Genomic DNA, 144,179 nt, shown 5'->3' with positions numbered 1-144,179 from the left:
TGAATGTTTATTCTTATATGCAATTACCTAAATAAGTTTAGTCTTAATTGAATTTCCATTATTTGTTCAATTATTCTTAATGTCATGAATCACAGTAAAGCTCAGTTACGTTTGGGGCCGTCATTTCTTGTAGAGTGGTCCGATTTCAATTATGTAAGTGCATCTTTTACTGACTAACCAAGACCTTTAAAAGGATATGTTACAAGACTATAAGTAATAATTGAATATTTTGAGCTAACACCCCCCCCCCTAAATTACGTTTCCCCTAAACGTCAAAAAGTTGTCATTTTTGTGTCATTATAAGTGTAGCCCTTTTGTAGCTAGTAAGAGTGACGCAAACAGATTTAAATATCTAAAATAACAAAAAAGTTTAAGGAGTGCAACAATCACTCTGTATCGTAATCATTTCACTATATACAGTATCCATCAGAAAGATAATTATCGAACCGCAGCAAGAGTCTATTTTAGTTATAGTAATAATACTACTAAACCCTTATCTTCAGCCTAATATTCCGCTATGTTGTACAAGACACAATTTTAAAGCTTTCTTTTGAAATTTATTTATTAGTGATTGTAGGACTGTATGTCCACGCCAAGTTTTGACGAGGGTGGCTGACGTCACTTTACTGCATAGTCTACGCCGACACCCGTGGACTGTCCTACATTAAGCCGTACATTAATTTGTCTACCATACTCAGTGATTCTACCACTAAATTCGCAGAGGGTACTGCTAAGGCAGTAATTGTTAAAAAAATATTGCTAAAACCAAAATTCAAGCTATCACATATAAAGTGGATTACTAATTGGGATTATATCTAAACAAATTCCACTTATAATTATATTCCTATCTGAGTAATTCGGCATTATCCTAATGAATCATGAACTTATAGAGTGGGTTTGTATTAATTATTCCTTCTCTTGGTCCATCGTAATTTTAATACTGTATATTTGATTAAACATGTTCCACGTAGTACACGTTAATTGAAATGGATGGTTTATTGTTTTATTAACATTGTTAATAATTAAAACAACCATTTAGTTCATACATAATATATAACATTTATAGTTCTATCAAATTAAATTTAATAGAACTATACGAAGACAAAATATTATATTACCTTAAATATCGGCTATTAGATTATAAACCAAAAAATAAACGAAACTTATCCGCCTACAGAGACATATTAACTTAAATAATAGTAGCGTAACCGCTAACGATAGGTTGTAAATATCACTCGAACAACATTTCGATAAAGACGTGATAAAGAGATTTTCTACTTTCATTAAAACTTTCAATTGCTATTCATCGCTATATACCGCTGTGACACATTGTACAGTTCATTCAAATAGTGATCCAGGAAGATGGTAACCACACGTCCGGTTTTAAGAGGACATGTCCTCCTTTTTAATATTTATCCTCCTGTCCTCCCGGCATTGAATGTTATGTAAAATGTTTTGTTTTTTTTTGCGAACGCTTAAAGGTTCAAAATAGTAGCATCACAATAAACATTCTTCCGGTTTCTGTGGTCCCGTATTGCCGTGGCATGTAAACAGCTGTTAGATTCAGTTTCATGTTAAATGTTATCTAATGTCACTGACTCACTGTTGCTGATATCCGCCCAGCTGCACTGGCGCTGGCGGTACCGCCTCTTGACTTTCTATTTATGTATTATGAATGATAAGGTTACTTTTGTTATAATAAATTATATATTTTCTGTTACAATGATGATCTTATAAATAAAAATGAATCACAAAATGTGTTGGTAAGCGCAAATCTTGAGAACGGCTGGACCAATTCGGTTAATTCTTTTTGTAAAATGTTCATTAATATCCATGGAAGGTTTTCATGAAGCAAAATATAAGAGTTTAGAATTTAGAAAAATTGTAGCTTTTACTTTTTATAATCCAAATTAAACTGGCACTGAACAGCTGTTCACACCTTCAATTTTATGTCGACAAATTGGCTGAAACATCTGTTTACATTAAAATTTGATCAAATATTAAGTAAACAGTGCTTGATCAGTAGTGCAATTCAGATAGTAAATAAATCCCGGGGAGGTCCAAAAATGTAATAATAAATAAATAAACCAGTGAACTTCGAAGAATGCATAGCTGACGCTGAGGCTTAAAAAATGAAAAAAAGTTATTTCAAAATTTTACTCTAGATCGCGCCAGTGACGAATTTAAAACATCTAATGCATTTTAAATATTATTTAAACACTGCTATGTAACCAACCTTAATGAACAAAGTCATGAATGTTTTCACATAAGTTACTTTAAACTGATGGACTTCCTTGACATTGTGATATGGCATTTTAACAGTGGCTTTTGGAAAAACAGAGAAATGAACACTAAAATGCCTCAACGATTCATTCTTTCCCTGGCTACAGTCCAAAAAACAAGTGTAACGCAAAACTTTAATAACGATTATTTTGGAATGTTGCATAACCTTAATAAGGATTTCCCCATTCTACCGAAAGAGCATAAAAGTAGGTATTACTTCCCCTTGGCCGTCAGGACAACAAAACAAACAACTATGTCTCCGGAAATATTTTAAACTGAAAATAGATTACAGAAGCTGATAGTACACGATTTTGACCGAAGTAGATTTCCGAGAACTGCACAATCGAACGTATCATGAATTTTATCGAGGAAATATTGCAAGCTGAAATGTGTCATAGTAAGTGATTTTAAACTATCTGAAGTAGGCATTTTTTAACCGAGTAGGCTTCTCTGTCCTACGTAAGTACGAGTATATATCTTTTCTTCATCATGACAAGGCAAACTCCTACTATGGTACTGGAAATATCTTATACCTGAAATATGTTATAAAGGCTCGAAATAGACGCTTTTTGACCGAAGTAGGTTTCCAAGATCTGTGTATTTGTATTTTATTGATCAGAATAATAATGCAGGCTCAGCTGTGATATTGAAAATATAATTAATAATTTGAACCATAAATGCCCTTCCACGTGTAAAACATGATAGTATATTAATTAAATTAAACTCTGATAATATTTACCATGAATTTAAATAATATATTCTTGATGTATGCCTACTTACGTTTTAAATTTTCTTAGAACTCCATCATTTTACATCATAAGTGCTTTTACTAAATAATATAAGGAATTTGGCTCTAAAGATTGCGTGCGAAGCCGCTGGTAACAGCTACTTTCCTATGTATGTAAGTTAGTATAGTATAATTCATTCAAACTTACGCTACATACATAATAATAGCTTCAAATAAAACTTTTATCTATCAATATACACTTTAATAATATGTTATTTTTCGCTGTATATATAAAAAGGAATCCAATTATATTTTTTATTTTTAAATTATAATATGCTCAAATACAGTATTAATTTATAATGGAAAGTTTTTAAATAGTACATAAATAAATGTTTTTTCGCAAAGTTTATAATGCTATCCTCCTTTTGGCTTTAATGACTTTTTCACCCCCAAACGTCCTCCTTATATGAATATGCGTCTGATCACTCTGTTCAGGAATGGTAGAAGATACGAGATATGTTTAGTTACTAGGAGTTACCAGCGACTTCGAACGCAACAAATTCTTAAGTATATTCTTAAACCCTATTAGTTTTATTCCTAATTGATAAAACCTTCAACCGTTAAACGTTCTCAAATTTGCAGTTTAGTTAATAAAAAAAACACAAATGCTGTAAGATTTTTTTTTAATGTACACGATTACAACTCACGTTAAAACTAGTAGTTCCCCGCGGTTTTGCACGCACTTCCGGTTCGAGTGAATTATATATCCGATACCAATGTTGAGATTCTCTTGTTCCTACGATCAAGGAAATATGTCTTAAAGTGTATACTTATAACCATTGTAATTATTCCAGGCATAATATATATTAGTTGATGTTGCCTCATTTCCTCTATTAAGGAAATATATATGTATACATACAAAGGTCTGAGAAGCCTACTTCTGTAAAAAGTCAACCAAGAGCGTTTTATAAGTCTTTAAATTTCTAGTAAAAGATATATAGTAACTTTTTCTTTGATATCTGTATTACAGTACTCTCCAAGTACAGCATACTCAATATTTGCTAAAGCGTACAGTTAAAAGTAAATTTTTTTTTTAACTGTTAATATTGGTTACATTATTTACATATATGATTGTGATGCCATTAAACAATGTTTACCAGAACAGTTAACTCAAGTTAACAGGCTCGTATACTGTTATATAAAATGTTTGTTTTTCTACTTTATTTTTTTCGGTGCTATTTTACGATACTTTAATCGCTGTTCAGCTAGTCGGGACGAAAACGTATCCAATAAAGCAAAGACCACTATAATCCTTTCTTATCTTTCTTGAGGTACAGCCATTTTTATGTTATAAATGGTGTATGTAACTAACCCGACTTTGTTTTATGTATATCGATTTTGTTTAATAGTTTCTGTATCTGCCTTCTTTTGTAGTCTACTGAACAATATATAGCAGGTATAGAGTACAGATCGGGAAATATTCACTCAAGTGCTGCACAATGAATCAACCCCTCATCAAAAGAAATCAGTGAGTCGGACAGTGGGTCTCTGTGGACCAACAGTCCGTTTACCTTTATTAATCTTATATACCTTCTCCCCCACAATTAACCACCCTATTGATAGCCCTTTAAACCCATATTACACCTAGCTATGTCAATATTACGTTAGTGCTTTTTACTTATTGTTTATGTCTTAAACACGATAATCAAATCAAAATTACTCTGTAAAATTTAATTTTGTAAAGTGCATAAAACGTATAATAAGTGTGTGTGTGTGTGTGTGTGTGTGTGTGTGTGTGTGTGTGTGTGTGTGTGTGTGTGTGTGTGTGTGTGTGTTTGTGTGTGTGTGTGTGAGAGAAACAGAAAGTAACAACTACAACTCATTAAAATATCAAAGATACAATATATAAAATATCAGGTGTATAGAAATAACATGTCTTTTTTGGTGAAATCGAGACAACAAAACATGTTTTCTAAACTGTATATGCTATAAAAATATTTTTCAAACCATAAATCGATTTTGTGAATGAATGGTATGAATAGTAAAATAAATGTACACAACATACAAAAAAGTGAGGATCATTTCGTTTTCCTGGGAAAGTAAAAAAGAATCAAGGAGGGCTTCATGTTATTCATGTTTCCAAACACATACTAACTGATTAATAAAGGAACATTAAAATAATATTTTATTATTAGTTTGTTAATAATTAAGTTATGGAAACCAAAGGTTATAGTTAATTGTAGCCAATTAAATACCTTATTTCAATTATCAAATTATATATATATATATTATATATATATATATATATATATATAATTTATTTTTGTGGTATGAAAATGATAACAATATTTATTAGTTAAGTACTAGAGTTGCAAAGACACAAATGCAAGTAACATTTTATTACAAGGTGTAGTAGTATAAAGCCAATTTTAACTAAGCAAATTCATGGCTAGGATAAGAAAGCTTTAAAACCTCAGGAAGAATAATTGGTTTTAAGATGGCAAATTAAAAGTAATAAATTGAGCATCTTACCTTTGAACGGAAACGGGAGCTTCTTAACTATGGTTCCGAGATTGTGCTTGGTACGATGGATGGTACGATGAGTAAGCGGTCAAGGTCAGGTGAAGACTGGCGACCAACGGGGATGACAGTCGAGGCGGTCGCTTGTCTTTGTATTCCTAGAACCTCAACCCCCACTCACCACGAAGCACTGAATTGTCCATCGGGAATAATACTCCCCCCCCCCCCACCTCATCGAAGGCCCAGAATCATACCATATAGTATGTTTAATTATAGTTTTAGGATGTATCGAGGTCGTGGCGATTTAAACAGAGATGTAACGTATATGCTATAGATGTAATTAATTCATAATGTTTAATCCTTCCTTTTGTTTAAAAATGTAAATTTTTGTCTGGATTAAATTGAACTGCAAGTTAGCTCCAGTTCAGTCAAAAAGAATAAGTAGATTTTTTGATGCCATTTTACCCTTCAATTAGCGAATTTTTGTGAACGTTATGGAAAAAATACGAGAATGACTAAGTAGTTTTGGTCAATATAATCTTTTAACTATATATTTTCAATATAATTTTGCTAATATATGTTCTATCAATAAATTAACAAGGTATTACTTGGTTGCTATCACTACACATCCTATATATAAAACCTTTTAATTCGATTTGAAATATATCATGATTAAAACTTAATACAAAGTTTAACTTACCAATATAGGTTAGCTTACTTAAAGTGTTTAAGTACTTTGCAAAGTGCTCTGTTATGATTTTTATCCGCAAGTCTAATATTATTTTTTTTTATTTTACATATATTTAAAATAATAAACCAAATCCCCCAAGTAGGCTAAGAATTCCTTTAAACCTTAGTTTTGTTGCCATAATTTTTCACTAAATAAAAATTATAACTATTTGACTGTTTGTGATTGTAAATTAAGTGATATCTAATTAACACATTGTCAGTTAATTTAGTATGACAATATAGAGTAATATTTATTATATATAGTTTATAATCTTATATATCAACACAATCTAACATATATAATGTATTAGCAGTACATGTCGGATATCCATAGAAAATACATCGCTCTCGAAATTCAACCCAGGAATAAAGAATTCTAATCATCAATAACACGCATTTTAATATAAAAAACCGCTGATTCTTTGCTATGTTGTGGATTAATATTTATAATCTTCCATAATCTATGGGAACGTTATATGAGGCTACGTCAACGAGTAAGTTGTAAACCACTTAACCATCTCCCTTGCTACGCCACTGTCTCTAAATCAAGCCCTAATGAGTCTGCTCTTCCAAATCCAAACATCTCTCGGTGATAAATACTTTAGGTGTTCCATACGCTGGGGTTTATCGCTCAAATATAAGAGTAATAAATTGTTATTCAGACCAAATGATTTGCACCATTTAAACACATTTCGTGTAGATTCTTATATGAACACTGACCTGTATGATTTTTCTTAAATCTCTCAGAATAAAATTGTCCCATATATGTTTAGTCTAGGCGTACAGTTCTAGCGACTAGATAATGGGTTCCTTGTAATAGTTAAGTTTATGTATTTATGTATAAATACTGTAGAAACATAATTTACCGTGGAACACATTACTTTTAGTGATTGTAATGAGACAACTAGTGAAGATTCATTATCAAATTAATATTCTTTAATTTATTAGATGAGTAATCCGTCGACAACATTTAAACGCATAAAACAGTGTTTCGTTCTTAAACTTGAAAAGCATAATCAACCTATTCATTATAGTTCCAAACTAATAATTTAAATTTGGGATAGTAATATTGAGAGTTTGAACTAATAATAAAAATACAGCTAGAGGAAATTTGAGTAATATTTTAAGGTCTATAAGACAATAATCCGGTTGTCCAAAATATTGTCCAATCATAGTTCCGAAAGGAATTATTTCGTTTTAAAATTAAAAAAAATTTGTTTGGTAAATAGTTTAACTGTTACCTACTCTAATCTTAGAATTTGAAGGTATGGTCATATATTACATTCTGTACATTCTCTTCCTAGGTTACAGCAATTAAAAGAATTGAAAGCAGACTTTAATGCAATAGTTTAGACCTAGGGTAGAAATATTTTAACTCTATGGTGTCCAGTAAAGTGGTAAATATTAAGATTGTGATGTTTCTCGTAGACGTATACTGTTCCTGATAAATAAATAACATGTCGAGAATCTATGATGCTAGACAGTCAATGCAGAGTAGGCGATCCGTGTCGGTCTATAGAAGGACATTGTAATACAATTCTATAAAGTAACAAACAAAGTTCTAATTTTAGAATCTGAGGATTCTGGTGAAAGGCATTGAACGTGAACTTCTCCACTGGTTTTTATTTAATTAGTGCTATACATTTTGGTGACAACATCGAGGAGGTTTTGAGGTCCCTGTTGTATCTTCTAAAAACCAAACAAAAGAAGCCCAATGTTTGGCGCACAGATTATAACCAATTAGGATGCTTGTTATGCGAAGCGTGAAGCACTTCTTGGTAGTGCAGTCAAAAGGGCACCGTGTCGCCGGACATCCCGCCCCATAGGTTGTGGTAGGTAGGCTTACGTGTCTTTATTTACTTTCAAGTAACATGAGCATATCTTGGTATTCAAAGTTACGTGAACATTTTACTTTTTGTCATCTAAATTCTGTTGAATCAGTTTTAGATCCAAACATTGTTGTTTTCATATTTTGATGTTGAAATGTGCCTGAATATATTACTTTTTTGCTTATATAAAAATACTTTACTACTTAGTAAGTTATAACACAACAAGTTAAATACCCTTTGAAAGTATATAAGAGTTTAGGTTGATAATTAGTAGATAGATTATTCTCAAATCGGTTCTCGTTCATGTCCATAAGTACAGTTATTGACATAACAAAATCTCTGTTTATGTGGGAGTATTGTGTAAAAATTTATGCAATATTAAAAATGTCCCATGCTTACTACTTACGGGCTACTAAGGGGGTGTAATGAATAGGCTTTGCACCTAACAGTATTAAGTCAATAATATTAGCCCTATTACTCAGTGAATGAACTTGTGAAGGAAATGACTTGTTAATATCTCATACAGGGGTTAATATCTCTAACATTTAATTTTGTACTACTGAGTACTAGTGTAATAATATGACGCAGTGCTAACCTCTAAGATTATGTTAATAAAGAAATTGTCTATTAAAAAGGTACGAGTACGCCACACAAGTTTTACTAAGGTTGCATGCAACAATTTTAAACCCTTAGCTCATTTTATTCTGCAGATGTTCTGCGGTCAGATAGACAGACAAGCAACGTCGAGCGTGGCCGCTGCTTGGATAGTTGACCGCTGAGCGATCCTGTCCTTGCAAGCGGCCCGCCTGCCCGGCCATTGGTGGTGGTTAGGAAGTCACCTCTAAGCCGTTGGTCCCCAGGTTAAGTGTTAGAGAGGGTTTCTTAGTCCTGACTTCGCCTGGTAAAATAAGACATTCTTTACTTTTTTTACTTTTTACAGACAGACATCACACAGGAAAGAAATGTTTACATCCTTCAATAGACAGAACACAAGTTGTGTCACCGTATTTAGTTATAATCATAAACTTTAGTGACCATCGGGCAAATTTAATGGCAGTACATGCATCATCACAGAACTCATCCTTGTCTACGTATAAGTAAAGCATAATGATACATTTAGAGTCTGCAGATGATCTTTATCGATATATCTTGTTCACATGAAACATGTCAATATTCGTTTCTTGTGTTTGGGTTCATCGTAAGCGTTTCATGGAGATTGCGAGAGTACTATAGCAAAAAAGTGCGCATAAATCAGAGTTTGTCAACCTTTTCACTTTTACTTTATTAATGTTATCTTACATTATGAATAATCTACATGTATATATATATATATATATATATATATATATATATATATATATATATATACATAGAGTGTTTACAAATTTATTTATACTGCTCTTTTCTCATTACCATCATGGTTACTCATAAGACTAATAAAAAAATATTTACGAACGCTCAGCCAAATCACATTGAGTGACATTTATCATTATCGAACTCAGGGGTGCTAATATATAAAAGAAGCTTTTATGTAAATCGTAGTGGAAAATTTTCAAATCTATAAGTCAGTTCGTTTTCGAAATATCTTTTGGACAGGTAGACAGGTAAAAACACAGAAAGGCATATAGAAATAAAACATTTCCAGCAATAAAACTACACATACTATATTATTTGTTAATACGTTCATCTGTTGAACTATATTACGCAAGCTGGGATTCAAATCGTTTGTATTGATACAGGAAAGTCATTCAATTCATTACCAGTTACGTTTAAAGTTAGAATTTAACACTTGCTTTCTTACAACTATGATTGGCTATGAACCATTTAACAAGGTACAAAAATGCTAACATTGAAATTCTTGTAAACAAACCGCTAAAATGCAAATAAAAAATAAATACTGTTCTTTGATGTTACTCTTAAAGATTTAACGAAGCTACTGAAACATAGTCGTTTGGATGTCCGAGGTGGTTGTGGTGATGTAGCCTTCATTTTCATGACTAATGACGAAACAAATTACTGCTCTGCTTTGCTAGCCACGAATACCTGAATGTCTTGAAACAAAATATCCATAATCCTAGGATTCTCACTTCATTCTCTTAATATAGTAAACCAACTAGCTAATTTATCATTTGATTTAACTTACGGAATGGATTATGCTGGGCATGCATGTATTAATATATGTACTTCTGAAAACCATCTCAAATTATTTTGAAAATGCTGACAACGTTGTAGTATCAAACAAAGTATCTGAAGTTTGAACCAATTCTTGGAAACTCCGTTCCTGCAGAGGTCGGAGGTTAAATACTAGCGTGTCGCAATCAGATCAATGTTTGTAATGGGATTGTCGTTGGGAACAATACATACATTTTAATTATATGATCAAGATACGAAGTACGGTACCAGATTTTAAATATTTTACTATAGATAAATAGACAGGGTTTTACAAATTTGCCGCCTGGATAAGCTTTGGTTATCCGGATAGCGCCGCTCCCTCCCTCAAAACTGATGACTCCGCGCCGTATCACTCACCCTAAAACTGCCACCTTTGATTATCTAATAACTTATGAGGAGATTTCTATAGGTAAACGAAAAAATATTAATGATAAATATATTATTTTACAGGAAAGTTTCAAGAATTAAACGGATTACAACGCTTAGCAAAAGATTTAAAGTAATATCGGGTATCACTAATTAAAAATCAACTCACATCTTTCACAACTTAAAGCTATCACACATTTCTCTTAAGCTACATGAGAACACTTTGTACCTTTTAATTGTGTCCAATGATGCTGCTGTCTACGCAAACAAATTATGTTGCTTGTATGTATAATTGGAATTTAAATCGATTATCATTAACTTAATTCATTTATGTATTACTGCTTCTTGGAAACAAATCCTGTCCTGTAAAATCTTATATGTAGGTTGTATAACGTGATAATAATGCAATTTCAATAATGTAACCACGCCTGTAAATTAGTATTACATAATGTAGTTTAAACTTTGTTTTTTAATATTTTGCACATTAATGCCAACGGTTGTCGCTAGCGATGCAGTGAAACTCACTCGAATTCACAAGTCGAATTCAAATTGAAAAATTAGTTTGTTTACATTCGAATGTTATGATAAGAACGAAACGTAAAATCGTTTCATAATTCAAATTAAACTGGCACTAAACAGCTATTGTCAGCTATAATTCGACAAACTTTCTAAAACATCTGTTTACATTGCTAATGAAAATAAAAAGATAATGGCGGGCGACTTATTATGCCAAAACACCGGGAGAGAATTTAAACGAACAGAACACACCCATATTGACCTTTTTAGTAATAAGATACACTTTCGTTATTGGGATAAAAAGGCTAACTCTTATTGTTATTGAAGCCATCGAAGAACTTCAATAAATTAGCATGGAATGTGCGAGGGAAATACTAACCTTATAAAAACTGTTTCAGTTTACGACTACAGGATCCCAAACTTCAGTTCTTTAAACTTAAATCTAAATTGGATCAGGAAATTGGAATAGCTTTGAGTGACTATCGATTATCTCTAGACTGTTTATTATGTCATAGAAAAAGAATACATAGATATATTGTCCAGTTTTTCAACAGAAAATTGCATGCGAAGCCGCGGGTAACTGCCAGTAAAAAAATAACTGCAATATTTAATTTCTGAAATGGTTGCCGCCAGCTTCACGCGGCTTGAGGATTGTGGTTCTGGGAGTAAAAAGGACAGGCGACCTCTTCGACGGCCACCCTCGTAGTCTTCGCCTGACCGTAGACGCCTTCTCGAATCCGTGAAAGTTAATATATAGTTGTGCGAAATTTTGTGTTTTATTGATAGTTAAGTATAAAACTCTGCACATTCCCAAAAATTAGAGTTTTTTACAAATGTTATTCCAATTGTTTTTTTTTTCGTATTTCGGTGAATCTATGCCGCTTGAACTCTTGATAAAACAAAGCTATAGGCTTTGATCAGGCTCTACAATCAGTGCAAGAAGTTTCACCATATTTAAAAATCAGTATAAGGAAAGTAGTTACCAAATTGCCAAACGGAAAGGCCCTTAATAAAACCTTTCTAGAAAGAAGAGGGTTGGCACACGAAGGAGGTAGTTGCCCCATTTCAAAGAACAGTATTGCCCCAACCTAAAACTTTGAATCAATGGAATTTCCAAGATGGTCATTCTTATCCTTGAAGAAATATGTTTGACTAAAACACCGGATGTGTTTTATTAGGGTGAGAGGCAATACGGTCCACTGAGCTAATCAAAATGAGTGTTGCTGTTTTGTCCTGCGAGGGATGCCACTTACATGAAATGTTCGTCCTTTGAATATTTTCGAAAGGTTCGATATAATATTAATGGAAGAGTATTAGTATAAAAGGGGTAGTCAACGCAAAATCAGAAATCAGTTGTGGTCATGACTATGCCGGTGTTCGAAGTTCTCCTAAGTCAACTGTAATCTGAAGACTAATTCTTCCTCACAAACAGATGCATACATAGTTATAAGGTATGAGGACTCCGTTTGATTATTTTTTAAGTTGTTACTATAATATTTTCTTGCTTCTGTATATATCTATAACGGTATGCGTATAATTTAATTTTGAAATACACGTTTTTTTCAGACGTTTAAGTGAAAATGAGTTAATGATTAACTAAAACATGGTTTATTCCGTTTCAAAGCAAATAATTATAAATTATAATTATTTACGTATAGAAAGTTTTGTTCATGTCTTTGAGATAATTCATGTTACCTTACTTTATTTATAAAACTATATTTCATTTAATATTGGAGAATCTCTATTAATTTCTTGGTATAGGATACCATGCTTAAAATCTCGTGACAATTACATTGTAATTTTAGTAGGTAAATATAAAAAAAAATATTTTTCTCACTAAATTGACATAGCGTTTTAGAAATTCTACAGTGAACTTAAAATTAAATTACTTTATAAGATGTGGTTGTTATACATTACTTCATATCAGATTCATTTTAGATGAGATAAAAATATAACTTATCAAGGAGGCCTTTTTTAACACTTTTTTAAGGAATTTTAAATTCTGAGGTGTTCAGTTAGATAGATCGCTTTGTTCTTATATATATTTCGCATACTAATGCCAAACAAACGCTAAAAATAGCTAAACAAATGATTCCACTAGTTTTTGGCGAATTCGGTGAATAGATGCCGCTAGTGATCTAGTAGCGTGTTTTATTTTACAGTTGGGACTGATAACAGTGGAAAGAATAAGGCCAATACGGCCGAATCGCTTGAAAAATTACATAAGAATGTAGTTTATGTCTGTTTACTAAATATATGTTCATAAAAAAATTAAGTCTCACTTAAAACTGTTTTGTATTTACATAATTATATACTCATACAGTATTACAAATATTAGAATGTAAGAAAGATGGACTGTAAAAAGAGACGGTCAGCGGAGGACCATTGAGTTGTAAGTCCTTCAGTTTATAGATTCTATCTTCACGACACCTAAGGACTGATTCACCGCCATGCAACTCTTGAAAACAAGCCGAAATGATTCTCATTTGCTGTTTGCAGTCTGTGTTACTAATATCCTGCCTCCGATGTTTTCGAATGATTCATCTCCCCTCCTTCTTACTTTTTTCTCCTTTTAAGTGGCTTTTGCTGTTGGCCTCTGGTCAGTCGTAGGTGGTTGGTCGGCGATTGCAGACCTATCGTGACATGTACTCTGTTGTTCAGTTTTTTAAATTAGTGTTGTGTTTAGTTTCTTTATTAAGTGCATGTTTTATTGTTGGTGACGTTGACACACAGCATGGTGGTTGTGAATCCTGACTTACGCGTGTCACAACGTTTTGGTATGACTTGTTTATTTTAACCTAGTTTGTAATTATGTGTTACGTTAGTTCTTTACCTGAAGAAGAGATCAGATTTCAGATCTCGAAACGTAGTTTTACTGCTTTTTTGTATCACTGAATGATGTCAAACAAATATAATTAACCTAATGTAAAACCACGGCTACTGTGGCTATTATTATTACATACATTATACATTTTAATACGTAAGCATTATGGAAACAACCGAGTCAAGCTCCCGCATCCCCCCGGACTTGCCCTGACTTACAAAGGAACATACTATTGTTAACAAATACTAATATATTATAAAGGGTCCTGTCCTTACAGGTCCGTGGTCAGTACACGGACTGCCTCAACTGACCCTTGCTCCCAGCCGCGGTGGCTTATCAGCTTACACTACATGTTGGTTAGATAACACGGCTGTTCCCAACTGTTACTTGAACCGGTGCAGTGCGAATTTTTAATACTCTCTCTTTGGAACCAAATCGCGTTGGCTAAAGCACCCGACTCGTTCGTGTAAGTGTTGTAACAAGCGTCTAATGATGAACCCTTCGCTTGACTCGCTAGTAATAGGCCATTGGTACCATCTTGGGGTTGTCGATGTACAACGCAGCCGTGCCCAAAATTATAGGGTTAAAATTTGAACGATTCAGAATCCAATCTCAAACAGTGGGTCAGGGTTATGGGGATAACGCAGGCTATTCTGATCTTAACAGCTCGCCTCCCCCCCCCCGGGACATTTTGAGGAGGCCTCTCATTACAGCTGAATCGGGACTTTAGGATTGTGGTTTCATATATTGGAAGGATTTAATTGCTGTCTCAAACAAGTGTACTACTATATTAAAACTTATGGGCCCAGTGTTGCACAAGTGAACTGACCATTGGAATCTAACGGGAAATACAAGCTCGTAGCTAATCCATTAACATCTCAAGTCTCCCACACCCAAGTAAGAGTATATTTTTTTATCTGAAGTAAGATCATAAAGAAACACTTTTAAATTATTACAGTTTAATCAAAAATATTGAATAAGTAAGATGAAATTACAAAAAAAGTGGAAGTAACTTAAGACGATTGAACGATATAGTATAGGGAGCGAGAACCAATTTACACTGTAGCAGCAAACAACTGACTTTTCATGAAATCTATAGAGGGATTTGTTCGAAGAAAGAAAGATATTGATCGTCAGTCTCACTATTTTTGCCGGAGGTCGAATACGCCCTTGGCTGCTGGACTAATAGGTACATTTTATATCATTCTTTTCATAGTATTTAATTTTCGCGTGTTATTGTGCACAAAAGTTGTTAAATTAGTTATCATATAATTACTGCAGAAACTTTACGGAATTTTTACTTTGAAATAAAAATTTAAAGGTTTGTATGATTTTCGGGCTAATTGCTCTTAGGACCAAAATCACGCAGTGTAATATATTAAACACTGAGTGCAACGTTGAATATGTTTACTGAATTGATCATATGACAGTCTCCAATAACGTGAACGTTGTATTAAATCGATCTTTTTGTTACAAAAATCTTAATTTAATATTACTCTGATCTAACCAATAGTGCGTAAATGTTTCAAACTGACATATTGCTGTAACTTTTGGACAAGCGTTTTATGTTTTTTTGAAAATAAATCTTGTTTATAGTTTAGTGTAAAATTCATGTCAATCCCAGTAAATTTATCTTAGTTTGGTAATTGTCTCTTAGTATTATTTTATATGTGTACAGTGGAGTCCCGCTAATCCGAACACGTGTAATCCGAACGTCGGTTAATCCGAACAGGGCCAGGAGGAATTATTTATAACGATAATGAACAGTTATAGGAACTAATTACATAAAAAATGAAAATGGGTGCATCATTTCGTACATAAACAAATAAAACTTTAATTAAATAGACATACAGTATTTTATTAAGACAAATTGTGTACGGTACAGTACATAAATAATGAAGTTAAATACAGTACCAAATTGAAACTTATAGGTTAGTAGTATGAATTAAATTTATTACTGTATTAAGAAGTGAAATCAAACAAAAATTGGACGTACAGTACTGATATTATTATTGAGTACAATATTAATTGTTAAAAGACATAAATTCAGTTATTGTCTTCTGTCGCATTGAAGAGAGTCTATTGGATGACGCGTAGTTTCCATCGTGTCATAAACATGATATCGGCAGGTGTAGCAGTAGCCTGTTGCTCTACGTATCGTAGTGCAAGATTAAGCGCTGCTGCACCGTCTGCGTGTGGCACCAACTCTCCTTTATCACCCAGGTTCTCGTCGTCCCGTAGCGCGTGGACCCGTACAATATCCAGTACGCTCACATTGCTTAACAATAGGACTCTCACACTAAATACGGTAAATGTGCTTAGTATTCGCAAACACGTTTATTTGTCAAGAAATACAATGCAACAGTCAGAAAACATGTTTTAATAAACAATGTTGATAATTCTATAACAAAATAGACCCATTCTCAAGTTTAAAACCGTATTTTTCTGTAATTCTGGCTAATCCGAACAATCACATAATCCGAATAGGGCTCGGTCCCAATTAGGTCGGATTAACGGGACTCTACTGTATATTTAATACGTATATAATTAAAAGCAAATATGGAACCTATACAGGCTTTTAGTAAATTATTGCATTTAACTTAAAAATTAACCGATTATAAATACAAAAACTGAATATAAAAAACAACCGATTGAAAAGGTGGCTGTAAAAATCAATCGTTTGTCCCATCTGTCACTACGTGATCATTGGCAAGTAGTTACCCCTTCCACCAGCTGCCAACTTAGCTGCAATAAAACCGCCACTCAGCCAAGCGGCCAGGCCAAACTTGACTCCTTTGTCTTGCATACCTGAGCAATTCGTGGAACCGAACCAGGATATGTCAGCAATTTTAGGAGCTACCCTCCTAAGCATTGGTCTGCATGAAATATTGGGCTTGAGAGAACCGTTCTTTGGATACAAAGATGCCGCTAAGTGAAGAGAATGCTCAGTTACCTGGGTAAAATGTCGGAAAATGCACTGAACATCACAATGTTGGTTTTATACACTAGGTATAGAGAACTTACAAAAATATTAATATAACCAAAACATTAATATGCATGTTTGGATTCATGGATTACTGACTTTACCCTGTCTCTTTATTTTAGAGGTTATCCTGTACTGTCGACTCAAATGTGAGTTGGAACGAGGCAGGGATGTCCACCAGTACGGGACTAGAGGCAGGGACAACTTCCGACTCGATCAGCACAGAACGACGGCTTATGGACGCTGACCGACCCAAGTTTTTGTCAGGCTAATCAAGAGGCTTCCTGAAGGTATCAAAAATTTAAACGATCCAAATCAATTTAAAGCTTGACTAAAACACTTCCTGGTGTCAAAGGCATTTTACTCTGTTGATGAGTTCATAATGGGCCGCTGGGATGAAAACATTAGAAATTAATGAAGTTATTCAAGATTATTAACACATAACCCGGTTCTGGTATAGATAAATAAAGACCGAAATCATTGTAGTAAATTGTATTGTAGTAAAGATATCAATATTTACTACATGCTGTGTGCTTTATGACATACTGTGTTTATGAAAAATAGGCCTAACAATTTATGATGGTTTTATTTTTAAAGTTTCAATTTAAGTTTCAACTTAAATTCCATTTTATGACGCATGCAATGCATTGTAAATATTGTTAATGCAATAAAGAGTATTATTATTATTATTATTATTAAGTGTATGTCAAGAAACGACCTATCACATACCGTTGTCCAAAGAGTCACGGGACATTCTGCATATATACACGTACGTTTACAGCATTGTATATGCCTCTAATGAGCACACCTACCTATTACTAAAATACTGCCTTTTTGATTTCTGTTGATATTTTTAGAGATCGAATAGAGAAAATAATTACGATGGTAATAAATACGTATATGTTACAGAATAACAATAAAAAACGTATTCAGGAGTCTGAATACTACGTATTTTTGTATGATATAGCAACGTGTATATACGGTACTTGTTTCATTTTATACCAAACATATAGGCCTATACAGGGTGTTCACAAAATGGTGTCACGAACTTCTGTGAGAGATAATATTCATCATTTCAAGCAAAACAATCCTATAAATATAGGTTGAGAAATGTGTCGTTTAGCCGCTAGCCGCCATTTTATAATTTTTATTAAAGAAATGTCTCTAGAACTATTTAAGCTAAGGAAACCAAATTTGGCACATAGGTTTGAATAGACAAGAGAACATTTTTTTTAAATAATTGCGTTATTGTCTTTAATATTAACAATATTGTGTCTGTTGAAAATATTTAAAGTCAAATAACAAAGAACCCCGTATATTTACAAACAATTTACAAGGCACCAACTAAAGCAATATTATTACAATTTCAACTGTACTTGTTTCAATGAAATTCGTCAGTACATAATCAATCGAACATGAACACTTAAAATCTACGCTTCCACAAGCAGGGAGCAACAAACATGTTGTTTCTTCATAGGCAACAGCTATTTTACGTAGGTTAAAAAAATTTAAAAGATACCAACTATTTCTAAATTTGTATAACAATTCCAACGGTACTTTTTCCAACAAAATCCGTGAACGCATAGACAGGCACGACCACTTTACAAATACGCTTACACAAGCCAGGAGTGTCAAACATTTCACAGTTGATTGAGTTATCACTTGATTGTTGCTCCTGGCTTTTTATAACGAAAGTACTTTGTTTTATGTCAATACACAGGGCTGGATTTACAAATCGGCTGAATGGGCAGCAGAATTCAGAGGGCGACAAATTTTGGTAAACCAGTAAAAATTAAATTATTTAAAAGTTAAAAATATGTTAAATAAATTACTTGTAATACATTTGTAAACATAACAATTTGTAAATTGAAATTATTTAAACGATCATTCCCTTAATATATTTAATTTATTTCGTAGTCCTTATATTAATGAAATATGGTATGTTCCGGGACGGGACAGTCCCGCACGTAGTCAGCCGATAGCTCTGGACCTCTGAGACTTGAAGGTACCGTTTGAAGTTGCCGAGCCACCGGCGCCATCAGACCAGGTTGCCGCCCCCTCCCCCACTATCTGATCCGCGGTACCAACTACCATGCGCCTTGCGCCGCCGATATTCCGAGATCAGTCAGGGGTTTTTACTCTGATTTTATAGGTTATGTGTGTATCATTTTCTCAATCACTTTTAATTAAAGTATTAAAGATAAGATAGGTAACTTCAATGTTGACAATTCAGCCTATTTTATTTGAGTTTTATTACAAGCCGCTGAAGTCGCGTCGACCCCCCACGGTACCAAGTTAAGCCAACATAATTGGTGGGGGAGAGAGGGCGGCAAATTTTGGGTAGCCCAGGGGCGGTAAATCTTCCAATCCGCATCTGTCAATACACCAAACCGTATCCATCTGAAGGATTGTATTGAGTTTAAAAAGTGGAGTTTAAAAATTGCATCGACAAGTGGAGCTGCCTAACAGTAATGCAAGTTGTAATTACTGATTGTAGACTCTTCAACATGAACAGTATATTTAGTTAATATATGCTATATGGAATATTTATATTCTACACGCGCTGAATAACACAATCCCATTAAATGAGGTCGTATTGCGTTCGATACAATCCAACTCATGAAATGTAACTGATTCTGAAGCATTACATAATTTTTATTTGCTATATAAGAGTATATTTTAAATTCGAATCCAATATTTTTACTTTTTAGGTTTTATACATAATAATGCACTAAACTTACAATTTACTTTAATAATTATTATTAGTATAGTTACACCTTGGCGGAAGATTTTATTTTACTGCATACGTTTACATTACCTGTCCCTTATCTTAGACACACCATCGTCTAACAAATGGGAATACACGAGAAATCAGAACGAATATACAGGGTGACAATTAATTCTTATGACGATTTTATAATATCCAAACTATAATAGATATGACATCCAAAGTTGGCATAGCGTTACTACTAATAATAAGCTATTTTCCTGAGTACGTGGTGATCGGATGTCACCTTTGAGCGTCTGGGGTAAGAAGAAACTTTTTAATGACAGCCTATGTTGATTTGTACATAATTGTCAAGATCTGGTTGAACTGAAAACAATGCCGCAAATCGAAGTTCAAAAGGTTGATTCAGTCGGAAGTAACTGCTGTCTTAAAATGATTAGTACAGTGTACATGGCATTACATCTCCATTTAATGATTTAATTATAAATCTTATTTTAGTCACATATGAGATAACCTTATAATGGCATAGTTAAACGCATCAGTGAAAGATTACTACATATAATTAGTAAAAAAGTTGAATACGCGATAAAAGATTTAAATCATTTCAAAATCGTCATTTGAAAGTCAATCATCAAAAAGTTTAAACCCAGCAGGAATTAAAAACATATAACACGGAATTACAAACTTCCTTAGCAATCCTTGGCATATTACATACAAAATAAAAGATAAGTTTGTCAATTATCATAAAATAATATTATAACAAATTCAAATTCCAAACTATTTTTATTTTACACTATATAAGTTCAATCAATATTGCAGCCAAAGAATTACTTCACTATAAAAATACGCAAAGAAGTCACTACTGCTTAGCTAGTGGGGTTCGTCTGAACAATACAGTAACTGTAAAACTACGTTTTATTAGCAGAGCGTTAACTGTGGCTATCACTTTTGGAGGTGGAAAATGTTATTTCCTTTCATTTTCACATTTCCTGTTTTCCCCTAAGCCATTGTTAAAATGCTATATTACAATGTCAAGGAAGCCCACCAGTTTAAAGTAACGTATGTGAAAACATTCATGACTTTGTTCATTATTATTAAGTAAGGTTGGTTTTAGAACAATGTTTATATAGTATATTAAAATGCATTAGATTATACATCAATCACTGGCGCGATTTGGAGTAAAATTTTGATATTAACTTTGTATTTACTATCTGCATTGCACTACTGACCAAGCACTGTTTACTTAATATTTGATCAAATTTAAATGTAAACAGATGTTTCAGCCAATTTGTCGGCATAAAACTGAAGGTGTGGACAGCTGTTTAGTTCCAGTTTAATTTGGATTATGAAACGTAAAAACTATATTTTTCTGAATTTCAAAATATTCCAGGTAACTTTTTTTATATTTTGCTTCATAAAAACCTTCCGCGGATTTCAATGGACATTTTACAAAAAGAATTAACCGAATTGGTCCAGCCGTTCTTGTGATTAGCGCTTACCAACACATTTAACGATTCATTTTTATTTATAAGATTAATGGTTCTTTCGTTTACCGCTAGATAGTGCGCAATGTAGCGTTTCATGTAGCAACAGACTTTAGCATTTTGACGTATCTTCTATAGGCTATTCGAAAATCAAAGGTGGCAGTTGAAGAGGGAGTGGTATGGTGCGGGGGTCATCAGGCGTGTAGGGAGGGAGCGGCGCTATCCGTATATCCCATGGGTAGTAAATTTTCAAATCCACCTCTATTTATAGTAAAATAGTTAAAATCTTCTACTTCATATCTTAAGTGTTTTTAAATATATTACTCCCAACGGCAATGCCATTACAAACATGGATATGATGGTGACATGCATGTAAATAATTATATCACTATAAATATAAACACTAGAACAAGAATAAATAGCATAAGCATTAGGTATATATGAAATAATGTTAATATTATAGGAAACTGTACTCATTGAGCATGCACGTCAATCATGCAAGGCTTATGTAGCTAAGTTCAAGCAAATGCGAGATAGTAGGAGGTAGGAGGAAGGGAGAATGAAATAGCCATGTGTTTGAAGATATAGGCAACCATTTCTGTTTTTGGGTATTAAGCTGTTCATGACAAGAAAATCAGAGCACTTTATATTGTTCTGTCGTTGAACTTGAAGAGGAAGACCACGTCCTACACAGCATATATCTGAAGATGACACTCTAGTAAACAAATATGGTACTATAAATATAAACACTTGAACAACAATAAATAATATAAACATGTATTTATAACATAATGTTAATTCTAAAAAACTTACTACAACAGGACAAAAAGCTCCGTTGACCTAACAAAACATGTGATTCTAAAATTAATCATGGCCAGCAAATCAGAGGGGTTTATAGTTCCTTCGCTAGGCAGAGGAAGGCTACATCACCGCACTCATCTCGGACTACCAAACGGCGAAATTTGAGTTGTTTCGTTAAATCTTCTAGAGGAACATCAGGAACGGCATTTATTACTGTATTTATTTGATTATTAGAATTTTAGCTGTTTGTTTACAAGCATTTAAATATTAATACTTTCGTACTTTTTTAATAAATTACGTATAGTTGTTATTAAGTAACAAATTTCAGTTTTAAATTCTGAGATTAAAATCTTTATATTTCTTGTGTGCGTGTGTATGCACTGAACCCCTACTAAACGGCTGGACCGATTTTAATGAATTTTCTACATGTCTTCAGTTGGATTTGAGAACGGTTTATATTCACAAATTCAAGCAGTTACAAATTAAATTTACAGGATAAAAGTTAAAAAAGCGCCTGCACATTATAAACTGCAATTAGCAGTTATGTACATGAAATAGCCAAACACTATTTGAAGGCGCTAAGTTATGATGTATATATGTCTTTAAAATAAATTTCTGGTTTAACTTAAAGCATAGACTGTTAAACCATTTTATAATAATGTACATTTACGTGTAGCATACGTCTTTTTATAATTTTGCTGTTGTTCTCAGGATACCTCGCCTTCAAACAGTTTTAAATCGTCCATGGGCTTAATTCAATTTATAAATATGAGCAGTAACGACCACCATCAAGCAAGTTTAATTATTTATTAAACGTTACTTTAAATTTAAATTGTATTATAACTTAGATATTAGAACTGTCGCAATAAATTATTTTATTTTTGTTACAATTTCTTAAAACTGTGTTTACAAATCCTAATCCTAAAAATACTATAAATGCGGAAGTACGTTTGTTTGCTTTGCTTTCACGCATAAGCTATTTGACCGATTCCGCTGAAATTTGACATTGACATTCTTATAGTCCCTGGGATGAATATAGGCCTAATATTATTTTGAAAATCCCTCCCGAGCTACGCCCCACTGGTTTTTAAAGTAGCGACAAAATCCTATCTTGGTCTCTGAGCATTTCTAATAATTATAATCAACTGTTTTGTGTAAACATTGTTTATTATTTTAAATTAGTTTACATTTATAGTGAGTACAAATATTTTTACTGCTGTTTTAGATTTCAGCGATTATGTAAGTACTAATCTACAATAGGCTATCTTAAAAAATGTTGCAAAACACAAGATGGTCAGAATTTGACACCGAAGACTCATTTTGAAGCAGTCGGCAAGAAGTATGCAAAGTTCTTGAACTAATGATTGTTAACTTATGTACGTACTAACTCCAACTCTAAATGTTCTACAATATTAACTACATTTTTGTCAAATATTAAGTATTAGATATGAAAGACTAACTATCTAACAAAGTAAATTAGAATGGCCATAAATATAAACTTTTTGATGCATTTTCTTGATCATGTGAACAAAGCATACTCAACGCTGGTGCGGAAATATAATTCACTCGAACCAACAGTGGTCATACACGTGTAATGCCTACTAAATTTTGCAAAAAGGAGCGGGTAACTGCTAGCAGTGCAGATATAAGAGACTGTTATTAGTCTTTTAATGTAAAAAAGTTAGAATAGCTGACCTTAATGTGCTCATATATCCCATGCTTGATTTGTAATATCAGTATTATGGACTATGCGCAACTTTATAGTCTAAAATACACAAAGGTGAACATGTGTAGTGTCCAACATTGGTGGTTAGACATCACATATCATATATACATTTACAGTGCTGACTGAATAAGAGTTTACACATTATGATAGTGTTCTAACCTCAATGGCTTCATGTTCTTCAATTTTCTCTGAATTATAACTGATTTGGAGTCCTCTGTTGAATGTATTTATTTTGGCACAGTGTAACAGATCGACATCGATAAAATTCCAATTCAAACGGTTCGCAGTAAAAACGGTAAGCGGAAATTGAAGTATAACCTGTACATGTAAACAAGAATGTATTTTATTCTATTCAAGCATATCGATTTGGGTTGGTGACTGGGGAGCAGTAGCGTAGAAAAGGGTGGGCGGGGAAGGGGCCGCACTGGGTGCACCTTTTTTGAGGTGACACCCACCCGGTTTCTCAACTTTAAGAACAATGTACAAACAAACAAAATAAATCGCTAGCACAAATAATTCTTTTTCGAGGATTCCTCCACTAGCACTAGCTCAGCTCTATGTAAAATTCGGGATTCCCGCAAAAGAACCTGACGCTGTTGTGGGGGATTATCCGTCCCATACTTGCGACCTTTGACATTTCAATTGCAACATTTCTCATTTGTTTAGTGAAGTGTGTTGTGTTTAGTTGGCGTGAATTGTTAAATGTGTATTATTATATAGTGATAGACAATAAAAAGAAAAAAATACATTATATCCATGACCTTTACCATATAAAATTTATTGCTTTTTACTTTCGATGAGGTGACACCATAAACTTCCGCAACGGGTGCCAACCAAAGTAGCTACACCACTGCTGGGGAGCTAAGGACTTCCATTGTGTGACCCCGTTTTATGGGCTTAACGTTTGTCGGAGAAATCTGTCTTCTTCTTTGTTCTCGATCGCAAGACAGTAACAGGGGAAAGACGTGCTGGTGTCATTTCTGTTGTTTTTCATGTGCTTTCCCAATTAACTTATGAAGTGTTTAATAGAGATTATCTCTATTATCAACGTATTTTTGTTTCTAATGTGATCATATAGTAACTTAAAACACAGGAGTTTTCATTTAATATGTGATTAAGGTGATAAATTGGATTTTTGTGAACACGTGATGTGTGGATACGTTTAAATGCATATATTATGTTTGAAGTGGTGTTTTAATAAATAAATTAGAGCTTTAAATTCAAAATAAAAAAAATAAAATTGATTTATTCTTCTTTGTTATAGAAGATCACACATTGGAAAATGCAAGTGGCTATGATGCAATGATTCTGCATCAATAAAAGAATATTGTAACAACCAAAAAGACTGAGTAAATTAGTTTGAGTTAATTATCTCAAAAAATAACTGAATCACAGCACTACAGGTGAGTGATAAATACCTTACATGATGTCCATTATCCTATATCTACAGGGACATGAAACTTAATAAATTGGCAAACTATTCATTGATTCATCTAAGTGGGGCGTCTATTTCAATAGAGTTTGTTTTAATGACTTATGTAACAATTGGAATTACAATCGTGGGGATTTCAAAAATCAACTTTAATTTTAAATCCAATTAACCTCTACACATAACGATACAATAACGTGGGTCTAGAATTAAACGATTAAATAATTTTAAACTGGATAATTGAAACTGATCTACATCAAATGACTACCACCTTGGGGCTTTAAGATAAATCTCGATAATAATTGATCTTCCACATATGACGTCACCAACGTTGGACAGTTAATTTTGACCATGCATCAAACTTCTACAACGGATAAATTATGAAATATAAGATCTGTTCAAATACTTCTACACTCGGATTACAATGGTAACATTTAAATTGTCACTAAGAACTTGCTTTTATGTTTTTGTTATTTGGTACTTTTTTATTCAAAATAACTTATTTTTCAGCAGAAAGATGGACTTGGTGATTCCAGCAAAGGAGTTGAACGACGAAGACGCCCGAGATTACTTAATGATCTGGATAAGGTAGAAGAGAGTATTGTACCTATGTTGAGTACTGCAGAAATTATGGAAGTTGTACGGAACATTAAAAAAGAACTTGACGCTTTTGGAGGAGAAAATGAAGAAAGTGGTTTGCACAAGAAAGGAGATAGTTTGGTGAGTACTCCAGAAATTGTGGAAGTTGTATGCAAAATTACAAAAGCTCCTGACACTTTGTAGAGAGAATAAAAAGACAATGGCCTTTTCTCAATTTTCTCTAAATTATATCTGATTTGGAGTCCTCTGTTGACTGTATTTATTTTAACGCAGATAAATTATGGTAAATAAAATCTGTTAAAATACTTATTTATGTTACTTTGATCATAATGAAAACAACATAATAGTCAATAAAATTGTTGTCTTTATGATTATGTTGTTTGGGCATTTTTTATATTTTATTTTTCAAACCAGAGAATACGAAGAAGATGGAATGGGCAAAGAAGACGGTTTGTAGAGTACTGAGGAGAATATGGAAGTTGTATGCAACATAAAAATATCCTGACGCTTTGGGATGAATATAGGAAGAATATGATATGGAAAAATAACCCGACGTAACTTCAAGCAGCAGACACAGTATGTAGCAGACAAGGCATCCATTGTTAGGAAGAAGCTTATTTCATCATTCATGTTAAACATAGTCATGTCTTATCTCGCACTTAAGTATTTAGTTGAACCGCAGTCACAGCAAAATAAACTACAACTTGACGCAAATTATCTCAGGGCACGGGTGCTTTCGGGCGTACCTGCATCGGTATAAACACGATTCAACGACGTATTTTGTGCGTGCCCCCGCTTCGACTTATCACGCAGTTTGGTAATCTACTACCGTCTATCAGTGATTCAGACTAGATTTTCTAGTTAAAGCTATGCAAAACGAACCCAACTTCGTAACGGACATTTCTGGATGACAGGGTGGGTAACGATTAATCCGAAAATAACACAGTTGTCTCATCACGTCTTTCATTAATAATGGATAGGAAAATTGTGTATTTGACATTATTATGTATCATTACACCCTGGAGTTAAATGACATTCTTTTGTGTTTTCTCTACCAATGTATACCATTGATTCCGTTTTCGTACAACTAAAATATAATTATGTTATCAGCACCGATTTCATTGTCTTGATTTTCTCTACCATACCGTCAGTTATGTTTCGGAACTTGTCAAGATCCAATGCGTCAAGTAAAACAGTTTTCAACGACCCGAGTCAGGCCGCCGTCGCTCACATTACGCACAACATTTACAAAGAGAATTATTATTATAACAAAAAAGTAAACTAGTATCCGAGTCATCTTAGGTGGACAGGGAGAGAGTCGTAATGTGTTTTATCCTTAGGAATTTGTGTAAACTCTAATCAATCCACTAGTCATAAGGTTGATCTCGGATATTTTTAATAAGCGCGCAATTTACAAGAGATCAAATGGCGGTAGAAAACAACCACCACTTATTGTGCGTTTTCGTTTTTCTGGATTCAAGGGAAGTGCGCCCAAATGTGAGATGTGCAAACGTAGCTCGTGTCCCCCCCCCCCCCCCCACTGGTTTTGGGACTACAGTATAGCGGCCAAAGACTTCGGCGCACGAACACACAGTCGGCGGTTTTATTAGAAAGCACCCAACCTAGTGTTACACAGTAATTCGTAGCCAGCTCAGCTAGAGCATTCTTACATTCCCAGACTGCTTTTGACTCAAACGAACAAGTATCTAGTGCCTTTGGTGCAGCCTGGCTATCACATAGTATCAAGTATTTTACTCCTTTTGCATGAGTCTTCTGGCGCGTGATTCTACTGCCATGACTACCGTTTTGGTAGACCGTGTCATTGTTTTCCCAGGGGCACTGCTGTGTTAACTCCTAGACTGTATATTCCATATCCCGCCCTTCTGTGTAAAACTTCAGGACTCCTTTTGTAGGGTAGGCCTCCTTTTTTAATACAATACAATACGAAATACCTATATTGCCAGAAACAATTTTAACATTACATAGCATGCGTCACATAATAATAATTTTATATTTATTTAATTCATTTCTCCCTTCCATCGATAGAGGCAGTGTATGGTTTTTCAGAGGAATATTTCTTAATCTTTGCTTCTGACACATTGGTTAGCATGAACATCAGTTACAAATAAGTGTACTTGAAGAAAATTTAAGCAACGATAATGAATCTATTGTAGAAATTCAGGTAGCCTAGCTTTGCAAGAAACTGTATATGTAAATAGGAAAGTGAAAAATAAATCTATGTCGACTCAGATAGGTAAAAAAACACATTGTTCATGCCAGTGAATGGGTATGTAATGTTCAGAAACGTAAAATTTGCTAACGCAGAAGAATATGTTAGTAAAAAGGGTAAAGTTTTCACTGCCAGAATTATGAAACCCCCCTTGCTCTTGCAGAATGAAATGTTATAAACATTATTACAAAGTGACAGACAGGAGATCTTTAAATCATATTGGAGTGAGGACAAGTGAAACCGATACAAAAGGCAATTCATTTTTTCAAGTGTGGATAGGCATACTACTATGCATTCAAGAAAAGAGATCCTGGCTCTAGTAAGGCAAAGCACAATACTTTATATAGTACTATTACTACTATTACTCTATAGTAATAAAAAAAGTCAACCCTATGTAAAGAGCTAAAAAATGGCTCTACAAATAATTTGATACCAGATGAAAAACACATCTGAATGAAGCTCAATTAATTAAGATATGACTTAAACGCAAGGACACCACCATGGCAAAGAATATCTCTACCCTTAAGGTGTTAAACTGGTGATCCCGCAAAAAATGCTTGCCATCACCTCTAACAACAAATTTCATAAGTTTCTACAAGAGAAAGCTTTGGACACTGAATTACAGGTTGTATGATTCTTCTGATTCATCAGTCCATTGCATTATGTGGGATGAGTCTAAAGGAGCTCGTGGCGGAAATGAAATTGGATCTTCATTATTGAATGGGCAGATACTGTCATTCCGTGCAGTATCCTCAAGTCAAAAATGATCACTCAGAAGTTTCTACTACTAAGGGGTCATACACACATGGAGGCTGACACTGTTCATGCGCTAATAGAGCGGAAGAGAAAAAAAAACTTAACAATATGTCTATTTTAACACCCTGGGACTGGCAGCAGTTAGTGAGACAAACATCTATGAAATATACTTTTCATAATATGGAACTACAAGATTTTAAAAACTTTTGCTCTTTGTTCGATACCAAAACATCTCAAAAATCCACCTTTATTATAATAGAAAAAAAGACATAAACAAGCAGCTGGTTTTACTGTCAACTTGTGTTCAGCTTACAAGTAAACAGAACAACATAGGAACTATGTTTTTAAAAACTAATTTCAATGATACACATCAAGAGGTTGACCTTATTAGGTTTTGAAGGCGACAACTTACATTGCTAAACGATTTGCAGCTGGTATCACATAATGATCTATTGGCTTTACTGCCATATAAATCCATAATGGTCATATCTACATAGATGCATTATTTGTATTTGTAAAGATCAATTCATGGTTAAATAGAACTTTTTAGGTCAAAAATAATATTGTGTTTATTATTGAATAACCCACACTAAGTCTTACAATGTAATAACTTTCTTAGAGGTTTATAACACTAGTCCATTGAAAGGGTTAAAAAATGTATAAAAATAATAATCTATAAAGAAAACATGAGTACAAGATGTAAATAACATTAAATACAATTTTATGAAAGAATATTATTACAAAAGCAAAATAATAAGCTGTAGTAACATTTTTTAGTTGAACAAAGTTTAATATTGCTCTCCTGTAAAGTTAGGAAACTGGACAAAATGTTCTATCCCTCCAAGGTACACATACAAAATTACCTGTAGTTTAAAAGTATTTTTATTTTTAATTCATTGTTTGTTACTGCTCTGTTTTCTTTTTTTACATTCCACATTTTGTAAAATAATTTCATCTGCTGCAGTTTAAGTTACCTAAATTTTTATTTATATTTATCCATTAAGGTGGTGCAATAGATTTTGAGTTGAGTGATTTGAAAAAAATATATTATAATCTTTCTTCTTGAATGCAGAGAATGAACAATAATATTTTTTGATAACTTTTAGAGCCATTTTGGGCTATTTTATAATCCGGCACAATTGAAACTGCTGATGATAAAGATTTCAAATTTTTACAGTAAGTATGTGATATACGATTTGAGGGATAAACATAATTTTTATTTTGGAAAATACAAATGAATTTTCCCACCATTTATTAAATTTTAAAGAAAAAAATATCTATTATACATCATTTGAATTAAAAATATGTTACTCCCTTTGGGAGAATGATATCTAAGATTTGGTGTTATTTCATTTAAAAAAATTGTATTCATATAGAATCTGGGTTGATTTTTAAAAAGATTTCTAGCGCCATCGTATTTTCAGTCTGCTTCCTGCCACGCTGTTCGTGGAAATACGTTTTGGTGGAAACAAATGGTTTTACAACAGGGTTAATCTCACTGAGCCTTGGCTCGTCTTAAGTTGAACACACATATTTAGTTAAATTCCGAATAAAGATTTTAGTATTACATTGTATACATATAGGTTTCAAATAAATAAATCATTTAAAAAACCGTTAAATGTAAAAATTGCAATGGATTTGAATGAACTTCAGCGCTTTATAACAAAGGCCCTTTACACAAAATAAGCTTAATGCTTTAAAATTCTGCATTTTTTGATAGCGTAAAATTAATGTTTTCTTTAATAACATTAAAGAATAATAATACAAAAACACAACCCTAATTGGAATAGGTGTCAGGTTAGAACATTTAGTCTAACCATATAGTTAATAAATTTATCTATCTATAAATTTAGATGCAGATAAAATAGAAAAAATCCATTGAAATTGATCAGTCAAGTTTATGCATTTAACACAGAATTTAAGATCTTCTTACAATTTGTCTCAAAGTAAAACAGTTGAAACAAGGATAATATTTTCGACAGGATCTATGCGAAAGGTACATTCAGACAAAGAATTGACTTGCGTTTTATTTGAAAATAACACATTATACTCAGAAAAGAAAACAGAAAAGCTATAACTCTTAGTTAAACAAGCAGGAAGTAAAAAAAATAATAAAAACATCAGATGAATTTCATTTAGTCAGAGAAGTATACTAATCCATGGGAAAACATTAAGTGATCCATATACAAACAATCAGATGAATTTGAAATCATCCAAATAACTAATTGTATGGCAAACCCACATATGTTTTCACAATTATTTCAATGTAATTTGAGGACTATGTTATTAGGCATCACATGCTATTATATGATATCGGTCAATCCATCATTACTTTTGTGCTTGGTAAAGACGTAAAGCCAAGACAACAATAAATATTTACATTATCCATTTTCTTAAACTCGTCAGTTATCTTGTAAAAGACAACATACTGAACTAATTAATTTGCAATCAGAGAATTGATCACAATTGCCTTTACAAACTTGGATTTTATTTTAATTTGGATTAGTACACACACACCTTGAGTTACACATGGGTTAACCCTTGCAATGTCTTGCACAATTACTTCAGCACTAGAACACTGAATTACACAAGTAAAATCTACTAAAACTCTTACTTGTCTAATGGGGACTTTCCAAGAGGCTTAGTTTTGCTCTGCACAATAACGTTTTTCATAAAGAAATGCTCAGATGTAAAGGTAAAAATACAATCATAAAAACATAGAAAAAAACATTGTTTTATTCAATATTGTTGTCTCGTACAAAGAAACAAGTATAAAAGATGTATTAACATAAACTTACAGCTATTTAACAAACTCCCAAGTACATACTTTATACTTGCATGTACTGCAACTTAGTTATAAAAAAAAACACAGCCAAATATGGAATTAAATTAACCAAGTCCTAGCACACTGTACAAAACCAGAACACAGACTCTTCCTCCTTCCATGTTAACAGCTTCTTCACAAACAAAACAAATTCAATTGAAATGTAAAAAAAATGTGTTTCTTTATCACAAGGAATCGCAAAACATCAATGCCAATTTTAATTTGTCATCCAAAATCCTGGCGTAATTATTTTTACATTAAATACAAAATGTAATTATTGTATTATGAAATGGAAAATCTTTAACATTGACAATTACTTAATGAAGAACAAAAAATAATCATATCACTATGTAATTTGTTGTATACACAACAAAACTTATTAATTTTTCCTCTTAACACAAAAATGTGTCAAACTATATAAATTATAATGCCATAACATTTAAACAATAATATTGAACTGTTATCTTTCTATGAGAGAAGTAAAATAGATTTTTGAAGATAACAGAAAGATAAGAGTTAGATAAATTCAACATTAACATAAGACTTACAAAGTTAAGGAAACAAATATACTATAGTTCCAAATATTGAGCTTTTATTTATTTTTTTTTATTTATACCAGGAAATTAATCTAGCAAAAAGTCAATAAGACAATTTAAAATACTTCTTAAAGGTTACTGGTTAATTAAAATTTAACACAAGTCCATGAAATTTAAACTGCTTTTAAAAGACACATCTGATTAAATTTTAAAGCTGATTTGCTTTTATTCAATCAAGTTTGGAGTTTGGAGTTGTTGGCCAGGACTTCATTGGGGTAAATTTACTCAAAAGAAGAGACATTTAAAAATATACGGTATTTGATTAAGAACTAGCAATTTTAAGTGATATTTAAACCTACTGAGGAAAAAGGGAAGTAAACTGAACAACTAACAAATAACAATCAAAACAAATTTACAAGCCAACTTAAATATAACAACAAAGAAAACAGCAAGGATACATTTTTCTATGAATTAATGTATTATAACAACACTATTTTCAACAAAAAGGCACTTTATAACATTATCTTGAAATCATAAGTTTTTGGTCAAGTAAAACACATACTAATAGCTTTTAATATTGTAAAAGCATAACAGAAAATGGCCAAATGTGAGTACAAATTTTAAAAGATATTAAGAATAATAAATTTAATTATCATAAATTATTAAAATATATTTCTATAAATGCTTATCATTTAAAATGTAATTTTATAAATAACTGAACAATTTTTTTAGAAAAGTAGGTAATCTTACTTTAAATTATATCAAGTGAAAGTAACCTATATATTTATCATTCAGCATTTTACCTTGACTGCAAACAAGTCCATATTCAATCACAGCGTACAGTTGTAACCAGTGACTTGCCTCTGCAAACAAAGCATTGGAAGAATTTATCATCTTTCAATTACATTCAAATGCACATTTTTGTACAGGTCTTACTGTAATAGAGTATGAGTAAGGCAAAGAATTGTAGGTAATCGTGATGCATGCTTCTCTTTTTAGGATACACAACTGAAACTGGTGGCCACTTGATCCAGGCAATTTTAACTCACTAATCTGAAAGAACCATTGGGCAACCAGTCAACTGTACAGTAAATTCAATAATTTAAGTCAAAATTTAGATTTTACTGTAAATCATATACATTTTTTTGTTGCTATAGTAGACATACTTAGTTATAATTTTGTTAAAAGTATTTTAACTTAGTTTTTAATGTTGATTATGTTAATTTCAAAATGGAAATCAGTTTACTTTGTCACAAATTATTTTTTCTTGTATTTCAATATTTTAAATATAAAAATAATATTTACCCTATATGGAGTGGTTCAAAAAATTGTCTTCTTCATATAATAATGTTAAATTATGTTAATTTTATGTAAAATAAAATATAGAAACCAATTTATTTAGCTAAAATTTTTAGTTTTATGATTGAATTCTTTTTGATAAAAACAAATTTTTAGCAGTGTTTTTTGAAAAACTTAGTTTGGTTATTTGTATTTATTTTATTTCAACATTAAACTAAAAAAATATTTTTTCTTTTCTAATGAATTTTAGGTACTACCACACTGAACATTTAATTAACTTTACAAAATTACAATCAAGAAAAATATAAATCAAAATACGGTATTATTTGTTACCACATAAATCATAATTTATGAAATTCACTGGATATTGATTAGTAAAATATCATCACTGAAATATATCAATTGAATAATAAGCGTAAGTTAACTATATGACCTAAGGAATAAACTACTGATATTTCCAACACAATGCAAATTTAAATCATTAATAGGTATATCAATTAGACGGCAATTTACCATAAACGCTAATGAAACTACTAATCATTGTCAAGAAATCCATCAATTTCACTGCTGCGTAATGCTGCCTTGTGTTGTATCATTTCATGTCCATGTTTTTTCTTGAGTCAGCTGTTAATGAGTCAGCAATAATTTGTAAATTACTTTATTCTTTATATTTCATAAAACACAGAAAATCAGTCCAGACCACATGCAATTGATATCTGAAGAGAAAACGCCAAACTGTCTTGTCAAAATATTTTGTCCTGAGTAGCACCAGCAACAAGTTTGTCAAGTAGGCTAACGAAGGAAAAACCAAGAATTTGAAACAGTCTTTTGTAAAGTGATTCCCATAAAATATAGCAGTGTTTTTGTGCTTACAGGGTCTTTGTAGGTCAATCATTTTATCTTATGGTCAAGTTGTATTTGTTCACTTACATCTAGTAGTAACATGTACTCACATATTTATTTATAACAGATCTGCTGTTAGAGATTTGCTTATGGTAATTTACCAGTGAAAGTCTTACCTGTCATTTCTGCTGACAGAAAAATAGTAGTCAACTTTGTGCATTTTGGTTAATTTGTCTATGAAGTCTTCATCATGAGTAATGACAATGAGCTGGAAATTTGATTTCTGACTCGCTCTAAGACTAATCAAACTGAAAATATAAAAGGCACACATTATATTCATATACAGTAACCATAACATAAACATGCAAAATAAAAACACCAAAATGAGAAAAATTACAAATTTGTGCATTAATACTATATTAAGTTTTGACATTGCACCTATGAATGATTTTGCAATAAATATGGTTAAGACAATGAGTATTATCAATATGAATCAAAACATACAATTTTTTATCATTCAGGTTATGACTAAGACAATAATTACACAACCAAACACCACAGCTGGAAAAATTACAATTTTTTGTTGTTTACACTAATAGTTCAGATGAATTAATAGATAATTATTTGTTTTAAAGTATATAATAATCTACTTTTAATACTAGCTTAACCCTCCGACTGATTATTTGAAACTCCCACAATTATACACTGGTTTCTGTCTTTGTGCAGCAAATTTTTTAGGTATTTTAAAAAAATACATGCTAAATGCTACATAATAAGTGTTATATCTGCAGGACTAGACAAGATTATTTCTAGGTTTGTTAAATTTTGCAAAGAGGAACTTTTTTACTGCTTGAGTATGTAGCCAATTTATCACTTATTCAGGGATCTTTTCCCTCCAGTTTGAAAATGGCTAGTCATTATCCTGCACTAAAAAGGATGAGACAGGAAACTAAAGGCCAATATCTTTGATTTCAAATTTCTCAAAGATTATTGAGACAATTGTTTTATCAAGGCTCTTTCAATATCTTCATATTAATGGTCTGCTTACTGAGAATCAGCATAGGTTTGTGAAGGGCAGGTTGACAGTGACAGGTTTTGAAGATCTGCTTGAAGAAATAATCAACAGCATTGAAGATGGCCAAAGTGTCACAGGAGTATTCTTAGGTCTCAGCAAAGCTTTTGATAGCTTGAGCCATGATCTAATTATGTAGCTGAGTTATCTAAGAATTAATGGGACAGCACCTCAACGGTTTTCCAGTTACCTGAAGGCAGATCTCAGATCATGGAACTAACCTACTCAATCAAAGGTGAAACATACATGCAAGACAAGATTTACTCCACACCTGTATTTATAGGTGTCCCTCAGGGGTCAGTTTTGGGGCCAGTTTTATTCATATTGTTTATATATAATTTACCATCCTATAACAACCCATATGGCAAATGCTTCATGTACGCTTACGATACTGTCATCTTATCTTCACACAAATCTGTGAACAATCAAGAGATCAACTCTTTCATAGCAGTGAATATGGCCCTTGACTACTGCAACAACAATGACTTGGTCCTTAACGAAGAAAAGACGAAGCAGCTGATATTTGAAGCAAAGAAAAATGAAGTAGCTGGTATACCTAATCTTGAAATCTGACCACACAAAACATCTGGGAGTTATTGTGGATGTTGATCACTCTTGGAAGAACCATGTTGACATCCTCTGTAAAAAACTCAGCAGTTCATTGTACGCTATGAAGAGAACTGTTTCTACTGGTACAGCCGAGTTGCATAGCATGATGCCCTTATTGAGAATCATATGACCTATGGAATCACCTTATGGGAGGGGGGGTCTCGTCCTGTGGCAACCTAGTAATGGTTTTGCTCCTTCTAAAGAGGGCAATAAGGATATTGGCTGGAACACATGATAGTTGCAGGAAAACTTTTCAGATATGAAAATTTTGACAGTGGTTTCTCACTACATCCTAGCAAATGGTTTCGTCTGCTTGTACAAATGGACTTCAAAGACTTGCTGCTAAAAATCAATACAATACCAAGTTTGCCAACAACTGCAATCTTCCATTGAATTGCACAGCATTGTAGGCGAAGAAACCAACACACGTCGTTGTCAAGTTTTACAACCTTGTCCCAGATGAGTTGAAGCCCTCTCCCAAATGAGTTGAAGAGTCGAAACAACCATAATCTCAGACTTCATTTAAAAAAAAGTTGCTTGCTCAACAACTATTCTACACAGTGGATAAGTTCCTTGTAAATTGTCACGTTTTAGTATAAAATATAGTCATAATTAATAATGTAGATCGGGTAAATACCCAGTGGGAAGGTAAATATTAATTGGGTATTTACCCGATGGTCATTTAAATATCCAAAATAAGAGTATTTTTAGTTTTTTAGCCGTATACATAGCACGGTGATGCATGTACATAAATACATAACTGCAGACGAAATATGGTTCACTAATTAAGAATAATTTGTTAATTAAATTGTTTATCTGTGGGTTTTCATACATAAGGTACAAAGCATGCACGTTTTCAGGATCTATAATTTGCATAATGCAGATCAGCTGTCTTCCAGGAATATATACAGCAGATTCACGATGATGCACAAATGCAAATATAGAAAATACTACATAATGTTATTGTATACCATCCACATCCTGTCCTACGGTTCTACGGCTTCTTCGCCATGCTGACGAGTTCCGAATGAGAATGAAAACAGGATCAGTAGCAAACTGGGTCTAAATTTTTTTCCCATTTTGCAAGACATTTCGATCAAGCCAGAAGGTTTTGTCATAAAGAGGGCAGTTACCCACTTGGGATCCAAAACTCACTAAGAGCACAGTTACCCTATTAGGATCTGTTACTACATGACGGCCACGACAAAATTAATCATGTGTCAATGCAAACTTATTCTTTAAGCTAACTCTCTGGCATTTTTGCGATGATTTTCTGTTTCAACTTCGATTTGCCTCTTCACTTTTTTTTTTTTTTTTTGTATGATTGATTTATATATTTCCTAAATTTATATACAGAGTAAATAAAATACATAAAAAATATCTTTATAGGAAATTATCCCCACATGGGGATCAGCCTGTGTGTGGGGAAACGAGTTCATCAGTCTGCACTACCAATAACACTCAAAAATCTTAAATCAAAATAAGGGAATGAATTGATATGATTAAAAACATTTTTCATTCATGTCAAATGAAAATGTTTTAAATCATGTTTAACAAATGAAAAATGAAGATTTAACCTCTAAAATAAACCATACAAGGCCAGAGTATGGAATACCTGTGTAAATTTAGCATTTCTAAAATTTGAAAGGAATATACTTATTTAGGAAATACAATTTGAAGACTTAAAAAGGTAATGTATAAAAACTTGTAACTTATATAAAAACAGCAATCAGAAAGACTTAATTAAAAATTAACCAATATAAGTAGAGAGAGACTTGGACCACACCTGCACACCCACGCACACACACACACACACACACACACCACTCACGCACACACATGCACGCACCAAACCCTCATTGGCCTGCAGTCGAAACGATTATACACCAAACACTCAGACTAACATTGAATGTAATACAAAAATTTCAAAGAAATTTAATACATAAAAAGACAGCATACCTAGGTGTAGATTGAGGAAAAATACTGATGAAACCCATCTCGCCCAGCATCTACAAACCATTTATTGACTAATTTTTTTTACGTACTAATAGGTCTTGGGTTTTTTATAAAGTTTGGTCATTTTGAGAAAATTATATGAGCAAAATAGTGATATGACGTTGAATTAAAGGCTTTAACGAGTCTAGGAACAATAATTCTGTTATGAAGTGAAGAACGCGTAAAATGGCTGTGGTTACTGTGAATGAAAATTGAATCTTGATGTTGAAAAATGTACAAAACTAATGTTCGGACATATAATTGCAAGGCGTTAAAAACTTTAAATTCTTCAAATAATAAATTGTTTGGATAAGTACAATTTCACTTCAGAGCTACTTTTATAATAATAGTTTTTTGAACGACTTCTAAGGGAGCAAGGTTATTTTGAAAACAGCCACCCCATGCTACCCAATTACCATACTGAAGAATTGATTGCACATAAGCATAGTATACAGTTTTTAAAAGATCTATTGTAAGTATATTACGCAGATTACAAAATATAAAAATAAATTTACGAAGTTTATCCCCCATGTAAGCTAAAGTACGTGATAACACCACTTCAAACGATTATCAAAAACTACACTCAAGTATTTATACTCACTCACCCCATCAATACATTCACACAAAACACATCCATCCTGGCCATGACAAGTATGCAAACGTAGCTTAAAAAGAAAAGGATCGCCGTCAGCTCGTATAGAGATTGGCATACATTTAGTTTAGGCTATATTGACAATAAAAACGTATACAAATAAAAATGCATCATACTACACTGGACACACTCCTTCCTTTATGGTTTTTGTCAATATTTAATACAAGTGTGTAAAAGGAACTAAGTATGCCAAATGTGAACATTACATATCTACCAATATACTACTCTTACTTAGCCAGAGTGGCACACAAGCGATCAATGTTGTCCTTATCCAGGTTTGTAGTTGGCTCGTCTAAAGTGAGTATTCCGCACTTGGAGCTGAATATCTCAGCCAAAGCCATCCGTATAATCAAACAAGCCAGCATCTAAACACAATATTGTCCTGTTCACATAAAGACTCTAGATATTACTTTCTAATATATTTATTATACTTCTTTTTTATAGAGTTAAAGAATATTTATTAACCATTGATCATAATGAAACAGGCTAAATCCATAAATCTCAAAATTAAAATATATAAAACTATCTTAAAACTCTTTCAAAAACAGAAAATAAATTAAACGTTGGAAAAAAAGAGAATTTTTTACATCTGTAACGTGCATACTAATTGAACAAAGGCCAAAGTTTCTTCAGTGCTTTAAGGGTTAAAGGTTTAAACTTATTAAAACTGAGGTATAAAAAAATTCCATTTGAGATTTTAACAAATCAGTCCCAGCTATGTTATTAAGATCTTATTGTAGTTGTTTTCAAATGGAGATAAACTTTTACTAGGTAAAACTATAATTAAAGATTTTAAAATTAATGCAACATTATTATTTGGGTAGTTTAATAATTTATATCGTGCTAAGATTTATAACACATGTACTACTTACTAGGTAGTCATGTATGGCACCTGACAGAAATAAATAAGGAATGTAATTTCTTTGATGTGCAGATGCAAATAAATACACAAAGGTCTTTGCTATAATTTTGCTTTGTGGAAACAGCATCCTCTCCTATTAAATTTAATGTGGCATTTATTTATTGTTATCATTAATTTTGGCAATGATTCCGTGAGTAATTTAGCAAATCTTCTTCAACACAACAATAGAATAAAGATGTACAATTCTCAAAATCAGTATGTTGAATATAGTTCAGGATTATTTGGTGTTTTTTAAAACTTGGAAAACTTGGAGCACTTGGAAAAAAATTACCGTTTTGAACTTTCACTGTGGCACCACATCTATGGTTAATAATCCTATAACCCTGTGTGTTTAGGACTAGAATGTTCCTGACTTTGAATTTTATAGATACAATAAAGATTTAATTGATTTATAATTCATAGTAATGTGCTTTTAAGCACTGAATATAACACTATTTACATTATAGTAGAAAAATAAAGAGTTTGAAACAGGTTGATTGGAATTTTATTTCTGAAACTTCTGGCATCTGAACTTTGTTTCATAACTTTTTCACTGTATGTTAACTTATGGTACTATTGTTCTCTATTGGATAAAAAAATAAAAAAACAAACAAAATAATTGGTTGGTATACTAGTGAGCTAAAAGTAATTAGAGAAAAAAAGCTTTTGCTGGACATAATTTATAAGGATTTGTAAAGGCGTGGTTCTAAGCTTACAAATACAACCTGTAAAACTTACCTTGAATGTAAACACCTTTTCAGAACTAAACTGGTTTTTGCCAAGAAAAACGCATGTGAAAATTACATTGAAAGTGCCCCAAATAAGTGCAAAGCAGCATGCGATGTCAACTCTCAAGAAAGCTCACCAACACACACACAAGATATCACACTGGATCCTGATGAATTGAACTGTTTTTTACTGAATCTTGTTGAACACCTCAGAAAAAAGGCCTGTCTAGTTAATCAATGAACCCCCTTCTTTAATTTACAACAAATGCTTAAAATCTAGTTATTTTCCTGATCCAATGAAAATTGCAAAAATAATCTCTCAAAGATGGTAAAATAACACCTGAAGATTTCTTCCATCCATCCAACTTCTATCATCCAAATTCTTTCAAAAATACTTGAATCTTCAATTTACAACCAATTGAGTTATTATTTTGAACATCATAATATTTTAACCAACAGCTAGTTTGGTTTTTACAAATAAAAAAAAAACTTCTACAGTTCTTGAAATTATAAATAAAACATTAGATGTTTTTGAAAATGAAGATGCAGTTTTGCTTCCCTTGTGCGACCTAAGCAAAACATTTGATTGTATCCCATTTCATATTTTATTGATGAAATTAGAATTTTATGGAGTGAAAGATAATTCTTAAAGATAATTCAGTCTTATCTGAATAACAGAAGACAGTTTGTTTCAATAAATAATAAGAATTCAGAATAAAGTTGAGTTAAGATGGGTGTTCCACAGGGCTCAGTTCTTAGACTGTTCTTAATTGTGGAGGCCAATGATCTTTCATCCATTTTGATGGTTGATTTAGTTGTTTTTGCTATGCTGATGACACATCTCTACTTTCCAAGCACCAAAATATTGCAGCTTTACAGGCGATTTCGTAATCAGCTCTTAATAATGCAGTAAATTGTTTCTCGATCAATAACCTACTCTGTAAACTCTATATATATGAATGCTTATCAAAAAACATAGAAAATAGATCAATAAAATTATTAAGCATTTATGTTGATACAAAATTGAATTTAAAGGAAAATTAAAGAGATATTGTTTAAGTGGATAACTTAGAATAGCATACTTTGGGCTTTTTGAGCCGTAGCTTGCTTTTATATGGATATTCCTCTTTAGTTAGAGACATTTTATTGATTCCAAAAAAGTAATTCATACAATGTGTTCGGCTGAAAGAAGAAATTATCAAAAAGTTGTTTTAAAAAAGCTTTATCCGCATACCATGTCTCACCTCGTACGACGAAATGTTGATTAAAGAATAGCACTGGTTATTAACTTTTCACATGACACAATCCAATTTGCTTCCTAACAGATATGAATAGTAAATTTATGTGTTCCTACACATTTGCAGCATATTTGTGAATTATAATGTACATAATAAATGACAATAAATATTGATGTACAATATTCATGTTTATCACAATTACGATGGTAAATGACAGTTGATTAGAACTGTTCTGACATACGTCAGTGGTGGATTATTAAGATCTTACGGAATATTTCCGTACAGCAACATTGTTCTAATGTCTCATACCTTCTGGCCAGCACTGCAGCGACCACGCATGTCCAGCTCCTGTCCATTCTTCACCTGGACCACTCTATAGTTGTACACCTTCCGTTTCTTCTCACCTGCAAATCTTCAATGTATTAAATATGTTCTTGGAAGAGAAATATGTTACCACATCTACAGCAGCTAATGAATTAAATAAGTAATTGTTTTTCTTTAATATTCAATATATTTCAAACATTTTGTAAACAGTACCTTCAGATTTATCCTCATCAATTTTAATCTTGATAGTATCAATATCATTGCCACAGTATATTTGCGTCCATAAGTCTCCAATTATGTCATTGATGTGCTTCATGCGCTGATTGTGGAAGTGGCTGAGTGCCCAATCTAAAGCCTTGTAGTAATGGCCTAAATCTTCATTTGCTACTTCTTTAACCTATTAAACAATAAGCATGAGAATTTATTGCTTTTGTCTTGACTTTCATGAATTAAAAGATTAAAAATATTGTACTTCTTCTACATACGAAGTAAAACTAATATATATATATATATATATATATATTATTTAGCAGGAACAAAATGGGAATTATTAAAAATAAGGAATCAAATAGGATAGAAAGAGATGGGATTGACCCTTTCAGTTCAATAGGTAAACAAAATATCTACTGTACTTGTAGGTTCATGCAACACTATTTCTTCAAGTTCATATGCTTAAAAACTAACGATCTATGATGATTTCCCTGGACAGTCCTGCTGTATAACCCAAATATAACAAGAACTTAGCACTCAGGGCTATATTCCATGCTAAATGGTCGTGCAGTACAATATCACTTGGCTTAACACTTGCTACAAAGCTAATTTGACTACACATAGTTTGTTACTTCTTCTATGAACACAACTGTTTCAGAGTGTTAGCAACTAAATAAACTAAGAGATTATCATTACATTAATTTTGTTAATAACAATTTGACCTTTTCTATGGACAAGTCTATCAAGACCAAAAACATTACAATGTAATCTAGAGAAATATTATCTATAATTTAACATGTTTTATGTGAACATATCAACTAACCATACATTTTACAAAACAGTCACATTTTACTAAACTTGTAACAGTTAATAGATATTTTTCACAATTATGTTGACTGAGCTGATGAAAACCATAAACTAAAGACTTCTACTATGTAAACCAGCTTAGGTATTAGTGAATATATTCTAGTAGTAAATTGTTTCCAACCTCCCAACATATGTTACAATGAGCAAAACACATCCATACACATATTAATTATTTTCAAAGACATTGTAGACTTTTACAGGATGAAGCACATTGTTTGGGAGATCACCATTTTAAAAACATCATTCACACTAAATTTATTAATTATCAACAATTAGCAAATAAAATTAAAACTAATAATCTGTAGCATAATAGAATAATGTTTGCCTACAAAAATGCATTAGATACATCAGAAATCTTCATAATAACCACAATTAATTTTAACTGACAACGCATCTACTGGAAATTCATCATTAATTGTCGGCATTCTATCACACTTATGTAGCAATTGATTTTAAAAGTTTGGTGGAATGAGATTGTACTTTAGGTACAATCTGAGTAATACCATTTTGTACAAAAGTTTGTCAAAAATTTGACTCAATAATTTAAATTAAGACAGTAAGAGTTAGCAAACAATGTGTCACAAGTAGGTATCTTAAAATACAGAGGAAGTAAAAGAGCATTTATTTATTTTAAATATACTGTAGATAGTATTTTCCAGACCACAATATATGAATTTAGTTTACTGGAGCCAATTTTTTGACAAATCATCTGTGAAAAATTATATACCAATAAATATTTAAAATTCAAAACATTAAATTGACATTTTAAGTGTTGTCAAAAATCATTTTTCTTATACAGGTAATTTGTTTAAAAGACCTTTAAAATTAATTACAAGATGGCCATTAGCTATGACAAATATTTTTAATAAGCTGTAAGGGGTAGCTTCTGCATAAACACAATTGCTCCAAACTTAGATCAGATATTTCATGTATAAGCATTAGGGGTATATTCTATAATGTATAAGAATAGCTGGTACCTTTAGTTCAATTACAGCATCAGAATAGGCCTTGTCAGCATTTTTGTTATTGTCTTTGTTCAGTTCTTTCCTCAAGAGTTGTATATTTTCTTGCAATTCCCGCCTTCGACCTTCTGTGTGAGCTTTCTGAAAAAATATGACATTGTATTCAACAAGAGGCATTGTTAACCCTCTTACTGCCTCGTTCCTACTATATAGTAACTTACTGCAAATATTGACAGCATATATAATGAAACCGTATGTTTATAGATAAAGTAAAATATATGAAAAATTGTTAAAACTGTATGACACAGATCAAAATAATCACATAATGACACAGGCATCAGGCATTCCCTAACTTTCAGCTTTTTGGTTGTGTGCTACTAAAATAAAGATTTATTGTAAAGTAAAATGAGGCTTTACTAACGGGAATACTGATACCAAATTATTACCAATGATTGGTTGGGTAACATACAGTATACTTCATTTTGAGTTAACATTTTAAGTCATTGTTATTACTGAATGGTACACTATTGCATTTTAATGGTTCCACTATGTTGAAATTAACTTATTTTTTAAATTAAGTGGTGTAATGGTACACGATTTCTGACTTTTTTATGCTATGCCTAACCATGACAATATTTTTACCATTTTCTAATCTCAAGATTTTAAGAATTCTTTAAATTTAAAACCAACTTTGCTGTGTATAATCACCAAGAAAATTATATTCAATATGTATTACCAAAGTTCAAAGAATTTTAAAAAGTAATTGCTGTAATCTTGCTATTACTAGTTAGGCAGTAATACATATTTAATATTTATTCTATGCTCTTAAAAGAATAAAAAGTACTTGTAACAATGATACTACCAGGACAGCATACTTCTCTCTTTTTGAATCTCATCTGAGGTACGGACTACTTGTGTGGGGCAACTCCTCAGTAAGAAACAGGGAGCGGGTTCTGGTTCTACAAAAGAAAGCAATTCGAATTCTTGTGGGACTGACTCCTCAAGACTCATGCCGTCAGGCATTTGGAGAACTAGCGATCTTGACAGCTGTCTCACTCTACATCTGCGAGACCATCTGCTTCACAATAGCTCAGAAACCTGACCAGCTAGGTGACACACACAGCTATGACACCAGACACGCCTGTAACTATGCCCTCCCCACACACCACCTGACCCTATTTGAAAAGAAACCTACATACATGGGGAGAAAACTTTTCAATCATCTTCCAGAGGACCTCAAGAGACGCAGAGATGAGAAGTACTTCAAGACAGCACTCAAGGCCTGGCTGCTGCAGAAACCATATTACACCCTAGAAGAATTTTTAAATACCTGATTGTACAACTAAATTACATTGACACAATTCTGTACTCCATGTATACGAATAAAGATTTCTGTATTCTGTATTCTGTATTCTGTATAATCATTGAAGCAAGTAAAATTGTTAAATAGAATCAATTAACTTAACATGTTATGGTCATTGGTTATACAACTGGTAACGAGACAACATGCACAGGTGAGAATTCTCTCATTTGTTAAATATTTCTCAACTTTAGAAGTTTTCCTTCACTTTTGTTCTCTAACTCTAAAACTAAATTTCTTATATGAATTTCTTCTCTTTCTAATTCCTTGCTAAATTAAAATCACAAATTCATAAAAACCAGTAAAACAATATAAAAAGTACATTATAACATGCACAGGCAGGGAAGCCCTGCCAAACAACAACTGATGTCCGTATGTTGACTTTAAGTGTTCAAGTCCAACTGAAACTTCAATAGTGTACGGGGCAGAAATTAAAAATTAATAATCGGAGGACCAATTATGAGAATAAAAATAAAACAATGTGCAGAATGGCGGGAAAGTGGGCAGGTAACAAGAGGTGAGAGGAGAATACAACACAAGTGATGGAGTTTTAACAGTACCTTGGAAAACTCGCTGTGTGTAGAGATCCACAGGGGGAAGCAGCAACGACAGGAGTGCTTAGGCGCGACGTAATTGGCGCGTAGCGAACGGGCGTCACCGCTGGCGGCCGCGGTAGAACGACGAATAATCCGCACTGGACACTGTCTTCTCCACTAATACCCTGAAATTACCTCCAAAGGAGTGTGGGAGGAGGATGGTAATGCACATTAAAGAAAAACACTTGAAAACAAAGTCAATACGAAAGGGTCGAGCACAAAGAGTGACCCACGAACTGTAGAGCTACATGGTCTCCGGCCGATGATTCCACTCAGAATGCCGGGAAGCGGCTCGCTCCAGGGGGCGCTATCGCCCTGGTTGGTTAGAGGGGTATCTGCTATTCGCCGAACGGGCAGCAGTCGCAAAGCGGAAGAGCGCCCAGAATACTTCAAGGACAGGACCCTTTAAGATATCAGGGGGTGTGGCGCTGATTGGAACAGCGGACGACTGATTTGGGACCACGCTCCCTCTCTCTCTTATACCTAAATGCGTCTGGGCTAGATTATGCTTATCTATATTAAATTAAATATTGAACATACCGGCGGCTTTGAATCATCAGGATTCAACAAATCAAAGTGGCATGATCGAGAAAGAACATGAGAAATAAAGCTAAAGACTAACATCTTAAACTAGGTCTTAACTATCTATCCTAAAGTGTTGAGATAGACTTACGCTATTGGTGACAAGAACGGCAGCAGGAACACTTTGACTGCCGGGCGTGTGAAGGTACCTTGGGGGGTCTTGAGTTCTACCACACGCACTACACTGTCACGTCCAGGGAAAAGCTTAGTTATTCTAGCGAGGGGCCAACACAGCGAGGGAGAGTCTTGTTGGACCAATACTAGATCGCCAACTTGTAAATTTCGGGAGGGCCGCTCCCACTTAAGTCTTTGCTGGAGGGAATGGAGGTACTCCCTGCTCCAGCGTTTCCACACTCGCTGGGAGCAAGCCTGCACTAGCTGCCAATGAGCCAGCCTGTTATCCGGCAAATCTGCAAGGTTGCGTTCGGGCACAGCCACTAGCGGCGCTCCAATCAGGAAGTGCCCCGGAGTGAGAGGTTGTAAATCGTTGGGGTCACTGGAGAGCGCAGTAAGCGGGCGGGAATGCAACATTGCTTCCACCTGGCAAGTGAGGGTGGTAAATTGGGCAAGAGTGGGAACATAGGTGCCCAGAACTCTTTTCAAGTGAAATTTGGCGCTCTTAATGGCGCTTTCCCAGAGGCCGCCATGGTGGGGAGCTGCAGGGGGGTTAAAATGAAAGTTAATTTTCTGGCCGAGGGAAAATTGGTGAATTTGGAGCTTGCCAGAGGAAGTGATTAGTTGCTGTAAAGAGTTTCTCGCACCAACAAAGTTTGTACCACAGTCACTATAGATGTCGGTACATAGGCCTCTACGTGAAACAAAACGTGTGAGTGCGGCTATAAATGCGTCCGTGGACAGATCAGTGGCGACTTCTATATGTACAGACTTAGTCACTAGGCACACAAAGAGACAGATGTAAGCTTTAGTGTGTCGGATAGAGCGGAGGTTGTGAATCTTGACGTTGAAGGGACCACCATAGTCAATGCCTGTCGACAAGAAAGGTCGAGCGGGAATTATGCGGGCTTTGGGTAGATCACCCATGAGAGGGAACAAAGGCTTGGGTCTTTGTTTAAAGCAAGGGAGGCATTGAAAAATGCGCGAGCGCACCACACTACGAGCAGAGAGAATCCAGACATGCTGGGCTAAAAGGGACATGGTTAATTGAACCCCTGAATGTAAGTTTTGTAGGTGAGTGTGGTCTATTAGTAAGTTAACAACATGGTGAGATTTAGGCAAAATACAGGGGTGGCGCACTTCTTCCGTCAAGTCAGCAAGCTTTAGTCGACCACCAACACGGAGGAGTCCTTCAGCATCAATGAAGGGAGCAAGGCGCTGTAGCTTGATGGAGCAGTTCTTGTTGTCTCGAAGGGCTGCCAGGTCATCAGGAAAAGATTCTCGTTGAACTAATTGGAAGAGGCGAAGTTGAGCAGCTCGCACCTCGACGACAGAAAGAGGACCCACATGATGTTCTTGCCGGCGGCTATGAGAGACGAACCGGAGGAGATACGCCAACACATGGAGCAGCTTGGTCCAGGAGGAGAAACGAGTGAGTAGATCCCAAGGAGGCTGGGAGGCTGCAACGAAGACGGACAGCGGAACGGGCTTCAACTCGTCCAAGGAAGAATCATCGAGCGGAGAAAAACTGGAAGTGGGCCAATCTGGAGGAGGTAGTTGCAGCCACAAGGGTCCGTGCCACCAAAGAGTGTGATGAACAAGTTCCGAAGGGAGGATCCCACGAGAAGCACAGTCTGCAGGGTTGTCAGCACTAGACACATGACGCCAAGAAGAGGGAGGAATGAGCTCTTGGATTTGAGCTACACGATTCGCTACATACGTTTTGAGGCGGTAAGGGAGAGTATGTATCCAGGACAGAGTCACAGTCGAATCACACCACAAAGTTGTAGAGTCAATACTTAATACACTGGAATACTGAGACTGTACATAATGAACTAAATTAGCCAGGAGGTGAGCCGCGCACAACTCTAATCGCGGCAAAGTTACTCGTTTTAGCGGGGCAGCACGAGTTTTTGAAATTATTTGGGTCACACTCACTTCACTATCAGTGTTTATGCACCTTATATACACAACAGCGGCGTAACCGGTCTCGGATGCGTCCGAGAAACCATGTAGTTCACATGAGCTAGAGGGGGTGGCCATTATCGGCCGAGGGATCGACACTTCAACAATGTTTTTTAAGTCGATCACAAAGTCTCGCCATTTTAGCGCGAGGTCCGGAGACAAGGGTTCATCCCAAGATACACCGGAAGTCCACAACACTTGCATGAAGCGCTTTGCTATCATTATGCAAGGGGACAAAAAACCGCACGGGTCGTAAATCCGAGCGATCAGACTTAGCACTTTCCGCTTAGTCGGGGCATCACATGTGAAGTTGAGGTTATATTTAAAACAGTCTGTCACAGGTGACCAATGGATACCTAAGATGGAGAACAGAGGGTCCGACGAAGGTTGAAGAAACACAGGGGATTCTTGATGAGAGGCAGGCAATGGTTGAAGTAATTTTGGGCAATTAGAAACCCATTTCCTCAGTTCAAAGCCGCCTAAGCGGAGAAGCTCGATCAGCTGATGTTGAAGTTGGAGAGCTTCGTCTTCAGTGGACGCTCCGGCTATCAAATCGTCCACATAGCTATGGTGTTTCAGAATGTGAGCTGCCTGAGGGAAATTGGAACCTTCATCTTGTGTCAATTGTCGGAGAGTTTTTATGGCGAGGTAGGGTGAACAGTTCATACCATACGTCACCGTGGTCAGCTGGTAAGTAGAGAGCGGAAGGGAGGGGTTTTCACGCCAAAGGATGAGCTGAAACCTTTGGTCGTCTGGATGAATCTTAATTTGGCGGTACATCTGCCGGATGTCGCACGAAAAAACAAAATTTTTCAGCCGGAAGTGGAGAAGGATATCACAAATATTATTTTGTAACTTTGGACCGGTGAGAAGTACGTCGTTGAGGGATAGGCCTGAGCCGGTCTTGGCACTGGCGTCAAAAACAACACGAAGCTTGGTAGTGCTACTATACTCTTTCACTACCCCATGATGTGGGAGAAAATAATGCGGAGCAGATAAATCAGGATGGGGAAGACATTTCATGTGTCCGAGCGCCTCGTACTCGGTCATGAACTCGATATAGAGCGCCTTCAGGGGGGAGTTATTTCTGGCGTGGATCCGCCTCTCCATAGACTCCAGGCGATGAGCGGCGGTTGACCTTGACGTTCCCAATTTAGTGTGGGCGAGGTTGTCAACAAAGGGAAGCTTGACTACATAGCGACCTTCCGAGTCACGTGTATGCGATGTCTCAAACAGTTTATCACACGCGATTTCTTCTTCCGATTTTTTACTACAGATCGGAAGTTCTTCCTGTGTCCAAAATCGTTGAAGGGAGGAGTGGAGGTCAGTATCTGTGGTCGAGAGGAGAGAGATGGCGAGATTAGAGGTTCTTTGCGCGGTAGAGAGACACGGCGCACTTCCAACAATCACATATCCAAAAATAGTGCCAAGAGCAGAAGGCATATTCGCCCCGAGAGAGTGTCGCTCATTGGTAAGCAGTTGAGGGAAGAGAGAGTTGCCGATGAGGACATCGATTGGACCAGGCTTGCCAAAGGTCGGGTCCGCGAGAACAAAAGATTTTGTTCGCATGAGTACTTCCGGGTTAAGTTCTACCCGCGGAAGTTCGAGAGAGATTTTTTCCAGTACATGGAAGGAATGGTTTTGGGCAATTAAGTGTCCCGATAATGTTTCAAGATTGAGATCTAGTGACCCTCTGGTGTTAGTCATGTTTTGGGCTAACCCAATGACAGTGAGGTTAGAAGGCTGGCGACGTGAGCCTAACAGCTGAGCAGCACGCTCAGAAACAAAGTCGGACATACTGCCAGAATCCAATAAGGCGCGGAAAATATATGACTGGCCATTGTGGGCAGTGAGTTTGACCAGTGCTGTACAGAGCAGCACGGTGCTTGTTTCAGTGAGAGAGGTGGAGCGCGCGGCACAAGTCAGTGTTGTGTTGACAGCTAGCGGGGGGGGGGGGTAGAGGCGCAGTGGCGGAAGAGCTAGGCCTATCGGCGCTGTTATTAAAGTGCAGAAGCGAATGGTGTTTCCTGTGGCAAGTCGAACATGTGTTCTTGGATCTGCACTCTTTAATCGGATGATTTCCCAAGCATGAAATGCACCGCTGGTTACCTTTAACGAGGTTGTACCGCTCATTAGGAGACTTGTCCTTAAACAGAGGACATTGGTAAATTTTGTGCCCAGATTTCCGGCAACAAAAACAAAGAGCTTCGTAGTTTGAATTAATTTTAGCGTCAGTAGCTAACAAATTCATTTGCTTGGGGGAGGCGAACTGAACACGCTTTTCAACCCTCGGTCTGGAAGAGGTAGACAGTATTTTCGTCTCAGAGTGGGTGTGAAGGCTAGCGTCTTCAATCTGGGAGCATTCCAGATTTAAAAATGTTATAATCTCCGTGACCTTGGGGAGGGAATGCGGAGCGGCGCCAGGCTCTCTTTGGGACTCACGATACTGTTCCAATTTCTGGACAGTTTTGCTGTCAAGTTTGCGCAACAAGTGAGCTGACAATAGAGGATTATCAGAGGCGATATCACAGTCCAGGGCTTTCAAGGACTCTGAATGTTCATAAAATGTTGTTATGAACGCTCTAAGTTGCTTAGCATTGTTGCTAGCGACTGCGGGCATGTCAAGTATATAATTTAGATGGAGAGTAGTGAGGCGGCGTATGTTATGATATCTGTCCCGCAACAACTGATAAGCAATGAGGTAATTGGCGGGGGTGAGATTGAGCGACTTCACTAAGTTCAGAGGTTCGCCTTCCAATATGCTCAGTAAATACTGGAACTTAGCGACGTTAGAGAGTGAAGCACTGCGGTGTACTGTAGTGTCAAACAGGTTGATAAATGAAATCCATTTCATAGGAGAACCATCAAACGTCTGTAAGTTTAATTTAGGCAACTTGACTCCAGTTACCGTCGTGGGGAACAACGCGGGATGATCAGAATGTGATGAGGACGCGGGAGTTGTGGGTTCAGTGACAAGATGAACCTCGATCAAGCTAGAAATAGCGACATATAGGTCGTTAACCTCATCCTGATCTTTGGAAAGAGTATCTTGATCCGCTGCTTCACTGTCACCTTCGATGACACGTTGAAGGTTAAGTTCAAAGTCCGCGCGTTTCTTCTTTAGTTCCGCGAACACTGTGTTTAATTGTCTGATTTGAACTGGTGTCAAAGGTGGAGCGCTGGTAGTGATTTTCGTGACGGTTTCGTTAAGAGAAGCAAAACGAGATTTGATAAGATCTGTTGATTTACGATAAGTTTCGTATTTGAATTCCTTGGGAGCCATTGTGATATCGAAAGGGGCAAAGCAGTTTTACAAATGAGAATTACCAAAGGTTTCCCGATAGTGCCACAAAACAATAAAATGAGACAATTAACAAAGATAATTTAAAAAACAATGGAGGGATACCGTAATGTAAACAAATCAATGTAAGCGAAAGGGGGGAACAAGTTAAGTTGAGATAAGACAAAATTAGATTACATTAAGTGCCGGTATGTCCACCTAAGCTACCTTAATAGCTAATCTAAGTACCAATGTTATGTAACCCTAAGGCGAGAAAATATTTTAAATGGAGCAATTATTAGTAAAAATAATATAAGAGAGACAGTGATAATTGTTATTAAACAATTAAGTAACCGTGAGAGATATCCTAAGTTAATCAGGTTGATAAAGAGACACAATGTAGAGAACGGTGAATGAACCTTTTAAAATAAAATTGACAAAATACAATGGAGTGTAGAGAAATAAGTAGCTAATATGTAGGTTAGAGATAAGAAATGTTGCTTTCAATAATTTGGCAAGAGTACACCATAGAATTGACCTACAATCACCAATACTATCGATCAGAGAGTTAATCTAACACTTCTTAACATAATTTACGCTAGAACATGAAACAACAATGATATAATTGAAATGAAAAGGAGAGCAAATCAGTTCAAGTTAAATCTTAAATTGACATGAGAACTTAGAATGGCAATTAATTGGTTGCTTATTTAACAAGTAAATTACAATGGAACAAAGCGAAATGTTATTCAATAGCAAATTGAATAGTGAGCAATATATTGCTTTAGAAACAATTACAAGGAACAATTAAATTTCCACTAGCACAAAGTTACATTAATGGAATGGAGAATTATTGTGAGTTAATTAATACTATCAAAGAAAGAGTGGTCAATTAACTAAACCAGATATTGCCCTGTTGTTAACTAAATACATTACTAGTATATTACTAATGTGAGAGAGAGTATGGGTGGACTCGTGTCCGAGTCTCTATTCAGAGATATAAACAGAGTTCCGTTACGGCGAGAGAAATGCAGTATCAAAAACCGGTACAGCTGACTGCAGCGGAGGCCGTGCATTCAAGTATCGATCGGGCCATCAGCTGTTGAGGGGCGGTCGTAAAATTAGACTGCCTACGGACAATTGTTGTAATAGTTGTTGACGTCAACGATCCAGTTGCGCGAGAGAAGAAACAATGTTACCAGTACAACACGTTCGCAGCGCCACCATACAAGCCGGTAGCGTCGGTACGGCAGATTCAAAATGGCGTAACGACGCCTGTTACAATTAATTAATTACAACACAAATTACTGTAATCTACAGGACTGATTCACAATGATCCGGCCCGGAGGACCAAAAATGTACGGGGCAGAAATTAAAAATTAATAATCGGAGGACCAATTATGAGAATAAAAATAAAACAATGTGCAGAATGGCGGGAAAGTGGGCAGGTAACAAGAGGTGAGAGGAGAATACAACACAAGTGATGGAGTTTTAACAGTACCTTGGAAAACTCGCTGTGTGTAGAGATCCACAGGGGGAAGCAGCAACGACAGGAGTGCTTAGGCGCGACGTAATTGGCGCGTAGCGAACGGGCGTCACCGCTGGCGGCCGCGGTAGAACGACGAATAATCCGCACTGGACACTGTCTTCTCCACTAATACCCTGAAATTACCTCCAAAGGAGTGTGGGAGGAGGATGGTAATGCACATTAAAGAAAAACACTTGAAAACAAAGTCAATACGAAAGGGTCGAGCACAAAGAGTGACCCACGAACTGTAGAGCTACATGGTCTCCGGCCGATGATTCCACTCAGAATGCCGGGAAGCGGCTCGCTCCAGGGGGCGCTATCGCCCTGGTTGGTTAGAGGGGTATCTGCTATTCGCCGAACGGGCAGCAGTCGCAAAGCGGAAGAGCGCCCAGAATACTTCAAGGACAGGACCCTTTAAGATATCAGGGGGTGTGGCGCTGATTGGAACAGCGGACGACTGATTTGGGACCACGCTCCCTCTCTCTCTTATACCTAAATGCGTCTGGGCTAGATTATGCTTATCTATATTAAATTAAATATTGAACAAATAGTGATATATGGGTAGTGTAGAGTGGAGATGTCCTAGAGATGCACCCTCCATTAACACTCTCCTGTACGCATTAAGTAGTGCCAGAGCGCATGTAGTGTGATATATTTATCCACCCACTCAGGCAATGGTTTGGTTCTACAGTAGAGTCCCGCTATTCCAAAAATCCGCATATTCCAAACACAGTTCAGAAAAAAATATCGATTTTAATATTGTGTATGAATAAAAAAATTATGAAATATTTGGTTTTTAACTTTAAAACTAAAATAAAGAAGAAATTAGTAGAGGAAAGTAGAAATTTCAAATACATTCATAATAAAACATTTATTTACACACGCTTAAGAAGTAAAGTCTGATTTTTTTTTTTTACCAAGTGTAGTGAATCACCTTGAGCAGTGTTCTGCCATCGCCCATAAACATATCATCATTTGGTGTTGATGAAGCATGTTGTTCACCATACAGTAAGGCGAGATCAAGAGCATTTGCCGAATCTGTGTGATTAAACTGCCCTTGTAAACGAGGTGATCAACGCTGATATTATTCAAAAAATACTCCTATTCCGAAATCCTTTAATCCAAACAGTGTTCAGTCTTTTTTTCTAATTAGTTCGGATAAGCGGGACTCTCTTGTACTTAATTAAAATAATTGTTGTTTAAGCTAAAATTAAGCTTTTAGTACACTTTTAAAGCTTAAAAACACGCCTTACAAATTACCACAATACGTCTTAACCCTCCAGTGCAGACTATATTCACCTGAAGTGCTACATGTTCTTTATAAGTGTTGTATCAATATATAAAAATTAACAAAGTTAATTTATAATATAATTTTTCAGCAAAACCTACAGAATAATAAAATATTAATTACAATTACTTACCACTGCCTGTTGACAGGCTATTACTGTTTACAGAATAACATTTTCTCTATTTACTTTTTCCACATTTAGTACATCATAGCACAACACTAAACTAAATAAAATAAAACTTGAAATATACAAAATAAAGAAGAGCTCTTTTACAGATAAAAGAATACACACAATTCAAACATTTACTTTTTAAAAAGGCACAGGAACAAAATGCCATGGATCGATTGTGCACAATGAAAAACTATAAACATTTGGTAAATTCGAACAATTACTTCAACAGGTGAGTTTCATAAAACCCAAAATGTTGTTGGTATTCTACATATTTTTGACCTGTATTACGATTTTTTTAAAGCCTACAATATGAAATAAAATGTTATAGGAAAACCAAAACTACTCTAGTTATCAACAACTATATAATTGGTGTATAGAGTGACTCCCGTAAGCATTGATTCCTGCTGACCACGAAATACATAGCTAAAATCATTTGTAGTTTAGCGACAGCATTTAAGAAAGAATAAAGTCGGCATGTGGATAAATTAATAGTGCTGTTTTCCTAGTTTATTACTTTATAAAATACATAGTGTGATATCACTATGGCTGTTTTGTTGTTTGGCAAAAATGTCGACCTAAAGTTACTCATAAAGAATTTTCTTTAAGGTAATTAATCAAATATTTTTAGTTCATTTGTAAAGTTATTATTTTATTTTTAATACTATAAGTTGTAAGAATGCAAAGTAACATTTTTTGTTTGTTTACTTATTGGATTGATTTATGTAGAAGTCTTATCAACCAACAAAATATCTGAATGTTACCTGTACTACATGGAACTCGCTCGCCATGTTCGCAACAATACTAATATATAACAGTAAATAACCACTTGCAGAAATGGAAATGAACAAGATAAAAATACAAAGAGAACAGGAAAATGCTGTTTACTAAACAGTCAAAATAGTTTATAGTGTAACATCTGTAGTGCAACATTTGTCAATAAAGTAATTGGTTGTGTAGTTACTCATAGTGGGCCGATTCAGACTACTTACACTACTTGTACGGGAGACAGTTAACTACATATTCGTACACAGTAAAAACAACTTTATTTTTTACTTTAATCCCCACCTTGTGTCATTCAGTGTTAATCACAACCAAATAAAATGGAAACATTTCTTGTATAATGCAAGTTTTATAGTTCGTAATTAAATTGAAATGTTTATCAACAAAAAATTCTAGTATTTTTTGACTAGGCAATAATTCTAATCCTTTTATGACCTCGCTTAATTTCAAAACCTGTTGTAACATTATACATTGGTCCCAAGATTGCAAGACATAAACTAACAGCAAATGCACGTATATAACTTAAGTTCATAGCTATATTATTTATCATAAGTTAATAAATTTAGTCTTGTTTTAATTCTTTATAAATGGAAACTGCAATGAAAATAAATCATTAACATTCAATGAAAATAAATCATTAACATTCCATGAAAATTAACATTAAAAAATTAAACAAATGCATACACCAAATTGTTATATATTAATTGTTTGCAATTAACAAATAAAAAACATATAATTAAGTAATAACTTAAAAACTTACATCTCTCAATATGGTTTCTTCACGTTTTCTCAGGTCCTCTTTTTCTTTAATAACCTTTTGCAAGTCCATACCACCAATTTTCGTTGACAATGCTAATATCTCTTCATTTACTCCTTTCTCTTCTTCTCTTTTCTGCCGTAGTTTCAAATTGTCATCTAACTCTCTTTGGCGAACCTATAACATAAAACAATGAATTATAAAAAGACTAGAAAACTGTTCTCTATTTTAAAAATTTGTTTAAAATGTAAAATGTGTTCTCGATTACATATATAAAGGAGAATGTATCGCTGTTTGGGAGAACACAAGATGTTCATGGTTACAGCACTCGCCATGCAAAACATCTAAACACCCTACAATGTAAACTGTAAAAATTATCAAACAGCTTTCTAATAGCAGCGGTCAGACTAAACAACAGCCTACCAGAAAGCATCAGTAACATGAACACTACTAAGTTCACGGAAGCCATGTGGTTCAGACTAAAAAGTAGGCCTATCTATGTTTTCAAGAAACTTGAAGATGAGTCACTGATCTAGTCCTGCCAACATAAACTTATTGTAAATAGTGTATATTGTTTTAAATACTTGACAAAATTGTTAAACATACTGCCAAAAGTTTATAACAAAATCTGACACAATTTACCTGGTTATACCAGTCAAAGACGAAGACATCAAATAAGTAAGTATAAGTATGGAATTAATTTGAAACTATATTAAAATTATTAATCATGCAATTATTGTTATTAATAAATTACCTGCTGGTTATTCAAGTTTGTTTTCACTTCATTTATTTGATCCTGCAGTTGTTTTTTGTTTTCTAACACTGTTTCCTTGTCACCTGCAAGACGAGTGATAGTTTGCTTGGTGGCTGACAAGCGATCTGCGCCTCCTGACTTTTCATACTTGGTTATTGATTCTTGGATCTTACGAACGTCATCACACTGCCTAACCAATTTGTTTACCTGTAATATAACAACATTTAATCAAACAACAAATTTTATCTCACTTGTTTAACGGCACTGATAAACAATTTTTAAAATTGGTTTATAATGTATTTCACTGATTGAAAAAAATGGACAATGGGATGTTTGTTTGCTTGTTTCCCCACCTTCACTAATTTACTATACAATTCTTCAGACATGGATACCAAATTACCACCAATGATAATTGGATAGCAAACACTTCATTTTAATACAGTTAACATTTTTTAGTCATCATAATCACTGATATATGTTAATAACAACATGTTTATTCCAACATAGTGGAACCATTATTGAATTTTTTATGGTTTCACTATGTTGGAATTAACTTATTTTTTTAATAAGTGGATAATGCTACACGATTTCTGAATGTTTTTTATGCCATTCCTCACCACTAACCATTTTTGTTTATGTTTTTCCAATCTCAAGATGTTAAGAATGCTTTAAATTTTAAACCAACTTTGCTGTGTATAATTTCCAAGAAATTATACTTAATATTTAATCCCAAATTTCAAAGCATTTTAAAAGTAATTGCTGTCAATAAATCTTATTAACTACATTAAACAATGATAAGCGCATTCTCAAAATTATTAAACTAATTGCCCTCATTTTATGTAAATTAGCGTTACACAACTAGGATTTCCATTTCAACAGTGGAAACAGATATAGAAAATAATTTTTGCCAAATAAATTTTAGTATAGTATGCCTCTATGGAAGTAAAAGACCCTGCACCAAGTGTTTCTGCTCAACAAGGTTATTATTATTGTTAAATTAGATTGCTAATTGTGTGAATTAAATAGTTATTAATCTTGTAATGTGATGACTTACTCTGTTTCTCTCTGTATCCAATTTCTGCTTGTGAGCCAAGCGAGCTTGTTCCTTCTCTCTGATAGCTGCCTCAAGCCTGTCACTGACAGGCTGTATCTGGTCAGTGATCTGGTCAAACTCTTCCAACAGCACAATCTCCTGAGCTTGTAACTCACACAACTTGTCCTCTAACTGTTTCTTCTGTTGAACTCCCCCTTGAATCTACAAGTAAACATCATTAGTAACTAAGGTTGGATTAAATTAATTATGTAAGATAATGTAAGAAGCCATCATCCACAGAATGCAAGATGTACAATGCGTTGCCACAGCACCTGAAAAAGCTCAGTGGGAAAAATCTCAAGAGAAGACTTCAGGACTGGTTAGTGGAATGACCTCTGTATTTCGTGTAAGAATATTATGAACTTAAAAAACCTAATTTGTAAAGCAAGAAACATGAAGACATACTTATTTGAAAAATTCTATTGGATGTCATTACATGTCTTAATGATACTGTAAATAAAGAGAAACTGATTCTGATGACCAAAACCATCACACATTGTACATTGGTTGATGTATAACGACGGTGTAAAAGCAGATTATACTATTATTGTTTACTACAACATCACTTCAACATGACTGCTTCTTAAATAAAAAAATTATTATTGTTCTGAAATGGTTGTTTGTTAAAATAATTTACATTCAAGTAGATTAAATATCTTTGATAATAGTAGCAGTATATGAAATTTAGTTTCAATTACCACATAAGAAATTATTTTAGGTGACCTCAAGGCACAAGTAAACGTATTCATCTTCAATAAATACCTATTCAAAAACTAGTAATGAATATATTACCTTCAGTTGTTGTTCTACAATAGAATTTTTTTCTGACTGCAGTTGATGCAGCTGTTGGTTGTGCCGGTTCCGCCTTTCTTGTAGGGACTGCAAACTTTTCCTCAACATCTGTACTTCTTTATGTAGCTTGTCCTGCTCACTGAGAGCATCCTTCAGGTTTCTACCTGAACCTGTTACCGATCAGTTAAAATGAGGACTAAGAAGAGAATGAAATGCAAGACTACAAAATACATGTACAAATTATTTGACGATGATAGGCAAAAACTAATGAAGAAATAGACTATAAAATCATGTATTGTCAAAGATAGGAATATATTGTCCTTTTTTAATTTAACCAATATATTAAATCAATATACAAAGGATGTCACTGGTTCGGCAGAAAAAAAGGGTTGGCATTAAACACCTCGGTACATTTTTGTTTCATATTTAATTCAAAATTATATACTAAGGAGAGTCAAGACTAAAAACAAAAAAGAACTAATCCAATACAAAACTAAAATTTCGATTGAGTATACAGTAGAGTCCCGTTAATCCAAACTAATTGAGACCAAACATTGTTCGGATTAGTGTGAATTCGGAATAGACAGATTTCATGAATATCAGCGTTGATCAGCTCATGAACAAGTGAAAATCGGAAGGCAGGCAGTAACCTTCAGTGACTCTTAGTTCCCCTCTCACGTTTGAAACACATGACTCATTAGTCGTATTTATGTTACTCTTCACTCTAGCGTTGTTTGATGAACTGTAGAGTGAATGCTTATAACAAATTACTTGTGAAGGTTTGTTGTGAGTGTTGAGTTACTTAACCAAGTGACTGTGCCTTTTTTACTTATGTTCTTGGTCCTTGATGTCAACTATTAAACATTAAATTGGCAAATAAATAAGTCATTCTTCGTATACAACAAAAGTGTTAAAAAGCAAAGACAAAGGAGAAAGTTCTAGTTAATTGTCAGTCGAATATGGTGTCGGAAAAGCAATGACAGGCGACTGGAAAAAGAATTGTGTTAAAAATGCAGTTTTGTTCTGCTTCAAGAGCAAAACTCTTGAAAAATGGCAAAATAAACAGTCATCATACGGAAAACTTGATGAGGCATTATTCTTATGGTTCACTCAACAGAGACAGAAAGGAATCCATATTTCTGGTCCTTTCTTAAAAGAAAAGGCGCCTCAATTAAACAAGCTTATGGATGGTGAACCTTCATTTTCAGCTAGCTATGGTTTTATTTGGATCGTTGGAAGAAAAAGCCAGGAATTAGACAGCTCATGATTGCTGGGAAGAAGCTGTTAGCTGACAAAGAAACAAATGCCAATTATCTAAAGGAACTTGTTCTTATTGAGAAAGGAAGAAATTTCTTCTCAATATTGCTTGCTGCAATATGTTTATAACGTGGATGAAACCAGACTGAATTTTAAGGCTCTGCCTACCAAAGTCTTGCTTCTCAAGAAGAAAAATCTCTCCCAGGGTTTAAAATGAACAAACAACATCTAACTGTCTCAGCTTGATATCTATTGCATTAAGGGGGGTCTGTTCGCCTATATCCGTAATGTTAATTATATGTAATTTTTATAGAGTTGTGTTGAACCTACACTGAAATGTTTTATTTTATTTTATTAATCATGTAATACTCTAGTCACTGACACAAGGATTTTTGTTTATTTTGTATTTTTAATTTTTCTACAAAATTTTTTTAAAAACTTGTGTTAAATTTCAAGTTTTTAATTCAGAAATTTAATTTTTATAAGCCCCAAAAATTAAAATTTTACAAAATCCTTGTGTTAGTGACTAGTAAATACTAAAAACAAACACACAGTGAACATTTCATAAAGATATCTTTAACAGGTCCTGAGAAAAACTTACATCAAAGTTAGAAAATACAAATTTTGGGGAAAACGCGATTGAAAAAAATCGTTGTACTAACCTACAGTGAACTTGGTAACATCAGTAGCTGCCAGTGCTGTAGGCTGGTTTGTCTGCTTCATCCTGCTCAAATTGGTCCTCTAACTTTCTTTTCTTCAATGCCTTAGCCTTCCTGATTTTCTTCTCAAGCTCATTTGCAGCTAATTCGGCTTTCTTGAGTCGCTTATTCTCAAGTCTTTTCATTGCAGCAACCAAATTTTTACCAGGAGAAAGTTTAAGCTCATCCATTATTTGTACTCTACTTATCAGGCCATTATTAAATGTGCTTATAGCTAAATAAGTCCCATATTTTAGCACTGGTAGGCTAACAAAAACCCTTTTTGGTATTACAGACCAAATCACATTGTTCAATGATTCGTTTGGGTTTTGTGTTTTGCCCTTCACACATTTTTTGCAAAAGCTCAGGATCAGCCAAATCCCTAAATATTGGCTTGATAGCAAGCATAACAGCTTTTGGCAAATGAAAGTGTTTGTTATGATCATACTCAGTATTATCAAGTAAGCTCTGGTTGAACTTACACCACGTTCCGTCTCCTTTTGGGCAAAGCTCGTGTTGGGGTTGTTCGTTAGTCGATAAGACGTGGAAAAATTCAGCCCAAACTGCTTGCTTCATTTCCCTTACACTTGATGTGTTCCGACGTATAGCCAGTCCATAATAACTTTGCAGTTGATGAACAGCAGCAGTAGTAAGTCGACCTTTTCCGGACATAGATTTGTTATCTTCAAGGAGGGTTTTACCCGACGTACTTTTTATTTTGAGTAAACGTGTTCCCATTCTCTTTTGCACGTGGCCTATGCATTCAAGTTTGTTTATTTTTATTTCTTCTCCATAAACTTGAGCTTCATTCACTGATGCATAGGCCTTTGAGTCTCCATCTCCCAAGTAGTTGAGGTAGCGAACATTATATTCCGGCTCTGACCTCCGAAAAACCTCTAAAGCGCCAGCGACCTCCATTCCTCCGCTGCTACCCTGATAGTTTGCTTTACAGCTGACTACATGAACATTTTCACACTTATTTGGGCATTTACAAAACTTTGAAAGGATAGATACATCTAGTACTTTCCCTGTATCTACTGATGTTAGAGAAAGAATGCCATTTTGAGAGACATGGCCTCTCTTTTGCCATGAACGTTCTAGTGCAACGCATAAGTTATGTCGGTCCCCATCATTACTGCTCACTGCTTCTTCTACGGCGTTTCTCATACTTTTTTTACACATATTTTCTGCTACTGTGCCTAAAACTTGTTCATGTTTTCTATAATGAACTGGAGTAGGAGGAAGATTTAGAGTGCCACACAAGATTTGGGCTGCAGTGTGGCCTTTGCCAATGCTGCGCATACCGTGCACAAGACGTAGGTTCAAGTCGTAAAGAGTTACAGATTTTCCATTGATATTTCAGTGATTTTATTACAATTGTCAATAGACCTTTTTTTGTCTGTACAGTTTGGACAATACACTGAGAAATTTACTGCAAGTCCTTCAACAGACCGCCTTTCAAAAATCAATTTGTGCTTGCAACGACTGCATCCTGCGATTTCATTTATGGCTTCGGCAAGCGAATTCAAATCAAATATGTCATATGCTAAAACCTCATTCTTCTGATTATAGTATTCAAAATTACCTTGAACTTTCATTTTTCTAACAGAAGAACTAGGGTGGTAGGATTATCAGAAGTGTCAGTGCTGGTGGTAGGCCTGGGCAAAGTTTCAGTATTGAGGTTATACATAGCCTCAGAAGATCTATCAAGGCTAGATTTAGTCTTTCCAACATGCTTTCTCTTGGAATAAACACTTGAAAACGATTCCCCGATTTTTCTGTTTTATTTCCCATGTTAACTTGAAACAACAACTAATATTCACAAAACTCGAATAAGTAAACTGTCACTTTGTAAACAACACAAATTGAGAAACACTCTCACTGACATCACATAAACAAAGATCACATGACAAATAGTACACCTGACAGAGACAAAAATATACATCAAAAGCAGGGTAGCCAACATAACATAACAATAAGGAAACAAGAATAGTAGTAGTATGTATGAATATGATTAAAGCGGTGGGCCACCAGCGGGGCTGCGCCTCTTTCACCATAAATTGGTTGCAATGCTTTCTAAAAACTTTCTTTTCAATAACTTCTAATAAAGATAGAAAGAAAATAAGCCACATCTTTGAAAAGGTGAGGTTCTGTAGAATATAAAACTAAAAAAACCAAAAAACTCAAAAAAATGAAATTTTTGGTACGGACCCCCCTTAATCTTGTAAAATAATTCATCCCTATTTTTAAAGCACCTTGAAACATATAAAGTTTAAAATAAGCACATATATTGTTTCTTTCAAATTGAATATTAACTATGGCTGATGGAAGATTTAAAAAGATAATAGAATTTTGATGATTTTAACGAGACACTAATTCATACTTAATACTTTATAGAATACATGGTTTTTAAAATAGTATTATGTCGTGATTTTTCAAATGTCCAAATACTTGCCATCTTGAAACCTTTCACTGTTTGAGAGACTAGAATTGTTTTGTTCGATAACATCCAAGAAATGTTTATGTATTGTAGTTTGAATTGGCTAGAAATTTTGGCAGTTCACCACTATATCCGCAATGTTACTGTACATATTATTAAAAACTGTACCGTTTTTAACTAGTATTCCATCAAATACAGTTGTTACAATTTTTAAGCATTTGTTTAAATATTAATAAGGTAATAAAAACTTTTAAAAACACTTTTGAATTACTGGTATATAAAAAAAATGAGAAATACTACGTAAAAGTTGCAAAAATGGATAATTACACTTGAAGAATATTAAATTAAGTAATGGTCAACTTGGTTAAAAAACTATTGTCTTACACCTAAACTACAGGCAGACCTCAAAAATAATTCTACAATGTAATATGATATTGTAAGGCGATAAATCTACCTCCTTGGGGAAGTCTCTCTTGCAGTTTATTCACTTCCCTCTCCAGTTTGCGAAGTTCATTCTGCTGTTGGTCCAACAATGCTACATCACCCTGGATATTCTTGGCCATGGCTTCATCTGTTTGGGGGCCCACCAGATCAGTCTGCAGAGTGGTCAACTCTTGCCTGGTTGCTTCCAACCGAGTCTCTGTCGCTTCAATTTGACTTCTGGTTTGGGCAGACAAAAGAAATAACATAATTAATTACTAATTATTATTGTATCTTCCACATAAAAGCCTCGGGCTGCCCTGGTCGCCACTGAGCCACTGTAATACATAAGTGACCTCACGCTGCTTTATCATCTTTAGCTGAAAGCAATATTTATAACTATTACTCTAACGTAGGTAGGCTACATTATTATTAGGATAACATGGTGTTTTAATGTATAATTCAGTAACCCCTATTCCAGAACATTCTAGAACGAATAGAGATAGATATATAAACAGTTGAACATTGATGATAAGCTGAGCATATATTGGCAGAATTGAGATAGGTAAACAGCTGAGCATTGTTGGTAATTCTTGTGATTGCAATCTTTTGTAATGTTTTGTTGTTTTCAAAGTTGTATTAAATAAATGTTGTTACCAATTGATATTCTGGTTTATTGAACTCTTTGGTTTAGGAATGATGATGATAATAAGAAGATGATAACTACTGTTCTACCATAAAGAGACTATTGTGTTTTTTCTAATTATTACATTTTAAAAAAGCTACAAGATCAGCAAGTAATGTAATATTACACTTTCCAAGCATCTAGACTTCTTGACTTATCACCAATAGAAAGGAGTGGATCATTAATTTTGAAAAGTAAAAATACTTTATAATAAACTATTTCTATTCTGGAGATGAGGTAGTAAACAAGTAAACAATAACAGAGTGTGTCTGAGCAACAGGCTTCGCACACTGCGTGTTCTGTCTCAGCACAGTAAAGTAATAGAGTCCAGTTACACTTAAGAACCCAGAATTATTATGATTGGGACAGAGTTGTTAACTATTCTGTCAGTTATATAAGTACAATTGTGATACTAAATATACTAGACTATGATTATTTTTTTTTTTTTTGCTATTTTGTAATATTTTAAAATTGTTAACAATTTGAAAATAAAATCCAGATTTGGTACGGACAGTATCAGTTTTAGAAACAGTAGATCTTTATTTCTCAATAAACATGAGATAGTACATAGAGAATTATCAATCATTACATGGAGACTAGTTACAGTAGTTAAATCTATATAAATAAAAATGAATTTCCGTTCGTTAGTCTCGCTAAAACTCGAGAACGGCTGAACTGATTTGGCTAATTTTGGTCTTAAAATGTTTGTGGAAGTCCAGGGAAGGTTCAAACGATGAGAAAATATAACAAAATTGCAAGGAAAATACTAAAAACGACAATTTGATTTTCCCATACAAACTGTTCTTACCTGTCAAACGTTTGATTGATGTTTATGTAACGATAATTAGTTTAACAGCTGTAACAAATACAAATGACGAAGTGTCTCAGTATCATATGTTTACTTACTACTGCATGCAATTATGGGTAAAACAGCTGTCGCCATTATAGGTTAACATTATTAGTGCAAGAAAACATTGTAAGCAGAACATTGTATGCCGAGAAGAAAACGACCTAACATAGGTCGTCGAAGTAGATCGAATGTGCGGCGAGCTACCTCACGCGCTAATCACACTGATGACCAGCAAGAGACTGATAATGATAACAGTCGTATTGGTATGGCACATTTGCATTCTACAGTAAATCAGAATGAATTGGATAGACAAAGAATGCAACGGGTTCGGGCACATCGATCACAACAGCAGCGAGCCCGGGAAAAGGAAATTGACCGATTCCGCAAATGCAATGCTCCTGTGAACCTGGAACGAGCAGCATTCTCCTACGATCCAGAAATCGATTATAGTGCCGACAAATACAGTACATCCAAATAACGCTGAATGTTATTATCTCAGATTGTTATTGGTGAATGTTCGTGGTCCGACATCGTTTCAACAATTGAGAACAGTTGATGGACATCTGTGTGCTACTTACCGTGAGGTGTGTCAGCTATTACAGTTACTCGAGGATGATTTACATTGGGATAATACGCTCAAGGATTCCATATATCTTCACCACATCAAATTCGAACATTGTTTGCGATTATAATATCCACATGTTTCCCTACAAATCCGGAAGATTTGTGGATGAAATATAGGGATGACATGTCTGAGGATGTGCTACATCGTGTGCGATGTCAAACTTCAAATCCTACACTACTAATTAATGCGGAAATTTACAATTAGACATTGATCATGATAGAATATATGTGTTTATTGATGGCAAATAAAGTACTGTCGTGTTTGGGCCTGACAGCACCCAATATTTTATGTCGAAGATTTTTGTTACACATGGTAAAGTATATCTTTATATGTTTACGCACCGCAAAAAAAGACAAAAAATATAGTTTACCAGAAAGCTTTAAATTGATTACCTGTATTGATTGCCTTTTGTCCGATATGATAATGAAGATAATTTGACAATAAATGTGTTATATTTAATGTATGCAAAAATGTCATTGTTTATCATTTCTGATTCCAGGTGCTGAAACCAAAAAAAAAGTCAGCTCTATGAATTTTTATTCATACAGATTCGTGATGCTATTAATGCCGTTGCAAATGCAGAAAATGTGGAAAAAATTACAATTTTGACGGCCACTTACATTGGAAGCCCGCGCCACATGCACGAATACGCGCAAGATGCGATGTTGTATGTTAGAAAATATGGCCGTCCAGACCTATGTATTACATTCACCTGTAACCCACAATGGATGGAAATTAAGAAAGAATTGCTACACGGCCAAACACCAATTTATAGGCATGACGTCACTGCCAGAGTGTTTAAGCAAAAATTCAAATCTTTAATGAATTTCATTATAAAGCATCGTGTGTATGGCCAAGTACGTTGTTGGATGTATACTGTTGAGTGGCAAAAGCGTGGTCTGCCACATGCGCACATATTAGTTTGGTTAGTTGATAAATTAAGGCCAGAAGACATTGATTCCATAATTTCAGCCGAGATTCCCGATGAAACACTTGACCCAAAATTGCATGCAGTAGTAAGTAAACATATGATACATGGACCTTGCGGAGTTTTCAACAACATCTCCCCCTGTATGGTCGACGGCAAGTGTTCTAAGCGATACCCTAGAGCATTGATTGCTGAAACCATCTCGGGAAATGATGGTTACCCGTTGTATCGTCGGCAATCAGTTGAGGACGGTGTTCGATCTGTAATTGTGAAGATAAAAGGACAACATTTTGATGTAGATAATCGTTGGATTGTGCCGTAACTTTTGAAACTCACATCAATGTGGAATTTTGTAACTCTGTAAAATTGATAAAGTACATATGTAAATATGTTAACAAAGGTAGCGACATGGCCAAGAGGTAAGTGAAACGAAGTTCACCGGGTCAGCTAGTATTATATAATTATAACACTATAAAAATCAGTATTAAAATTATTTTTATGAATGACTTTTTATGTATGTTTTTAATATAGTTTAAGTTTAAAATATTGAAGACCTAGGATTGACAAGACAAACCAGACACCAGACAATAACTTGTACTGTGTATAAGACCCCAAATAACATATGGTTCGCTAGTCTGGAGGACAAAGGCAGAGCAAGCCTCAGTCAAAGACAACTTACCAGTTTACAAAGACTGGCTTGTCTGTTAATAACAGGAACTTTTAGAAGCAGCCCTACAGGTTCACTTGAAGTTCTTTTAGGACTTTTACCACAAGACCCACTGTTGCTAAAGCAGTACATAATCCAATATTACATATCAAACACTATGGCAAGAGTTTGTATTTAGCAAACACTATGATGTAACCATCCGATCTCGGGAGGACTGGAAAAGGAATAAAGTTAGATAAAGGTGATCTAGTTTGGTACATAGATGGCTCCTAGATGGAAGACAGAGTGTGTGTTTGGTGTGGAGTTCATTTCCCAGAACGGCTCTCAGCAAGTGTCAGAGAGCATTGCGGTCTTTCAGACTGAAATATATGCTACTGATAGCCAGGCCACAAATCTTGAAATAATATACTTTTTAATGCTGCTATAGGAATGCTTCAAGACTTTATCCGTTCTAGCTAGTCATAATTCATTTTACACTTCAGTTGGGTTCTGGGACTTGTCATATTTAGGGGCAATGAACTAGCTGACGAATTGGTGAAAGATTGCTCAAAGAAGCACTTTTTTAAAACTAAGTCGGCTTGTACTATAAGCAAGTCAAATGCCTACCAAGCTATTGGGAAATAGTTTATATGGGTAAGCTCATTAGAGACACTAACATCCAGTTCACAAACTGGCTGATGAGGCTAAACAAAGGTTTTTTGAGGTCAGTTCAGGAAACACTTGCACACCTTAGGACTCACTACTTAAGATCTTAGGTGTAGACTATAATAATCAAATATTAAGTACTAGATATAAAAAAAATAAAAACTGTTATAAAACCCATCTTAGTTGTCTTTTGGCAGAAATAGGATTCTCTGATCTCTAATGTATATTTTCTTAATCGGGAAACAAAGCAAAATCAAGTATGAAACAAAAAATACTAAGAACATAGTAAATTACAATGGCCATAAACATACACTTTTTAGCATATTTTCTTGATTGAGGGAAGAAGGCAAATTCAAAATTGGCATCGGAAATATAATTCACTCGAACCAGAAGTTTTCGTGCAGGAGCAAAACTTATGAAATTACGTGTGAAGTCACGAGTAACTGCTAGTAACTATAAAAAACAGTATTCAAAGTTTATTCATGAAGAAATGTTTTAAATAGTTCTTAAACTTAAAACATTAAAACAAAGGAATTAATAAGAACTTGAAAACAGACAAACACTTAAGACTATATGATAAAAACCAACATTAGCCATAAAATTTTAAACAAAACCTACATTAGAAAATTAAAGACAGAAGAATCTATTTGCTGCCAAAAGTTTGTATCTCATAAATAGTAATTTACATCTTGTACTTTACTGTTCAACTCCGTAATTTAGAGGAAACAACTGACTGGCCTTCAGATGGATGATTTATTAGAATTTATAATTTTTTAACTGAATAAATGGTAAAACTTAAAAATTAATTAAGTATTTTCAACTAACTGAAGAGCAGGTATTTCTTCATTCTTCAATTTACTGATACGTTGGTAAGTAGGTCTCAATTGCTGTAGTCTGCTCTGCCGTTCTTGCAACTGTTCCAACTCTCGTTCCTTTTCTTCTATCATCCTTGGCAAGCCTTGCATCCGGCCCTCTAGCTATAAAACCATCAACATTTGGGTAAAAATAAAAAACAGGACATTTCTCTTATAATTATTGGAAAGATACATGTATACAACACACAAAAACACACAGGTATTTAAATCTTTTTATATTTGTTTTTAAGGTCCATACACTGTAGGTATGGCAGCAGGAAAAGGAAAGGCTTATATCTAAAATATACAAAGAATACTAAATACACTGCAACTAAATATACAAAGAACCCTAATCTTACAAAAGAAGTGCATACGAACACTAGCTGGGTTGCAGTCTAGAGACAGTTGTAGAACTGCTTTTGTTGATCACTCAATTCTAACTGTAGTATCACTCTATATACTCAGTGTAATAACTTATGCCCATGAGAATAACTTCACCCGTGGCCGTGATGTACACCAACACAACACTCGCTATGCTGCAGACTTCGCTCTTCCCCAACACCATTCTGCTCAATTTGAAGAAAAGCCATCCTATATGGGAGCGAAGTTGTTCAACTGCCTGCCTGCTGACATCAAGTCCCAAGAAAACATAAAGAAAACATTGAAGACCTGGCTGTTGAAACACCCATTCTATTCCATAAATGAATTTTTATCTTGGAGAACTTTTGACATAAACATATAATAATATTGACACAACTAATATTTGTTCTTATAATGTGATGTTATATTTTTGACGCTAATGCCATTCTCTATGATTGTTGCAAATAAAGTACATTGTCTATTGTCTATCATATAAAAAAAAGAGGAAAGCCTGTAGAAACATCATAATCTGTTACAAGTTAAACAATTATAGCTAACAGCTAATTTAAAAATTTGCAATCATAATAGTAACAAAAATAGAACACTACTTTTTGGAAATTGGATTATATCCTTTTCTTTTTTTAATAAACCTGAAAAAGGTTGTAATCATTACTCAGACCAGCTCATTCATACATACCAACTAATTTAAAATCTTTGTGTATACTTAATTTTATTATCTTAAAAGTTCTTTTTTTGTTAACTGAAGATGAGGATTCTAATCTTCGAAACATAGTGTTGTTTTTATAACATTAACTAAGGCAAATGTTCCAAAACCAGTTATCCTTTCAAATTATCTGTCATTATTAATAAACCTTAAATAAAGAATTATAGCTACTTGAGAAAAACTAATATGGAGAAGACTCTACAGTGGCAGAAGCAATGTCTGTTGGTAGTCACTGCTTCTGCAGCATGAAAAACATAATGTACAGGATTTTAGTAGGTGCAAGCCCTACTGTCTGAAGTAACCATTAAGGATGATGGATGATTTACTTTCAGGTACCTGGTATGGATTTTCTTCTTTTTTTCCAGAAAATAAAGTACTGGCTCTCACACGAGAATACATCCAAAAGCTGTGAGTAAAACCACAGTGCTTTCCATTACAATAAAATATCTATTTTTCATAAACTAACAATGGATTGCATGTATGTTAATCTTTAAGAGCTGTAGCTTCACATAGAAATAACAGTGGACCATGCTCTTACATATTTGAATTTTACATTTCAACAGCTGCTAAGGAGAAACACCACAATGTCTCCCCGAGGTAATTACACGAATTTTAGTAGATACAACCTAATAACCACCAGATCTGTGGAACCCTTGCAGACTAAGTTAGTCTGTCAATCCATCCCACATGTGGAAGTCTTGCAAACTAAGATTGTCTGACAACCCATCCCACACGTGGAAGCCCTGCAGACTAAGTTAGTCTATCAATTTATCGCACATGTGGAAGTCTTGCAGACTAAGATTGTCCGACAACCCATCCCACATGTGGAAGTCTTGCAGACTAAGTTAGTCTGTTGATCCATCCCACATGTTGAAGTCTTGCAGGATAATCTAATGTCAACCAATTCTAAATGTAGAAGTTTTTTGATACCTTTACAAGGTATCCAAATATTTATGTAAAATGTTTCCTTTTTATGTAAATTTAGCAATATATTAAAAATATTAGTCAATACATATTACCAACAATATAAATAATTAAATATTAGTTATAAGAAGATTGCAAATTATTTTAATTATTGTTTGTGACATTATTCTGAATAATTAATTTTCTTTTATGAATAAAAATATTTTCACTTCCAATTATTAAAATTAATGGTAATGGGAGATAGAACAATGTTCTTAATATGGAGAAATTACAAGGCTTATTTATACATTATATATAAGTCCAAATATTCTGCAACTACATACACAAAAAAAGCATTACAAGAAAATTAAAGTCTCTTACTTCAGTGATAAGTTCTTGAGATTCTTGAACTTCTTGAAAGCCTCTGTGACACAAAGGACAGCAGGGTTCATCTCTCTTCAATTTCTCCACATATCTTCCAAACATAAACTCTGAGGCCTTCAATGTTCCTTTATCATCCTGCAACACATTTATGAAATATTGCAGGTCATAAATGTATAATAAACGTTCAACACTAATTGAATGTGTTGATTTGTTGTGCATGTTTTCCAATTAATCCTTACCTGGGCAACAAGTAATTGACTAGTGACATCTGCCAGAACGGCTTCATAATCCCTGTTTTCACAGGCATCGTACAGCTCCTCCTGATCTTGGGATAAAACACGAGTTTTTTCTTTGTGTTTCTCTCTTAAATGTTTGCGATCAGCTTCCAGGGTGGTCAGCTGACGCTGTTTCTCCACAATCTTTGACTGCTTTGTGCGCATATCATGGGCCTAAACAAAACGTGCAAGTCAGATTAACTCAAAAAACTATTGTAACCATCCTGAGCAATAAAATACATTGGTTTCTTATTTGTAGAATTCGATCAGCTGAATAATAATCATTTTTTAAACCCAGTTGTATGTATGTTTAATTTACCTTAAATCTGTCAGTGATCCGTCCTAAGGTAATGTTACTGATTTTAGAACTGTTATGTCTCATCATTAGATATATGCACGAGTTTTAAACATGTGATAAAGTAGTTTATAATATTTTGATATCTTGACAAACCCAATTTTAATCAAATTGACAAGTCTTATAATATATCTGATATGATAAAAACAGGTTTGAAGCTAATACTACAAAATTAGGGGACTATGTGGATTACTGATGAATTCAACTTAAACTAAACCTATCAAATAATAAAATCAGTAATCATGTGATCACAAGCTATAATAATAAACTACATAAAAATTGGAACTAACTCTCTTTCTTGAAATATTAAACACAAATTTTATTTGTACATTTCCACGTTCCCATAATATTCTGGAATGTTTAGACTGGAGCATTGTTTGAATCCCAATAATTTTAACTGCATTTTTGTATTACATTGTTTTTAACAAAGTCAGTATTTGACTCTGATCTCCCATGAGTTGTGACGCTGTCCAGACCTGGCTGGCCGGTAGGATTTTGCACAAATCTCACCCTCAGTACATTGTTCCAGTTGCCTCCATCTATCTAGCTTACTTATTACTTAGTTGATTGGATTGAAGAGGATGTTTTTTTGTCAAAAACTAAACTACCAGTTTTAAAAGTATAACAATTTAAAAAAACTATAGAATTATAAGTACTAAAGGTTGTATATGATTTCAATAATAATAAACAATAGGAAAAATAGGATAGATAATTTGTGAAACTTCCTTTATAAAGAAAGTAATTTTGGTTTGATACTAGATTTCTATCAGCATATTTTAGTTATAATTCCTGATTGAATGTATTTACACACTAAATCAAAAAACAAAGCAACAAAATTGTTTATATAAAAAAAATAAGAATTTTCAATTTATTTTTTATTAAATGAACAGTAAAAATTTGACACTTTTTCAGACACTGTCCTGCACACAGCTTGCCCACTCGTGTGTAAACTAGATGATGTTCAGGCTGACCCCAAAGGGTTAAAGAGAATCTTAAAGCAGATGTGATTAATAATTCATTTATGGGCTAAATAAAAAGTAAACACTTCATCACAATCATCTAAGTTTTTTTTTAGGATGCTTATAGTTTAAAGAAAATTCCCACTAAATGAGAGGTTATGGGCTCACTACATTCTTTTGTTTCCTCAAATTGTAGCCACAGAGCAAATGGTTTATTGAGTCATGTTAGTGCTCAATCCCTCCGCTTTTATTCCTTTACCTAATGTAAATATGTCGTCCCACAATGTCAAGGTAAGCCAATATCAAGTAGCTTACATGCACACATTCACAGTTTTGTTGATTAAATAGAATTTTCTAACAACGCTTAATTATATAACTGGAAGAACACTCAGACATACCAAAGTAACAATTACATAATTTCTCACCAATTCACCACAGTTTTTATGTTAGCTTATGCAGTGAACATATACTTCACATTGAAATATTTGTAAAGCGTTTTGTAAAGAAGGCACAATATATTTTTTCGCATGGTATTTAATTATTAAATATTGTACTTCTTTAAATCAATTACTCAGTATATTGTTTTATTTAATAAATCATTAAATGAGATATACCATCTGAAAATAAACAAAACAAGGCATGCTTAAAGTTATTTTAATGTCACTAACGACAATTACAAACATGATGCCTCAAAACAGAACCTCAAAGAACACCCATTTTTACAAATTTAGTTTAAAACTGGATTTCTTATCGATTTTAAAGTGAAAAATAGATATAACTAAAAATTTAAGACAATTGTGCTAGTGTTATTAGACAATTAATAATAACACTGATGTACAAATACCAGTAAATCCGGTTGACTGATCTAGTTATTGACCTTCATGACATGAAGGTAAGGTAATACAGTGATTTTTTCTGGTGTTGTAAAAGTGAATTAAAAACTCAAAAAGTAAAATAGATCATTTACCAGTCGATCAATACATGACTGCAACTGATGCTTGATACCAGTTTCAGGAATGTTGCCAAGGAGATGTAATAAACTGTCCTCAGTCTTGTTCTTCCTGTAACAGTTCATATTTAATCATAATACAAAACACAAAAATAATTGTAACCTAAAGGTGTAACAAACATTATGAACAATGTTCTCCTCTTAAAGAAGAATGACTATTCTATATGTTTACTATTGTGAACAGAGAACCACAAATGTGTTTTTTCTTTTTACATTTTCAGATAATAACAAGACATGCTTGTTTTTTCTTTCAGGCTATAATATATTCCATGCAACAGAAAAGATAAATAGGTTGTACCTAGAATATTCCAGGATTGAATTGCTTCACTTTACTTTGATATCCATCTTTATATACAGATTTTTATGATCAGTTATAAAGATTTACAAGACAATGTGATACATTCACCTTGTATCGCAGAATCATTCCATGGAGTTATTCTGGGCTAAAAATATTCATCATGGATCCGTTAAGTGATTAGTACAATACCACGCTGATAATTGTTTTTTGTTTATTTATCAAGTGAATGTTTTTAGATATGGATGAAATCAATAATAATAGTCACCAGTATTCATAAATTTGTTATAGATTATTAAATTCATTACAAAACATTTTTTATTATTTCTATTGCGGCCTTAATTGTTTAATAGTTACGAGACCCATACACTACAAATGCACTGTAAAGCATGCCATTTTTAACATTGGCACACTATGCGATGCACAACACTCTGTTCCCCACAGACCAAAGATTTTATTTAGCTTTTTGACATACTACTAGAAATACTGGGTGTCATTCATGGACCAGCAAACCTAAACTCAAAGATGTTATCTATTCTCTTGAGCACGTGCAGCGGATAAGCTCACAGTGTATTTGTATCTCAGCAGGGTGTACTAAAAGTCTACTAGGTCTGATTGCCACTGTGCATGGCAAATTATTCTCCATACACTGGCATGTTTCATTGATTTTAGGCACGCTCCACTTGCAGCAAACTATTTAAAATAATTCCTTACAGTTTACGTATTTCAGCTTCTTTCAGGGCCTTTGCATCTTTTTGGATGTTAAGTTCAGTCTGAAGCTGACTGATTTCCTGCAGTTGCCGTACCTCCTTGTCCAGGACAGCTAGCTCATCTTCCCACCTATGATGGTAAAAACAAACAATAAAATGCTTTAGGCATTTAGATTTAACTCAGATATAGGAATTAAATGTAACCAATAGAAAATGTTAGGGCTACGTAACATCAATTGGGTAGAATCTGTCTTAAAAGAGAAGAGGAAACATATGAGTCCATACATTTATATTAGGAAAAACAGCTTGTGTCTATATGTTGATAAAATATGAAAATACCTAACAACTGCTAAATAATATGAGATTTCAGAACTGAATTGATCAGACAGTAAGTATTTAGTAGATAAATAATTAAATAAAAAGGCCATTTTTATTACTCCATCAATCATTAAAAAACATAGCATTTAGATAAAAGTATATAAATAGAGACCAGCTCCTTTCAATATTTATTCACCAGACCTTGACACTTGTTGGTCTTTTACTCATTTTGTATTCAAAATAATTAAAAAATTGCTGTCTCCTGTACTCAATTTGACAATATTCCTGATACAAGCATTTAAATGTATAAATACAATCTCTCACTTAAAATAATTTCAAAATACATTTAGCAAGTGTTCTTTCTATTAGACACATTTTCTTTAGAAGTACAATTTTGTTATTAAAATGCTTAATAAGCACGTGCAGCAATTTGCTCACGCACAACCTCCGGCATAGTCCAAATTTTACACTAAATTGTGTCGTTTTTGTAATGTTTTTTTATTGACACACGGTTTCATTTTAAGGTAATTTAACAGGTTTTTAAATATTTTTCCGTATACCCCAAGGGGTAATAAAAAATTAATTTACCTTACAAATTAAGCAGTCGTGCGCTCAACAGGGTATGCGATAATCTGAGGCATTTATTTACACACGAGATCAAATTAAAAAAACCACCAAGACAGGCAAACAATAAAAACGCAATAAGGAAATGCATAGCAACGTGTACCCCACCGAGTGCAGAACACACTTAACGAAAGCCTGGTGTGTACCTAATCGGGTACACAATGGTAGTTATGAAAGACCACGTGTACCCAATGGGGATTCGTCATGAACACGTTAAACCTCTCACGTCCAGAACGGAGATACAACCTCTCACATATTAACATCAAAGTCTTCCAGTTCACACCACATTGAAAAGTTGCATACACTATTACCTCCTTGAAATATTTCACACTCATTGTGGAGAGCCATCTTCAGTTAACAGATGTTAAACCGAAATAATCAATAATTAATCATCTTCATAGTCGAGTTGAAGGGGGCAAAACTTTCACGAGAGAGGCTTAAGCTTTACCAAGTACCGATCAGGTACGATCAATATGGCTCATCTATCACCGGTTGGCAGTTTTCAGACAATTTCACACTAACTTCTTAGTCGAAGTTATTTTCGTTCTTGATTATTTCTAAAGTTTCTATTATTACTCTTGAATAATATTTGAGAATTTTTACAAGTATTTTTGTTTTGTCGCATCCTATTGCTTGTTTTGTCTTCAAACTATGTTCTGCTTTGGCTGATTTTTACATATCTTGACTGGAAGACTTTGATGTTAGTTATGACACTGGCTGTCGGTGTAAGTCTAAGAACTAAGGTGGAATTTTAATATTTAATCTTACTTGTCTCTACGTGTCTCAGAATCTTTTATATCTTTTTCCATCTGATCCGAGTCAACAGCTTTGTTCAGATCATCAGCAGATTTCTGTACCTTTTCTAGTTGTTTCTGCAATCTGTTTAACTTCTCTGTTGACTGGTTAACCTATACCACATATTTATTACAACACAATGAGTAAAATGTAATTAAAAAGTATGAGTAAAGATTATATCACAATAGTAACAGTTACAACAGTTGGATCTATTTAGCTAGAATAATAAAAATAATTAAACATTAATTTAGGTACATTTAACCCTACAGAGGTCGCGTCACTAACAGTTACGTAAGAGGTCGTGCACAGTGGATTCCACCAGGTTCATAAGAAAATATGAAACGAACACATTTTACAGTTTTATTGTACAAACTTACATTTAACATGATGAGTAATATGTAAACTTTGTTTTAAAGTATTATTACTATTGTAAAATCGTAAAAATATTTGTAAAAGTATTGTATTTATCAAAACAAACTTCAAAATTGTAACAGAATGAAGTACTGTGGTAAAAATACTTGTACATTAATATTAGGTAACAATACTTAAATAATGTAATTTAAATATAGAAACATGTACTTCTAGTATAAAAATAATGTAATAAATTATATTGTATTATATAAAAATATTGTAAAAAAATCTTACAACCTGTAAGAAATTAGCTTAGTTGCAATTAGTCACTTGTGGAATCATCATCATCTTCTTCTGCACACTGAGAACAAGTAAACACGGTGTGCTCCCTGCAAATGTACTTGTGACAGATGTGACACGTAGTTTTACTTTTCCGGTTTTTTCTCCAGTTGCAGATACCACAACGTCCCTCAAGATTTGTTGCAGGCTGCGGCCTCTCCTCCTCTTGAAGTCCCAGCATTTGTGTGATGCTTCTTTTTAGCTGCCTTGGAAGTCTTTCTTCCCCATGACAAGCTACCAAATAATTAAAACAAAGATCTTTGGCGAGATCCTTCAGGAATTCCCTTCGGACAATGTCAAAGTCTCCTCTTTTGTGTTTGTATACAATATAACTATTTAGCCCAATAGTATTTAGAAGACTGAAAAAGATAGTAAGCGGCCAATGATTGCTTGTTCTCGCAACTGAATACCGTGCCTTATACTCATCAACAACATCCACCCCTCCTTTAGTTGAATTATAAAAGGTCAAAATTAAAGGCTTTTTAGCATCTCTAGACTGAGGGTCAATTTCGTCACTGTGGTGCATGGTAGACAGTAGAAGAACAACTTTTTTTTCTTCGGGCAGTACGATAGCAAGAGTTTTTCCATCTTTGAAGGCAAACATGCTGCTGGATACAGGACGATTCCTTGTATCTATTAACTCAAGTGGTATTTCTTTTTTATTTTTTTGTAGGGTACCCACTAAAGTCAAATTGTGATCGTTCTTGAGAGTCTCGGCGAGGAGTATGGATGTATACCAATTATCCGTGGTAATGTTTCTTCCAGTACCACTCACAGGCTGGACGAGTCTGGAAACTACAGCAAGACCAGAATTCTGTATTCGAAAGGGACCCGGTGGTTGCTTGCCAGCATAAACCTCTAAATTCATGGTATAAAATGTTTTTGCACAGGTCATAGCATGAATTTTCAGACCATATTTTGCAGGCTTGTTTTTTATAAACTGCCGAAATTTACAACGACCTCGAAAAGATTCGAGCCTCTCGTCAACTGTAAGATACTCAGAAACAGAAAAATTTGTTTTGCACTTTTCTACCAATAATTCAAACAGATCTCGAATGGGTGCAAGCCTATCAAGCCTCTTCCGATGCTTCCTAGTATCAGCATCGTCAAATCTCAACACTCTGATCAAGAACTTGAACCTTCTCAAGTTCATACAGTTGCGGAAAAACTCGACGCCTGTACCATCTGTTGCCCATAAATCATATAGATTCAAATGAGAAGCACGAAGGATTCCTGCCATATACAGAAGTCCCATGAATGCTTCTATTTCATTTCTGGATGTGTCAGCCGCATCACGCTCATGAGTGTACCTAGGACGAACTTTTCGTATACGCTGGTTGGTGCAGGTTACAATGCTATCTAACACTTCATCGGTAAAAAACAACCTGCAAGCAGCAACAGGGTTTTGAAATCAAAGTTTTGTCTTACACCTGGTAATCGCCGGACTAAGTTAGCAGCAGGTGTTCGCACATTCTGTCTAGGACAGTGAACACTCCATTTCGTTACTCCATCTTTACCTGTATATTCTGGAGATGCTTCCAAAAACGGTACTTCCGCTTCCTCTCCTGATTGTTCTGACGCTATGTCTTCTTCCTGCACTGATACATGCATGATCTTCATCTTCATCATCGGAATCCAGTTCACCAATAGGAGCGACAACGGGCTCATCAAGAAAAAGTTGTCTTCTTATAGCACCTAGATTTACAAGTCTTTCCTCGTCTTGTCTTTCTTCCCTTTCGACACTGTTCAACAAATTCACAAGTCTCTCTTCTTCATTTCTATTCATATTGACATCAAAATGAAAATAACGAACAATAATACACTACACAGAACAATCACAATTTTAGATACAGCGAGAGGTCGCGCACGGTGGAAATGACAGGTTATACAACGTTGGCAGTACGGCTGATGACTGAAGAGGCGGAAGGGTGGGGGTGGCCACTTGATTTGGTTGCGGGCGAGTCCATCTGAAGGTATAAGGGGGGTGGAGCGTCAAACTAGTTCTGTTCAAAAGTTGTAAGCAAAAATGTAACACCCCGGTGGAAAAGACAGTGTCGCGACCTCTGAAGGGTTAACTCAAGAAAACAGCAAACAAGACATGTAGGAACAAATGGGGTACAGAAATAAATGTATCAATAAATTAGGATCAAGTTTGTAAAGAAGAAATATAAAATGAGAAAACACTGTAAATATATAACAAACAAATTTAAACTCCAAGCATGTAAAAATCTGCATTAATGACTAATTAAGTCAACCATATTTTGGTTAATATTTAAATTTTTCATGAACAATCTTCACTATACACAAATTAGTAGCAAAATAGACAGAACATTTGAAGAGGTTCAATGATACTAATCTTCAAAGCAATATTCCTTCACAATTAATTTTGAAGTGATTTGTCTTAGAATTTAGGTAATTCAATTAGTAATCATTTCTGTCTGTCATATTTTTGGCTGAGCATTAGCAAAGCCTATTACTCAAAAGGTTGGAAAGAATTCATTTCCGTCTGTCTGCAAGATATATCAAGAACAATTGACCTATAGACTTGAAATTTTGTATGAACCTTTATTTCTATATAGACAACATAAAGTTTGATGATGGTGCATGTCACTCAATGGCATTTGGCTTGAGCATTATCGAATATTTTTACATTAGTGAAATGGGTAACCATGTTGGCAATAACATAATACATAAACTTGTAACCAAAATGAGTAGGCTACAATTTGAAATTGTAACATGTGACTTAGTAACACATGAATTCTAATGTTCTACAAGAAATATTTCATCTGTAGACTTCAAATTTTGCATGAAACTCCTGTTGTACATAGATAAGAATAAGTTTGTTAAAGATGCATGTCTATCCATGATCATTGTCAGTCTATCTCACTCAGTAGGCTGCCAGATTTTTCTTTTGTCTGCCTGGGACCAGTAAAATTTCTTATCTGACTGACTGTCTGTCCGCGGTGCATTACGAGAGTGAAATGAGCCAAGTTATAGACTTGAAATTTAGCATGCAACCTCAGTGAAGCCTGTTACACAAGACATGGTATAGCGTACTCAAATCTTATGCTATATTGAGGGGAAATGTGTGCATAGTCATAGTTAACTAGCTACTTTATTTGTTATACAGTGTGTCCACATAGTCATGTTACACTTTTAATTGTTTATAACTATGATAAATTGTAATTTGTACGATTAAAATAAATTAAGAAAAAGAATTGAAGAAAATTATTTACCTCATCAATCTCCAACTTCAATTTTTTGGTATCCTCTTTATTGTTGTGTATCAACTGATTCTTCAATCGTCTCGACTGCTCCAATTTGGTCTTTTCTTCACGTAAAGAATCAATTTTCTCTTGTAGAATCCTTTCATTTTCTTCCCCTGATTCTCGCAGTGATTCCACATCTGCTTCTGCAGCTCTGATGGCTCGCTCAATACTTCCCAGAGATCGAACTACATCACCTTCGGTTAAGACATTTGCTGTAACAAGTGAAAAACTTAACATGATAGCCTGTACCTTAAGTTAAAAATTATAAAGTAACTAGCTGTTACCCGCAGCTTCGCAAGCAATTTTCTGTTGAAAAACTGTACAATATATCTATGTATTCTTTTTCTATGACATAATATACAGTCTAGAGATAATCGATAGTCACTCAAAGCTATTCCAATCTCCTGATCCATTTTAGATTTAAGTTTAAAGAACAGAAGTTTGGGATCCTAAAGTCGTAAAGTGAAACAGTTTTTATAAGATTAGTATTTCCCTCCCACATTCCATGATAATTTATTGAAGTTCTTCAATGGCTTCAGTAACAATAACAGTTGTAAGTAAAAAGTTGCTGCGGTCAATATGGATCTGTTCTGGTTGTCTAAATTCACTCCCAGTCTAATCTATTTACGTTTCTACAATAAATTTATACTGTTACACTGGCCAAAACAACTGTCTCATATGTTGGTTTCGGAATCTAAATTAGGTTAAATTTTGATGATTAAGTGATTTTGATATTTTTACTGATCACTAAATATGTATTAGGGGTATATGCTTCAAGTATTAGGGCAAGAGTATGTTATCTCCATTTGCTTTTCAATAATTACAGTAAAAAGGCCATACACAATGTTAAAGAAACTAACCAGATTAGATTACGTTATGTGCAAACATTCACAGCTTTATACAATAAGGTAGTTGTTATAACAGCGTATAAATAGCATTTCTATTGTATTAGATGGATTATTGATTGTGATTATGGACTGTTGGCGCAATCTAAATTTAAAATTAAATAACTTCGTATTTGCAATCTGCATTACACTACTGATTAAGAACTTTACAATAAATTAATATTTACTAAAATTTAAATGTAAACACATGTTTCTGCCTCTTTGATGAACTTCAGCTGAAAGTGTTAACAGCTGTTAAGTATCAGTTCAATATTTATATTACGTGTCATAGCGCAATCTGCCGGATCCAATGTAAAACACTTCAATATCAACAACAATTTATAAATAAAAATTTAATTAAATAGACTATTTAAATAGGACCAAATTGTGAATCTAAACGATTCTCGAATCCTCTTCAACACACACAAAAAATTTCATCAAAATCGGTCCAGCCGTTTAGGAGGAGTTCAGTCACATACACACAAACACAAGAAATATATATATAAAGATTTCTTGTCTGTTGCTAATATGACACACAAATAATATAAAGAGTACTAACAAGAAAGCTGGAGTTGCTCCGACAGCGCAGACAGAGCTTTATTGCGTTGCTGAACTCGTTCACAGTTCTGCTCCTGGTCTCTGGTCAACTGGCCCAGCTTCATTTGCTCGCTGTTTATTAGTCTGGTGAGACGTTGCTCTTCTTCATGCTCCCTCGACAACTCAGCTTGCAGCCCTTCCAACTTCGACTCTTGCTGGCTACATATCATACCACAAATTACAGTCAAAATAAAATTATATATCTAGATGATAATAGCTAGATTAACATATTAGTTAATCTGAGCCCTTACATGAACCCTTATGTGGTAATAAATTATGAAATAGACTTCAAATAAGAGGGTTCCAAATAATGTGGACTTTAATACTTCTCTTAACTTTAGCTCCCCATAATATTTCTATTGCACTGTTTTCTGTTTCTAAGCTATATTCCAAATTTCTTGGCTAGGTATTGCAAAGTTAGTTTGATACTTTAGATACAAAAGAGTTAATAAAGACGTTTGGACTACAAGACATCAAATCCATGCTGCATGCCCATTTTCACCAGGAATATAAAATGAAATGAGAAATGTCTTTATTAAAGAGATGGAGTAAGGGGTATATCAGTGGATGGGGGAGGGGGAATATCAGTCACACAACAGAGTAAAAAGAAAGCCCTTTACCGTTTAGTTTAGTATGAAGATGACATTGCAGGTTAAGCCAAAATGTTAAAGCTTTGTATGAAATCAACCAATCCAACAAAATACTTCATCATGTTTTCATAACTTCTACTCATTTTATTGATTCACAATCCTCTATTTACATTTTGTGTGTGTTTTGTTTGTTTACCCTCTAGGTCAACTTGTTATGGTACATAAGAAGTTTTTAGATTGTTGTTCAGTTTTAAATAGATTCAGAGCAGTAGACACTCTATTTAAATGAGTTTTTAAGTGTACAAACGTTATTCTGTAGTCAAGCTAAAAAATATAATTATAATTACTTGAGATAACGAAGTTTTAGCTTACTATCCAAATAATTGGTTAAATAATTGTCTATTTCCTTTTGATTTTGTTCCATATGAAACTCTATATAGAATAATAAGAAAATTAATGAGATGACAGCCAAATTAATAATTATGAGGCATGCAATTCAATGAGATATGATGAAATCAGTACTGCCTCCAAAAATGTGGTCACTACTTCCAATTCGTGGCATTGTTACTCCACGAATCTTCCGTCCATGATTCTCTAAAAAATATTGTTTAAAAAATAAATTTATAAACAATATAAAACTACTTACACCAGAGAGCATTTGGTAGAAATATAAAAGTTGTTATATTTTATACTTTAAAAACATTTATACATCTCCTCAGTGAAGAAGATTTATAAAAGAAGATATTGTATTGTCATATAACAATAAACTAGAGTATATTACTTTCATTTTCATTTGATGTTTTAAAACTTGTACTGAATGTATTCTGTTAATTTTTATATTAAAAGGAAGTTTATATTGAAAAGATTGGATACAGTCTCATTTTTACTTCATTTTGTGTAATTGGTTACAAATTACATAAATTCAACTATTATTTTGGTGTGAGTGTTGGGTCTAACTCTATTTTATCTCCCGTTTAGTGCAGCATCTGAAATCTGACACTGTCAGAGACCTGGCTCGTGGAATTATCTGGATTCACATCTGTTTGAAGAAAGTGACAAAATGTTAAAAAATCTCTTTGCATTGCTTCAACATCAACATCGATTTGTCAGACTACAAATTAATGGTTTACTTAGCACCCATGCACTACAATCTAGATTAAGAGGTGTTCTCATTCTCTTCTAGAAGCAAAATTATATGAATTCATACACGTGAATCAACCCTTTCCACTATAGTCACATTATATATTATTTTGGATTGATCTTGACGTTGATCACGCATCAATGATAAGAAATCACAATAAAACTGTCAAGCAAGTACAGTAAAGCGTAGTCAACTCTCTCATCACACTCATGTCCATTTTTTTCTCTTGCTCAGATTTGCAAGTAACCCTCCTGTGCTAGGACCCACCTTACTAACACCTAGAAATGCCTCTGTCTGCCTCTAACAGGTGTGGCTGGGCTTTTCAGATTACATTTTTGTGAGATCTGTTTTGTTTCTATCTGTATCCAAAGAATTACTGATTGTTTTGTTTATTTAAAGTTAGTCTGGTGTTTATTAGGCGAGTCTAATGACATATTTTGTTATTATTTTGCCAGTCAAATATTTTGGTTTTTCTACAATGTTCAAAATAAGTGATGACAAATTTATCAAATAAATACCCATCTAGTAAATAAATCTGACCTTTTTATATTTTAATCTCTTCAAGTTGGCTTAAATGATCTTTTCAAGAATGGTTTTTTTAACTTAGGTGAAAAATTAGTTGTAATACTGTACTATACTGTCTAATAATGTATCCATGTATATTTTAGAGTATAGTGATGTTGTCTAATAAAAAAATGTAATGTTTCTTTTCTTCCTAAAAAGGATGTTTTTAGAAAAAAATTTAATAAAACATGATTGTCACAGAGATGTTTCTGCATTTTATAGTACAAATGAAAAATTAACACTTTGTACCCTGGGCCCTTAATACATGTTTCGGCGTGGCTCCCTGGGGGTTTTATGATGCTTTTAAAAATTCTGTGTTATTACAGTAATTATGTTATAAATTCATACTATATATCTTTTTAAAGATAGAGATACATACTTTTTTAAATGTATACAAATATAAAGTTTATTTTCAAAATAAAATTATTACATAATATTGAATGTTATGTAAAAAATACAAAAAAAGTTTTTGCTACATAGCTTGTTAGTTCAGGTAATTCGCCTTAGAGTGGTAATTTTTAAAGCACAATGGTCTGAATCAAATACAGGATCTCGCAAATTTTCGTTTAGATCGTTCATAAAATCAATATTTAGTCCCAGGTGTGTATCAAAATCATCGTCACTTTCCGACTCAGAGTCAAACAAAAGATCGCGAATTGCATCACTTTTGATTTCATCACTCATATGATTTAAACTCGAAAATAATAAGTAAATAATATAAAATAAAATCAACGGAAAGTCTAGAAGAAAGAACAAAGCGAGTATAAATACAAAACAAAACACACGGATAACCTCACATTGCTTGCATTTGCCTTTACTTCATTCAGTAAGAAACTAAAGTTCTGATTATTTACAAACAGTTAAATTCACATTTAGAATACATTATAATAACATTTGCTTCAGTATTTGTCAGCAAGATTTGTAGAAAACTTAGTAAGACATCACTAAGACTCACAACAACACACAACGTGAAACACTACAAAGCAAACTGACAGTACCGACGATCAGCCGCGGCGCCTACAATCAGCTGTCTAGACTCGCTTGCAGTACGACAATAAATATACGTATTTCATTACTAAAACTTGACCCAGGGATCTCAAAACCAACAAATACGAACTTAGACAACCAATGAACGTAATCAAAATGTTTAAATCCAAAAGTAAGATGACTGAGTTAAATAATACAATTAAATAACACGACCCGAGCTATTCTCGGGCGCCGGTAGCAGGCGCTGCTGACGCGGCCCGACCTATACTCGGGCTCAGGGTACAAAGTGTTAATAAAAATCTTATAGATGCATTAAAGTTAAAAATCAGAAGTTTGGTTTTGTGTTATGAAGATAATGTCTCCTAGCAATTGTACATCACTAATTGCAAAATACACTCCTACCTTGCAAAAGCCCTTACAAAAGGCTAGCAAAAAATTATTTTTTACATTGATTTTTGGATTTAAAACTAAGAAACTGTTACCTGAATTGAGACTTGAAGTTCTGAATGGCTAGTTTAAGCTCCTCCAGTGAACCTTGGAACTCGGAGGTGATACCTTGCTCATACTCACTAATGCTGCTCTGAATAGCTTTCAGTGTAGCACTCTTCGTGGCACGTTCAGTTATTAGACGGCTGATGTCCATCTCTCTGCTGACGAGCTCACCCATTCTCTCTACATATACATACAATTTCTATTCATTTAAATATTAACAAGAACAATCTTCAAACATTTATATATTTCAATTCAAAACAACTTATATATTTGACAACACATTACAAATCATATCAAAAAGATTAACAAATACTTCCAGCCCTTCAATGCAGAAAACTATCATAATATTGTTTGAACGGTGGTAAAGTAACATGTAATAATATTTATGAAAGGAATTCCAAGTATTTTTAATTAAGGAAAATTTAGATAAAAAATAGTTCATTCACCACAAAGAGAATTTTAATTTCATAAATCATAAAAAAATACCTAAATGCTATGAAAATATATTGATAAAAACTCACTTTTAATTGGGCCTAGTTCATTTTCATATTCTGCCACTCTGTCTTGGATGACATTCATTCTTCCCTCTTCTTCACTAAGTCTTGTCTTTTTTTCCGCAACTTCTTTCTTACGCTCTTCAAGATTTTCCAGTTCTTTCAAATTCATTTTTATATCTGTAACATGACAATCAATTAAGAGCAGCCACAAAAGTTGAGTGGCACTGTACTATTTTTCAATCCTGTTGTTATTCAAAACATTTCAGAATAGATTCAGAATTACACTTCTTGAATTTGTCATTGCTTCAAAATAACAAAAATTGTTCTTTTAAGAAAGAATTTATATAGTATTTATAACTGAAACCATACAAAAATTAAGTAAATATAGTATTCTCACCAGACGATAAAATTGATCTTTGGAGTTTGACACTGTCCAGACATTTATTGTACTTCACAGTCTCAAAAATAAGATCAAACCTTTCTTTCAGCTTTTTTCCTTCATCCAAAGGCCTGTAACAGTACATTTGGTAATTTGGTACATTATTTGTAAACTTGATATGTAAATAACAATAGAAATATTGCTTAATAACTGAAGGATGTGGTATTTATAATCATACTATACTCTTATGTTTTTTCTAGGAATTTTCTCTACTTTTTCAAAGTAATGTGGTAAAATGCTATAAAGAAACAGTTTTGATATTTCCAAGGTAATTCCTAATAACTATGTATTTTTTCAATGTAAGTTTATAAAAAGTAATTTATAATTTTTAGAAGCAAGATAAGATAGGACAAAGATAACAAAGGCAATGTTCACCTTAGGAGTATCACACAGAATGGACAATGTTGTAGACTCATACTGCAGCCTTGATTGTTATCTCTCTATGCCAATCACTGATGAAATCAAGATTTCTCTCTGTGCTGCTATCCACTGCCTTGTTCGACTCCAGTTTAACTCCCAGTTAGGCTCTAACTTTTTACAACTAAAATATTACTTACTTTCAAACTGCTACAAATTGCACTCAGCTAGTTAATCTGACACCAAACATATCCAAAATAAGGAGGTTGCCATATGTTCCTGTGGTGTTTGCACAATAAATGTTAATCAGCTACTTGATGCATAAGAACCTATGGAGCTTAGTTGCATGCTAAATGTGATATTTGTGTGGATACTAAAGCAATATTCAATTCATTTCAATTTCACAAAATGATCTGAGACAATGATACCTGTCTGAGGTTGTAGTGCCAACTTGCACACAGTGCACTACATCTAAGCCTCAATAAAACCACTGTAGGTGTCCAAATAGACACTGTTAATGAAGATACCTTTATATCTGACCTAACAATCTCAACTCAAGATGTAGATGCTAGACCATCAAATTCCCTCCTTCCAAGTAATAACAGCTTAACTGCAGGATTAGAGCTCAATAACAGTGTCTTAGAAAATGACCACACTAATAATGTCGGTATGCCTTTCCAATTATTTGCCGTTTTACCTGCTTTATTGAATTGTTTTCGTCTGTAAATCGTTTTTTTTTTTTTTTTGGGGGGGGGGGGAGCTACAACATTTCTCATACTGGTCTTAACCTCTGCATGCTTGACTGTTTTATGAATTTGATGTATTAGCTCATTAATAAAGGCTGTATTCTCTTGTGTAAACATGTGTATCTTTAATACTTTTTGGGAAATTTCTTACAGATGCTTGCAGAACGCCCATATTTATGTGTCCAACGTATGATTAAGCATGGTTACTGTCAGAATTGTTGTATTAGAAATATATAGTATTTTATTCATTGCAAGGTCATTTGGAAGTAAGCATGCCATAATAAAGTAGTTCTTATTTATCTGGTCTTTACTTTCTCTAGAACCTGAGCTACAGCTCGACCAAGCTATCCAACAGAGTGAAACCAACTTGTTAATCTCCTTTTTATGTACACAGAATTGTGACGATTTCAGTGGCCATCTGGTCTGAGACCCAAAAACCCTGGCTTTAATTTAAATTTGGTAATAAAGGTGGTTGCATTACTACTACCTTATTATTTACACTAAACCTGGTTATAACTTTAAAGAAGTTGAGCATTCGTAACAACTACTTTTAATTCACTTCACCGTTTAATTTAGATTTGTCAAAATAAATTTGAAAATAAGATTAGTTCATGCTGTGTCATTTGTTTGTATCCTGCATCTTTAGCTTATAACTACTGTTCTAGAAACTTATTCTGTCTTGTTGGTTATTTTATTTGCTTTTACATTAAATCTTCAACACCGTCAAGTTTTACTGTGCTTGTGGTCCACTTCGTGCATTATATTATTTGTATTTACCTCATCTATAATTTTTTTTATATCCTGACATGCCAAATTGGTTTACTTATCTAATTTTGAATTTTAAACACTAAGATAAATAAATAATAATATTAAAATTTACAATATTAATAATATTAGAAAAAAACTATTAAGATTAACTGTTTTAACATACCAATGAGAATCTTCTTGATGACAGAAGATGACAGAGTTCAGTATTGCCTTAGATACACCAAGAGCAACGCACATTTCTGCATCAATATCAGCACATCTTCCACTGATACTCACATCCTTGATAAGAGAAATAATTATCTCGTAATTTTCAAGATCATAGAATTTTCAAAAACACAATGTGAATACAGTAAACAATCTAAGAATAACAGTTTGTCTTTTAAAAGGCTCTTGGAATTTACTATCACACTTTTTAGTTTCCTTCTTTTTTTTTATTAAGTCATGTGGAACTGTTAATACTACACATCCCTGAGAAGCTCAGCTGTGACTCTTGTATTTGGATGGTTAAGCATGAATTTTTATAACAAAATAAGATCATTTAGTTTAGTCGAGTCTCTTAGCAAACCAACATCCAAAACTAATAAAAACATTAAATTAAAGTAGATTCCCAATTGTCTGGCCTAATATCCCAGACGGGGATAATCTATGTCTGATGATCTAACAGTGAAATAATCCACATCTTAAGTTGTTACACACTAGCATAGCACAAGCCAGACATACATATTTGGTGAGTTGCTACCTAACAATTGTAGGTGTTTGTTATAATGAAAATATTTAAATTATGTATGTTGTATTTAAACCTTTTAAATCAAAAATAATTTAGTTCTAGTAAAACACATATACAATGCAATTGTACGATTCACGCTTACTAGCCACTACAAATACATCGCAATAAGCTTAATTTAATAACATTGGTAAATGCTTACTCACTCCTTCCTAATTTATAAAATGTTACAATCCAGGGTTTACCCACTCAATTTTAGACACCAAATTCAAGGCTCTTTCATGGTTGTTATGGTACAAAAATGGTAATATAATAAGTTTGTTTAAATATTACAAATAAAATAGAAAAAGTTGGTGTTTTTCACATGGAGTGGTTGATTTAAGTATCTAGCGCCAAAACGCACCACGAGCTACGAGCAGTAGCCTAGATCTCAGCACTCTAGCATCTGTTGCCGGTTTTCACGTCTCATCTCAGCTTGAATGTAATTTTATTTCTCAGACACAGCAAAATGGTGGTACTATTTACGACTTTCTTTACTTCACCAACGATGTTGACGATTTGTGCAGGGATGCTTCTAAAAATAGGAATTGATTTTAGGTCTTGGCTATGACACAAGCAGCAAGGGGCAGTATTGTTTAACAATAAGCTTGGTTAAATAATGAGCATAAAGGGGATAAAAATTTGCTGCTTGTGTCATACTAGAGCTCTTACTATTAATCGGCCTATAGGAGTGGTTCACACGAGCAAGATTAGCACAAGCCTAATCGCAGCAACTCAAGGCGATCAGTCCTGGCATGGTTTAGAGCTGTTTCAAAACGCAGATAAAAGCTGTTGGCTGTGGTAGCGAAATCGTGGAACCCATTTAGGCAGCTAACGCAAATTTCAAAATTCTACTGCGATTTAAGTTCCCTTCTCCTCAGATGCCTCATTCAGCAGCAGTACTATCTTGTTGAAACAACACCAATCAAAAATAGTTTTATTTTTTATAATGCTTCGCTATTTTGAGATTTAAGGTGACACAGAAGAGTGGCAAGACAATTTATAGTTTATTCCATCTTGAGTTCCAGGTTTCTATCAAGTTACTTTTACCTAATGCTCCTGCACTCAGACCTTAGGGAAGACGCCAGAATTTTTAAACATTATTATCAAATATCCGAAAAATCATTCAACAATTAAGTGTGGAATATTAACTTGTCTCTTGATTCCACAACACAGGACTACTTCTATTACAAACCATTCAGAGTGTATGTACTTTTTAAATAATTAATATCATCAGAACTGAAATGAAAAACATTAGTATTCAAGCAAAGTTGAGACACAAGAAACGATAACGATGTACACGCCTGTGGTGCGTTTTGGCTTTAAACACTGAAATCAGCCACTCTGTGTGTAAAAGCAGCAGTGCTCACCAATTGTTTACAACTGCATTAGTCTTAACAGACAAGCAGTCAGCGATAGAGAGCGAAACTGAGTTCAGCGTTTTGTGGCTCGTGTGAAACCAGCCTAAGTAGTGTATTGAATCACATTATGGAGCAGTTCACACGAGCAAACGCGAGCTGGCTGATCGCTGCCGACTGCAACGTCCAGGTGCGACAACGACCACCCACCACTGCAGGATCGCACCCGACAGCGGTGACGTAGTTGATATGTGGGAGCAATGGAAGGATCCGTAGGGGCTGCCAGTCAATCACCGATAGTGGCAAATGTAATATGAATGCCTGAGTGTTCGACGTAGAACTGTTTGTAAAAGGAAATTATTAACAATTCAACCATCTTGGACATCACATTTAATGTTTTGTAGCAATAAATGTGATTACAATTTTATTAATTGTCCACTAAAATAAATATCTGTTTTATATTATTTTTACATAAACATAAAATGTGACATATCAAAACTGATTACGCAACAATAAAGTTTAAAAAATTAATAAATAAAAAATTGACTCTTTTTTAAAATTAAAAATAGTAAATGAATTATTCCTGCAGTCAAGTAAAATTGTAATCCCATTGCTAAAAATGTATAGAGTTGAATGTTAAAACAACAAATATTCATAAAAAACAAAAAAGTGGGGCTCATATCTGATGATTGATTATTTGTGTAGGTTACACATTATTTTCTTTCTTACGTCCCAAGTCAGTGTTTTAATATTAATAACATTTATTATTACAAATGCTTAGTACATACTATTTAAATCAGATTTTATGAATCGGATTGAATGTAGGAGAAATTAATTTACTCTTTTTAACCAATTAAAAAAGTATTATTTTTTATTATTTTACTTATTTACATGTTAAGCTACAATAAAGCAAGAAGTTTATATTACAGTAATATTTTTTCACAGCAAACAATAATATTTTATCACATGGAATTGGTACCAAAATTTAGATCTAATTTTGACATGCTCCCTTTAGTAAAATAACTAAAATCATTATTAAATGTACTTTTCTAGCCATGCAAAACTATTAGCACTGGTGAGAAAATCTACTTATAAATTATTATAATTGTAAAATAATTAACGATGATAAATTGTCCGGTAAACAATGATCCATCAATATGGATATATTTGCTAAGGTAATTTATCTAATTAAAAGTAACAAAAATAAAATTAATCAAAATGTTGCTTTATTTGTATTTTGTTCTGTTTGATCAATAGTTTATTTACAAATAACAGAAAGTATCAAAAGAAAAAGTAAGTTTCTGGTAGGTATAGTGGCTTTTCATTTATAATTCAAACTCATTAACATACATGTTGAGATTCTCGAAGAAAACAATTTTTATAAAAGTTATATTACACATTTTTCTTAAAATCAACCAATATCATAATTTAACATATGTGGCTCCTAAAAGGTACAATGATAATAATTACAATTATCTGTATGTTGTATAGCTACAATAATTATACAGGTTTATTATAATTTCTCAATTTTGTCAATTTTAACAAAAGAATTCACATCTGTGTGAAAGAGCTTTTATTACTTTGGAAAACTACTTAGTTTTAACAAGCAAAAATTCTAAAACTACATGAACTAAAAAAAAATATTGATTAGAGTAATTGTTGTAAAATAATAATTATAGTGTGTGGATAGAGTGATCAGAAAGTTTTCCTCAGTTTCATTAGTTTTGTTTCTTAAAAATCTATGATTTAAAGTATTTCTCAATGTAGCATTCAATGTCCTAATGATTTAATTTCAACATGATTACCTGTCCAGCCTGGTCCTTCCTGGTAATGGTTTGGTCGAGAGTTTTGAACTGTAATTTCTTTGCTTTCTGGGTTGTTTGAATACTTCGAGCAATAACAAGTGTTTTTCCTTTCAAATCACGTACTTGCAATTTCACCTGACCTCTCACCTACAAAGATAACAGCAGCTTACTTATTCAACGAATAAAAAATTAGATATATTTTATGCAAATTAAAATATTTTAATTCTAATCAAAACCAGTATTGTTATTTTTTTTTTCTAAACGGTTCTAAAAAAAATTAAATCATAATGTTATGAGGTTTTGCATTTAGATCTCATTTCCAAAAATATAAAACTTTGAACTTGAGAATATAGATAACAGCAAACATAACTATGTGCAAAAGGAAAAATTAGCTTAGGTGATGAAGGTCAAAATGGAAGATTAAAAACATTAAATATGAACATATATCATGAACATTTTTCTCAGATCAATTTTTGACGCATGATAACAACCGCCAGACACATAAATATAAAATTTTAGAAAAAAATTATTGTCACATACATTTTACCTTTATCTCTCTCATATTTAACTCCACCAAAATTATTGTATTTCTTAGAAAGAATTCCCTTTTAAATTCTAAGAACAACTAGGTTTTGTGTTTGTACAGTGTAAATTGGCTCAAAAAGAAGACTACAATTTATAATATTAGACTTTATTTTGAATTGTAGATTTACATAAAATTAAAGTATCTTTTAAACAGTTGAGAACATGTATTAGAATGTTCAAAGAAGCGTGATAGTGGGCGAAACTCAAATCTAGTACAAGTAAAGCCACCAATCTTACGGAGACACAGTCAACATTACTTGAAGAGGATGCTTAATCAAGTCTTCACACTTGACAGTCCTAATGGCCAATGTTTAGAATTTTGTTAAGGTGGTGCGTTTGTTTTTACCACATATCAAACCATCCATACAATATTAACCGCAATAAAATTGTTAAATTAAATTAACAAAATAGGTTCTTAATTCAAATAAATTTGGCTAGTCAATTTAAAAAAAGCATATATGTTTACAAGTAGTTGGTGCCAACCACCAAGTATTGCAGTATTTTAACTTTTATAGAAATAAAAAAATAAAAAGTTTAAGTGTTAATATTAATCAAAATTTAGATTCACGGATATAATATTTAATATATTGCAAATAGCATTATTAAAAGAATAATAAGATGTTTCATTAAAAAATATAAGCCAATTCATAGATTTAAAATTTTAATTAAAACTTGGTTTAGTTTAAGATATAGTTTATATCCTTTTTAGTGTTAATAGTGCGTTAGTTATGAAGCTGTTGGTTTTGTTAAGCCAGGAGGACGTGCAAAACAAGTTTTAAATAGTGACAACTTTAGCTCAAGAGAATCTGAATAGAAATGATTTTTTAGTAATTATCTGTGGCTCGAATGATGTGGCTAAAAATGAGGCTAACGAAGCTCTTGATGAAATAGAAATAACTCTGAATAGTATTACACAACCAAATATTGTTTTGATAGATTTGCCTAAAAAAAGGAACTAAGAAGGATGGTCTTGTATGAGTACCGAAATACTAAAGACCAACACACATCTAAAAAATCTGTGCAACAGGTTTCCTAATGTTACTCTTGTAGAGGCCAGCAAAGCCGAAAGGCGATTCCATGGGCAACATTTCAATGATGTAGGAAAGTAATGGCTTGCCAAACTAATTGTGGATCAACAACAGGATGTGGGTGTTGTGACTGCGTTGTGTCGGATGAGCAGCCTCCACCAGAAACTCCAGCTCAGTGTTTCTAGGCCGAAACCCCTAGGGTAACTTACTGCTATACCTTTTAGTGTTCTGCATCTAAATATACAGTTGATTAGAAAAAGTTAGATTTATTAAATTTATTTTTAAGTAGTATAAATTTTAATGTTTTAACACTCAATGAACATTGGCTGTGTGAACAAGAAATCTCATTTTATATTCCTTATGGTTTTAGATTAGCTGCTGTTTGCTGTAGGAAAAATCTATGTACCAGAGGAGATGGCAGTATAATATATGTTAAGGAGGGTATTGAATTTAAAAGTATAAATTTGGATAAATTTTATGCTGATTTTACATTTGAGGTTACAGCAGTAACTCTCCTAAAGATTAAAGCAGTTATTGTCACACTTAACCCGCCGCTACTCGCACGTTTCAGACGAACACTGTTACTCACGCGTTAGATTTTATCTAACATAAGAACTTGTTTTAAAAAAAAAACACCCATTTTGTTACAAAATGAACTTATTATTGAACATGTGTTTCACAGCAATATAAATGTATAAAAAGAAAAGACCATATTAACTTATTTTAATGATAAAATATTAGTTAAAAATGTAAAATAAAAAATTTTTTTATTACGTTAAACAATACTTTAAAACCGTAATTATCTTTAAGTAAATATTAAGTAGTTTTAAGAAGTATTAAGGAAGTAGTTTTTAAAATTTTAGAAATAAAATATACTTTGATTTCAATATAATAATAAAAATTTAAACTTACTATTGTAAACATAATCAGGGCCTTTCTAATCAGAGTCTACATTCTCACACACTAGGCAGCTAAGTACAGTCTTCGCCGTGTGTTCTTTACATATTGGTTTCTCACAGGCATTGGACTGATGTTGTGTGAATCTTTTTTTTCGAAGAGGGCAGAAAGCACACCGTGGCTTTTGTCCTTCTTGGCGAGGTGCAGGCTCAGGTGGAGGCAACACGTCTTATTTTCTGACGAAGTTCGCAAGAAAGGTTTGGTACTATTGCTCTTCTGACTAGATGCGGATTAATCAGTTGTGTTGCAAGTTCTGTAAGGTAGTTTCTTCTTACAATGGACACTTGAGTGTTGTTGTTGAGGATGATCTGTGCGTTTATTCCACCAAAGTTCAAAATTAAACAAAACAGTGTCAGATGCCACCGATGACAGATTCTGGATACGCTATACTCACTCTTCATCCTGTCTACAACGCCAACTCCTCCTTTCGTCAGTTTGAAAAGGATATCACCTCTGGTTTACAGAGGTCTCCAGAACTTTCGTCGATAGTATCATCTTTGTGCATTGTAGAGATCATGAGCACATTTTTGTTCTTTTTAGGCCACATAAGAAGGAAGAAGACACCTGTTAGGGGATTTGCCATAAAAAATAGAGAGCTGTTTACGTGGACGATCCTTGATGAAAGTGTCCTGAGGTGGCAACTGAGGCTTGTTTCTACGGATGGTACCAACTACCGTCAGTCTATGGTTCGCAAAAAGATCATTTGCAAGAGGGATTCCGGTGAAATAGTTGTCCATTGTGATGTTTCGGCCAGAATTACTTATAGGTGCAATTAGTCGCTTCAAAACACTAGCTGCAGTACGGGAATCTACCAGAGCATAAATCTTAATCCCGTACTTCACTGGTTTGTTCGGTACGTACTGGCAAAACTTACAACGCCCTCGAAATCCATCTAACATCTTGTCTAAGGTTGCATATTCACTTATTGTATAGGAACCTTGACACTTTTCTACAAATTTGACAAATAGGTGTTCATGTCATCAAATCTAAGAGCTTGAAGTAACGCTCTACAAATCCATCAGTACGCCACAATTCTTCAACATGTAAGTGACCAGCTTCTTTAACACCCATTAGGTACAACATACCTACTACAGCTAATAGCTCAGTGGCGTCAGTTTGAGGACAATGTCTTTGTCCTCTTGTGTAACGAATCACACATCAAAAGTAACCTTTGATTCGTATAACGGACTATTTCTTTAATTACGTCATCGGGGAAAAAAGTCTCCAAATATTTAAAACTGATTTACTGTATTTGGCTAAACCTTTGGTACCAGGCAATTTCGTTACTACATTTTGTCTAATAGTTTTTGTAGTTGCAGAGGTTGGCTTGTGATTGTGCCAAGATGTAATGCCATCTTTTCCAACAGTATGGCCTACGGTGACATTTTGATGTTGATTTATTTGTAGAGCAGGTTGAGGCTCGGTTGGTTCTTGATGGCCTAAGTCAACATTATCTATGTCCATAGATAATGTTGAGATACCTTCCTCATCACCCGTTTGGCCAGAAGCAGTGTCGTGATTGCTGTGTTCACTTTCTGCATCAGACACAGAAACGTTTCCATGTGGATCTCCATCAACAACTTCATTCTCGTATTCCCTTCATTCAACCATGATAGTATACGAAACTCACTATTTGGAAGATCCATTACGCCTCCACTTTACAGTATTAGTGTCCAAACAAAACTAAAAAAAGACACTCACATGGTTACTCGCGCCCTTAGAATTTTACTAACATAAAGAGTTACACGATTACTCACGTGTTAGATTCCTATTAAAACACTATTAGTGCAACGCTCTTTTACCCCCTATACTGCACGATGACGCCACTTAAGAGATGGAAAACTTCAAAAAATGGCAGCAGAATACTTAAGGTGCGCAATGAAGAAGCGGCGGCACTGTTAAAAATTTTTTGCAACTTTTAATGTAAAAAATAGCAAAAATATTAGATATTTTCTAACACAGGAGTAATTGCGGGTTAATAGAACACCAGATTCTGATACAAATCTGATTTTTAATACTATTACAGTCTTTCCTTAGTTTTCTCAACAAATACAATTGTTTTCAATATATAATATCTGCAGATTTTAACATAAATATTAGCATAAGTTCAATACAAACTGAGTCCTTTTTAAATTTATTGAGATCCTACAATATTTACTGGCTGAATGAAGAACTCACTAGAGGGGATGCATGTCTAGACAATATAATAACTACTATATCTAGAGATCAAATTGAGTGTCAAATTGTTGAACCTCACTTGTCAGACCATGCTGGAGTTTTAGCTAAGTTCGATAGATTATCTCTCTCAGATAACCATCCAAAGTATAAAACTAGAACTATAAGAGATCTCACACCAGGAGCAATATTTAAGTTTAGAGATTATTTATGTCAGTCTAGCTTATCACAACTGAACAAACATACGGATGCAGAACTAGCTTTTGACAATTTTATGTTATTAGTGACAAACTCTCAATGAGTGCTGTAAATTAAGGTAAACACTGCTGAAAAGCCTAATATTAAATGGTATATAAGGGAATTACAAGAAATTAATAAGTTTGTTGCAACATTTCATGATAGATTTTAAAATAGTAAAGGAACAAGCAATGAAAGTAATTATAAAAAGGATTATGCAAATGTTAAAAAAAAAACTCTATAGAAATAGGAATAGTAAAGGAACAAGAAATGAAAGTAATTATAAAAAGGATTAGGCAAATGTTAAAAAAACTCTTTAGAAATAGGATAAATTACCTTAAAAAATAGCAAATGAAGAATATATTAAAAACTCTTATAATAAATGCAAGGCTGCATGGAAAGTTATGAAGAGTGAAACAGGCAGTATAATATTACAGTGACTCAGTAATAAATTCCAGTTCTCTCAACAACTATTTTACTAATTTAGTAAATAAGTTGGGTCTTAAATCCAATATGAGACCACCACAAAACCATGCCATAGAGTTGGTAGAAAACTATATATCTAATTTTAATGACAAATCATGGAAATCATGGGGTCATGGACAAATTCCGCTCCCTGTTTAAAGTTGCTTGGCATATCCCCACAGGTGGAGTATTTGAGGGCTTCAATGACAGTCATGATCTATGTAATAAATCACCACAATTCTTACAAAGTGCATTGCAGTGCAATTACAAAGTTTGGGGTGATGGCCAAATCCCACTCCCTGATTACAGTTGCTTGGCATATCCCTGCAGTTGACGTATTTGAGGGCTTCAATGATAATAAAAATTTAAGTCAGTGGTTTCCAACAAAATTCTTTCAAGGATCCCCTCATCAGTCACTTTACTGTCATGGACTCCTCAAATTCAAACTTAAATTGTAGATTACACATATTATAATCTGAGTTGCATTAGTTTTTTCTTGTTCTCTTAGGACAAGAAGCTTAATTGCACTTAGTCCTGTAAGAACCTTTGCACTGCTTCCGGAGGAGTGACAGGATATTCAGGATGGGTAAGGTTAGAGAGTAGGGGCCGCCTCCTATCGAGAACCATGAGGAAGAATTAGGGCACTATATCTCAAAGTCATGTCTCCCCAGAAGAAGGGGAGGCCAGCTCTGAACCAGCCTCTCTAGTCAAAGTAGGCAGGGGGTGGCACACCCTTGTTGAGGTTAACAAGAACCTCTGAGGTTAGGGAACAAATCCCACCAACTCCAACAGTCATCTCCCACAGTAGACTAGACCTATCGAATTGCCCATGAGCCCCAGAATCTTGAAATTTGCAGTTAGTGATGTGCCGCTCCTGGACATGCATAAGGTTGCCCAGATTGAAGTGACACATCGGTTTTTGCTCTGCCCAGTGGTGGGTTCAACTGGATGGTATAAACCAGCCAGAAGTGATCCCTGTTGGGTATTGTACAGTACGCGCGCTGAAGGTTCGACTCCGAGTCAACCGAGCAGACTATGGCGGGGGACGGGTGGATTGCCTGATATAACAACTGTTCTGCAGACATCCGCCAATGTTTGGCCCGCTGCAGTCTGAATATTTATTGTCCCTGTTCTCAGGATTCTTTATACATCAGTGTTTCGTACTCATTCATCTGTCATAAAATTAGTGTATAAACAATACACCCCAAAACACTTTCTATTCAAATATAATACAATGAAATTCCACATAATTTTCATTAAAGTTTAAACTTTTAGTTTATCACAGATCACCACTATGGCCTAAAGTGTTTTTTTTTTTTTTTTCAGAAATAAACTATTGCAAAGTGATTCAATGTTAAACTTTCAAATGGTATTTACGTGAATGGGCCATAAACTGTAGGGCAGCGGTGTTGGTGATACATTCCACTTCAGACTAAGTTACGGCTAACCTAAACTAGGTATCTGAAAAAAGTTAAATTTAAAATTAAATTCAGTTCATTCAGAAAAACTTTCCCGCTGGTGAAAGTTTCCTGACCAAATAATAAAAAAAAATCCTCACATACAAACTTTTTTGTATCACAATTTTTGTACAGTTAATTTTAAAATATATTTTATTGAAGAAAAGTAATAAAACATTGAAACTTAATACATCCATTAGCATTGGCATACACAGGAAAATAGATCTGCGAAGTTTCAGAATTTTATTTGTACAGGAAGTTGGTCTAACCATAAGTTGATTGTTGAGCGAGAATTAAACATTGCCGTCCGTGACGGATCATTGGAGAGTCAATGTTTTTATTTGGTTAGTAGGGCAACAACAGGGCCGAACCTTCAGCGCGCGTACTGTACATCATTACTGCACCTATAAATGTACTTTTTGAAGTAACTACAATATTTTTGTAATGTCAGGAGGACGGCTAGCAAGGAGTCAGAAGGAAATCTTAAATGAGAGCATAGTTTGAGTAGTACATCAAATTAAAAATCTTTATTAATGGAGTACAGTGCTGCAAATCCGACCTTAAAGGTTTCACTCTTTAAAAAATTATGCTGGTTTAAAGTTTGAAACATTTACAATCGAGGTCCTGTTCTAGATGGTTTAATATTCTTGTCTAGGCTCAAGTTTTGAAAGTTAAACTTAGTAAATAAATACTAGACTTATGAAACAGTTTTTAAGGTAGGATTAGTTTTTTCTATGGATGGAATCTATGGGGAGTTTCACACCACAATTCATACCTCAGTGCAGTTACAAAGTTTGGGATCATGGACAAATCCTGCTCCCTGATTACAGTTGCTTGGCATATCCCCACAGGTGGCGTATTTGAGGGCTTCAATAATCGTTGTTTTCCCACAACCATTTTGACCCAAAATAATAGTCAATGGCATACAAAATTTTAATTTTGCCTCATCTCTATCCTCTGGACCAAAGCTCCTTATACCTCGAAGCAGCAATTTTTCTACACAAGCCATCTGAAATAAAACAAAAATTATATTACATCACAAAAGGAACCTTGTTCGACTGAGTATCCAAGGGAGTGTTTGGGGGATTGTACTCCTCCCTTTATATTGAATCCATTACTGAAAATATATATCAACTTTTAACACATGTTAAACTAAACCCTGAAAATATAATTCATAGTCAAACACACAATTAGTACACAGTCAGTGTTAACAGTTAAGGTTAGCACATTTGTGTCGTAAAATTCAACTTTAAAATTACAAATTTATAAAAATAAATAGATAAATTTGTTTTCAAAATATCAATCAAACATAAGAATAAATGCTCTCAGAAACCCATTCAAACTTGCTATATTGGGTTCATATTAACTTCTAAAAGTTTTCAAAGAGAGAGCCATCGGACCTCTCACTTGGATGGGAGGTACGGAATGTACATCTGACGTTAAAAAGTATCAAAATCCAGCAATTTTTGTCAAACCAACATATAAACTTGAATTTATTGTTTGTAAACAATTTGTTTTATAGATCTAAATTCATTACTAGTTAGTTTGAGGTTACCATTCAAACTCAAGTATCTATACTTTTTGATCTGACAATACATCACACAATTACCTACAACCTTTACCATCTGTATTAAGGTTTGTAGAAGTATGAAACTTAAAATTATTCACATTACAAAACTATGAGTAAAGTACTATACAAATAAACTGTCATAAAGTAAAGTATGTAAATATATCAAAAGTGTAACTACTTTTACCATTATTATGTGGAAAACAGGCATAAATTTTGAGAACGAAATGAAAAAGTCAAAAGCACATTGGTACATTGTTGTTTACAACCTAATAGATTATTTTATATGCTTAGTACTTAATTTTGTATTGTCAATTTCATTTTACTAAACATATAATAACTAGGACTATGGCTTCAGTTCCTTGTAAACTGTAGTTGTGTTTGGTGGATGTGTATGCAGATAATAAAAACATGTTGAATGAATGGTAATTGTTTATTACATTTATCAAGGCTGGACAAGCAATATCTTGAGTGAAAACCCTAAAACAAATTTTGTAACTACTAAGTTAACTTAAGGCTCAATCATAAAAACATTATAAGACTGCATTTAAACTTTTTCTGTCCTTTTTCAGCAAATGTTTGGATTCTATACTCAAAACCAATGTTTCTAGCCAGTTTGGATTCAATTAATAAAATATAAAGATCGGTCAATCTTAGTGAGGGTAGACTAGCATGGGTCTGCCTGTGGCTGTGAGCTGTCTCTATGTCATTTGACTCCAATAAGTTTAGTTTTTATAATTTGATTAACTGACCAATTGGAGTAAGTAACTACCTCTGTTTCACAATATTATAATTTTGTATGTCACTGTGAACTTTAAACAAATAATACAAATTTAATATCCAGATCTTCGTACAAAAATTAGAAATGTTTAATTCTTCATTCCACCTAGTAGATATATATTCGTTCTCTACCAGTGATGAGTAGCCTATTCACCAAAGATGTCTGGCCGACTCTAGGACCGGACCTCGCAGATATTACCCCTTCATCTCATCGGGCCTGAACTTATGTTAAATCAAAACCAAACTGTGTTGTTAGCACAGCTAATCAGTTCACTGCCATTGCTGCAGTAAGAAATCCAAAGCTAACCAGAGCGTATGTTTCCCAAGAAGATGAAGATTAGGCACTACTCAATGTACAATTTTGGAAATCAGCAATGCCAGTTCCTCATTCTATCATAGCATATCCATGTTTAGCTCATTGTGTGTCTATTCCATTCTAATCTATTCTTCGGGATTATTGATTCCTTGGTAAAGAAAGTAAAGAGTTTTGAAAAATAATGTTGGAGATGATACCGAGACAGTAGAAGAACTTATGACTGTTCCTATTCTAAAAATAAATGAGCTACAACCTTCCAACTGGGTTTACTACCCTGAATTATCATGATATATTCTACCAAGGTGCGATAAAAATGTAAAACTTAAGGTAAAGTTATGCACCTAGTAGAAAGCAGAATATATTACCCTATTACTGGTATCAAGATGGACTGTATTGCTTATCAAATGAAAGATATCTAAATTGCTAAATGGTTAAAGTAATTCTCTAATTACTTGTGTTGGAACAAGATAGCATACAATTCTACAGTTGCAGGCGTAATTAAAATTTTTGTAGGTTTAATGATTTACCATACTTTGTAATTGTCTATTTGCTGTCATGTTAAAAAATTAAAATTTTAAATTATTTTAATAATTTATGTAATACAAAAATGTATTGTATTGTGAGCTGTACATTTTACATTTAACATCTAATAAATTATTTTCCTTTATTGAAAAACCAGCTGCGTAATCTAAACATTGATTGGTCCTTTATAACCACAGGTGAAAACAATTCATAGAGTTTTAAACTAAAGCCAGTTACTTAATTGCAGCAGTTTACATCAGACACCAAAGGAGTTTCTTTTTCTGCAGCTTAAAGGTTTATAATTTTTTTTTAATAATCTACATCAAAATGTCTTCTTGATGTGAACAAGCTCTTTCAAATGAACCATTTATAATGTTGAATAATAGTTGGTAATATACTAAATTATAAAAAACTACAAGAAAAACTGTCTTAATTTTAACGGTACTTTGGGATTATACCGACCACACCCAGACATGAATCGTTATTTAACATTTTGCTTCTACTGATTACTAGATTAGCGTAGAAGACTATTTCGTCAGTATAAAACAGGAATTGTCTTATCGCAAACCCCTCCCCATCCTCAGACAGAGGTCAAAGTCGAGCGTCTAGTAGATAACGTGATTGCAGAGCCTCGCCGCCCGTTCAGCTGGTGCATCGCTTTGTTGTACTTTCGTGTTTTACCTCTATATTTCTCCAAACACAAAAATTTAACAAAAACAAACATTTACCAAACTAAACTCTTTATTAAAAAAACACTCAAAACTTGTTTTTATTCTTGATCACATTCCGCCACCCAAAATGCGAGTGCCTCCGGCCATCAGCGCGGGCTTCGACAGCACCTTCGGTGCTGCCCCGCGCTGATGTCGACGAAAGAAAAACATCCCTCGAGATAGTACCTATCAGTAAAATATCAAATTCTAGAGGGGCTAATCAGAAATATAAATTGAATTGAAATGGAAAGGCAATTATGTACCGTGCAAATCACGTGATGCCGCGCGGCCTGCCGTAATCAGGATTCTCGAGAAAGATAAGATAACAGCGACAACAATACCGATCACAATACCTGGAAATGCTTGTAAGTTTGTAATTTTGTAATTGAAGAGTTGTTTTTTCGTTCTATCATGTTTGTTTCTATAAATTTCTATTTTTGTGTTCTTCATACTGGTGTGGTCGGTATAATCCCAAAGTACCATTTTAACATTTGGCACCGTAGTTTGTGCAGTTTTTGACACTATTAATTACTTACAGATTAGTAAATGTATTCTTAAATAGGCTATTTCATTTTTTTAAGTAAGCACCCTTTTGTGCTTACTTTTGGATTTAAATACTTTGTGATCAAAATATATAATTAGAGACTATTATTAATATTAAAACTACAGAAATAATAATATATCCTGTTAACACAAACATCAAAACTTTGAAACACATATTATACAAATAAAGCACAACACTATTAGAATTGTGGTTATTATTGTATATTACCAGAAGAAAAAGAAATTGATGAATAATATACCTGAAGAATAACATTAGGATGTTTGTAAACATTAAGTACAAATAATATACAAACATATGATAGTTATACATAAGTTATTTTATAAAGTACCATATGTTTCATTAAAATATGTGACACTTTTATCACCTTAGTTACTGTGTTTATGTTTATGACAGTATATAAGTAAACATTCTGGTAATTTACATTTATTTAGTATTTTAATACTTTGTTTATAAAACATGGTGCAGTTATCGGTTGGTTGTGTGTAATTTTACTTCACATGCTATTAATTAGTGGTAGTGTAAAAGTAACATTTACAACCTAGGATAGTAAAGAGATCAGGTATAGTACAATAACCAGATCCAGTCTTTTTATATTGAAATTGTTAAAACTAATAAAGGTAGTTTTTTACCCTTCCCACCACTGTGTGGCTAGTGCTTATTATGCTACAACTTAATAAGCTAAAGTGGATAAAGTGGTGAGGTTTATTAAAGAAATTTAAATAATTTACCTATTTGAGATAGTTTAGTTCATTATAGATATCATATTTGTCAGGATTAAAGCCCTGTTTGATGGTTAAGTCTGAAGTGGATATGATAAAATCACACAATATATGAGTCCCTTGGCCATTACAGAGAGAACCTAGAGGCACTCAAAACAAGTCGCTGGCACTGTAGGAGGGAACTTATATATACTTACTTGTTTGTCTTTACACAAGAGTAAGAATTATGTCAGCCCTTCTTTCTTTCCTTAATTAACCAAACGCACCACTTTATTGTTTTTTCCCCAGCCTGTCCAGATTGTTGAAGAAAGCTGTCTAAAACAGTATAGTAGCAAAATGAAAATAGTATCTTGAATTTTGTTTTCAAATTTAATTTGGTAAATTTTTACAAGTCCCACTTTAAATGGGTTCATTGATTATTTTAATGGAACTGTACTTAAAGTGTTAAGAATAGACAAATATTGAAGAAAAAAGTGAGGATAAACCTAATAAGAAAGATTTTCGCATGAGGGGATCTATCCCTCATTACTCTCTATTAGTTTTTACTCTTGTTAGCATTCTGAATGATCATGCCGTACATACGGTTTGTGTCAATTATTGTAAAATGGTATTTCCTGTGCATTTGAGTAAATTCCTCAAGTCAGAAAATTTCTAAGACCCAAATACGTTAAATTGTGATGTATTATACAGATGGCCACTATTTTTTTAGGAAGACTGTTTCCTTACCTGGGACCTAAAAAAAACTACATTATTAAGAAAGAAACAGACTTTATTATTTGATTTACTATGAAAAATTACATGTCATGGATGATCGGTTTTGCGTACAAAATTTTTGCCTCTTAAAAGGAAGCGATGTCAGCAAGAAAAGAGGCCACACGGTCTTTATCTATTTGTTAAAAGTTTAACGAGGAGCTTACTATGATCTGAGCTTGGAATTTAGGTACTAGCCTATCTCGAGGAAATGTATTTCTTTTTTACCAGAGACACTTAAAGGAAGCTCTGATCAGTAGGTGTTTCCCAAACTCAGATCTCCTCTCAAATCTTCCAAATGTTCTTGACGTTTATGTCACGTTGGTCGATCTGAGGTTGGAAAGTACCGATTGAAAATACCCAAGCATCAGTGCAAGCTTTGGTGGCCCCATCGAGAAAAAACTTCTGGTGAGAAAACAAAAAAAAACCATCCCTTGAAATAGTGCCAAAATCAAGCTCCACTCACTAGATCACATGAGCACTCATTAAGAGGCTTAAGTGCATGCAGTAGGTCCGCCCCAAGGGGGAAAAAAAGGTTACTCTTTAACTTTGGTTTTACAACTCGTAACATATTTTCTTATTTAAATCTAAACCTACTTATAAAAAACTTGATAGGGAACAAATAGTAGATAGGAACAGAGTGGCCTCCTCGCTTTCCTTATGGAAGAAAACAACAGATAATGGACATGCAATTCTCACAGTAAGTATTGCAAATGAAAATAGTAGTCTGTTCTTTTCTAATAATGTAAATTTTTTTAAGTAGTCCATGAGAAAAAACTCCCAAAAACAGGGGCTTCCGGATAATAACACAACGTACCAAAATACAAAATCTTATTGGCGGTAGACTTTAATAGCGGCCCCTCTACACTTATTATTCGTTTGTTTTCATGAAATAAAAAAATTTTATATTACTATTTATTCAACTAACATATAATTTTATCTTATAAATTATAGTAATGTTTAATGTAAACAAGAAGTAACTAAATTTTGAATATGTAAATAGCTATGAATATTAGAAAACTGTGTGAGGTAAACAATTGATGACAGTTCTTGGCAAACGGTCAAGAGAAGTTTTAGGAGTTAAATAAGATTGGATAGAGTACGATAAGCATACACAGGTTTTTATATCGGTATTCAAACAATACTACTTAATTATACATTTTGATATAACCAACAATACGATTTTTTAACAATAACTAAGTTGTATCAACTACAAACACTTTTTCATATAATACACGTTGAAAGTTCAGAGAGGACTGTGAAAAGAAGTTTAAAAAGTGGCATATCAACCGACCTGCCTAAAGATCATCTCTGTGAGTATTGTACAGAAGAGAAATGAGGTTTTCTACAGAAGATGCTTCACAAACTTCTTGAAAGCGGTTATCATTGCTATCCAGGAGAAAACATACAACAATTACGCATATTTTGTATTTTCTATTATAAATGTTTGTTATGTTGTTATAATTACATTATTATGTATGAGTTTTTTTTATTTCCAGTTCTAATCATTTGTTTGTTAAACACACTTATTATTTATAAGATTATCGCTATGTGCGTTATATTAATTATTTTAATTTAAAATGTAATTCTTATTATGACTATAAATATGTTGATATGGTTTATAAATCCGTATTCGATTAACGAATATGACATATCGATGATTATACTAATCGATATACAAAAACCGGTTCTGCTTATCGCACTCTACCCAAGAGATTAAAAATTGTAATGTATTATTTTGATTGTTAATAAGTTATAATTTTATTCTTGTTGCGCACCTTGTGAATCGTTTGATAATAACGACTAACGAGTATAGACCGCTTATTACAGTCTCCTCCTATCATTGTAAAAAATAAACATAAAAGAATACACTAAATAAACATTACTTTGTTAATGAAGCAAACAAAAACGGTAGCTATAAGATAAAAGGCCGGAGCGGCAAATCACGAATTTGACGTTATCAACGTATTCTGCTCACCCTCCTGAACAAAAAATATAAATAGTATTAGGGGGTGCAAATGACAAATAACTTGATTTTAGGGGGTATATTCATAAGTAGTTAAGTTTTTAATGTTTTAATATTCAGCTTGTGTGTTGTGTCTGGATAATCTGTTTACTTGAATATTATCTGCGGCCGGGACTGATAGCAGCCTGATAACGTATCTGTTATCTGAGTTCTCCGGGGCATGAGTCAGTGCTTCACAAGATATGTGTTCAGTAGGTTGGATTGAGTGAGTGCGTTACAATTATGAATCAACCATCCACTAGTTCGACCAACCCTAGTGAATTGTGTGTGTCGGAGTGTTTAGTAGGGCACGTAAAGAGTTTACGTTTTAACCGAAACGAAATTATTTCCTTTTTGATTGAACATGGAATTTTTAATAATGAGTGTAATTGTTCGTTGTGCGGTCGCGTGTTGTTTTTAAACCGGGAGACTTTGTTGTTTCGTTGCGATAGGAAAATTAGAAAAAGTACGTTAGTAAAGTTATAACGTTGCAATTTTAAAAAATCCACTTTTTTGTTGCTGCTGCTCAGTTATGTCCGCCAACACACTAATGGTAAGTGTTCTCTGTTAATATCCATCTATATATTTATGTTAAAGTGTTTCATGCTTTACTAAGTTTTTTTACTTTACATGATTAATTGCCTTTATTTGCATTACATTTCAATGGTTTATATTTCTGATCAGCCCCTCTAGAATTTGATATTTTACTGATAGGTACTATCTCGAGGGATGTTTTTCTTTCATTAATATCAGCCCGGAGGCACTCGTCTCATTTCAATAACAAATAATTAATTTGTAGCTCGAAATTAAGAAAAAGATTGTTCATTTGGATCAGAATACTGCTCATTTTAGTATTATTTTTCATTTACGTTTGCAAAGATGGCGGCGCAACCGATGACGTCATCACGAGGTTGAATCATGGTCACAAAAGGTCACGTGACGATCGACGTGGATGTAGAACATGGAAATATTACTCCGCACGTGAATAGTTGTTTAATTTTTTATGTTCTAGAACTTTGTTATTTCTCATTTCCAACCCATCAAACCTTATACTTTTTTTGTTCTGTAGGACGATACCAATAAGTTAATATCGCAAAACTCGTATTTTTCCACTCCGGCCATTAATATGATAATTACCACAAAAACTTACCAAACCTAACTACCTGATTGTCTACCAGAGGACCTACCATCCTACCCAAGGGCCTACTACCACACCTGAGGGCCTATCACTCTACCCAAGAGAAATTTCCTTCCTTCCATAAAGGAAAATATACCGTACTCTTTAGCTTTTAAGATCTTCCAACACTTTTTAATTAATATTGCTATCCTAACCACTTATTAAAAAATTTCCATTCAAAACCATCAATAAAATGTCCAAAATAGTAGGTCTTAAATTAAACTAGTACCTTTTAATTTATTTCCAAGCATGGAAACTAACCTATATATTCTGAAAGTAAAAAGTATAGAACAACATGTTACAAGTTGTACTAAATCAGTAAATATTTTGTAGATGAACTAAACAACAGATATATTAGTTCCACATTATTTATATTTGTCATAAAATGTTTACTTGATGTTTTAGAACAAAATTCCATCCGTTCTTAGCATACTAAAACTAACCTAACAAGATAAGGTGTGAGATTTAATCACCGGTTAATAGAATTAAGCAACAAAACAATTTTAACATTTTCTCTGTAAACCTTAACAAACATCAAACTTACTCTGTACAATTCAACTCTCGAATCAAGATCAGGTCAAACACTACTACAAAGCCTGATAACAACAATAAAAAATAGCCTCGTCCTCAGTTGTGAATTTATTGTTCACTGATGCTATGTTCACTCATAATGGTTGTTTTGCTGAAAAAAGAAGTACAAATATTGCAGTTCAAAATAAATCTGCTGATTGCTAACTTGCTAACTTCCCCACTGCCCCTATGTCGTTCTTGTTAAAATCGTTCAAACTTTGAAAGAAAGACAAAACGATATAAAATAAAACTAGATAGTTAGTCAAATCTCATCAGAGTGACATTGGCTTGACAATATATTCCCGCCATTTCAATGTTCATTGTTTTACACGTCTTTGAAGTTACCAATTTTAACCCTGTTTTCGTCCATGGGAATTTTAACTTGCGGAAATCTTAATTATTAGTCAATAATGCTGATTTCAATAGTTCCAATATTTGGCTATATAATCCCTTCGCCTAAAATTCAATTACATATCACTTACATTACTCTACTTCTACTTTTAAAAGCTTGTGGAGTGGGTGCAGAGCAGCATTTTTTAGAGAGGGGAGCAGCGATGGCTGTGCCCCTGGCGAAAAAGTTGTACGTGCGGCAAAAATATAAAAGTATGAGTCGAGTGTTTAGCCGTAGTTTAGTCAGTCTCTGCATGAATCTGCTTACTCTAGGATCAAAAAGTATAGACATCTAAGTGTGAACGTTAACCACAGACTATAATATTACCTGATAACAACTGCGGTCCCACGTAGTTTTACGCCAACATACACGCAGACCCCACACATACAATTATTAGGACCTGTGAGTTACCTAGTTCACCACATCCTCCAATAAAACCCAGAGTTTATTTGTAATTTTACTTTTAGTAATTATTAAATATAAATAGTAAACACCACAAAAAGAACATTGATACCAATCAACATATTATAACACACTGACATTGTCTCAGACTGCATCTTAAGCAAGTGTATAAAAGTTACTCAATAACGCGGGACGCAGTTATTGCCGCAGCTTGTTAGTTAAATTGCGTGTCATAAAGTTCAGGTAGTTCATGTGTTTTGGTCCTGGTCTATTCGTTCTCATCAATACAGCTTTCCATTTTGAGACAAACATAACAAAAACACACACGAAATCACCAAAGAAATCTGCAGCTGATATACACACGTGCACTGACAGTAGTGGGTTGAGTAGAGCAGTTGCGTAGGGGGAACAATTCTTCACTAGTTTCCTACAAGCTGCTCATACAAAGCGTGCAACAAAAAATCTTCCGCTTTTAACTGTCAACTTTTTTATATATGTACCGACACACCGCAGGAAACCAAAACTTAGAAGATTTGTCTCTAAGTGGAAGACACAAATAGTTATTGTATTTTGTTGAAAAAGCAAACATTGCCTAAACTTGTGGAAGACTTTGGTGTAAACGTAGCTTTATAGTTCACACCGTGTCAGAAACCTGTTATTTGAAGATGACTTTGCAGCGTAGCCAAAATTTTTCAAGAAGATAAATTTTTGTTAGCAATGTTTCTTCGCGTTGATACTACTGTCAACAGGAAGACTTCGATGTTAGCCATAAAAAGTACGGGCCATGTAGATCCAAGTAAACTAAGATGAAATAAATTACCATTAAGTTATATTACACAACTATAAGCAACATTATTAAAAAATAATATATTAACAATTAAAACTGAGTATTAGTTAACCACTGTTAACACTAATGTAATTAATTTGAGAACGTAAACGTTCTAGTATTGCATGTTGGTGAAGCCTGCACGCGTTTTAGAAAACAGCAAAATATGCAATATCATATATACACTGGAGCCGTAATACGTCCAATCAGACATTTACGATGGAATAATAAGGTTTTATTTTTAACATCTGGGTTTATTTTGAATGTCAGCTGGTTTAAGTTTAAAAAAATATGAACAAGCAGAAGGATACGGATCGGAGTTAGGTCAAGTGAAGTGACAAACGACTGACAGGAAGTCTTGTAAATTATCAGTTCTTGGTTCTACGTTCATTAGATTGTTTATTCATATTATTGGCACTTTTTTGTTTTTATTGGATTACTTATTATTTTACTTACTATATTACATTTCGAAAATGTAAGTGGGGCATTGCAAGATTTTGTATTAGTTTTTGCCTGGTTTCTTTTACAGTCAACAGACAATGTAGAAAATCACATCAGTAACCTTTTTTGCCTTAGGAAAAGTGACTTAGAGGTTAGACCCCTATGGGGGTCTAGACTATTCAAAAATGTTTTATTTACCGAAAATATTTCCAGCCTCAAGTAAAGTTTTTAATAAGAAATCAATAAAAGTATGTTGCTGGTTTCTACGCTACAAATTTACCTCTAGGTAAGCTTTCTAATCTGTGACATCAAGGCTGTTGAGTTTATACAAGCAACTAATCCATTCACATATGCTTCATGGTTTAATTAAATTATATTTCGTAATAAGCTGAAGGCCTGGTAACTATGAAAAGGGCAGGTTTTTTGGGTAGAGTATGTCGACCCAGTTTTTTATATAGATTAGTACAATCACTGATACTTAATATTTATTTATCGAATACGTGTTTATAAAACATATCTATAACCATAATCACAATCATATTTTAAATTAAAATAACTAATACCACCCACATAGTGATAATCTTATAAATAATAAATGAACTCTTAACGATCAAAAAAACTAAAAGAAATGGAAATAGGAAAATCTCACAAATAATAATGAAATGATAACAAAATAAAAAATCACTTATAACAGGAAATATTGAAATATGCGTAATTATATGTTTTCTCATGTACAACAATGATTAACCGTTTTCGGGAAGTTGTAGCATCTTCTCCAGAAAACCATACTTCTCTTCTGCATAAAGATGATCTGCAAGCAGACAATTACTTGACAGGGTAAACATGTCTGACACCATTTAAATCATTCTAATCGAGATTATTCGATTGTGATTCTAATCAATGATTCGATTGTTGGGTGCTTATTATACTGCAGCCAAAAATTATTTACAATTCTAAAGTAGTATTTAATGATGAATCAAATAGGTTTGTATGGAGTTGGTTTTTATACAATAGCCTAATTACTTAAATAGTTATAACTGTAGAATACGTATCCTTGGTGGGGAGAACCTTTTGCACCTCTTTACTGCGCATCCACGTCTCAGCGCAGGGAGCCGAGTCGCTCCGACCTTACTACGCGAACGCCCGATCTATCACACCGTAGCTTTCGGCTCGTTACAATATTATCCTACATGCGATAAATAATACATGGCATATTTATAAACGCGTTCAGATGAACAATTATATGGTTACTCTTTAGTCCTATATTATTATGATAAATTATTAGTAATGTTTTTCGACCATTTATCGTCGCTTTTTTTATAAAACGTGATTACTAGTGACTATTTTAATATTGTAAACTAAAACAATGATAAATACAAATACCGCAAACTATTAACATAGCAATACACTTGTTTTTTAAAATAAACAATTATTGGATAGTAGTAATACTTACATATAAAAGACTACTGTAGAACTTCAACAATTTCTTAGTTTAAGTAAAAATTTTCTAAATTTGTACAAATATTTACAGGTGGTTTTTCGTTGCAATTTTGATTTAATTTCCCATTTCTTGTGAGTGTGCCTTAGAAAATAGAAAATAGCCGTTAGGTTTTACACTTATTATTTTCATCTATTAATCATTTTACATAAAATTGGTTGGTTAGAACTGAAAGTGATGTTAAAGTATAGACTGTAACTTCTAAAGAAATAGACTCGACGACCTCCTTTCAATTTACAGGATAACAGAAGACAATGTAAATTACAATTTATCAGATTTTTAAGTTTAGTAACGTATCAATGACAAACCCACATTGTAATTTTTGCAAGTAAATTTCTTTTAGATTCAAAACAAACATAAAAAAACAATTAATACTTCACAAATTTACCTTTTCCCCAAATGTATAATAATAAACGTTAAATTGACTACGAACCTGATCTCCCTCCAACTCTTGTTGTCAGCTTCGCAAAAAGGGCGTCTAGAGCAATTTGTTGACCACTCTTCACTTGTAGGTTTTTTTTGAAATCCTTGCTTTCTTTTTTTTCTTAAGGGTAGTTCCAACACTAAAAAATTTAAAAATCTTTCACATTTAGTTTTTATTTTGTTTTATTAACAAATTGAGTATTTTCTTCAACATTTTTAATACGAAACAACATATGTGTCAACTTTTGATTTTTAAAATATTTTTAAATAATTTTTTGAAACATGCCGTCGCACATTTTTTGAATTGCTAGAACTATCAGCCCCAATTGCCTCACATCAGTGGGTTTTCATACAATAGCTAAAGATACATGTATTATTTGAGTGGTTTTAGTATGTAGTAGTTTGTTTTATGAGATTGGCAATAGTTATTGATTTCAAATTACCCAGAAATCCTGTGTTGAATCAGCTGACGACTTTCCAGTTTTCCAAACAACGTATGTGTGGTGCAGGTTGCCGAAAAATGTTTTTTGTCGGGCCCATAAAACACTCTGAACTAGGGGAGTACGATGCCATACATAACTTTCAATAATGCAACCCTGGTAGCTTTAGAAGTTTATTTAAGCATTTGGGAATCTCATATATCGGCAGTAACACAATAGGACAGCTTTGAAGGTTTGCTGACAAAGCTCCGAATCAGAAAATCGGAGTAAACCGGTCAGCGGGGGTTGGCATCCAAGGTTGTCCAGGTGTCAAGAGAAAGAAGGTGAAAAATTGAGAGAAGAAGAAGTGGATGATACTGAGTACTCGCCCTGAAAGGATTTAAAAAGTGAATGATCAAAGATTAATTTGTAAATTGTCAAATTAAAGTACAATATTCCAAAGAATTTTTTTGTTTATCGTCTTGATTTCCGTGAAAATAAGTTTTTTTTCATACTTAGGTACACAACATAATTCTTAAAGTACCTTTGGATGAGATATTTTTGATGAATTTTGTATCTGCACTATCCTTTATTCTATAATGTAAAGCTTTGGACCTAAAAGATTTTAAATGTGGTAGAAAACTGAACAAGGGAAAAAATATTTTTTATAAATAACATTAATTGTAAAAAAACTTGTTTTTTTAATCAAATTTGTTTAAAACAAACACTTTTTTTATGTATGTTTTGAACATAGGATTTTTTCGTCCAATGCCTCAGCAACCATGACAATAAAGTCACTGTAAAAAATTTCAAAAGTTGTAACTCATTAGTTGAGAACAGGAGATAATGGTAACCAGAAAATAATGTCAATTTAACATATGCGCGTATAGGGACTGTTGGACCATCCCTTTCCCCCCTGTAAGTGAGAGAAATCGCCTTTGTGGATCGATAATTTTTGCTTTTGGCCTGACTTCACATCGGGAAACGAAGGTCCCGTTCACTAAGCAGTTGCCTGTCCTTGCATATAGGTATAAGTTTTTAATTGAAGTGATTTAATAGTCATGCTCCCATGTCTTTGACTTCTTCTAATGCGATTTCCATTTGGTTTTACTATTAATTTGAAACTGTCTAAACAACTGCAATCTTTTTAACCCCTCGAGTGCAGAACTGTGTCTGTCTGTGTTTGTATATTCCAATATCTTCTAAAATTGCGGCTTTTTCTGCGCCAGAGGTATTACTCATACTCAATGTCCAATTTGTAGATTGCAGCACACTTCATCTCTTGACTATTCTTCAGTGTTTTGAGTAGCGGATTGATTCCACAACTTCAACTTTCCGGCAAAAGGTAAGTGAAATATGCTTGCACATGGTTTCCACTTTATGCAGGCGTCAATCAAGTGGCAAGCTGTATTCTGTGGATGCACGCAGAACAATGTTTGCATTCCAAAATGCTGCGACAGTTGCAGTCCGAGGTTTACAAGTCTCACGGTGTAGACTTTTTCCTAATATGATGCACAACTTCCCAACAAGAATTACCGTAGTTTACAATCAGATTTGCGTCCATTTCTAGCGATGTTTTGTGGCGAGATCAGTACATCTTTTAAACTTTGAAAAAAAAAAAAGTCAATTTGCCTTTTTCTAATATTGTTAAGTCGATCGAAAGAGTTTTTGCTTCAATCATCTAGCATGATGGCATGAATAAGCCCTATCTAGTCCGTTTTACAACAGTCTTTTCCTTTCAGAAACAAATGTTTTTATCGTTTTGTGCATAACTTTCAAGATGCCATGTTCGTATTCATCACCCTCGCATTGATCCTGTAACAATACGCCCATCGCATGTAGTCAGTGTGGAAATTAAGTAAGACTCCTCTTTTTCTAGTTTCCTTAGAAGGTTTTGGGTTAAAAACCCCAGACCTACTACAAATTAGCAAATGACTTGTTTTTTATAACTGTATAACGCTGTTAAGATTTTAATTGGATCGGATTTTTTCTTTAACAAAGCAGGTTTTTAGAAATGCGCGCTCAGTTTTCTTGTCAACCACAAGTCAAATGCGTTTCACACTCTTAAAATACAAGGTCTCTCGTTTCAAATTTATATCATGCACAACTGAGCAAGTTGATGATCAAAATCTTCAAGTTTAGTAGTCAACATTTTGACATATTTGGACAGCGCAAAATTTTCCTTTCATGTCCTTTTTTTATATCTACAGTTAATCGTACATTTCTCATATGCCGATTTCAAACGAAAATTGTCTGTTAAAATACTTTGTCGCCAGTGACATCTACAAATAAAATTTTGGAGGCATACTGATTAAAATCAGTAAATAAAAAAAACACTAATAAATCATTACTACAACAATTTCTACATAAAATCTCCATACACTCTAAAGTACACTATTTACAACTACCGCATGATATAACAACACATAACGCCAAAAGAACAAGGTTTGCAGATATTTGCTGTGTGTGGGGGGGGCGGTGACGATTGTTTGCATAAACAAAACACCCTTTTAAATACGAACACGACTGTCTCGCTAAACACAGAACTAAAACTAACGCCTCTACCGGTACTTATTTACCTAACTTGAAGATTAAAGAAAGCGTTAACCAATGAAACACTGGGTAACTACACTACATGTTTGCAACATCAAAACAATTAATACAAAATACTACGACCAACTAAATAATATACATGCCAGAAAAAAACGGTACAAACAAACCAATTAATTTTAGTTTCACTGACAGATCCGCAATGGCTTGATCTTGTTAGGCTTTGTCACTACAACGTGATAAATCGGGGCGTTTCCCGTGGTCTGGTCGGAGCGACTATCGGCTTCCTGCGCGAGACCGTGAATGCGCAGTGTAAGAGGTGCAAAAGGTTTTCCCTAAAGATATGTTACTGTAGATGTAATTAAAAAATGTTAACTTATAGGCTATTGATTTTTCAAATGAAGATTCATTAATTATGAACAAAACAATGTTCGAAATTAACACAATGTTATGGTAAGTTCGGTACTTTGGGATTATACCGACCACACCCAGACATGAATCGTTATTTGACATTTTGCTTCTACTGATAACTAGATTAGCGTAGAACAATATTTCGTCAATATAAAACAGGAATTGTCTTATCGCAAACCCCTCCCCATCCTCAGACAGAGGTCAAAGTCGAGCGGTCTAGTAGATAACGTGATTGCAGAGTCTCGCCGCCCGTTCAGCTGGTTCGTCGCTTTGTTGTACTTCCGTGTTTTACCTCTACATTTCTCCAAACACAAAAATTCAACAAAAACAAACTAAACTCTTTATTGAAAAAACACTCAAAACTTTTTTATTCTTGATCACACTCCGCCACCCAAAATGCGAGTGCCTCCGGCCATCAGCGCGGGGCAGCACCGAAGGTGATGTCGACGAAAGAAAAACATCCCTCGAGATAGTACCTATCAGTAAAATATCAAATTCTAGAGGAGCTGATCAGAAATATAAATTGAATTGTAATGGAAAGGCAATTATGTACCGTGCAAATCATGTGATGCTGCGCGGCCTGCCGTAATCGGGATTCTCGATAAAGATAAGATAACAGCGACAACGATACCGATCACAATACCTGGAAACACTTGTAAGTTTGTAATTTTATAATTAACCCCTTGACTGCTGTAAACGTACATATACGTTTTCGTCCGCGGAGCCCTCACTGCTACGCCCGTAAATGTACGGAACACGATGTATCTCTTTGTTGTAGTCCACTACTACTGAACAAAGGGGCCCACACCATCTAGCGGCCTCAATATGAACTATCTGGACACTATTCTCTTGTTGATTGGTGCTGCTACCTGATATATTATATTTCAACTACCACAAAACCACGTGCATTTCTGTTCTGAATAAGTTTTGTCAAATGTCAGTCACAGAAGTGGTCTTGTCTTGTGCTTTTATGTGTTTTCGGACTTATTGAGGTGTTTTATTTATATAGTGTTTATTTATATAAATATAATTACTAGTATAGTATTACTACTGGACATAATTTTGTTGTTGTTGGATAATTAGACTACCATTATGTCTATGGATAACGAAGGCGAGTATGAGATTAGAAGATTTTTAGAAATGCCGAGTTCTGAAATAGGATTGGATTTGAGAAATTATTGAATAATAACTCAAAGAGCTTTACAAAGTGTAAATACAAACAAATGTTCTAAATAAATACGTTTCTTTTCATTGTGAGTATTATTTTTCACTTGCTAAAGAATTATAAACAGATAATTTCCTACCCATCTTTAGTTCCTTCAACCCCCCTCCCCCCCACCATCCCATTATATAAAAAATACGGGTTTCCCCCTAATTACTCCTTATTGTATTCTGGAACTGGCCCTCTAAATAAATAGTACTCAGAGTGCTGTATAATATTGTTTTTGCCAATAAAATGATTAACATTAATTTTTGGTTGCAAGTGGCAAAAAAACCCCGCAGTGAGGTGTCAGTACTGCAAGAGTATCACAGCATTCAAGGGGTTAAACAGTTGTTTTTTCGTTCTATCATGTTTGTTTCTATAAATTTATATTTCTGTGTCCTTCATACTGGTGTGGTCAGTATAATCCCAAAGTACCGTAAGTTCACAATGTTATGGCAAAAGGAGAGTTACTAACCCATTGTTATCATCCTCCTGAACAAAACAATATAAAGCCTCAATGGGTGCAAATGAAAAATATCAAAGTTATAGAAAATGGAACTACTCTCATGCATTGTAATATTACATTGTTTTACTGGCATTGCATAGTATTGTTATTAACGTGAGTCAACCTCGAATTGGTTGCTGCTGAGATTAGCCATTACGCCATATTTGGATAAAATAACAATTGCTAAAATCAGGGTAATTTTACCCAAATAAAAGATGTTTTTCTTAATGTTTACCATCTAAAAATAAAAGTTCATATCAGCCTGACACAAGTGCCTCTGGCCATTAGTTCGGGCTACAGCAGCCGGTACTGCCCTACACTGATGGCGACATATGAAAAACATCCCTTGAGGCAGTACGTATCACTTAAAGATCAAATTCAAGATGTACTGATTACGAATGCATCCGGTCATTACTGCAAGCTAAAAAACGCAACTTGTAAAAAATCACATCTTGTAAATCCACCTAACCATAACTTCCTACTGTCTTGTAAGAAAAGTAGTTCAGTGTTCTAAATTTCATTATTTGTTATTTCCATCTTCTGAAACTTTATATTGTTTTCTTCAGGAGAACGATTGCAAAATAACATGAATCTCATTACAAGTGTGGATAAAAATTAATGTAAAAATAATGCAAACCAGTTGAATCAAACTTTTTACAAATGAGTTAATATTGTAAAAACAAACACAAGTTCAATAAATAAACAAAACTAATGTAACCATGAACTTCCTAATTTCGTATGTATGTACTATCTACTTACATATCATGTGGTAATTTCCGATCACATACAAGTAGCTTTTCTCGACTTAAAAATAATACATGATTACACAGCGAACTCATACGCTCACTCTGAAAAAAAAAAAACACTAATCATAAGGGAATAAATTAATTTCCTAATATATTACCTGCCCACATAATCCTCAATAAAATACATAAATAACTTTAAAAACTGATTTATTTATTATTATTATTTCAACGGCATCCGCCAATATACAATAATTTCACAACATTTTCATGCAACTTAAATATAACATCAACAAAATAAATAACAACTAATTAAATTACAGAAAGTAGTGATTATGCAGTGGAATAATAAATAAGTATTAAGATTTGTGAAATAATGTTACAATAGTGAAAAATCACAAACATCATCTCCAACTGATATTAAGGGGAAAAAAAACTCTATCACTCATTACTGTTGCAGTCTCTTTTTAAGGTGTGCGATGCTGTCATAAAACATATCACCATCGGAAGGAATGCTGTTTCCACGCCTATGAAGTCGAGCAATAGGACCGTGATAGCTGTAATTGTTTGAGTGGTGGCAGGTTGAAAACATATTCCTGGATCTGGTTCCAGCAGGCACCAAGAGGGATATCTTTGATGGTATTAGAGTAACGCGAGTAATGGATACCATAGTTATCCATCAGGCAATGAATGCTAGTGCATGGGACGGTTGTTGATGCTCCACTAAGCTGTTCTAACCACAGAACACTCAAGATAAGCAGGAGCAGATAATGCTGAAAAATATAGATAACAAGAAGCACAGTACACAAATACAACTACAAATTTACATTTACATTTCAACTATTAAAAAATATATAGTTAATTGTGATTTGCACCCCCTGAAACGATATAAATTTTTTTTCAGGAGGACGAGGAGAATACGTTAATAACATTAAAATTTTGAATGGCTACTCTGGCCAATAACCTCATTGATACCGATTCATCATGAATAGTTAACTTTATAAGCAGGCTAGTCTAGTATTAATGGTATTCCTTCTTTGTAATTGAAAGTTAAATTTGATACAGGCTATAAAGAAAGCATAGATTATCTTAGTCCACAGCCACAAGAATATGAGTAATGAAGACAAACAAAAACCTTTTCAGATGAAACAATACGAGTATAAAGACATTTAAGTATTCAGTGTTGATTCATAGTAGAGCCTGTTCATTTTTTTCCTTTGAAGGATATAATGGGTAGACTTTAATAAGTGGCGTACACTCATTTAATTGCTTTTATCGAATGGTTTGATTGTTTTATCCTAAGGATAATTCGATATTACAATTTTTTTAAACTTATCATATGATTTCAACTTATTAGTTAAATAGTAATTTTAATGTAAACAATAAACAACAAGAAGTAACTAATATTTTGAGACTTTGGAAATGGTGATGAATATGAGGAAAATATGTAAGATATTTCTCAGAAGTGACGAGATTTGTTTAAGTAGCTTCAACTTGTGGGTTTGGCTTCTGGTAACACATGGAGAGAATTCTTTCCTCCATTTCACAAAAGCTTATTGATATCAAGCTGGGCAAGTTAAAAATATTGTAAGGTTTCTTTGATATTTAGGTCTAGGCCATAGTTGATTTCGTTGTCCTGTAATGTTATTGTAAAGAAAATTGTTATTGTATATATATTTTATTCTTCTTGTTACGGTAATGTATTATAACTCTTATTGTGTACGATTTTTAAATACATCGAAGTACCACTCAACAATGATCAGCAGAGTTAATATGGGAAAAAAGTGAAGAGGAGAGACATTTCAAACTCTTCCTGTTTGTATTCTATAAAAATTTTGAAAGCACTAACAATTAAGGAATTATTTGCTTTGTATTATCCTTTATTTTGCAGTGGCATCTTCAAGACTCATTACGAGATTCTTAATGTGTCAAAAAACAGTTCCTCAAAAGAGATCAGAGAAGCTTTCATAACCCTTTCTAAACAGGTATGTTACGTTTTTAATTCAACATTACAAATGTTAAAAGTAAAATGTTAAAATTGTATAAGAAATATTTATGAACTATATATATATATATATATATATATCCGGGTTCGACTCCCGTCGGAGCAAGTAATTTTTGCGATTCAATGTTTATTGAAATTAAATAAGGCTATTGCCATTTATACAGTTTAATGTAAATAAAAGTCGTTTGACAGGTATTTGGTCTTCCGATCATATGTTCGTTTGCTTATTTAAACGCATATGTGACAGATACGGCCAAATACAAAATAATTGAATCGGAAAAATTAAGCGCTCTGTGGTGTAATGGTAGCACATTCACCCGGCAAGTGAGAGATCCGGGTTCGACTCCCGGCGGAGCAAGTAATTTTTGCGATTCAATGTTTATTGAAATTAAATAAGGCTATTGCCATTTATACAGTTTAATGTAAATAAAAGTCGTTTGACAGGTATTTGGTCTTCCGATCATATGTTCGTTTGCTTATTTAAACGCATATGTGACAGATACGGCCAAATACAAAATAATTGAATCGGAAAAATTAAGCGCTCTGTGGTGTAATGGTAGCACATTCACCCGGCAAGTGAGAGATCCGGGTTCGACTCCCGGCGGAGCAAGTAATTTTTGCGATTCAATGTTTATTGAAATTAAATAAGGCTATTGCCATTTATACAGTTTAATGTAAATAAAAGTCGTTTGACAGGTATTTGGTCTTCCGATCATATGTTCGTTTGCTTATTTAAACGCATATGTGACAGATACGGCCAAATACAAAATAATTGAATCGGAAAAATTAAGCGCTCTGTGGTGTAATGGTAGCACATTCACCCGGCAAGTGAGAGATCCGGGTTCGACTCCCGGCGGAGCAAGTAATTTTTGCGATTCAATGTTTATTGAAATTAAATAAGGCTATTGCCATTTATACAGTTTAATGTATATATATATATATAGTTCTTTGTAGAACCGAATAAGTAATCTCAGAGTCAGGATTCTTTACTTGGGAGTTGTATCTATTACAATTTATAAAAAATAGGAGAAATATTGTTCCTAATTAAATTAAGTAGTTAAGGAAACAGGATTTTTCAGGAAATTTGCCATCGTTCAGTGAAACAAAAAAAAATCAGTAACGCTTGTGTTACTGATTCACAATCCTTCCATTGTCAAAAATAAACTTCAAACAAAGAAGTAGTTAAGGCAATGTTTTCATGCAAAAGTTTAACAAACAGCATTGGCTGTCCCCTTTATATTTTTGACCATTACCCAGAATATTCCTTTGTAGTCCTGACTCTTTTCTCTCTGAAGAACACTCTTTTCCACTCCTTTTCTTTTTTTTTCCACTTGTTCCAAGTAGAATTGTTAACAATGACACAAACTCACTATGATTAATGACAAGGTGATACTATTTTAAATGTATAATTGTTTACAAGATCGTTATGGATTACCCTGAAGGGTCATTTAATGTCGTTTAGGTTAACATTGCCGATTGAACATACATAGACACAGAATAAATTATTTGGTATGCTGACAAATTGATTTAGTTCTATACTATTGTATGTACTTGAGTAGCAGTCAGTGATGCTGTTAAATTAAATTTGAGCAGGCAGTGTGCAGGGAATGCCTGAACGGTGTTGGGAATGATGATTTGAGAAAAGTGAAACAGTGGTGAAGAACTCCCTGGCACGCCATTGAGTGAAGTTGAGTGATGACAGAGGGCAGAACTCTTTAATAGCTATAGTTAAGTAAGATGAAGAACTGTGGCAAGTAAATCTCTGCTGCTCATCTGTTGAGCTTTTGTACTCACTTTTTCAGGTACATTATAAGGGTGGAAAGCATACAGTAGCCTACAGACAAAAGATATTAGCAGTGCACAGTAAAAGTGCTCTCCAGGTAGTTAGAGCCAAATTGGTTAGTAAATGTGAGCCAGTTGTCCTTAATACAGGGGCTATTACCATCAGTCTCACTTTTAAGAGAAAGCGTTTTCAGAGGGGATGGAATGCTCATCAATTCCAAAGGCTTAGTATGCAGCATGGAGGACTGGCAAGAAAGATGGCAAAACACACTCCACTGACAAACAGGTAAATCAGAGACTGCTTGAGCTAGAGGTGTACCAAGCTGTTCCAGTTCCCACCAACTGTTCCGTTTGCAACAAAATGCTATACCCATTTCGTTTGGGACCACATTACATCTGATTGTGTAGAGTATTTTGGATTCAATTCATTGTAATGGGATAATAATATAGTGGGATATAATCAGTAGTTGCAAATTTTAATGATTTTTAGAAATACTTGAAATTAAAGTATTCATTTACGTAACAACATTTGTATTTTGGTTTTGTTTGAGTTCAATATTACAATCTGCATTCAGTACGGTATATTAAAAATTAATGTATCATGTATAGTTTTATTTAAATGAATATTAATAACATTGATAAAATTTTAAATATACTTCGACATTATAAAAACTGGATGACATTTTTGGATAAATAAAAACATTGTTACATGCTTAAAAAAGTGCTCAAAACAAGTTAAAAAGCAATCATTAAACATTGAAATATTGTGATTAAAATAAGCCATAGTTGAAAGATTTAAACAACACAAACTGGTTATTAACTTTGAGCTAGACATAGCCTGTTGTGATTTGTAAATCTCCAGCAATAGCACATAATGGTGGAGGTTATACAATTGTTTCAGTTCCCATTGTGAGTAAAAATATGGATACACTCTGTTTAGTTTTTGATGGATAAACATGGAGGGATTGAACTCAGAACACCTTTCTAGAAAATAGAAATAAACTTTTTAGTTACTTTTACAACTTTGCCTATTTCCCCCAAATGGGATTGGGGGCGCTCAAAAGTTTTAGATGTAAAGACCCATTAAATGGCACCTTATTAGAAAGGTCTTGTTAAAAGAAGAACAGTGAAAACTAGAGCTTTCTATCTCAAACCAGTACAAAATGGCAGGTCATTGAAATTAATTAAGTTAAAAGCATGGATGCTCTTCAACCTATATACAGGGTGAGGCAGACCACCCGTACAGTACGTATAGCGGCCAAACCAAACGAGGTAGATTATTTGTAACAACTTAAACCCCCCTATTTCCACCCCAAAGAATTGGGAGAAATTATTTTGAAATCTCTAAAAACTCCCCAAAAGGGTAGTTTTTGGGGGGTAGGGGTGGTTTTTGGAAAATTTTCAAATGTAAAGGTATGTTGAGTTATACCTCATTTTAAAGGTATTCCTTCACTGATTATTTTGATGCAAAAATTTTGAACCTATTTTGCCGCTTATGTACAGGGTACACCAAAACATAAAAAAAAATCAGGGGTTTGTGGGTAAATTTATTGCAACTACCTGCACAAATGTAGAGAGACGATATTTTTATATTGAAAAACCAATGATGAGATGGCTTATCGAAAAATATCATCAAATGCCACCCTCCCCCAAAATTTACACATTTTAAAAATACATAGAATTTAAAAATATTTAACAGCCCCAATCTAAAAAAAATTCAAATAGCAACCTAGGTTGCGTTGTACATCATTAGAAAGAAAGGTCTTTAAAAAATAAACATTTTCTACATTTTAAAGTTTGTCTCTATCTCCAATAGTTTCAAAACTGTAGTACAAAAATAGATTTTTTAATAATTTTACTCAATGTATTTATTATAAAAGTCAGTGTAATGTGCAAAGTAAAAAAAAGTTCCAACAGTAAACTCGTCTCTTATGTTTATGATTGAAAAAAAATACTGTATCTAATTTTTAAAAGAGTCTCTTAAAATTTAAAAAGGTATTGGAAAACTGTAAAAACTACAATGTCTTACGATAAGTGCTGAGTTCTCTCATGAAACAGGAAAATTACCCAGTTGTGGTCAGGTTGAGCATGACCTGTATCACGAACTCGACTAGCAAGTCTTTGAAAAACGTTCCTGAAGTGATGTTCGCGGTCTGGGTAAACGTTGGGCATAAAGAAGAGCAGCAGCTGAGTAATTTTGGAAACATTCCCCTAACACCATAAGCATTTGGAATGCCTCCTCATTTGAGAACGGCATTTTAGAAACAAACAAAACTTACACTACGTACTTTAAAAAAATTTAAATTAATATTAACCTTATCTACCTCATACCACGTGGTCACAAGAACATCTGAATAGAGAGACGATAATACAGAGATTAGATAAGAGACTAAGGAATTGGTTCTTCCAGGGGCAACTCGTGTATTTGGGATTGTTAAAAACATGAACACCACGGTTAGATTGCTTTTGAAACATGTTACTCTGATAGAAATCCTGTTGTGTTTTGTACTACATTATTTAAAAACAAATTAAACTTAAAAGTCCAACTTGTTTTCCATTTGTTTCATTAGATTTTGATATTAATACAAACTAACTTAGCAAAATTATTAAAAAATCTATTTTTGTACTACAGTTTTGAAACTATTGGAGATAGAGACAAACTTTAAAATGTAGAAAATGTTTATTTTTTAAAGACCTTTCTAATGATGTACAACACAACCTAGGTTGCTATTTGAATTTTTTTTGGATTGGGGCTGTTAAATATTTCAAAATTCTATGTATTTTTTAAAATGTGTAAAATTTTGGGGGTGGGTGGCATTTGATGATATTTTTCGATAAGCCATCTCATCATTGGTTTTCAATAAAAATATCGTCTCTCTACATTTGTGCAGGTAGTTTGCAATAAATTTACCCACAAACCCCTGATTTTTTTATGTTTTGGTGTACCCTGTACATAAGTGGCAAGATAGGTTCAAAATTTTTGCATCAAAATAATCAGTGAAGAAATAACTTTAAAATGAGGTATAACCTCAAACATACTTTTACATTTGAAAATTTTCCAAAAACCACCCCTACCCCCCAAAAACTACCATTTTTGGGGAGTTTTAAGAGATTTCAAAATAATTTCTCCCAATTCTTTGGGTGGAAAATAGGTGGGTTTAAGTTGTTACGAATAATCTACCTCGTTTGGTTTGGCCGATATACGTACTGTACGGGTGGTTTGCCTCACCCTGTATTGTAAATAAAAAAAGTGTGAACAAAGACTTTTAACTCACACTATATATCTAGAAAGAGAGTACTGAAACAGGCAATGCCGCTTTGTAGTGTTGTTCAGTTCAAAGTAACAATAGGAATTCCAAGAGGTTTTTGAAAAAGTCACCTTAATGTAATCGGGAAGGGTTCTGGGAGAGAGCGATGCCTTTACTGGTGAGTTTTTTTGTGGACTTGAATTTTATTCTCCAAAACTCTACTGTGCTAACTCTATTAGTTCTTAAACTCTTTCTTGGTTGATAATTTGTCCAAAATTTAATGTTGGCAATGCACAATTCAGAATTAAAATTTTGACATTAGTTTTGAAACATACCATTAATGTCTTTGATTTCATCAAACCAAATTGGGTTTATTATGGTAATCAAATAAATAGTACATTCCTCCTCCACAGCTGTTGAAGATCTACAAATATTGTACTGTAAGCAGATCTACTGTTTTCTACTTTCTTGTTAGACACTAATTGCTTATTTAGTTGATTATTACAATACATTTTTTGCACTCTTATCTTATTTTATAAGAGGCTATTCATATTTAATGCAGGATGTATCTACACACCTTATTTCATTTTAATTTGCATAAAATTAGTTATAATATACTTATTGTTGATCTTACTGTCCACAGTATCATCCTGACAAAAACAAAGACAACCCCAAAGCTCAAGAACAATTTGTAAAATTAAATGAAGCTTATAATGTTTTAATTAAGCCTGAAAGTCGAAGGGATTATGATATATCTTTGGAACAACATTACGGTTACAATTCCACCAGAGATGAATTCCATCAAGCACATCAATATGATCCACAATATCGAGAGTAAGTATTTATTTATGTTAATGTGCCAGCTATTGTTTCTGGTTTTTATTCTACTAGAGACATGTGACCACAACTTACGCTTCAAAAAGCAAGAATAACCGATTACCCACTGAAAGGGATTGAAAACAACTGTGCTGTATAATTTTCTATGTCACTCTTTCTGCTTCGATATAACGTCAGCGATCTTATCTGCTTTTGGACAAATTGTCTTGAGACATTATCAGACGGTATTCTAGAAGAGTAATAAAAGCAACATAAAGATTATTCCAAGAAATAAGAAAAAAATTACTTATTGTTTAATTCATCTCAAAATATTTATTTACATTGGTTAAAATCACATCCACGCTAAAGACAAAAATGTTAGTAATTCACAGATCACTAAATATGGTTTTTACATTTAAAAAGCTTCTTCAGGCATAGACAACCAATATAACAACCACCATAGCTGACAAATATCTATGTATCAAATGTTACAGTAACATTCAACCCCATAAAGTCAATATATAACAAGACATGTATGTATATTAGTGGTATAGGTATCAATAAATTTTAGAATGCTATGAAGACAACAATACCAAAAACTTGATCAATTGAGTGTAAAAAAATATTTATTTAAAGTTTCTTAAAGAACTCTTGCAAAACATGAAACAATGCCCTGCCACTAAAGAAATTTCTGATTGCCAGGTCTAGGGTTGAGGAGGAATGGGACAAATATAACTATTTTCAAGTACTCAGAGTTGGAGGGGAAGGGGTCAGCAGACTGTGTTATCGAAACATCGGCTGAAAACGACCACGCTCTTTTGACCTAGCGACCTGAGTGCGTTACTGACATATAGATAACCTTAATGGCTAATTTGACTGGGCTACTACTAGAGCTGGGTTGTATAGAGCAGGGTTTCTCAACCTTTTTGGACCTAAGACCCCCTTTTTATGTCAGAGATTTTGACAACCCCAACAGTAAATTGCAATTGGGAAGGGTGAGGCGTTCAACACTACTAAATAAATGGGGCTCGTGACCTGTAAAGTGCTGTGGTTTTATTATATGGTATTCTCTCATTAAGTGTGGTAATATTTATATTTAACGCAAAATCAAAATATATTATTTTTTAACATGTTTTAAAGCCTGTGGACGAATGTGATAAAAACATGTACGTAGGACATTTTATTAACTCAGGAATCAGGATGCCGACGACTTGATCTTCTGTCTGCTCTATATAAACTGTAATTTTTTTTACTTTTCATGTGTTTATTTTGCTGTTGTAAGTTCAACATTCGAATGGATACATTTTTAAAACGAAGTGCTTTCGTGAGTATTAAGACAGATCAAACTTTAAAAAACCAAAATTTAGGAAATGCAATAAGTCTTTTTTATAATTAATTTTGGATTCACGTTCCTTGGAAATCAGTGCAATGTGTCATGTGTGGTGAAGTACTATCCCCTGAATCAATGAAACCATTGAAAATGTTAAGTCATCTGGTAACCAAACATTACAGACTCAAAAATAAAGATTTTTATAACAAAATTATCAGGCTCTGTAAAATCAAATAGGAAATATTACTAATAAATTAGAAATACTGACCAAACAAAATGCTCTTCATGTTTCATATGATGTAGCATTTGAAATTGCTTAAAGCTCCAAACTTCATACATTAGCAGACGAATTAATATTTCCTGCTGCTATTGATATGGTTTCATGAGCATTAAGTTAATAAGAAGCTTTAAAGTAAAAATCTCACTACGTCTCATAGCACGTTGACAGTTATTCTCAAAGGTTGTGTTTCTTCCGATATGAAACAGGTGAAGCAATAGTAAAAAGCATTATATTTTGCAAACCACTCCCTTATCACACAACAGGAGAATGCATGTGTGATATGTTTAAAAAGCCCTTTAAAATTGATTGGGGAAAATGTGCTCTAACATGCAATGATGATGTTGTTGCTCTCACTGGTAAATACAGTAGACTGATTTCAAGATTAGAAACCATCATGTCTAATGCTAAATGGGTTTATTGGTTTGTTGCACAGGCAAGTTATGGCATGAAAAAACAGTTCTGATCGAACTTTGTCAAAATCTGGACAATGCAATGAGTTGATTTTTGTTCCTGGTGTACAAGATAATTTGCGTGATCTGACATTTTTTTGCTCCTTGTGTCTAATCACCCAGATGCATTAAAAACCCAGTTCCAAATGAGGATACTTCTGATTCACAATGGGATATCCATTCAATGAGAAGATGGCAGGAAAAACTCGGTCCTATGATACACGACAAACCTATTGAGTTCTCATTGGACCAATAAAAAGTAGTTGTACAAGAGCGATTATAAGGATAGATTTGTATATAAAAAACAAGTATCCGGATTGGTGTCTCAAGTTTTAAAATAACTGATTCCATTTGTAACATCAACCATATTTATAAAAAAAAAAACTCTGTCCTATGATACACAACAAACCTATAGAGTTCTCAATGGACCAATAAAAAGTAGTTGTACGAGAGCGATTATAAGGATAGATTTTTATATAAAAAACAAGTATCCGGATTGGTGTCTCAAGTTTTAAAATTACTGATTCCATTTGTAACATCAACCATATTTATAAAAAAAAAAACTCTGTCCTATGATACACAACAAACCTATAGAGTTCTCAATGGACCAATAAAAAGTACTGTTGTACGAGAGCGATTATAAGGATAGATTTTTATATAAAAATCAAGTATCCGGATTGGTGTCTCAAGTTTTAAAATTACTGATTCCATTTGTAACATCAACCATATTTATAAAAAAAAAACTCTGTCCTATGATACACAACAAACCTATAGAGTTCTCAATGGACCAATAAAAAGTACTGTTGTACGAGAGCGATTATAAGGATAGATTTTTATATAAAAATCAAGTATCCGGATTGGTGTCTCAAGTTTTAAAATTACTGATTCCATTTGTAACATCAACCATATTTATAAAAAAAAAACTCTGTCCTATGATACATGACAAACCTATAGAGTTCTCAATGGACCAATAAAAAGTACTGTTGTCCGAGAGCGATTATAAGGATAGATTTTTATATAAAAATCAAGTATCCGGATTGGTGTCTCAAGTTTTAAAATTACTGATTCCATTTGTAACGTCAACCATATTTATATAGTTGATGGGTATATTCATATATGGTTGGTTCTTGCAACCATATATGAATATGGGTTTGCAAGAATGTTAACAATTAATACCAAAACAAGAAAAAGTTATTGGAAAACAATGTAATTATTTACGTAACAAATATTCAACCAGACATTTTAAAGATAATTAAGGCTAGAAAAGCTCAGGGTTCACATTAAATGCAGACCTATCAATTTTTTTTAAACTTAATTAATGTTTAAATGTTAGTGTTCAGAAAATCAGTGTTCGCTTAAATTATTATGATGCCCAAGTTATGTATTTTTTACAGCATTTTTTAAACACCTGTTTAATTTTATTCATTGTTAAGGATGAACAGCTCAGAGGGAAAGTAGCCATTTAGAGAATTTGGTGTAGGCTATTGTTTACAATTCTTACATCCTAAAAAAAGAATTTTCTTTAATAAATATATATAATTTTAATTATATATAAAAAACAATAATCGTTATTTTTATTGCTAAATATGGTAGAAATATTTTAGTTTATTTTGGGTGGAGGTGTTGGTGGACATGTCAATGCAGCAGTCATGTCAGAAGAGGAACAGAGTGGTGACGAGACGGCGCTGACACGGCAAGAGCAATGGCGAGCACTTGTTGCTTGTCCAATGCTTCTACCTCCCATTTAAAGTTTTATAGATTAATTTAGAGATATATTTAGTGTAATAAATACAAAATAACTTTAATCAAGAAAACAAGATACTTAAATACATATTATTTTATGAAATGTGGGCCTGGTTGTTATACAAAACAGCTTTTTTTCTTCCGCGACCCCCCTGGGGGTCATAACCCCCCAGATTGAACTCCTGGTATAAAGGATGATCGAACATTTCCCATCTAAAATTATCCAAGAACTGTCAAGTATGGTTGGCTGTGTGTATGTTCATACTGATTGTGTGTATGTAGCATTTATTCTGATTGTTGGGCCTAGTTCAAGGAAATTAACCACAATTACATCTTTATTGTCTCAGAAAACAGTTACAATGATATTTCGGATTGACTTTTGGAGACATGTTTTTGGTTTTTTAAGTGAGTGCATTCCATATTGCCTTTTCCTTTTATATTTAACATGTTTCATCATCAGATTCAATACAATTGATAAATTCTCATTACCATGTCTATCATAGTCATCAAGAAAATTCAGCAATGCAAAAAATCCTTTGTTTTTTTGTTGTCTCCTGTTAGAATTTTCAAACCACCTGGCACACACTTTTTTGTGTTAACAAAGCTTCTCCATAGCAGTTTTATTAACTAAACTTTTCGAAATTTTGGAATAATGTCATGAAAATCTGCTTTTGACTCATAATCTCAAATTTTTCCATTGATTTTCGCCAACAAGTCTGCAGTAACCAGTCTAGGACTAACCATTAATGTACTTGCTTGAACATTAGTGCAGCTAATTTTAAAATCAGTACACCATTGCTTCACTCTGCTTTCACTCACTCTCCCAATTCCATAATTTTCACAAAGTTAACAATGGAATGAAATTGGTATGTATTTTTATATAAAAAAAACCTAATCACTGAATGCACTTCACATGTATTGGGATTTTCAATGGCAGCACACATTTTAACAAGTCCTGGTGAGACAAGTAGGAAAGAACAGACCGCTTATTACCATAGTTCAGTGCGTACTGATCGTAGAAATCTTTTTACTCCAAGATGGCAGGTCTAGTCCTGCCAACTGCCAAGCTAGTCCCAAATGTCTGTTACTTTTTTGGACAACCCTTGTATTATGTTGATATTTAACTCTTAGTTGTGTATTTTTCCAGCCCATGGAAGGACCCCTCTTTTGCGAGAAACAGAAATTTTTCGGCAGAAAATGACAACTATTATGGAGTGAAAGGACTAAAAAAGCAGACTAATGACAGAATTTTGTTTTGGATATTTATATTCTTTTCAGCTGGCCTCTTTCTTCAGATAAGTTTAATAAGGTAAGTGATGATGTGAGCCACTTCTATTTCATGTAATTGTATTATTTTGTTTAAATTTGGAAAATAGAAAAAGGTAAATTGTGAGGAAGTAAAAATTTAATTAATAAAAATAAATATGTTAGTTTAGAGTGTTTCTTAGTTGCAAAATTGCTTTTCAGAACAACTCAAGTCATTATTAAACTTAAACTACAATTAAATACAATATAGATCTTAGATCTAAGATAGGTAACACTATTTTTTAGCATTAACACATGAGCTTGAAATAACTAAACACTGCACATGAAATTTACCCATCTACCGATTAATTACAATATGAAACACAATTATCTTGGCACTTTTTACTTAAACAGATTTCTTTACAATTTTATACTGTAAACATAAAAACTAGATCTTATAACCCGCACATTGCAATCAAACTTGTCTGATGTTGTATTAACTAGTTCACATAAAGAATAAAAGTAAGTAAGAATGGAGTAAAAGATAACTCTAGGTATAACTTAAGAATACATTTTAATGATTCAAAATTCCAGTTTTACTTATAAATTTTCTAATGTAATTAAAACCCAGAGCATTATTGGAAGGATAAATATTTAAATTCAAAATTAAATCATCTTGTGCACTTCAAGGAGCTCACTCACAGTTAAAATAGTCAACAATTGTAAGATATGAAATAACTGTTGCTGAGTATATAATTTAATTTACAGTTATAAAACAATTTGTAGTAAGGTATTTACAGGATTTATAAATTAAGTTAGCAAATTAGATTTCTATTAACCCTAAAAGCGTGTCATACAGATAAGTCCGTACCATCAGAATTGTGATACAGGAATATCCATATTGTCTTACTATATGTGTAAGAATGGGTGAATGTATTGATTTATGACCGTCGAGAAGCAAATTAATTGAATTGCACATTCTGTGAAAAATCAGTCATAAACCAGTGTTATTCTTTTATCAAAGTTTCGTCTTACGATGTGAGGTACGGCTTGCAGATATAACCATATAGGGTGCACCCAAGTGTAAAACCAGTAGAGATTTTTTTTAAATTTTGTTATCTTATTTCTTTTTCTTAGAAAAAAAAATTTAACTTGACAAAGATAGAATTTTTTAAATCTCTAAATGCATGTTGATTGATTTGAGGCAAAACTTGCTTCTAAATTTTAAGGGTTACATAATTTATTCAGTTAATTTGTTTAGATGACTTGTAATAAATCAAGAATTCCTTCTTCCATTTCTAAATCATATGTTTTGTGTAGGATGTTTGTAAGTCTTTCTGTAAGTGACAAATACTGTTTGCTAATATGAGAATCAACAAAATCAATTTATAACACATGTCTAAACGTTATCAAATATCCTCAAATATAATTTTCTTAATAAATCAGTTAGTGAGTTTATATATAACATAGTTTATGTGATATAAATGTAATTAAACTGTACTAATGTTATTTGGTCTGTCTGTAAACAATATTTAAAAAGCTTTCATTATTAACATCAATAAACATCTTCATGATTCCCATGAATGAAAAATCAAAACGAATAAAATATTTTAAACCGAAGAAGTAACTTATTAAAATTACCCATAATTAGATTTGATGTATACCATTATAAATCAAACAATAAATACAATTTATGTGTAAAAAATTACAAAATTAAATTACATTATATAAACTTTCTAGAACTCTGAAATAATAAATTATTAATTGTTGCACCTTTAACCCTCTTAATGTCTCTTTAAATTTATGTATTTTTGTCATTATTATTTTTATAAAGCGTTTCTTATTTTATTATTATTGGGATTTTTATTGTTTAGTACTCTTCCAGATTGGAACTAGACAGCACGCACAGACTTTGCTTTTCATGCTATACATTTTCATAATTTAAACATGTACAAACTCTAATAATGTGTTCAAGCTAGCGAAATTCTATTATTATGTTTTTTTAGGTTTGCACATATAAGGAACTTAGACAACTTACAGAGGCACAGTGATGCAAACCGACAATACTTGGAGTATGTGAGGGCAAGAGCAGACTCATATGGAACAAGAGAACGACAAATTGAGGAATATAAACGGCGCATGGGTTATGTTGATCCAGAAAATTAGTTTCATATGATCTTGTGATAATGAGTAATTAATTAATTAAAGTGAAAATTTGATCAATATTTTTGGTCGTGAATATTATTTCTTTATTTCCTTAGACTGCGTCCATGGAGGCATGTTTGGGCAAGTAAACTGGAAATGCAGGATTAGCCAAGCATGTTTAAATTAGGCATTTAGTCACACTATACGTAATTATAGGCAAGTGAACGCTTCCACATTCAGACATAATGGTGGATATTTTTGTTGAAAACAGTTTTTTTTTTAAGTTTTTATTGTTAGATGCTGAACCATTTAGGGAAGAATGGGTAAATGAATACTTTGTAAACAGAGTAGAAGGTAGAGAGTATGCTTGAATTTTTCAGGACCTTCTGAGGCAACTAGATAAGTTTTTTGAACATTTTAAAATTATGAAAGACACATTGTATTAAACAAATAACTAAAATAATATCAAAGCAATCAAACTTTTGAAAATGTGTATCTCCTGAAGAAAATGTACTTGTATGTTTACTATTAAACTTGTTGGCTAATTTTTTAGTTAAGTTTTTTGTATGTTTTTATTTGTCAGCAAATAATATTTATATACCTGTAATGGTATTTTTCTGTCTTTTCCAGAATGTTACCACAACTAAGAAACATTTTCTATAGAATTTAGATTATGAGATCTAACTAGGAACATGCTAGATGTAACTTGTGCTTACCTTTAGTAAATAAATTATCCAGATAAATGGTAGTTTATGTATTAATGCATTGGACATCAGACTGATACGAAGGTTCATTGTTGGCACGTTACGTACCGCTTCTTACCTTGTATGAAAGAGGGGTTGAGGTACTCACATGAGCTTTTTTGAGCATTTGAGCTTGATTTTTAGATACTATTTAAAGGGATGTTTTTTTTATTCTGCCAGTAGTATGGGCAACATTGAAGCCCACACTGATGGTGATAGGAATTTTCAATTGATACTTTCATTTGATCAGATGACGAATGATTTGGCATGATGAAGTACTGATCACAGATGTCCCTGGATATCTATGTGACCAGAAATAGAAAAACAAGATAGTATCTAAATTGAAGCAAAGATCATGTTAGTGCTACAATCACGATGGGCATTGCAGAATTACCCTTATACAATTTAATCTATACATGGATAGTAAAATTAGTAATACTTATCATAACATAGGGTGTTGATAGCGTAGGCCAAAACCAACATCATAACAAACACTCATAGTTATCATTGCCTCTATTACAGTCTAGATTGTATAGGCAATTTTTCGTAATTTGGGGTACTTTCCAGAAAAGACCTGTATTTTTATATAAGAGTAAAGCCAAATTACATGGGCTCACAAACTAATAAATAAAAAAAAAAAACTATTCAAGAACAATACAATAACAAATGGGTAAAAAAATTGGTGTCGAGTAACCTGTAATCTTTTCAGTAAATATCTAAATTAAACATGTTTGTAAAAAACTATTACTGTATTGTGACACCTTATATACTTTAAAGTTTATTTTACATAAAACTAAAAATTTGGTTTATCTGTTAGCACAATATTATGAAAAACATTTTAATCTTATGTCAACTACGCTTTTGTCAAAAATTGATTCATAAATTGATTATAACCTGGAAATAGAAGTTGAATAGTTTGATCGTTGTAATCAAATAAATTTAGAATTTCATCAATAGTAATTGCGTTACTGTGTCATTGCCCTGCAGACGAATGAGCACACTTGCCTGTGGAATAGATTTTTGTTTCCTGAAATAGGTGTTGCAGGTTTGACCAAGTGTGCACATTTACGAATTTAGTTTTTCAACTACTTTTACTTGCCCAAGCATGCTTCCATCCAATATAAATGTGGCCTTATAATCATAGTTGCAAAGGTAGTGATACTTTCCTGTGCTGTGAATTATTTTTAATTTTAACCATAAAACTGGAAAATGTGAAATTTAGTCTCATTGTAGATGTCAACACTCGATATTGGAATTTTTAATGTCACGTTTTTTGTTATTGTGTCTTCAAATTGTGGTCAAACAATATGAGTTTTGATATTTGTTAAAAAAAGAAGCTTTAATTTATACATGTAATAAACTAATCGTTTTAATTAGTTATGGGAGATTCCAAATCCATTAAATTTCAATACCAAAATGGTGGTCTCAATTCCATATTCATAAGCTATATTTTACTAAGGAATAAGAGTACAGCCCAATTCTAAAAATATTATTCAACCATTTTTATTGAGGGTGGATCAATACCATAGGAATTCGCTTCTAATAATACCAAAACCTAAATTTGTTTCTCAAAGGCCTTGTTTTAAACTAAAAGGTTTTCTAGGCTTAGTAAATTATTATCCTAAGTTTACACCCAACTTCTTTACCTTACCTGTACAATTTTTTAAGTTATTGGAAAAAGATAATGTTTATTTATGGAAGCGTTTAAGACAATCAAGAAAGAACTAGTAACAGCCTCTATTTTAGCACATTACAATCCAGAGTTACCGTTATATTTGTATACAGACAGTTCCAGTTATGGATATAGGTTGTGTTCAGAACCAATGCAGATGGCACTGAACGACCCATTTGCCTTGCTTCGAGGTCATTAACATCAGCCGAACTGAAGTACCGAGTCATTGATAAGGAAGCCTTGGCAATCATTTTTGAAGTAAATAAATTCAACCAATATTTATTTTGTACGAAATTTACATTAAAAATATATTGGATCAATTAACGAATCATAATCATTGCTGTCTACTTTTGGTCTTAACAAGGGTTTACCTTCTTATGTAGTGAATGAATTGCAGCGTTATATTTTTTTTTTTTTTTGTCTGGTTAAGATTCTAATATTGAATATGTGAGATTGGAACCGAATGGTCACGCAGATGAATATACTACTAAATTTACAAGATCTGAAGCAACCTCTTAGCACAACTGGTGAAATAAATTATGTTGGTACATATCTTCATTTTTTTAAAGGAAAATGGAATCTCTTCAAACTATTATGGTGTAAGGAAGTACTCAGAAATATTCAGAACTAAGTAAAATCTCAGGATTTTGTTGCATGGTTACAAAAGCAATGTAAACAATTAATTAAATACTTATTTCCTCAGACAAAGTGAGCTAACTGTTAAGCAAGACATTTTAATGTGGAGACTGTGTCATTCCTAAATTTCTTTAAAATAAATATTTTTAATTAATTGTAGACTAGTCATTTAGATATGGTAAAAATTTCTGTATACATTAGATCATCCACAAAAACCATGTAATGGTTACATGTAGATTGTGTTTGAACCTTTAAACTCCAAACTTTATCTCTTAGTGATAAACGCTCACACAAAATGGTTAAAAGTAGAAGTTGTGTCTATCTCAGCTAAACAGGCTGTATATAAGTTATGATCTTTATTTGCTAGATTTGGAATTCCTGAACTAATTCTGTCGTACAGTGGTCCACCTTTTTGCTCATATGAGTTGTAAATGAATAGTATTCACCACACGATCACTCTTACCATATCATCCAGCCAATAATAGTCAAGCAGAAAACTAAAAATGTAAAGAAACGACTAAAGCACACGTTAGGTTGTAAGGAAAATGTCAACTTGGTTATAAACCAGTTTTTGTTAGCACATAGAAGTGCTTTCCATAATATAATTCAAGAATCACAGCAAATTTTGTGTTCAACTAGATTTAATTAGACACTCAGTGAATCCAAACAGTAATTGAAAACCAGGGCAAGCAAGCAACTTGTGCAAAGTGAAGTAATGTCAGAATATTGTCGTAACTAAGACAAAAAAATACTTTTACGAGTTTCTTGAAATAGATTGAGGGGACAGTTTTAAAGATTTAGTCCTGTTTCTTATTTAGTAAAATTTGATGGTGAAATTGTATGTAAGATCCTCGCACAGGCCAGTGCCCATGAGGACGGACAGAATAAGGCTTGAAAGGGGTGTTTGGCGTTCAAACGTATTGAAAATTATAACAATTAAAGAAAAAAAAATGTGAAAGATTTATTGTTGGATCATTCTACTACAGGTGTGCAGCGTATCAGCTAACGAGTATTTTGAGCGATCACCTAACCCTAGGGTTGCACCTTCAAGTTACCTATTCATTCATTCCTAGGTGCCTGATGGGCAAGAACGTAGTGAGGACAAAATTTTGTAGGGGGGGGGGGGGGCAAGACAACTGATATTTTCCCGTAGTGGACAGAGAGTAAGGGAAATGCTGTCATTCCCCATTTTGTTCCTTGGCCCATTTCAATGTTGAGAATGATCTTTTAACAGTACATGTTTTGTACTGTATTATTTTAATAATAATAATCATTTATTAAAAAAGTAATTTAAAAAATATAAAATTTGAGGGGTACGACTCCCTTGCTTGCAACGACCTTGCCGCTGGGTCAACTCCTACTTTCTACCGTTCTTCCACTCCAATGCACTTAATGTCACCATCAGCTGATAGAACAATACAGAACCAATTACCCTACTATGTTTAGGAAACCCGTGCAGCAGTTTAACTTGATGTTTGTTCTTATAATAGTTTCCAATGTTCAATTTATTTCAGCTGAATTTTGAACTGTTCTTGTATTAATTTTTTTTTATATAATGAAAATATTTGCTATGTGAACAGGAAGAATTTGAAGTTATAAATTGTGAGCCAAGGCTCAAGGTATAGAAGGAGAAAGTTAATGTATTTGATTTTTTTTAGTAACATTATGCAATGTACATGTTGGCAATATGTGTTGCAATTTTGATGTTCAATAAATGATTGACGGGCTGGCATTTTCTGATAATGATAATCAGTCAGAATCCTGTTCTGCCTTGCTATCGAAAGGCCTCACAAAAATAAAAGTTTTAAAGTATTGGTTTTGTGCATTTTAAATGTAATAAGTTAATAGTAGTCAATACAAGCTCCAACTTCAACATGAGTTCACAACTGTTAACCTTGTTTCAGTGTGTTTCTAGATTAATTCAGATATTTAGTTTCAAGTTACCTATTAACATTGCTTGCGCTTTGTATTCATCTAGTTTAGGTTCATGTTGTTTTTGCTCAAAAGCTAATGGTTTTAATACAAAATTTAAGTAATGAAACAAAAGTTAAGTCATTTAGTAAAGTGTGAACACATTGAAGTGACAGTGAGTAGAAAGGACACCTCATGCAACAGAGTTCTATTTCTATTTGGACATTTTATTCACCCTTTGCACATTATTGATACCCAGTGAGGTTTAACTTGACTCAATTAACAGAACCAATTTTTTATTTTGCAAGGAAAAAAGATATTAGTATACGCAGTTGAAGGTTTAGGAAAAGTCAAATAGTACCAAAATGGTCTATTGCCAATCAGATAACATCAGTAAATTTCAATAATGCTGTTTTGGTATTGTGGTTAGATCTAAATCCCGATTAGGATTTAGTCAAAATATTAAACTATTTTTATAAATGAGGGGATTTTTCTGGGGCATAGTTCAGAAGGAGTTTGAAGTAGAATGTTTTTTTTTTCAATGGGCATGCTTCTAAACATCAGAGAGAGAAAAATTCACTGAAAGATTGTATGTGATAGGTAAGGTATTCAACAAAAACCGTTGAGGTACACCCCGGATTGCGTTGCTAGTTATCCTTGAGGACGCAGCAAGCACATTGACCTTATCTCACAGGTGCGAATGAGAACCAGCGGCCGGCCATATCGGATCGAGCAGCTCAGCTCGGTGAAATAATAGCGAGCTTCAGATTTATCTATTGGATAATTTACAAAATAGTCATTAATGATATTTTGGTTAAAGGAAACAGGGGTATTGGCATTCGATTTTTAAATACCTAGGCCATTATTCCACGTCACAGCAACTTCGAGGACTGCCGCTCAGACAAAGTTCTATGGTAGAATCTAAATTTAGTATTTCTGATTTGCTGATGCATACGATTCCTAAGGCGTTGTATAAACCAATATTGTGTAGACTTTGAACTCTGTGTCTTGCGCAATGTTCAGTCTCTTGTTTATGTAAATCTATTGTGAAATAATTTATCAAAGGTTTAATGGGGTCTTTAGAGATTGTATTTGTGACTATCGGGTATGTATATCGAATAAATTGATAAGTAAACAGTTAAAACTAATAACCACGTCCTTTACTTTATTGGGGGAAGTAACCTCAACCAGGACAAAACATCAGCATCAGTGAGTAGAGCAGAATGATGCATGTCTCAGTAATTCTGATAGTTTATTAGTTTTGGCATGAATGTTGGGATTTGAAATTTATAGGCGCAAATGTCATTAAGATTGAAAGTCCAGGGGCAGGAGGTTGTCCGTGATGTGTTACATGAATTGAGTCGGAGCCAGCCAGGATATCCAGCTAAATGTTAGTTGTGGAACTATAGTGTGTAGCTTGAAGTGAAAGTAAAGTTAAATCACAATATTGGAACATTGTAGTCAAGTATATTTGGTAAAAATAGCATATTCAATCAAGCCCGTGTTCAGGTCTCCCATACTAAAATAACCGTTTACGATTATTTTTGGAAAGGACCGCGATGTGTTTCCTACCGTCAAGCACATTACATAGTCGGTTGGTTAGTTAATTTACCAATTAGTATCCCCAAAGGTGAAGATTATTTATTATTACAAGTGTACTCAGCCAATCCGTTCGTCGTGAAAATCCCCTGTCCATACAAGTCTCCCAGGTCACGGACTGCCTCAATTGACCTTTGCTACCAGTCATGGTGGCTTCTCTGGTTATAGTGCATGTTGGCTTGATGTCACGGCCCTACACAGCTGCTCCCGTCTGTTACCTGAACCGGAGCAGTAACAAGCTACCACAAAAGGCATTATTATAATGAGACGTGAGATCGATGCGTGCCCTCAAATTCTACAACGTAGCTGATATTTGAGGCTTTATACCAAACATCTACAAGATTATGTTTTCCGTTGTCACTAACGCCCAAAAACGTATATTCTGGACGCCCCACCTAGTAATGTCATATATGTATGTATCATGAATTATCAACTGTAAAATTGAAATAAAAGTAAAGATAAGTAGAAATGTCTTATTTTAAAAGACGAAGTTATTAGAGCCAAAAAGCTCTCTCTAATACTTAACCTGGGGACCAACGGCTAAAAGGTGACTTCTGAACCACCACCAATGGCCGGGAAGGCGTGCTGCTTGCAAGGACAGTATCGCTCATTGGTCACACATTGAAGCAGCAGCCACGCTCGACATAGCTTGATCAGATCTGGTTATCTTCCCATAATCGTTGTACCCGCTACACTGCGTCATTGGAAATATGGGGTCAAACTTGGATCAATTCTCGATCCCTTATTGTTTATGATAATATGTCAATGGCATTGGTTCATCCCTTCAAACCAGGCGACTTCTGCAATATGCCGATGACAAGTATGTTCCATTCATATCTGAATCAAGAGATAAATTATAAATGCAAAAGTTCAGGGATTTTAACTTGTATCTCAACTAACTTTACAAACTAATGCAAACATGTATATACTAGTTTAGCAAATGGATCTAATTTCTAATTAGGGGTTTATTAGGTCACCACACCGCCCTATCAAGCTTTTATGTGGTTGTTTAGAGGAAACATATATAAACGTATAGTATATGGCAACATTTAAGCCAACAGCTTATCCCGATTTATTACTTTTTAATCATAGTTACTAAAAAGTATCGCACAATTTATTCATTTTTATCTGTAGTACTCAAATTAATATTGTTTGAAACGTCGTATTTTGTATACATACTTTATCACTTAAAACTGGTCTTATGTGTACCTATGTAAATGCTTCTAAGCTTTAAACTGTAAAGAAACAAACCAAGTTTGTATAAATATAAAAACATTAAAAAAAATTAAATTAAAATTCTTTTCAAATAATTATTTAACATTTTAAATTGTAAATTTGTATAATTTATATCCCAACTATGTGATATAGAGAGAGAATAACACTACGTAATTGGAAACAACACTTACTTAAATACGAAAACTAAGATCCTTAATAAATTGTGTCTTTTCTGATGGCGTATTGGAGTAGATTTCCGTTATTACTAACGGTTTCTTGGTACAGAAGTAGCATAAAAAATAGCGATTGATTCAAATAGTTCGAATGACATTATTTAATAAAGATATTAGTAATATACCTTGAAGAAGACAGCTCGTTATCTTTTTAATTACGTCAAAAAGCTAATCACCTTGTACCAAGAAAAATGAAATTCGTGCATTAAAACAAATTGCTCATGTTACATCTCAAAATAAAAGAAGCACAGAAAGCCAAATGAAGACTTCACGTGGTAGTTGAAAGACATTGTCCAGGAAGTGTTCATGGGCGAAATTTAGAAAGTCCTTAATTGATGATTAGGCTACATCAAATCCATTATTAGCAAGTACAAGGAACTACTCACTAGGAAACTAAAATTAGGGATATTTTCCGAAATTTGTATTGAGCGCTATAAATAATCCATGTGTATGGTTTAAAATGATAAAAATTGCTTTGTAGTATGTTGATTGTCATAAAAATGACACAGGTGCAGAAAAAAATTACAATTCAGCTTTGATTAATAATTGAATATATTAATTTCTACCTCTTTAAAGAAAGGTATTAACTTTATAAAGATACAAGTGTCGTTTCTGATGAAGTCAATGTTATTTAATACCTATGTGTAAAATGCATACACAGCATTTTTCTTATGCATTAGTAAAATTTTATTGAATATTTTTAATCATCACCCCAAAAAACATTAACGGGGAATTTATTACAACAATATATAATTGGTGTGTGTTTCGCCGATTTTCGGGGCACTGTGCTACCTAGGTGATGATAACTGCTATGAGCTCAATAAATTTATTTTCGTGTATAGAAGACTCGAAATGTACTTAATGGAAACAGAATATTTTATATTACATTGCTGGAAGAGTAGTTTTAAATACACAAATAAAAAATAACTCGTCCTCCGTTGTTCGTAGCCATTGATCAATCATGACCATAATGCTAGCTTAAGGAACTTTTAAGTTTGTATTAAAATTGTTGGCATAACAGTATGTTAGAAAATATAAGGTTAAAAAAGTATTAGTTTTTTATCTACATAAACTTTCAAGCTAAAAGTTCTTTCTAGCCAAAAAATATAATAAAAAATACACAATACGTTTCAAAAATCACAATTGAATTAACACATTCTTGAACTTTGATAAAATAGGGAATGACAAAGACTGAACACTCCTTCGATCGGCTCCTTAGTTTTTGTATCTAATTTCAGTTGTATTATTTAATTGATGAGAAATGAGCTTTATTGTGAGTTATTTTAATCGGATTTCAAAATAGTTTTCTGTATATCCAGTTTTTCCTTAATTTTCAATATCCTTTTTCTGGTCATTATTAAAGTAAAAAAAAACCTGGGAAGGGATGATATTATGTAGCTAACGTGTAACAGGTATTTTGCCTGTATACATGTCTCAAGGAAGTTTGCTCAATACTTGCCGCTAGATGTCAGAATGAGGCGATTTTCATTTACTTAGTATGTTGCGCACAATAATCCCCAGTGATTGTGCAAGTTATTTGGCCCAAAATATTGTTTTTATGTCTGGTATTAGTGCACGTAGAACTCGTAGAAGTGCATATTTATTATAAATTCCAATTCAATGGGACAGTCTTTAATCTGTTATTGTTTCCGCATGTCGATTGTAAAACGCTCTGCCATATAACAGTTCCTCCTTCAGTTCTCCGTAGAGCCAGCCACCTACTTGCCACGCCGCTCTGGGCTCTGTTTAATGTTTCCCTACTGAGAGGCGTCTTTCCAAATATATTTAAACTCGGTCATATCATCCCAATTTATAAGTCTGGAGACGCTAGAAATGTCACTAATTACAGACCCGTAACTATTCTATCTGCAATTGCTAAGATCTTTGAGAGCCTAGTTCAGGATGTCCTACAAAACTTTTTTATTTCTATTATTCCTCCCTTCCAACATGGTTTCATGCCCGGTCGATCAACTTCCACTAACTTGATTCTCCTCCAAGACCTTATATTGACATCTTTCAAGGATGGATTTCAAGTGAATGTGATCTACATATACATGAATAAAGCCTTCGACTTGATAAGCCATGTTTTCTTGATAGCGAAGTTGAAGGAGTATGGTATTGATGGTCAGCTATTGAACTGGATCGAGAACTATTTGACTAACAGACGCCTTGCGGTGA

The 144,179-nt window shown here is 33.6% G+C and overlaps 2 protein-coding genes across 6 annotated transcripts; one reads left to right on the top strand and one right to left on the bottom strand.

Annotated features, from left to right (window-relative positions):
- Positions 1-31,421: 31,421 nt before the first annotated feature.
- Positions 31,422-109,310, bottom strand: LOC124357313 (DNA repair protein RAD50). 5 transcript variants are annotated; one of them, XM_046808982.1, is made up of 26 exons: positions 109,111-109,310; positions 100,231-100,464; positions 92,552-92,698; positions 88,789-88,904; positions 86,713-86,825; positions 86,340-86,492; positions 85,809-85,998; positions 82,007-82,203; positions 80,531-80,775; positions 76,578-76,717; positions 74,872-74,997; positions 73,821-73,914; positions 71,504-71,713; positions 71,262-71,399; positions 68,865-69,016; positions 63,674-63,879; positions 58,825-58,994; positions 57,994-58,194; positions 56,940-57,146; positions 56,189-56,362; positions 43,779-43,904; positions 41,938-42,121; positions 41,710-41,804; positions 38,765-38,898; positions 34,382-34,513; positions 31,422-32,926 (listed from the first exon to the last, which is right to left on the bottom strand). In XM_046808982.1, the coding sequence occupies exons 2-26, from the start codon at positions 100,462-100,464 to the stop codon at positions 32,890-32,892; spliced, it is 3,921 nt and encodes a 1,306-aa protein (XP_046664938.1). In that variant the 5' UTR covers positions 109,111-109,310; the 3' UTR covers positions 31,422-32,889. The 5 variants fall into 5 exon arrangements, with proteins under 5 accessions (XP_046664938.1, XP_046664940.1, XP_046664941.1 ...); XM_046808984.1 differs by having other exon boundaries at positions 100,231-100,465; positions 109,193-109,304; XM_046808985.1 differs by lacking the exon at positions 109,111-109,310 and adding an exon at positions 109,010-109,092.
- Positions 109,311-111,063: 1,753 nt separating this feature from the next.
- On the top strand, positions 111,064-134,072 carry LOC124357312 (dnaJ-like protein 60). Its single transcript, XM_046808981.1, has 5 exons — positions 111,064-111,482; positions 120,841-120,934; positions 126,628-126,818; positions 131,750-131,911; positions 133,854-134,072. The coding sequence occupies exons 1-5, from the start codon at positions 111,382-111,384 to the stop codon at positions 134,011-134,013; spliced, it is 708 nt and encodes a 235-aa protein (XP_046664937.1). The 5' UTR covers positions 111,064-111,381; the 3' UTR covers positions 134,014-134,072.
- The last annotated feature ends 10,107 nt before the right edge of the window (positions 134,073-144,179 follow it).

The sequence above is a fragment of the Homalodisca vitripennis genome, chromosome 3 (genome assembly GCF_021130785.1).
Source record: "Homalodisca vitripennis isolate AUS2020 chromosome 3, UT_GWSS_2.1, whole genome shotgun sequence".
Lineage (NCBI taxonomy): Eukaryota > Metazoa > Arthropoda > Insecta > Hemiptera > Cicadellidae > Homalodisca > Homalodisca vitripennis.
This window is presented reverse-complemented; position numbering and strand designations above follow the sequence as displayed.

Coding starts and splice junctions, on each gene's coding strand:
- LOC124357312 (XM_046808981.1), top strand. CDS start 111,382: ATGTTTTATTTACCGAAAATATTTCCAGCCTCAAGTAAAGTTTTTAAT. Junction 120,935..126,627: donor TCATAACCCTTTCTAAACAG/GTATGTTACGTT, acceptor TACTGTCCACAG/TATCATCCTGACAAAAACAA. Junction 126,819..131,749: donor TATGATCCACAATATCGAGA/GTAAGTATTTAT, acceptor GTATTTTTCCAG/CCCATGGAAGGACCCCTCTT.
- LOC124357313 (XM_046808982.1), bottom strand. CDS start 100,464: ATGGCTTGTGTAGAAAAATTGCTGCTTCGAGGTATAAGGAGCTTTGGT. Junction 85,999..86,339: donor TGAACTAGGCCCAATTAAAA/GTGAGTTTTTAT, acceptor ATGTATATGTAG/AGAGAATGGGTGAGCTCGTC. Junction 82,204..85,808: donor AACTTCAAGTCTCAATTCAG/GTAACAGTTTCT, acceptor TATGATATGTAG/CCAGCAAGAGTCGAAGTTGG.